Genomic DNA, 144,179 nt, shown 5'->3' with positions numbered 1-144,179 from the left:
CATTATTTCATATACTTTCTAAGACTATGCAACTCTTTTGGATATTAAAATGACATGCGGTTCAATTTATTTATTATTATTTATTACATCCAACATACAATGTGATTCCTCAGAAACCAACATTTCCTATTTCTCTAATGGTGATGTTACAGAAAGAGGGATAACAAAAGATGACTGTCAAGATAGCATTGTCCAGAACAGTCCATGCTGAGTTTCTCTCCTGCTTGAATAAACTAAAAATTCAACGCAAGTAGCTTCTAGTAGGTAGGTGGACTCAAAGAAGATAGCGTGGTTTTTTTGAACAAGGATTTGAGATTCTCAGAGTCTGGGGTAGCTATTTTTTGGGGACTCTTTGATTCTGCTTTGTGATAAGTTGTCCTGAGGATTAGATGCAGCATTGGTGGGGAGAACACCACAGGAGAAAGCATAAAACTAGTGTCACACAGCTTTTGGAAAGCCTCCTGTTATCATCATCTTTCAATATTGCATCTAACTTGCATTAAACAGAGAAATCGTCTGTTTAATATGAGAAAATATTCTTTCTCCCATTTCTCTTAAAACACATGGCTCTTCCAGTATCTTTCATTTGTCTATTTTTGATAGAGTATAGAGAAATATCTCTTTTCTACCAGAAAGAGAAAAAGAAAAGGGAAAAGAAAACCCCTTGCTCGATGATAAATGGCAACTGACAATCCACCTCTGAGTAAGGGAAACGGTAGGACTCCATGGGGTCCCAAATTGGCAAGTATACATCCCTTTTAACAAAGGTAGAAGCACAGAGCTTTAGATAACTCTCATCATGCTGGAATGCAGACTCAACATTGCCAGACATTTTGTTTTTTATGTGAAATTGCCCTATTTTAAATTATTAGTTCAATTTTTTAAAGAGCATCATTTAGGCTATACCAAACCCATTAATAAGATTTATTCAGGCCCCAGGCAGCTAGTTTGCAATTGAGTGTCCTTTAATTCAATGAGCTGCAGCCTTCCTCACATGCATTATCTAAGTGCCAGAAGGGCCCACATGCTTCAGTTGGCAAAATTCTGTAATAGTCATTTTTATAAGTTGGGATTTCAGTTTTCATACCTTTCTCTTAAAACTTAAACCACTTTCTTTCACCTAATATAGTAAATTATTTTAAGCTAATGTAAATAATCTTGTACCTTATTATCAGTAAGTTTTCAGAGAAGAAAAGGAAAAGGAAACCAAAAGTACTTAATAATTTTACCTGGAACTACTCCATAAGAAGAAAACACTACTCTTTTTGAGCAGATACATGAGTGATCCTTGAAGTTCATGAGGTTATTACTCATTATCGTGAAAGGAGTATTTGCAAATAGAAAAAAATCTGACAATCATTGGTCACTTTCCAGATTGATTAATAATTTTAATAATTTTACCTGGAACTACTCCATAAGAAGAAAACACTACTCTTTTTGAGCAGATACATGAGTGATCCTTGAAGTTCATGAGGTTATTACTCATTATCGTGAAAGGAGTATTTGCAAATAGAAAAAAATCTGACAATCATTGGTCACTTTCCAGATTGAACAAACACCGTTAAAAGTATATATGTGATTCTATTCATTCAATACACTATTTTTTTACCCCTTAATAAATGTAAAACATGGAATGAAGTGAAAAGATCCAGTAATATGTGCTTGTGGGATGAGGAGGAGATCATATGTTCAGTTAAGAAAAATTCATGAATAGGTTTTGAATATACTATGTGAACACTGAATGTGACTGGGTATCATCAGTGATCAAATAGCAGCTGAAGGCAAGGGTTGGATATCATCTTCCAGGATATGTACAATTCAAAACTTTTACCTATCATGGTCATTTTGAATTTGGTGGAGAGCCATATCCATTGTGATAAATATATATATATATATATATATATATATATATATATATATATATATATGCTGAATGCTGCTGCCAAGGGTCATATGGGAATTGGCCCATCGTACCTTAGTAACAGTGTGTGACAAATTTCACCTTGTTTGGTGCAGTCAGTTGAGTGTGAGCTATGATTGAGAGAAGGTGTGCTTTAAAGTGTGCCCTAAATCATCCTCCATCATGACAATGCTCCGTGTCACATATCGCTTCTGGTATATGGCAATTTCTGTCAGATAAAAACATCATGGTGTGTCCTCATCCACCTTATTCACTGGATCTGGCACTGTGCAACTTCTGGCTCTCCCCCAAAGTCAAAATGATTCAGGACATCAAGGCAGCCACGACAGCGCAAGTAAAGACACTCATGAAAAAGGACTTCCAGAACTGCTTCAGAAAGTGGCAAGAATTATGGGATAAGTAAGGCGGATTAATGGCAATGTGTCTTTTACTGTAATACTTTTTTTTTAATTTAAACTTTCACCATATTGTTTGATCACACCTTGTAATTACACATTGAGATAAATGCTCCAAAGGAAAAGAAGTTTATTTTATACAGTTATAGTTATTATAATTAAATTTTATCTCATTAGAATTATCTTATGCTTCCACTTTTTGAATCTGTAATGTTTTATCTAACATGTTAGTTATCTTAGTTTTGTTTTGTGTCATCTGAAATAGCAATAAGCATAAGCATTCCCATATGTTCTTAAGCAAATCGTGTATTCCTTTGAATCTCAGTTTCCATATCTTACTAAATAAAGATAATAACGTTGTCCTAGCCTTCAGCATAAGGGAATGATGAGGATCAAATGAGATATTTTACCTTAAAGCTCTTTGTGAACTGTACAATGCTATATAATGATGGGTATTACTATTCATCTGACTTAAAAGACCAAAACCAGAGAATCTTGTTCATGTCATTAAAGCTTTCATTAATCCATTAATTGAGAACCAGTAGGTGTATTTGCTCAATGAGTTAAAATGTACCAAATCATGTTAGTATTTGGCTCAAGTTTCTCCATTTTGCTTATAAAGCTTTTGTGGAAGAGAATCAAGTGGCTTGCAAAAACGAAGGTGTAAAACATATATATTTCCCTGATTTTTTAAATTTCTTTTTCTTATTATTTATTGAATTAGTCATCTAATGAAAACAAATAGACATTATTTAGGTCCTCTTTTTCCCACCTTTCTCAGTAGCATCACAACTACCCCTCAAAGAATCGATGGGAAAAAATGCCTGTCAGCATTTTACTTATTCCAGCTTTTCTTTTTAACTTTCTGTACTTTATCTAATGTGTTTTTTATAATTTGTTATGCAAATGGAGTAAGCAACAGTATATGTTTTTCCTTTTCCACTCTTTAAATTTTGTTTCCAATTTCAAAGATAACTCTTCTTTTTTCTTTCATTTAATACTGACTGCAGGTAGATTCTTAACAAGCAAGAGGTGCAGTATCACACTGAGAACAGTTTTTGAATAAATTTTTGTCTATCTAGATTTTTCTTTTGGAAAGAGTGAATTATAAAACATTTTAGTAATTACTCAGTTTTAAATTTTTTAAATAAAAATGTATTATTTCTGATATATCCTGTAGTACCTATCACAATAATTAATTCTCAAAAATTAACATGTTTTGCTAATTACAATTCTTTGAACAACATATTTTTTTGAAAAATTGACATGCATTGTGACTAACGCAAACATTCTACTTTTCACTGTCGCACTCAAAACTACACCAAAATTATAGCATTACTTAGAATATATGTGCTCTTACAGCTGGTGATCTAGATGGATCAACAACAAAATCAAGACTTTGTAAACTAACAAACAACTCCAAAATCCATGTTTTGTCTAAATTGACATTTATTGAATTTTTTACTGAGTTGTGGCTTATCTACACCATTCTGATATTGAATGCTTTCAAATGTAATTTTACCATGAGTTTAAAAAATCATTCATTCATTCACCGAAGTATTTTTTGATTGCCTGTGATGCTCCAAGTACTGTTTTAGGTACTTGGGATATAACCCTAAACAAACTACCAAACAAATAGAAAAAATTTCCTGCCCTGATAGTGCTTACATTCTAGCAGAGAGAGACAGATAACTAAAAATTAACAAAATAAATTAGAAAAAAATATATTAAAAAGTGATAAATGCTATGAAGAAAAATAGAGCAGGTTAAAGAAATGGAGAATGTTTGAGAAGGGCTGGGGTGCAGGTTGTAATTTTAATTGTGACAGGATAAGGAAGGTCATTTTAGACATCATTAGGAAAGTTACATTTGAGCAAAACCTTGAAGAAGGTGAGGGAGTTAGCTGTTTGAATGCCAGGTAGAGGAAGTAGCTAGGACAGAGGCCCTAAGGTGGGGCAACCTTGGCATGAGAAGGGAGAGTAATGTGACTGGGACTAAATGGAAAGAGCAGGGAAGGTGGGGAAAGAGACTTAAGGTGAGGAAGGTCATGGAAGGCTTTTTTGGACACTGCAAGGACTTTGGCTTTTACTCTGAAGGACATGGGGAGTCAGGACAGAATTATGAGCAAAAGTTGGATCCATTTTTATTTCTATTTCTAAGGATTCCTTTGCCTGCAAACAGACTTAAGTGGGCATTGGTAGATATTGTTGGATGATGATACTATAAACTATTGCAATAATTCAGGTGAGAGTTGGTGTTGACTTATATCAGCGTAAAAGCAGGAGAGGGGGGCTGCTCACTCTGTAAGTGTTTAAAAATAGCTTTTATTAAGAAAACTTTCAAACATTGTAAAAATTAAAAATAATAGCATAATGACCCCCATTTACATCTATTACCCGTAAAGAATTATCAAGATTTTGTCACATTGATTTATCTTCTTTATCATTTTCTTCCTTATGAAGTATTTTAAAGTAATTCTTAAATATCTTGTAATTTCCCCTCTAATTGCTTTAGTATGAATTCCAATGCTTTAGTATCATTGTGACCAACAAAAGTGGTAATATTTATTAGTATCCTCTAATTTCATAATCAAATTATCATAATCAAATTTATTTCAGTTGTTTAAAAATGTATTTATGCAGTTATTTTTGGAGGGAATTAGGAACTAAACAAATTTCTCACATGGCTTTTTCATTGTGTCTCTTAGATCTTTTTATTGTAGAACAGGTACCACTTAACTTCTTTAGAGTGAGACTCGAGTAGACATCATAAAGTTGGATCACATTTTTAAAAAGCTATTCTGTCAATTTTTGACTTTTAACTGGAAGTTTAATCCATTCAAATTTAAAGTAATTAGTGACAAGGAAGAACTTCTGATACTTTGCTATTTTTTTGTGTATGTCTTTGTTGTTTTTATTATTCTTTGTTTCCTCCATTATTGCCTTATTTGTGTTTATTGGATTCTTTATAGTGCACAATTTTTACTCTTTTCTCATTTCCTTTTCTGTACTTTTTAGTTATTTTCTTAGTCATTTTCTAGGGTTCCAATTAACCTCTTAAACTTATAACAATCTATTTTGCATTAATACCGTCTTAACTTCAATAATACACAAACTACTCTGCTCCTATACAGCTCTGCCCCTCCCACTTTATATGTTGTTTTCACAAATTACATTTACATACATTATTGCCCATTAACACAGATTTTTAATTAATGTCTTATGCATTTCTCTTTTAAATCATATAAGGAAATAAAAGAGTTGTTACAAACCAAAAATACAATAATATTAGCTTTGTATTTACCTATATAGTTACCTGTACCAGTGTTGTTTTCTACATATAGCTTCATGTAGCTATCTAGTGTCTTTATTTCAACGTGAAGGATTTCCTATAGTCTTTCTTATAGGGAAAGTTTACCAGCAACAAAGACCCTCAGCTTTTGTTTTTCTGGGAATGTCTTGATTTAAAGAGTAGATTTGTAGATATAGAATTCTTTGTTGACAGTTTTTTTTTCCCTTTCAGAATTTAAATATGAATGTTATCTCACTGCCTTGTGACCTCCATGTTGTTTACTGATTAACTGGCTGTTAATCTTATTGAAAATCCCCGTACATGACAAATCACTTCTTTTTTGCACTTTCAAGAGTCTCTCTTTGTCTTTGGCTTTTAACAGTTTGATTATAATGTCTTAGTGTGGATCTGTTTGTCTTTATCATTCTTGAGTTTGTTGGGTCTCTTGAATGTGTACTCATAGAGTAATATCTTATCAAATTTAGGAAATTTTAGGCCATTATTTTTTCAAATGTTCTGTCTGCCCTCTTCTCTCTCATCTCTCTTTCTGGGACTCCTGTTATGTGTGTGTTGATACACTTAGTGGTACTGCATTGGTCTCTTAAGCGCTGTTCATTTTTCATCATTCTTTTTTCTTTTTGCTCCTCAGAATGATTTCCATCTTCAAATCAGCTAACTCTTTGCTCTGCTTGCTCAAATGTGCTGTTGAAACCGTTAAGTGATTTCTTTATTTCAGTTATTGTACTTTTCAGCTCTAGAATTTGTTTTTCTTTTTATAATTTCTATATCTTTATTGATATTCTCTATTTGTTAAAACAGTTTTCTACTGATTTTCTTTTGTTCTTTGTCCATGATTTTCTTTAGCTCTTTGAGCATATTTAAGGTTTCATCTAGTAAGTCCAATATCTCTGCTCCCTTGGGGACTGCTCTGTTAAATTCTTCTGTGAATGAATGTTTTCTTGTTTCTTTGTATGCTTCACAACTTTTTGTTGAGAACTGGATGTTCATTATAATGTGGTAACTCTAGAAATCATATTATCCCACTCTTCAAAGTTTTTTTCTTTGTTGTTTGTGTGGATTATAGTTGTTTGTTTATTGACTCTTCTAAGCAACTTTTATAAAGACTGTATTCTTTGTCATGTGTGGTCTCTGAGACTTCTGGTCCCTTAGCTTGTGATTAGCTAGTGTTTTGGTTGGGGACTACTTTATTGTTTAGTGAGACTGTTTGCAACAGTGCCTTAGACTTCAGTTCTTGCTTTTGCTTAGCCTAAAGATCATCCATAGGTAGAAAAGCTCAAGGTCTTCTCGAGGTCTTCTCTGCACATGAGTTCTTCCCTGAGCATGTGTATTACTTTCTAAATCCCCCACTATACATGGAAACTTTTCAATATCCCAATTCACCAAAGAATGATTCTCCAAGCTTTTATCATTCACCCGAGTTTGTTCATTTTCCTTTCAAAGTTTTTGAGAACTGTCCTCTATGTAGCCACTTTTCTGGCCTGAGGGAGTTCTAAGTTAGGCAAAACAAAGATGGATGCTTTGCATCAGTCCTTCAGGTAGCCCTCAGATAGCTCAAAGGAGAAACATAATTATTTGAGAACAAGCACTCAGACAGTGAAACACAATTCTTTTTTTTTTTTATGAGTTAAAACCATTACAAAAATTTATTGTTTTTAAATGCCATGTATTCAAGACAGCAGAAACCCAAGCGGCCTCCTTTGAATTCTCACTTCACTTGTATTTCACAAAAGTGCTTTAGAACTTAGATTTCTACCACCTACATGTAGTGTACAGATGAAAGGAAGCCCGTGGAACTGCAGGTGCATGGCGTCCACTCCCAAAGCCAGGGCGTGAGCCCGGGCAGCTCACCTCCATTCTGAGCACCATATGCCCAGGGGTACTCAGGGACACACACAGGAGCAAGGGGTCCAGGTATCAGTCCTCTGCCATTCATTTCTCAAAGAGTCACTTCAAATCCTGACTATTCGGTAGGTCCAAGGATGCTACTCACATTTATTTGGTGACAAACTGTTTTCTAAAATCCTTACATCTGCACCTTGGTTTCTGATGTAAACAGCCATTCGTAGCACAACATTGTCAAACAGAGCTATCGTAAAGCTACTGAGCCTGATTGATTACTGCCTGACAAATGCTTGATGGCGACCGAACCCTTTCTGGTCAGAAGGATGTTCATCTTATTTGACTAGCCATATGGCACATAGAAGTAAACATCTTTTTGGACTATCTGCCCAGAAACTGAGTAAACTACCAATTTAGTCCCTGATTTTATTTTGGTATGTGCACATATTCATATGCAATTACCCAGTGGAAACACAATTCTTTGAGGACAAGATCTGCACTGCTGTCTCTGGAATCAGGGAGCAGGGTTAACACTGGGAACATGAACTACCATCTTTAAGACCACAGTGGAGCCGAGGAGAGGTGGTTTAAGAGCAAGTAAAAATGACACAAAACTCTTCTGCCAATTCTATGTTGCCTCTTTCTTGATTCATCATTTACTTGATGGCTTTACACCTTTGCTTATTTTTATTTTTATTTTTTTTGGAGTTCTAACCATATTAATTCTGATATTTTTTGCTCCTGTTTTTTGTGTTTCTGTGGAAGGATGTGCCTTTGGTGGTACCTACTCCACAATTTTCACTAACCATCTTTTGTTTAAATTTTAATTATATTCTTAGTGAAACTGAACATCTCTTTATATGTCTAAGGGCCATTTTTATGTCTTCTATAAACTATTTGTTCATAATTTTTGCCCATTTCTCTACCAGGTTGGATATGTTTTGAAAAAGCAGGAGAGTGTGACAAAAAATTTCAGTTATCCCAGCCAATTTCCAATCTTCCTTTATTAATTATAACATAGCATATCATAGTATGAGAATCCCCCATTTTTATTCTTTTCAGTTTTTAATTTTATTCTATGAATATACATATATAATCAAAACATGCCTTTAATATTTTACTAAAAAGTATTCCTCAATTAACCATTCCCTTGTTTAGAAAACAAGTATATTAACATAAACAAAAAGGAAAAATTAAAATAATCTACAACCTCATAATCTAGAGATAACAACTATAAGCATCTAGGCACAAAATACACTATACTTTTTAATTTGAAATATTAAAAATATTCCATATTAGTACAGATGTTTTTAAAAAACATGACCATATATAGAAAAATATGAATATATATATATATATGTTAATAGAGAATGATTTTTTTAAACTTGCTATGTTTAATTGAACCAAAAAAAGAAACTAAAAAAAAAATCTATATATAAAAACAGTGTAGACATTCTAGCAAGTGATGCTGGAGTAATTTGATATCCATAACCCCCCAAAAGTGAACTTTGACCCATGTATCTCATCATACGAAAAAATTTAGTCAAAATGTATTATAGACCTAAATTTAAAATCTAAAAGTATACAACTTCTAGCAGAAAACACAAGACAAAATCTTTGTGACTTTGTCTTAGGGAAAGATATTTTTTCTCCATTTTTTTTATTGAGGTGAGATATACATAACATAAAATTTACTGCCTTAATCATTTTTAACTGTACAGTAATTAGAACAATGGCTGAGTAGAATAAAGTCTGTATCTCCCAGCGTCTCTTGCATCTAAGTGTAGAGTGATGATTAAATTCTGGTCAATCTGATATTTGTAAAAGTGATGTGAGCAACTCTGAATTTTACCACATAAGGGAAAAATATTTGCATTTTTTTTGTTCCGTTCTTTCCTCCATTCCGTTGGCTGGAATGTGAGTGTGATGATGATACATTTGGGACCATATACGATAAGGTCCATTTTCTATTGTTAAACAACCATATAGTAAATGCTGGTCCCCAGAGAACTTCATGGAGCATATCTGCCAAACTATCCTTCAGCTTCTATTTTCATTTTATTACATGAGAAAAAAAAAGATTTAAGTCACTGTTATTTGGGTTTCTTTTTCATACAACGTATATCTTAATTAATACAAAGATTCACTGAGGATACTTCTAGTTGGCAGTCATCACTGACACTAGAAGTTCAAGTAGATTTGATGGTCAAAGACTTTAATAAGGACAATAGGCAAAATGATGTATAATCACTCATGCTTTTAACAAACATTTTTTATTATCTATTATGGTGGGAGAAAAAAATAAAAGTTCTTGTGATGAGGACAATCTACCTTTTATTTTAAATACACAGATTTTAGGAGATGTGAACTGTTTTTTATTGATGAAGTGGCATAGTGGGTATAAGGATATAAAAGTAGAGAAGCAAATTTAGAACTAAATTATAATAAAAGAAGAGAAACAATATCAGTAGCATTGAAGATTGGAGCCAGTAAGATTTGGAGAGAGAGAGTAGGGAAATGGTTAATAAATAAGTGGTAAGAAAGAAGTTACTCTGGGAAGAAATGGATAATGAGGATTTTTGGAGAAAAATTATACATATTATATGATGTAACCTCTACCTTCCCACTTAATATTCAGTAAAATCTAAACAGTTCATTAGCATTATAGAAATTATAACTGCCATTTAGTAATGCAAAAAATGTTAAACTCTGATTCAGTATTGTTATAGATTTTGTGAAAACGTGCTCTCTACAGATGTTCACTCACATCTGAATTGCATATTATGTAATACACAAAATACAAATGTAAACCAAATGAAAATGGTTATCCTCTAAGATATCACAATGTAGAAAGTAATACTAGCAAAAAGTGAAAAAAAACAATGTAACAGGTTCTGGGTACCATTGATACATAAAAGATGCTATGACAGTGTGGAAGATAAAAAGACTGAATCTAGTGATAGTGTAGGGGAGGAGGAAGTATCAAATTATTTCAGGAGGAAATACCTTTCAAGAATGAAGCTTGGAATACTTCATAGAGTGACGGGGAAAGAATCTCAGGTGAAAGAAATAACTATGTACAAAGGTAAAGAAGTATGATCCAGCATGTTACCTTAGTGGCCTATAAGTGGTTTGGAGTTGTGAGAGTCCCGGCTACCTCAGGATGATTGAAAGGAGATGCATTGAATGACTTAATACACTCTTTCAAACCATCCTAAGTACTTTTTTATTCTCCCTTCATGAATTAGAATTAAAACTTGAGATTCACTATGCACTGAACAGAGCATTTTTAAGCATTTGTGCTAGATACTTGTTTAGATACAAACATATGGAGGGAACAATCTTGTATCCTAACGTGAGGAAAGAGTTTTTTAAAACATATAAAGAACATATAAAAATATATAGAGAAAACCGTATGTGGAAGAGTTAGGTGTTTTGTTTCTGGAAAAATAAGAAATTAATGTTATAGATAATATGGTGTGGACAGGGAGAAGAGAGATATTTTCTCTAGCTGGAATGGTCATGAAAGGTGACATTTGTTGAGACCTGAATAAGGAGATAGAGAGCCATGTAAACATCTGCCAAAAGAAGTTTCAAAGCAGAATGAATAGCAAGGGCACAGAAATGGGAATAAACTTCAATGTTTGAGGGGTGGAGAGAAAGCCAGTGTTATAAACTGAATGATCATCCCCCCAAATTCATATGTTGAAATCTAGTTCCCAGTGTGATATTTGGAGGTGAAGCCTTTGGGAGGTGATTAAGTCATGAGTGCAGAGCCTTTATGAATTGGATTAGTGCTCTTACAAAAGAGACAACAGAGAGCTCCCTTGCTCCTTCTGCCATATGAGAACATAGTGGGAAGAAGAAGAAAGTGAGTCCTTATCAGACGCCTAATCTTCAGGCCCCTTGATTTTGGACATCCCAGCCTCTAGAACTGCAAGAAGTAAATTTCTGTAGTTTATAAGCCACCCAGTCTATGGTGTTCTGTAATTGCAGCCTGAATGGACTAAGACAGTCAATATGGGATAAATACAGTGAATAAGCAGTAAGAATGAGGTTCGAGAGAGGATAGAGGCCAAATTACATAAAAATGTGTAAAATAAATAAATTAATATGGATATGTTCGATTTTGATGGAAATCCAGTGGAAGCTTCTAGACATGAAATGCCATAATCTGATTTACATTTTTAAAAGGTACTTCTGGCTTCTATGTGGATGATACACTGCATTTAAGCAAGAATGAAGGAATAATTCTGCAATTGAGCAAGAATGAATGCAGGGTTCTATTTAAATAGGAGGCTATTTCAGAATCTAAGACAAGAGTATTATGGAAATACAGTGAAAATAATGAGAAATGTTTGGATTTGGAATATATTTTTGCTGAAGAGATGTGACAGGCTATACAGAAGGAATTGTTGTGAGGTATGAGGAAATATGATTCATACTTTTGGTGTGAGCAGCAGGGTAGATAACAACGCCAATACCTAGGATGAGGAAGGTTTTCGTAGAGTGAATTTGAGCAGGAGCAGACTGAGGGAAAATGAGAATCATTAATTCTGTTTTGGCACTGTTAGCTTTTATGTGTCTATTAAATGGAGAGTGGAAATATTGAATAAGCTGTGGTCCATAGGAGCTTGGAACCCAGGAGTGGTATGGTCTAGAAACTGGAGTATCATTAGCATATGGTTGATCTTTCTTGGGAGATCATCTTGGGAGAAAGATTAGAATGAGAAAAGACAGGGGCTAATGAACAAGACCTGGAGTCCTTCAGCACTTAGAGATCTGTCAAAGAGGAAAAGCTATCAGAGGAGACTTCAAAAGAGCCACCAAGGAAGCAGCAGAGAAAAAGGAGAAAAATAGTTAAATGGTATGTCACTGTGGACTTAGGAGAAATATTTCAAAAATGAAACCAGCGATTAACTGTCAAATACTATTGAGAAGTCAAATAAGATAATTGTAATGGAACACTGGCTTTGTCAAGATACAAGTGATCATTGACTTAGATAAGAGCCAATTCAAGAGAGTGCTGGAGACTAAAAACTGATTGGAGTGGTTTAAAAAAAAAAAAAAAACTTGGAGGTGGGGGAAGTAAAATAAGATGGCTTATAGAAAACTACTTTGAAGGACATTGCCACAAAAGGGAGCAGAGAAAGGGTTGGTGAATGGAAAAGTTAAGGGGTCAAAGGTATTTTAATTGTAGGCTTTATTTTAATTCTAGTTGCACATTCACATAATTTAAAGATTTACATAAACCTAACAGGATTTTACACAAAACATAACTGTCCCCTGCATATATCACCCCACCTGGCCCATCCCCATATCTCAATCCTCAGAAACCCTAGAATCAACCATGTCAGTTGGTTCTTTTGGTTTATTCTTGCTTTTTGTATCTGCATTTGCCTCCTTTGTCTACATTAGACTTTTCCTTGCCATTATTTTTCTTTTGCATTTTCCTCACTCGCTTTTTTCTTTCCTTTTATTTCTCCTGCCAAGTCTCCTTTAATCCTATTCTTATGATATCCTTTTCTAACTTAATTTCTTCTCCTTTTCTTCTTCATTCTCCTCCTCCTTCTTTGTCTGTCTACCTCTTCTCTTTCTCTCTCTCTCTCACATATAACTATCCAGAACATTAAATGTCATTTATTGGTACTTCTTGAATAAAGATTTTTACTGTGTTCTTAAGTTTGAGTCAAGTTAACCAAACAATTGCAGTCCTCTTTCTAAGGAGGAAAAATAGGTTGTTTTTGTTTTGTTTTGCTTTGTTTTCAGTGTGGAATTAACCTTATTTTGTTTTGTTTTGTTTCAGCATTAGTGTTATTCAATAGAAATAAATAAATTACATATATGGAATGTATTTCTAATACATTTAAAGATTGCTGAGAGTAGGAGGTCATTTTTGCTTAATTGGTATTTTCTTAAGGTCAACTACTCTGCCTTATTCATTTATAACTTTAGCACCTGTTCCTGACAGGTAATAGCTGTTCAAAAACTTTTATATAACTGTGTTAGCCATCTTCCTAGTGAGCAGAGCACAGTGCTAGCACATTGACAAACTCTAGACATATCAACTTAAACACAATTATAACCTGGCTTTTCTTTGCATTGACTATCTTCCATGTTAAACCTTCACCTTCAAAGAAAAAATTTATTTAACAAACCCAACATCACCATTAAATTCATATGACAGATGTTCACGTGCTTGGTTGCCTACTTAATACGACATTCACATTTACTCAGTAAAATATATGCCAGATTCTAAAGCCAAACTCAAGACCTAGAAGGAGTGGTTACAAAATAGTGTGAAAAATGCTACAAGGCAGTAGTTAGAAACAAAGGAAAAAGCCACTGATTTTCCTCGGCGAGTCTTGGTAGGCTTCAGAAAGGTGGTGATTTTTGATCTGAGTGTTAAATTGTGAGTGGTGAGAGCCATTTCAATGACCTATGATACCCAACACAATCTTTATAACAAAGACTCACAAGATGCAGTCATAGGTTTTAGTAAAACAAGTAATTTTTTTTTTCAGAAAAATGCTTTCTGCTTTCTTTGAGTGTGCAGTGTGAAAAAATATGGACAGTAGGAAACATTCCATCTAGAGACAAGAACAATTTAAACTGAGCCCACTCAGTGTGAGAGCATTTAATTCAGAATCTTCACATAATTTCCTTTTATTTAAACCATTATTAAGAAATATCCTCCAGTTTATCACATGCGAATTTTAAGCCTCAGAGGCATTAGCTTTGACACAGGCAGAACACTTCTGGGATTCTATTAATTTAGGCAGTAGTACCTGTTAGTGAGCATTTGATTGCCATAGTGCAGAAGGATTTACTTATGTTATTGATTTGTTGGCAAATATATTGGGTGAAAATCCCCTGATATTGCTGGTAGCTTGCATTCCAAATTTTATTGGATTTCTGAGCCATTTTCGTCTGTGTTTAAACTTGTGCTATCTTTCTATAAATATAAAAACCCAGGTGTTAACTGCAAAAGAACATTTACTGTTATGCAACTGTACCCTAGGCTTGTGTCTCTGATGTTCAGTTATAACAAGTGCTTTGATTCCTTTTCAATTTTAATTTTGTCATTTCTAAATCAGTCAAGTCTTCTTAGCAGGGGCAACCCCTTGACCTCCTGAAGACTGAAATGACTAAATGACATGCTTGGATATTTTTATGTAAACTATAAAATTTCTTTTGCAAATAAATTGCCTTACATTTGTCTTTGAAAACAAAGCAATTATATTAAAATTTATTATAGCTTTAATTTCAAATAAAAACATATATATATTTTTTTCACATGCCATAGTATATTTAGGCTAATTTGACTTCTAAAACCAGCCAAATATTCATCAAACCTGTTTTGACAAATCCCATTTTGTAGGTTTTTATAGCCCACTGCTAATGTGTAGCATCTGATATTTCAAAGTGGTGGTAGAATCTTTACTCAAAATTAAGGGCCGAAGTTGTCAAAACCTAAAGCTACTAGCATTTACAAGTTAGTGATCATAGTATTAGAAATAGAATTTACTTAACCTTTGACGTATCCTTAGACATATAGATTAAGTCCACAGAAATGTTCGTCTCTGGAACTCATGAGAGAACACTGTCTTTCAGGGTGAAACAATAACTGTAAAAAGAAAAGAGAAGAAAACACAACCACAGCACAATAACAAAAAGTTGCCTCTTAGTCTTTCAAAGAGAAAGATTACATATATTTACATTAGGTTTCTAAGGACATGTCTTAATAGTCAACTGCTCTGGTGGTAAATTTCCCCCAGCCTAGATTTCTTTTTCTATTTCACTACTGTTTCCCTTAGGCATTAGAAAACAGAAATTTGGGGATGGGACGACCATCTAGCAAGGAAAGTGACTTTAGAGGTCATTGGGATAGTAGGAACTTGAATATTTGAGGCAAGGGGCTCAGAAAATCAAGCGCACAATAAGGAAAGACAAGAAATGAGATTTATCCATAGCTTCACACCTGTGTATATTATTCAAGTATATTTCTAAACACACATAGCAAATTTTTTTCATATTTAAAATGGTATAGATGCAATCAATGTTTCTCAGATTGTTCTTAAGGTAAAAGAAAGCACAAGATTAGATTCTCTGACCCTTAGGTTACTTAGGCTCAGTTCAACTTGGTGAATATGGATTGCTCTCATATTAGGTGCCAGTCCTTGTGTTCAATTCTGGAAGCCCAAGGATGAGAAATACTTCTACTCGAGTTACTACAACTTCCAATTCCAATCTCACTTCACTTGATAACTTCTAAATTGTCCACACTGCTCCAAAGTTATCTCTTTGTAATGGAAATCTTCTCAAAGTTTTTTAAATGCTTCAGTAGCAACCTGTGGCCCTAATTAAAAAATCTTTAATTCCCTAGAAGTGTATACCTGACACTTTATAGTCAGTCTCTCTTTGCCTCTATCCGTTTTTCACCTTTCCTCACTAAACCTCATCCATAATAATCCCCATGCTGTCTCAGGTATGCTCTTTTCTCTTGTTCCTTTGTAGTATGTGTACTTCTTGCCACCAAAAACAGCATGCTTTATCATTTCTGTTTATCTTTAACTTCTGTTAATCCTTCATGCTTCAGTACCCAAGTCTCTCTTCCTTCAGACATAAGCCTCCTCTCCTGCTGATGTATTGTGAAATTTATCAAGCAGTATCTCTTTATGGATCTGTTCACCAACTATATCAGAGTATTGAATCAAACTACCTAGGTTCAAATCCAGCCTACCCCAGTACTGCGTAATCTTAGGCAAGTCATTTAACCTTTTCTATCCTCAGCTGTTTACATATAAATGGGAAGTAATAATTAGCAACTAGCGCTTAGGAATGTTATGAAACAAACAAGGGTTAGAAGCAAACAAACAAACAAACATAAAACAAGACAACCAAAACGTGAAAATCAAATCAGTACATGCAAAATGATGTACATAGAGCCTGACATATAATAAGTACTTAATAAATGTAATTTATCATTTTATTATTGTTAAAGATATCTCATCTGTATATCTCTGGTAACTTACACATAAACTGACACAACACATTTACTCAACCATTAATTAAGTGTATACTCATTGCGCACTTCTGTGTTAAGTATTAAGTAATTACAGGACACACTAATGTAAAGAGTAAGTATAATAAATTAATGAAGGAATGAATGAAAGAATGAACAGAGACAGGTTTGGTCCCTCTTCATAAACAGTGTTCGCTACCTAGTGGGGGTAAAGACATGCAAGTGAAGCACGTAACAGTTCTGCTTCAGTGCAGGAAACAAAGTCTTCTCAAAGTATGTCAAGCAGAAAGGAGTTCTAATTCAGGGAATATGGTTGAGGATTCATCTATTTCTCCTTGCAGTTCTATTAGTCTGTCTCACATAGTTTGAGTGTTCTCTTTTTTCATTTGTTTTAAGTGTATTTTTAGTGGCTTGTTTAACCATTTTTATCATGGCTGTTTTAAAATTTTGTCAGATAATTCTAACATCTCTGTTATCTCATTGTTGACATCTATGGGCATATTTTTCTTAAGTTTAGATCTTTCTTATTCTTGATATGATGACTGATATTCTGTTTAAACCAGGACATTTTTGTATATTATATTATGAACCTCTGGATTTTATTCAACCCTCTGTTGTAACTGGCTTTCCCTGATACCACATTGATAGGGATTCTGCATTGTTATAGGCAGATAGAAAGAGTTTGGGTTGATCATCATTGAAGCTGGGCGATGGTATATTATTTTCTCTGTTTTTGTGTATCTTTGATATTTCCATACTAAAATTTTTTTTAAAAGAGGAATAATATTTACATTTGAAGTATATTTTGTTTATCAGAGCCTAACATATTCACTGAACACTCAATGAGCAATAACTAAGTAACATAAAATATCTACACCCTAAAAATATTTGTATTGGTATTTCAAGGTGAAAATTCCATAAATTTTTAGTCTATATTGAGAACATTAAGACTATAAAGAAGGTTTAGTAGAATAAGTTTAAAATTTATAAGCCAGGGACTTCAATATATGAAACACCAGGAATGAGAAACAAACTCTTGGTTTTTACATAAAAATTCTCTTGCTGTTTAGTTTAATTTAGTTTTCCATAATGTCTATGGGTGGAGAATGTAAGTATGACCGCACGATTAAAATGTATTCAATGTAAAATAAAATTGCCTGGTTTGGGTTCCTGCTCTTATTAAAATTTTATATCAATGGCCTGTCACCTTAAAAATACATGCTTAAAAATGACACCTGGTAGTCTTTACCTTTGGATAAACTCATATTGCAAGTCATTTTATTATTTATTTATAGTCTCTCCTGCCTTTCAAAAGTAACAAACTTTTTATAGGCATATTTAGGGACTTTGGAAGAGGTATATATTAGGAACCAGAAGGTACCTCAGCCATCATGCAATTGAAAGACTTCATTTTACAAAAAAATCATTCAGTTCTCGTAAACGACGCATATGGGATTGTTCGCACAACATCTTTTCCCTCAGCTTTTCTAGGAATTACATGTCAGCCATTCCGTCCACATGATTTCTACTTCCACATTCTTTAATTATCTCATTTTACCCCTGGACACAGTTGATTGTTCCAGAAGTTGGTATCATTACGATTGGTAGATTTTGATAAACTAAATTATAAAATTACTAACAGCTGTAGTTTTTTTGTCATTTATTAAAAAGAAAACAAACAAAACCTCAGAAATAAGGGAGAAGGCTGAAGTTGATAGAAACAGATATGAGAGCCCCATCAGGATTCAGGCCTCTAACCCCCGAGTCCCTGAACACTCCGCGCTCCCAGCTCTGACCAGTGCTTGTTTATTTCACCCTATGTCCCAACATCCTTCAAATTTGTTTCTTCTTTTGTTTTGACTAATCTAAGTTTAGTATGTGTCATGGCAATGCAAATGCTGTGAAGGTTAAGCAACCTACCCAAGGCTTCAAGACCAGTTCAAACATTATTTTGGAAGCCAGATATTAGTGCCCTCAATCATAGGCACTAGTAAATTTTTGTGATGTCAAATAGACTATAATATATGTTGTTTTCTAAAAATATTTTCATATATTTCGTATATATTTATGACTATTATGTTCCATTGTCTTCAGTAGAAGTTTGTCTCAAGCAATGATATAATGTACGATATTTACAGTTCTTACAATGGAGATGACATTATGTCTGGAATTTGTTTTAAAATACTGCTGCACAAAAAAGTGAGGAGGCAGCAATATGCAAAACAAACTTAGCAAAATAATAATGATGGCTAAAGCTGGATATAGGTAAATTTGGTTCATTGACTATTTTCTTTTGTTCATGTTGGAAATTTTTCCTTTAAAAAATTGTAAGCAAAAGTGTATTGCAATATCTGGCATCCTTAGGATCTCATAAATACCAGCTATCTCTACCCCTCATAGCCTAATTTTGGGGGGAAATAGGAAGAAATGGAAGTAGCAAACAAGTAAGAGTCATATTTGCTCATCCTAGATACATTTACTTTCTGAATTGTGAATGATAGAATTTTAAAGTTCAATCTCTCTTTTCTGTTTTTAATTAAATTTATTGGGGTGACATGGTTAGTAAAATTACATAGGTTCCAAGTGTACAATTCTGTAATACATCATCTTTATATCACGCTGTGTGCTCATCACTCAGAGTCAGTTCTCCTTCCATCACCATATATTGGATCCCCTTTACCCTCACCTACTACCCTTCACCCCCTTACCCTCTGGTAACCACTAAACTGTTGATTGTGTCTATGAGTTTTTGTTTCTTTGTTTGTTTGTCTTGTTCCCTTGTTGCTTTCAGTTTTATATCCCAGGAATCCTTTTCCTGGGTATCTACCCTAAAAATCTGAAAACATTTATCCATAAAATTCAGTCTCTTAACAACAGCTACTTCTAAATTCTATCCACTTTTACCTTCTCTTTCATCATTTGACCGTTTCACCAGTTGACAATTTCTATGATATATTTTTATTGCATTTTATTGCAATTTCACTTTTTGATGCACACTTTTATAAGTATAAGAAAATTTCATCTAAGAAGCTTTTCCTAATAGTTTTCCCTAATTCAGGTTCTACTACGTACCACCACCAACCCAATTCCCATTCCAACCTTTGCCCACCTCTATCCTTGCAGTTACCACGTGGTACTTATTTATTTATTATTTTGCTTCCCAAATTTGTTTTGCTTATATTTGTTTCCCAAGATCATGGCCCCATACCAGACACATATGTGGCTGAATGCATACGTAAATGGATGAATGACGGCGCAAGCCACACTTATCAAGCCGAGTAGTCTATTACAGGCTGTGTGTCAGTAGTATATAAAGCCACAGGAAAGAACAGCAACCCAGAGCATCATCTTTTGAAAGTAAGGTCAGACATTATTTTTATTTTAAATGAAACATGGGTATATTATGAAGTCAATTATAAAATGTGGAAACATATTTAATTTATATTCTTAGCATTTAACGTGGGTTGTTTCAAGCTATACCCCCATCTCAGTGCATAGAAGTATGTAGAGAAAATGTTTGGAAGCCTGCTTAAGCTTAGGCCTACGCTAAAGCTCTCTGCTTCACTCTATTCATCCCCTTCTGTACCCAAACCTATGGGAGGACTTTGGCTATGACACTCAGCCAGCTATCCCCAGGGGACAAGCATATCCACTTTGAGAAGTTAGAGTAGGCTAACTTACTATTATAAAAATAACATAATCTCCAGTAAGAAGATTGAATATTTATATGTCTAAGGCTGAGCTCAGACCTAAAATAGGCTGAATTTACTAAATTAATGCCCCTTGGTGAGTCCCCTTGGTGGCCACAGCTCTAGCATGATTCCTCAAACTGCTACATATTTCTTATATGTTCTGTTACAGATTGATTAGAGAAAAACAACATTCCAAAAGTTTTAGTCAGTTAGGTAAAATCAAATTACAGGCATTGTCTAATAGTAGCTCCCAAAATTATTAATCCCAAAATTAGTAAATATCTACTACAGGTAAATTATTACCGTGAAAAGAAAAGCAATCCCATCTCTCTATCCATGACATGCGAAAATCCGTTTATTTATTGAACAAACATTTACTGAGACACCTAATATGTGCTGAATGGTTGAGACACTGAGGGGTGGCAGTGAAAAAAACAATAATTCTGCTCCCATGGAGTTTATGGTCTAGTGAGGGAGGCAGACAACACACAAGTCTGTTTGCCAGGTCAACACCTGGTAAAGAGTGAGGGGTAGTCGAGGGAGGGGCTCTGTAATAATGTGAGAGTGCAGGAATCTCTAACTGGAAGGATTTGTTTTTCCTTTAGAAGTATAGAATCCTCTCATCTCTTCTTCCTCTTCCTCCTTCTTACTTCCAAGTAACTAATAGAAAGAATATTCAGAGAACTGGCTCACTGCAGAAGGTATACCTACAAGACTGGCATCCTGTCCAGTCATTCTCCATGATGAAATCATGTGTTAAAGCCAAAGATAATCACGCAAACTATTTATATGTAGCAAGCAGGTTCATTCAGGGTTTGAGATCTAACTTCATTATTCCTTAAGAACATACAATATGCAGAGCTTCAAAGCTGTTATGATGTTCTTTAAAAACTGTATTTTTAAACTAATATACCTCTCTTGGTAACTTCAGGCAGGAAGGTTGTTTTTCATATTATTCTTTTCTCTTTATGCTTGTGAAGGTGACTGCTTGCTTTAAGCAAACTTTTATCCTTATTAGTCTTTCTAGCCTGTTTAATAGGCATCACCTCTCACCTTTTGGCTTTTGTAGCTCATATGCTTTATTCTAAGAGTACTGTTTTCATGTAAAAAATTATATTTTGCAATTATAACTATAGCTATAGAAACCACGACTATATGTACAGTGAAAATAAACCTAAATGAATATTTCTCATAGAGAATATAAGAGTTTATGATGTTATTTTAACTTGGTTTTGATTTCAACTTTGTGCACATAAGATGTATATACTTTGGAAGTAAGTTCAATGGCACTGCCTTCTTTCCAAATGCAAATTAAGAATCTTAACTCTTTTCTCTTTCCTTTAAAAAAAAAAGAATTAATTACTAACCTGATGGACAAAAGTTGATTGTCATAACCTAATAATCGAATTTAGTAAAATGGAATCAATTATTTTCTTAACAAGTCAATAAAGAAATGAAAGTCAAAAATAGAAGTATTAGGCCTGAAATGTATCTATCTGCTTATTTTTTTCTCTAGGAGATTAGATTAAATTTGTATATCTAAATTTAAAGCTGGATGTTTGAGATCTGGAACTTCATAGACCTTGATAAAAAAAAATCTGCAAAAATTGTTGCCAAGAGGCAACACTGATTGTGGATGCTTCTATTTAAAAGTTTATCCGAGATATGAAATCCTTAAGGTAGTATGAAGTATTTTCAAAACATTTTAAGCATTTTAAAAGATCACCCCCGAAATGAGAAACACTAGGTATCGCCTCATATTTGAAACAGCAGTGCCACCTTGTGACAGGATATTTCAATATAATTTGCTCCGTATTTAATTATTCTTAATCAACTCTGTTGCCTTATGAAATATAAAGATATAATGAGAAAAGTAATATACTCTGATTTCTTTAGGATACTTTAAAATAACAGTTAAAGAAAAAAATGTACATTTTTCTTTACTTATAAACCAATAGACTGATAATCATCAATATTTTTAATCAGCCACTATATTTAAAACACTTTCCTAGGCTATACAAAAATTTGTAAAAGGAATAGTCATTGGTTCTGACTACTGCTCTTGAGAAACACATAATCACAGAGAAAGACTGACAAAACCAGGTTCCTGAAACAAACATTTGGCAAATAAATTAAATAGCATAGGATGACATTTTTCAGAGTACCTCAAACCAGGAAGGCATTCTGGAGAAGAGAGAACATTTCTATTTTTTCACAATTCTTTACTTAAGAGGGAGCAAATATTTTAGGACTACCGAGCCCTAATTTTGGAACACTAAAGAGAGAGGAAAAGGAAGCAATACCAATGAAAACAATGGCTGGTTCTTTTCTTCCCAGCCCTGTCAAGAGTATTATAATTGAATCTTCTTGTACAATGTCTAATTTGCAATGAATCATCATTATAAAGCAATCATCAAAGTAAAAGGTAAGAAAATTGGGCAAAAAATTATTTCTTTCTTTAAATTTTAAGCTCCTTGAAAATTGAACATCTTGTACTCTGTAACCCCATGTAGGCTTAACATGAATAAATATTCATCGAATTAATTTTTTTTTAATTTTCTTCATCAATGCTCTTAATTACAGTATATTTCAAAATTCTTGGAGCTCTTTTATTACACTGGCAATAAGAAATTAAAGTACAATTAAGCCTAAGGATCATTGGGTCTCATCCTCTAAATAATTCTTTTATACAAAATAGATATTTTTCAGACATTGAATTGTCCTGTTCTTCATGTCTAATCACATTTTCAAAATAATCTAAAAGGATATTTTCTTTCTAAAAACTGCTAAATATCAACCCCTTCTCTAAATCCACTGGTACTTTAACACAGAAAATTACAGAGAAGTATGTATTTCCCCTAGGCTAGATTAAGTGGAAATGAGAGAGATTAAAGAAGAAATTTCTCATTATATAGGTTGTGAGAAAATAGAACATTTTTTCCCCTGGAAATTTGTACGTTGATGAACCACTTTCCCTCTTGACAATAATAGACATAAACCAGAAGCAGAAAAAAAATTATATATATGCAAACTAAGATGTAAGAATGAACTTGAAGAATGAAGAATTAAGGCTGGTTATTTATAATCATTTCCATTTGGATCCCCCATAATCATAATTTGTTTTCTGTTCCTTATTTTTTTAATCTGTCTTCACTTATACCAGCAAGTATAACATATTTATTTAAAATTGAGCTCTATTTCTGTCAATATAAAAATTCAAATATAAAAGAACAATGCTTAAATTTCAAAAATTTAAGGCTGAAGTCAAACTATAGCCTATTTTTAATGGATTTTAAGATAAAAAGAAATATTTATTTGACAGTTCAGAATTAAAAAAATTTTAGATGTCTATTTCAACATTTAGCCGTGAGCGATCAGATGTGTCCCATGTAATCCTTAAATATATTTTGAAGGTGAAAATCATATCAAATGTAACAACAGAAATTAAGAGAATTACTGGACAAAACAATACAATGATGTTTAGTTTTGAATCTTTTTTGTTGTGTGACTATAAACATGGAAGAATATTGTGTCATATATGTTACATTTGATGGGGTTATATAAATATATCTCATGGAAGATTAACAAATAAAATTAAAATTAATAATTCTGAACATATACTGCCAAAGTAACATTAATATAAAAAGCAGTATGTAGCAATGATTATAGCATAAATGAAATTTTAATTATTAAATTAGTTATTTTTCTAAAAAAAAAATGTTATTATGTGACATGGAATAGGATGTATTGAAATTGACAGAGTTAAATGATGAGATTGAATTTCATGTATCTCTGAGTTATATGTATGTTGGAATCTTTCTGGTTAACTGAGTGCTCTGTTAACACATTGCTGACTATCTGCTCCGTCACCTAAAGAGATCTTGTTATGAAATGTAATAAAAAAATATCTTATTTTCTGCTCCTTGTTCTTTCTGAATGTCAACATAACTTTAACCAGCTTAAAATAGGTAAACATTCACCACCAGCTTAACCTCTAGGATATGTTATTGGAATTATATTTTAGATTTATTGCAGCATATTAAATACCTTCTATAATTAAAATTAGTTATTTACAAACTTCCTACATCTTCTGGCAGAAAACGAAAGTCACTTTCTAAGTAACATAGTAAAAATGCTGTTAAATAAAGATGAATAAGTAAACCTTAAAATATGAGAATTTTATGTGAATATGTGTGCACATGTTTATACTTATATAAACTCTTTTTTAAGAGAGGACATGTGGAAGAAGGTGTGAATAATCAAAGGAAGAGAATAATTGGTGACTGCAAGAATTAGTAAATTTTTAATACAGACAAAAAGTCCATGCACCTTTTCACTAGATTTGTCAATTTTAGGAATTAATTAATACGTTTTAACTAAAATTTCAGAAATTAATCAACAATTTTAACCTAAGTATTAAATATTGAATATTATCATATTAGTCACATTGATATTATAATGATAAAACTCTGCATCAACCATTTTATGGCAATATATTTCCTCATATGAATGGCCCAAATCTTATTTTGTTTTATTTTACATATTTAAAATATGTTTAGTGCTAATGGTTGAAAAAGGCACCACAAATGCTTTGTTTAAATTTTGCTTCCTCTTGTTTGCCCATTACATATCACACTTCAGATCACTCTTTTCACCTTCTCATTGATTCATTCACTTATTCCCTTAATTTGACAAATGCCTATTATGAATTACTTTTAACTTACAAGACAAGGTGTCTAGGTTTAAATGGTGTGTCCAATTTACTGGAAAGCCAAAACTAAACAAATAATTACACAACTAATTACTGACTACTGTAAAGAGAGAAAAGAAGGGGAAGTGGGATGAAGGAAAAACAAATATGAAAGTCCTAAACTAGAAAAAATGTATATGATTTTTAAAATAAATGAATAAATAAATAAATGAAAGCCGATGTGACTGAAACAAAAATTGACAATGTGTCATGAAATAAAATTGTAATTTGGTCAAGATTATAAAGAACTTGACAGTTGTGCTATGAATTTGTGTCTTTATTGTAACAACAAAGGGAAACCATTGAAGACTTACAAGCAGTGAGCGTTATGTCAGATTTGCTTTTTTGAAACAAGCCAGCAGTCCTTCACTACTTAATAATTAGACTAAGAATATCAATGTCAATGTATAAATAGGTACCAATTTTATGTCTAGCAGACATTAACTCAACATTAGTTAGAATTTTGTAACTCTAGATTGTATGCATTAATCCAAAAAAACATTTAAAAACACTATAAGAAAATAATAGATTTAAAAGGAATTGTCCTTGTCTACCATTTTCTCATTTTCAACATGTATTAAGTGCATATGGAATCACTTAGAGCAAAACTAAGGGAAAAAAAAGAAATGACTTTCATTTTTCCTTTAGCCCCCTCACTCAAACAACGAATGACTGGAAGAACATGGTTCCCTGTGCTTTCTTTGTGGCAGTGGGATGCGCCTGCAATTCCTAATGGATCCCAAAAGTCTCTTGTCCACATTGGTAGGCAGCCCTCAAGTTTCCAGTGAGCAGCCTCCAGTAAGTCTTTTCATCACTGCAGGACGGAATGCGGATGGGAAGGTGTATATCTGCAGCAACTGCATCATTTCCTCAGATGAATCTCAGCTGTCGCAAAAGGGAGAAACGGGGATGGAGCTTCCTAAATTCTGAGTTTATTCAAGGTTCAAATGTCCCTCAGTCCTAGGAGTGGCAACTGCCTTCTGTAGTTGATAAGCTATTACACTTGGAACTCACTTTTACCCCTCTCAGTAGTTAACAATCTTTTACCTGGTTAACTATTCTTTTAATTAAATTCATCCTGTTGAAATTACTTGTGTGGTTACTGTTTCCTGAGTAGAGCCTGCCTGATATAAGTGCAAAGCATAATAAAAGCAATAAATAGTCATTGTTTGCAAAGAGTTTAAAAGTGGGAATATACAGGAGAAAAAAATCAATTTTAACAAGTAGAATCAGAGGTTATTTTTAACTTTTTCTTTACCTTCTTATACACACATGCACACTATTATGTTATTTATATTATATTATATCATATTATATTCATCATGTTTCCTGCTTATTATACAATTATATTTCCCTGAGTTATTATATTGTTTTTGAACCCATGTTTTTTAATGACTGTTTAATAAGAGTAGTGATTATAAAAGTAGTTTTCAATTATTTAACCCATTATTTCTTGTTCTTTGAAATTTAGTCTGCTTTCAATTCTCCTAACTTTTAAAGTGATATTTTAAGAGATAACAAATATCTTTATAACTATATTTATTTATTCTTGGCTTATTCTCTCTGTCTTTTAATTTGGTAACAAGTGTTTTAGTGATTAATATGTAATTTTATACAGGGAAATAAACTCCATGAGCTCTAACATCTATTTATAGTAAGGGATAACACTAAATGCTTTTTTCTTAATTTTACAACCTGAAATACTTAAAATCTTGTAAAATCTGGTGGCTCTAAAATAGAAACTGACATTCATCAAATTAGTACCTAACATGTTACCCTGTAGCTAATGGAATTGCTTCTATTACAGCTTTGCAATTTTTCATGGTATTTGAGCTTTGTCTTTGCTTTCATTTTATATCCCAAGTCCCCTTATGGCTCATCACCCACATTATGCAGCTATCCAATGATGGGAAGCCAACATCTATTTGTTCCAAGTTTTCTACTGGGGCACTCCATTTAGACCTCCCTTCTTAGTTCTTTGTTTCTCTTTAACTTTCTCAAGCTATAATTTCTTCACCTGGAATACAGGAGTTTGGGGCTAACAAGATGATAGCTGACATATCCTCCTATTTTAATATTCTGTAATTCCAGATTCTGCCATCTTTTTGCAATCAAATTTTTACTAAAACTAAATATGAAGTCATTTAAAATTCCATAAGTAACATTGAGAACCCTAACTGTCCCTCTCCCACTTAATAAATATATCTGGCTATGTAATAAAAAATTAAATTCTAAAAACTCAACTAATTCTTTTTATCATTTCATGCTGCAATTTTTTCTTTGTCCTACAGAGGATTTTTTAATATATCATATGTTCGAATCTATATTAGCATCCTATATCTAGGCAAACCATTTCCTTCTACACTAACTTGTCCAGGTAATAGCAAAAAGTAATTTTGAAAGTCATATTTTGTATAATTGGATATTCATAGCACAGCTGCAAATCTCTTAAAGTTGTTATAAACCATGCAAAACTACTTCCTTGTGACGGTTTGTTGAGCATTTAAATGGAAATCAGAGAACCTAAGCTATCTATTTCAATTCAGCTAGCAATTCTGCAAAGCTTAAAAATCTAAATGCCACAGTACTGTGAAAACACAAACTATCAAAAAATGATACAATTAAATTAAAACCTATAAAAACAACATTGTTTTCAAACCGTTACTAATCTTGTAAACATACATTTCTTTTACAAATCTTTTTTAAGCTGTATAATACCCATATTCTGCATATTGTCTTCAAATTACTCTGAGATCCTGATTGAATTTAAGCTTTAGATTTCTAAACATGGTTATTTGAAATTGTTTATCTCCCCCATATGATTCTCAGGTAGATTTCTAATTGTACCACTCTACTGATACTGCCGAAGCCATCCGTGTCAAAGTAATCAGTTGTCTATACAATCTTTCTGCCCGATAGGTCTCCTAGGACTCTTTTTCCTTATGTTAGCTCCAATGTCTTTGTTTCACTAAATCCTAGCTCTGACCTCCATAGTCATTTCTTACCTTAGTTCCTTCCTCCATTCTCTACTGATTCCACTCCCATCTTTTCCATTCCTTTCCTCTCTTCTCTTCCTCTCCTCTCTTTTCACTCTACATATATAAAGAAAACTCCAGGATGACATCATAGAAATGATGGCATGAACCTCTTGAAATCTTCCCTGGAATTTACAACAAATTGAACAGCTATAATTCAACAAAGGACTCCCTATGCAGCAGACAGGCAAAACTAAGAGGCATGCGATTGAAATCATATAAAGGTGGGCAAATTGAGCAAGTGGGGTAGAAGAGAAAGGGGTAAGTGTGGAGACAAGGACTGCACAGGCGCAGGTCGCACACTGGAGCTCCCAGGACCTTCATTCTGGAGCTACCGCAACCAGGGGAAAGGGAAGAACTCGGACTGCCAGTGCTCCCCTTATGACCCACAGTTCTGCCTGAGGGATCAGCATATAACACGCCTGAACCCAATGCTCATGACAGAGACCTCGGAGCAAAGACTGAGGGAAGAAGGGTGAAGGTGGTAGTTAAAGCCCTCACTGCCAAGCAGAGAATGGAAGGCTTAGTCCTGGAGCCTGGCTGCCCCTTCCCCACCCTCATAGAGCTCACCCAACCCCCACCTGCCCAGTGAGAGAAGCAGAACGGGAGCAGTGTCAGATGGAAAGAAGAGAGTATTTCCAGCTCTGAGAATTGCATCCCGCAGTCATGGAGTCATGGCCCAACTTGTTCCGAGGAAGGAGAGGGAGCCTTGGGTGCAGAACTGGCTGTGCTGGTGGTCGCTGCCATTGCTCAAAGCCGCCTCTCACAACCCACCCTTCCCTTGACCCCACCTATCTGGGTGGATCCCTGCAGGGGAAACAGAGCTGCTGAAAAACAGCTCTGAAACTGATGAAGGAAGAGCTTTGGAACTTCAGAAGCTCTCCACATCCCCCCCCCCCCCAAAGGAGGGAGAGCCCTGAGACCCAGGTGACCTTGCAGGGAATCCTCCCATTGTGTGAGAAGCAAAAACAGTTCAGAGAAAATATAACACTACAGTGTAAAAGAGAATAAAAGGCTAGAGTCAGAGAGAAAACAAAACATTCTACGAACACCTACTGGAAAGCAAAAGAAAGGCCTCTTCCTACCAATCTGTTGCAGAACCCACTCCTGTAGATGCTTAGGACAAGAAATAATAATTGATTAACAGCCATGAATAACCAACGTAACAAGGCAGCTCAGAAAGAAAATGAAAAGTCTCCAGAAAATGAACTTAAAGACATGGAAATATGTGACTTAAATGACAGAGAATTCAAGATTGCAGTTCTGAAAAAACTCAACAAGACACAAGAAAACACAAACAGGCAGTTTAATGAACTCAGAAATGCAATGAAAGAACAAAATGAAAATTTTACCAAAGAGATTGAAATTTTAAAAGAGAACAAAATACAATTTCTGGAGATTAAAAACTCAATAAAAGAAATGAAGAGTGAAATAGCCAGCTTAGGTAATAGAGCTGACCAGATGGAGGAAAGAATCAGTGACCTCGAAGATAGAAATCTGGAAATGATACAGATGGAAGAAGAGAGAGACCTGAGAGTTAAAAGAAATCAAAGAACTCTGCAAGAATTTTCTGACTCCATCAGAAAGAGCAATATAAGAATAATGGGCATACCAGAAGGAAAGAAAGGGAGAAGGGAACAGAGAGTATACTCAAACAAATAGTCCATGAGAACTTACCAAACTTGTGGAGAGAACTGGATCCTTAAATCCAAGAAGCAAATAGAATGCCTAATTACCTCAATCCCAACAGGCCTTCTCCAAGGCACATTGTATTGAAGCTGTAAAAAATTAACGACAAAGAAAGAATCCTCAAGGCAGCCAGGGAAAAGAAGACGGTAACATAAAAGGAAATCCCATTAGATTATCATCAGAGTTTTCAGCAGAAACTCTGCAACGCAGGAGGGAGTGGACTCAAATAGTCAAACTATTGAAAGAGACAAATTATGAGCCAAGATCAATATATCCAGCAAAGATATCCTTTAGATATGAAGAAGTAATATGGACCTTTCCAGACATATGGAAGCTGAGGGAATTTTCTAACACACGACATGCACTACAAGAAATACTGAAGGAGGCTATTCAACCTGAAAAGAAAAGCAAAAGAATATGAAACCATGAGTAATATTATGAACAGACAGAAGCAGGAAATGGCAACCCCTACACCACATAAGACACTATACACTTAAACATAACGTATAGGGTAAAGAAGAAAAAAAACAGTTAAAGTAAAAGAGGAAAAAGACTATTTGCCACTGCAGCACAGAAATCAACTCACAGCATAAATAGGGATAATTTGTGACAATAAAAACATAAAAGAGAGGAGAGTAAAGGTCTGAACCGGCACAGGGGAATGGAAAAAGTAAGCATGCTGAAGAAAAAGGAATACTCTAAATGTCAAACTTTCTTTTATATAAACTTAAAGGTAATCACTCAAAAAATATCCAGAACTGAAATATATAACATAATAACAGAAGAAACAGAGGGAAAAAACCATAGAATACCAACACAATGAAATAATAGACAGCAACAAAAAGGCAAAGAAACAATAGAGAAGCAGTCCTACCAGAAAACCAAAGGTAGAATGATAGGAAATCCTCATATATCAATAATCACCCTAAATATAAATGGACTGAACTCACCAATAAAAATGAAATGCAGAGTAGAATATTGGATCAAAAAACTAAACCCAACTATATGCTGTCTCCAAGAGACACATCTCAGGTACAAGGACAAATATAGACTCAAAGTGAAAGGGTGGAAATTGACACTCCAAGCAAATGGTATACAGAGAAAAGCAGGTGTATTCATACTGATATCAGATGAAAGAGACCTCAGGATAAAAAAGTTAACAAGAGACAAAGATGGACATTTCATAATGATAAAGGAGACTATACAACAAGAAGACATAACAGTCATCAATATTTATGCCCCCAGTCAGGGAGCACAAAAATATACAAAACAACTACTAACAGAACTAAAGGGAGAAAATGACCAAAACACAATTATAGTAGGGGACTTAAATACATCATTGACAGTTATGGATAGATCATCCAAACAGAAAATAAATAACGAAATAGCAGCCCTAAATGACACATTAGAGGAAATGGACATGATTGGCATTTATAGAGCACTTCAGCCTGTAACTTCAGACTGTACATTACTTTCTAGTGTACATGGGATATTCTCAAGGATAGACCATATATAGGGGAAAAAACTAGCTTCAGCAAATTTAAGAAGACTGAAATCATGCCAAGCATATTCTCTGATCACAAGCCTTTGAAATTGGATATCAACTGCAAAAAGAAAGCAGGAAAAACCACAAATATGTGGAGATTAAACAACATGCTTTTAAAGAATGACTGGGTCAAAGAAGAAATAAGAGGAGAGATCAAAAGATACATAGAAACAAATGAGAATGAAAATAATTCCTACCAACATTTGTGGGATACAGCGAAGGCAGTTTTAAAGGGGAAATTTATATACTTACAGGCCTATCTCAAGAAAAAAAGAAAAATCACAGATAAATAACTTCATGTTATACCTTAAAGAACTAGAAAAAAAAGAATAAATGAAACCCAAAGTCAGCAGAAGGAAGGAAATAATAAAAATCAGAGCAGAACTAAATGAAATAGAGAACAAAAAGACAATAGAAAAAATTAATACAACAAAGAACTGGTTCTTTGAAAAGATTAATAAAATTGACAAACCTGTGGCTCGACTCACTAAGATAAAAAAAAGACACTAATAAACAAAATCAGAAATGAAAGCGGGGAAGTTATCATGGATGTCACATAAATACAAAGGATCATCCAAGAATACTATGAAGGACTATATGCCACCAAATTCAATAACCTAGAAGAAATGGACACGTTCTTAGAAACACATAGCCTTCCTAGGCTGAATCACAAAGAATTGGAAAATCTAACTAGACCAATCAACAATAAAGAAATTAAATCAGGCATCCAAAATCTTCCCAAAAGCAAAAGTCCGAGACTAGATGTCTTCACTAGTGAATTCTACCAAACATTCAAAGAGGATCTAATACCTGTCCTACTCAAGCTGTTCCAAAAAATTGTAGAAGAGACAATATTCCCTAACTCATTTTATTAGGCCAATATTACCATGATACCAAAATCTGGTGAGGATAAAAAAAAAAAAAAAAAAAATTATAGACCAAAATCTCTGATGAATACAGATGCAAAAATCCTAAACAAAATTCTAACAAATGGAAAGCAGCAATGCATTAAAAAAATATATACATCATGACTAAGTGGGGTTCATCCCAGGGTCTCAAGGATGGTTAACATATACAAATCGATCAATGTGATATACCATGTAAGCAAAATAAAAGACAAAAAACATATGATTATATCAATAGATGCAGCAAAAGTGTTTGACAAGATACAACACCCATTTATGATTAAAACACTTAATAAAATGGGTATAGAAGAAAATACCTTAACATAATAAAGGCCATATAGGACCAACCCTCAGCTAATATCAAAATTAAAAGTGAAAGCCCTTTGCTCTACATTCAGGAACACAACAGTGCTGTCCCCTTTCACTTCTGCTTTTCAACATAGTTTTGGAAGTCCTAGCCAGAGCAATCAGACAAGAGAAAGGAATAAAAGGCATCCACATAGGGAATGAAGAAGTTAAATTGTCACCTTTTACAGATGATATGATGATATATATAGAAAACCCTAAAGACTCCACCAAAAAGCTATTAGAAACAGTAAACAAATACAGTAAAGTTGCTGGCTACAAAATCAACATACAAACGTCCATTGCATTCCTATATACTAAAAATGAAACCTCAGAAAAACAAATTTAAAAAATAATTCATTTTGCTATTGCAACAAAAAGAATAAAATACCTAGGAAAAAATTTAACCAAGGATGTGAAAGACTTATGCTGAAAACTATAAGACATTTTTAAAAGAAATTGAAAAAGACACATAAAAATGGAAAGACATTTCATGTTCATGGATTGGAAGAATCAACATCGTTAAAATGGCCATATCACCCAAAGCAATATTTAATGCAATCCCCATCAAAACCCCAATGGCATTTTTTTAAAGAAATAGAACAAAAAATCATCAGATTTGTAGGGAACCACAAAGGACCAGAATAGCCAAAGCAATCCTAAGAAAAAAGAGTAATGCTGGAGATATCACACTCCCTGACTTTAGCTTGTACTACAGGGCAATAATAATCAAAACAGTAAGGTATTGGAAGAAAAACTGACACATGGACCAATGGAATAGAATCGAGAACCCAGAAATAAACCCACATAAACATGGACAGATAATTTTTGACAAATAAGCCAAAAGCATACAATGGATAAAAGAGAGCCCCTTCAATAAATGGTGGTGGGAGAATTGGAAAGCCACATACAAAAGAATGAAATTAGACTGCTATCTGTCACCAAGTACCAAAATTAATTCAAAATGGATAAAAAACCTAAACAGAAGACCTGAAACAATAAACTTCATAGGAGAAAACATAGGTACTAGACTTATGGACCTAGGGTTCAAAGAGGATTTTATGAATTTGACCCCAAAGCCAAGGGAAGTAAAAGCTAAAATAAATGAATGGAACTATATCAAACTAAAAAGCTTCTGCACAGCAAAAGAAACCATCAACATAATAAAGAGGTAACCAACCGAATGGGAGATTTTTGCAAACAGTGCCTCAGATATATGTAATAATCTGAGGACATATAATATCCAAAATATATAAGGAACTCATACAACTCAACAACAAAAAATCAAACAATCCAATTAAAAAATGGGCAGAGACTTCAACAGACATTTCTCCAAAGAAGACATACAAATAGACAAATGAAAAAATGCTCAACATCACTAATCATCTGAGAAATGCAAATAAAAAACACAATGATATATCACCTCCCACACCAGTCAGAATGGCTATCATCAACAAGACAAATAATAACAAGTGTTGGAGATGCTGTGGAGGAAAAGGAACCCTCACACACTGTTGGTGGGAATGCAGATTGGTGCAGCCGCTATGGAAGGCAAAGTGGAGATTCTCAAAAAATTAAAAATTGAATTACCATATGACCCAGCAATCCCTCTGTTGGGTATCTACCCAAAAAATCTGAAAACATTTATCCATAAAGATATATGTGATCTGATGTTCCCTGCAGCTTTATTTATGGTGGCCAAGACATGGAAACAACCAAAGAGTCCTTCGATAGATAATTGGATTAAGAAGATGTCGTGTATATATACACAATGGAAAACTATTCTGCCATAAGAAAAGATGAAATAGTGCCATTTGCGACAACACGGATGGATCTTGAAATTATAAAGCTAAACGAAGTAAGTCAGACAGAGAAACAGAACCATATGATTTCACTGATACGTGGTATATAAAACTGAAAACGACAAAAGAGCAAAAAAAATTAAGAAAAGTCATAGACACAGACAATAGTTTAGTGGTTAACAGAGGGTGTGGGAAGGGAGGTGATAGATGAGGGTAAAGTGGATCCAATATATGGTGATCGAAAGAGAACTGACTCTGGGTGGTGAACACACAATGCAATATATAGATGATGCATTACAGAATTGTACACCTGAAACCTGTGTAACTTTGCTAACAATTGTCACTCCAATAAACTTTAATTAAAATAAAATAAAGAAAACTCCACTGAAAGCCTCAAATACCACCTAAATATTTAAAATTCAAATATATGTATTAAAACCAAAATGATATGTCCAGCAAAGATTTTTCTTGTAAAACCTGAATCTATATGTCAGCTGCCCACTGAACATCACTATTTGGAAACTTACGTGTTCCAATCTGAATTAATGATTATCATTATCCCATTTCATTCACCTCCAATTCTTTATTTTTTATTCAATTCTTTATTCATCTACAATTCTTCTTCACTCATATTAACCATATTTCCTGTTTTAGCGATGACACCATCTATCTCCTAAACTAAATCAGAAACTAGAGATAATTCTTAAATTCTTCTTTACCATTTATATTCCATTAATTAGAAAGCACTCCTAATTCTTTTCCTGAATACTTTTAAGATCATTTTCTTATTTCTGTCCTTACATCTAACAACATTGTCTATATTCAGGTTTTTCCCATCTTTCACTAGTATCATCCTGTTTAGTTTCCCAACCTCATCAAAATCACCCTCCTCACTAAAAACACAATACTTTCTCTCTTTTTATTTTACAATGAGTTCTTGCTATCTCCCTTAATAAGTCCAAGATACAGTAAACATGTAGAAAACATAGTAGTCTCTCTAGAATGAACACAGACGAGGTGGTCTTCTCTTCTTCTTGCTCATGTATTGCCAAATATTTGTCAATGAGTCTTCAGAGTAATGTCCTCTCTTTCATTTCTGCATTTATTTGTTTGAACCTTCTCCTTTTCTCTCAGTTTAGCTAAAAGTATGTCAATTGTATTTATCTTTTTCAGGAAGCCAGCTCTTAGCTTCATTTACTTATTTCCATTGTTTTTCTAGCCTCTTTTTTACTTTTTGCTCTGATCTTTGTCATTTCTTCCTTCTAATTTTGGGTTTAGTTTGATCTTTTTCTAGTTCCTTCAAGTGTAGTTATGTTGTTTACTTGAGATCTTTCTTTTTCTTAATGTAGATGTTTCTTGCTATACTTCCCCCCTTAAAATTGCTTTTGCTGCATCTTATAAATTTTAGTATGTTGTGTTTTAATTTTTGTCTCAAGATATTTTTTATATCCCTTTAATTTGTTCTTTGACCCATTTGTTGTATGGTATACAACCACAAAGATTGAAAATAGCTAAACCAGTCTTGAGAGAGAAGAACAAAGCTGGAAGCATCTTATTTCTTGAATTCAAACTATAGTACAAAGCTATTAAAGTAATTAAAACAGTATACACTGGCATAAAAATGGTACATAGACCACTGAAACAGAGTAGAAAACCCAGAAATAAACAAGTACATACATAGTCAACTAATGTTTGACAAGGATGCCAAGAGCACACAATAGGAAAAGAATATTCTATTCAATAAATGGTGTTGGGAAAACCAGATATCCACAAGCGAAGAATGAAACTGGACTACTATCTTACTGCATTCACAAAAATTAATTTGAAATAGATTAAAAACTTAAACGAAAAACCTGAAAACATAAACTCCTAGAGGAAAACAGAGGAAAAAAGCTCCTTTACAATGATTTTTTGGCTATAACACCAGAAACACTAGAAACAAAAGCAAAAATTGTATACTACATCAAACTATAAAGCTTCTGCACAGCAAAGGAAACAGTCAATAAAATAAAAAAGCAACTTGCAGAATGGGAGAAAGTATTTGCAAACCATGTATCTGAGTAGGGGTTAATACCAAAAATCTATAAAGAACTCAATATCATACAAAAATAATAACTGACTTAAAAATTGGCAAAGGACATGTATAAACATTTTTCCAAAGAAGACATCCAAATGGCCAACAAGTATATAGAAAAGTGCTCAACATAACCAATCATCAGGAAAATGCAAATCAAAACCACAATGAGGTATCAGGCAGCATGTTAGGTATAAAGATTTAATGCATCCTTAGATGTAAATAACTATTTGAATAATTATGAAGATTTGTGCTCCTAATAACATTTTTTTCTTTTATGAGCTTTTTCTCAAATTATATATTTATTAAAATAGGTAACTTAAATTCTATTAATGCAAAAAATAAATTTGGAAAATAGTTTTCTAAGCTGTCTGAGATATTTTTTTCCCCTTTGGAAACCTTGCCAGTTCCTCATTTAAAATGTTTTCTCCAAAATAGCTTTAATAATGAGAATGCTGCCTAGCCCGGACTCTTTCTCACAATTATATTGAACATATTTTCTTAACGACTGTCCATAACATAGTATTTGTTCATACTTGCACAGTGTTCATCTTTGAGCAATAAAATCTCGGACAGGGGTGACAAGAAAACTCACCCTAATTGGCAATATGTCAGCATTTTTCTGGGTGACATGTAATCATGAACTTAGTGGCAGTAAGAAAATGGGCATACCTGATTTAGCAGCATGTGAAGCACTCATGTAACACAGATGATTTAACTCTCTGAACAGCCAATACACCCAGAAGGCATCTTTGTTTTCCTCAAAATAAAGGTGCCATTTTTTTAACTTCAAATTTCATGTATTAAAATATAAGTTTGACTTTTAATAATCTACCAAGGATGATCTAAATGCCATAAACCTGTTGCAAAATCTATTATGACTTCAACTAATTTGATAGAAGATAGTAGGTCCAGAACAACAGACACCTTCTTGGACCTGCTTTGACTTGTACCTAAACTTTTAAAGGTTTCAGAGAAATTCTTGATTTGTGGAATGGACCCACACCAGGGTCTCCGTATTGGCCTGTGCACCAACTTCTACATCAAAGACAAAATGATATAAGGCATTATCTAAGACATGTGAGAGAAAGGGAGAATCCAAAATCCTTATCGGGATAATTACAATGTACCTCCAAGTATCAGCATCACCATTTTATGGTATATATGGAAGAAAGAACAGTTGTCTCACATCTATCCTTCAACAGCCCACCACATAGGTAGTCATCCTCACAGCCTCTAAGTTTGTAGTCGGCCCCTACTCATGCCCCTTCTTGTCAGCTTCCAGAATTCTTTTGAAGAAAGCTGCTCCTTCCACTCAAATGGCAGGGCAGCGAGCTGGCCACACTTGTCTTTTACTGCCTTGCACCTTTATCCTCCCCTGTATATGTCAATCATTATTGAAGGTTGGGAGATTAGAATCAAACATAGGAGAGGAGAAATTCGAGGCAGTAAACTTGATTTTTCCCCATAGTCCAAAGAAAGAGCACCGAACAAGTCAATAACTAATACAGTGTTTCTTCCTGGATATAGTTCCTTCCTAAATTTTAAGTCCTCATCAAGTCTACTCTTCTGTAGCGCTGCATATTTCTTTGAAGTGCCATAGTGTCGATCTATAACACTCAGTAAAATCCAACTCTAAATACTATGACAGTTGTGCTATAGAACACATGTTTTTCCAAATCTTCAATGTGCTGTGGGACACAGACCTCTAGGATTTTCCGAAGTGTGTTTAACACTATGGGGAGAATACATTAGGATTGCCTAAGTTTTAACCTGAGATGGATAATGCAATAAGCAAATTAATCTATGCTGATGGTTTCAGAAATGCTTAAATAGGAAAAAAAATACATTTTGGAAAAAAAATTTCTATTTCTATTTTTAAAAAGAAGAACATTATAATTTGATAATAAAAAAAGCTCACAACGTTGTTAGAGTTCCTTGCATTTATATGCAATTCTGTTTATTTTTTTAAATTATTTTATTAGAAAGGAATGCAGGTTCCAAAATGTTTTCAGTAGTTTGTGACTCTAAAAGTTTGAATCTACCACTAGCTTTGGCACTCTAATGCAGGTGACCTTTGATATTTAAAAATAAATGTGATGTGAAAAATAAGGATTTTTCTATTTTTTTCTAGGACATATATATTATGAACCACCACCCTCAACTCTGTGGTAGATTTATGTATTGACTTCCAAATTTAGAAGATTACAATTTAGCACTATAATACATCCTTCACACATGCACATTTTCTGTTTCCCATCCTCCCAATATGGATTTATTAGTTAAATCCAAATTTGCTGTTTTCAATATTATGTCTAAGTAAACATTTTCATTCTCAGCCAAGTATTCTAACATTTCACTGTCTTTCTTAGAAAACAGTTTTTACTTTCCCTAAAGTTAACTTTTTGTTTATTTTTATTTGGTTGACGTTTTAAAAAAATAGCTGCATAAGTCTTCCCAAACCTCCTACAATTATCTAAAATTATTATTTTTAATCAAATTATTCACATGTTCAAACCTGATAATGTATTATTTTTCTAAAATAACCTTTCTCACAAATCCCACGAATGTCCTGAAATAATCTTTATTGGTTTATCTCTAGCCTGCTGGAACTCTACTGTTGTGGGCCTTTCTTTGTCATTACATTGAGAATTCCCTTAGCCTCTTTTCTGTATTGGAGCCTGTCTATCTCAGGAATCTTAATTTCTCTTTCTGGGTTTACTTACTCATTTTAATGAAAAAAGGTACATGGGAGTTATATATTTTTAGGTTTTTGCATGTGATAAATATCTATTATTGCCCACAAATCATGACTGACAATGTGGCTGGCTACAGAATTCTAAGTTGGAAATCATTTCCCTCGAGATTTTAAAGATTATTCTACTGTGCTCAGGCTTCCAGTGTTGCTGTTAATAAGTTTTCTAATAATAGCTAACAATAATTCAGCACTGTTTATTTACCAAGTTCTGTATTAGCCTATTTATTCCTCATAACAAACTTGTAAAAAGTAATGTTATCTCCCTAATGACAGATGAGGAAATTGAGTGCCAAAGAAATTAAATAGCTTATCTCAGGTTACTTAGGAAATAAATTGTATAGTCAAAGTCTGAATCCACACTCTACTTCTACTGGCACTCTGGTGCTAATCTTATCCGCTCCACCATATGAGAACAAGAACAAGTCATTCTCTTTCCATAGAAGTTTTTAGCATCACCTTTTTTCCCTTCAGTTTTCTGAAATATTAATGATGTGCATTGCTATCAGCATTTCAATTTTAATCTATATATATCCTTGAGCTCATAATTGCCTTTTTCCTGGTTTTCCTATAGCCTCTTCAAATATCATTAAAATTAGGTGTTGAAATTCCAGGAATAATCATCTATTCTATTTTCTGTCCCATCTTTTTCTTCTATTTTCTGGGAGATTTCCTCAATTTTACATTCCAACTTTTTAATTGAATTTTTATTCTAGTTATCACATCTTTAATTCCAAGAATCCCCTTCATGTGTATAAATATGTTTCCATTTCATTCTTATTTCAGAGTTTTCTTTATAGTATCAATTTCCAATTTTGCAGGTTTATGCTTAATTATAGTTTTGTTATTTATTATAAATTATATATTTTTAAATTATTCCAATGACTTTTGGTGTATTTTAAGAATGTTATTGATTTTCCACTGCTGTAAATATTTATCTGCCTCTTGTTTATCTTCCTTTCCTTTTTAAATAATTACTTAACATAGGTCATATATATAGTTTCTTTTCTGGTTATTACTCATTTTTATTATGAGTAGATCCCTTAATCCAGCTAAAGTTTCATGTGCATGTGTAGGGGTTGAGGTGGCCATGTGAGCTGGGACAGCTTTATTTGGTGTATATTGTCTCAGAACACTTTTTCATCTAAACTTCTGTGCGTGCTCTGAGATCATTTTTGTAGTACCTTTGCCTGTTTCTCAATAACTTTTCAAAATGGCAGAAAATCAGTATGGATCATTATAAAGCTATTTATGTTATAAGCTTGTTTGTGGTGTCAGAGAGCGCATTTTATTCCCTCAAGCTAACACATAGACTTGTTTATCAAATAAGGCACAAATGAATCAGAGATCTTATTCCTGCATCAACCTTTACTAATGATTTCAAAGATACAGTCAATCAAGAAGTTCAGATAAAATAGGAAAAGACCTGAGATATCAACAGCAATTCCCCAGGTCTCATCTTCCTACATAAGACATTAATATCTGGCTCAGAACAATAGATCAGGTCTCTAAATAAGGGTTACAGGGTTACCTCACACAATGGGAGCATTTAAGGTATAAAACATCTCCATTTGATGTATCAGAGAGTTGAATAACTTATAAGACATTTGCCATGCCTCATAGATTTTAGGTTCTATTGGTTATAGGTAACCCTTAGCCAGGAACACTCTACAAGGGACACTTCAGAGAAAAGGTTTCTTCCTCCTGGCAAATATCAGTAGTCCCTTTCCCAGAAGTCCAGCTGAAAAGGAGATTAGACCAGGTCACCTACCTATTCTTTGTCCCGGGATATCTGACAATAAAGAGAGTGAATATTGGAAGCCAACGGTGGGTTACTTTTTTTTTTTTTTACTTTTTTTTCATGTTCCTTCTTATATGTATCCAAACTCATACTGAACCATGAGTTCTGGGTTGCAAAAGAGGATTTACTTTTTTGCACCTGTCTGTAAGTCTTCATCTACAGATTAAACAAAAACAAACACAGGTACTATGTAATTACTTCTTTACAGCCCTGAATGAACTTTGTACAATTGTCAAGCTCATCATCAAACATATTTCTTGCGACTACTTGCAACTCTTATTAACTTCTTCTGAAAAAAGATGGGGTTTCTTGCGGCTTTTCTATTCTCACATCATGTAATAAGATTTGTGTATAGTTCCAAGGCCCACCACATCCCTGCGGTTCACTATCCAAAGAAAGAAATCTTTGATTCCATCTTTGTGGTCAGAGACCACCATATTTCAAGAGGTTTTTACAATGCACAAAACCTGTTGGTACTATTTCCTCTATAGATTAGTCCAAATTCCACTTTATTGGTATTTCTATGTGGTCCTTATTATTTGGTCTGGAAATCTCAGTTTTATTAGAGATGAAGGGGATTTTTTTTTCCTACAGTTTTCGTCGCTGTTATTTTCTCCTTTGAGTAGGGAGGGGAGTGGAGTGGAAATAACTATTCCGTCATCTCCAAACTTAAGAAAATAAAACATTTTTTTAAAGACTCTCTGTTTCTATAACTAAAATTTCTGTGATTTGGAAAAGTTTACAAAAAAAGACTAGCTTTAAACTCGTGTGTTCAATTTTTGTTAAAAAATGAATTTTTAAATTTTAGAATTAACAAGGACTCTACAAACTTTGAAAATATGCAAGAAGCTTTTGAAAAGCAAATGATTAAATTTTGCAGTGATTATTTTGGATTCTGCAAGTATATAATTGACTCAGGCAAATATAAGGATAAAGGCAAAAAATAACTAGAATTGCTTTCTACTATTTTAAATCCATATCTATAGTGTCAAATTTTATTTATAGCCATAAGAAATTTAATTTATCCCAAGGATGCAGTGAAAAATATTGTATTCTATTATATGGTTCTTCTTTTTTATATATTTTGGATTAGCCTTTTTACATATTTTGGAATTACAGGAAAATTAGATGCAAAATTATCGGAGGCTATAAAGAACTACTGGCCAGTTTCCACTAAATGATAGGTCCTCCAGACCAAAGGCCACATGGTTGATTTTCTTTTTACCTCTCATACCTAGCATTTTACCTTGCTGGTGGTAACCATTCTTCAAGTGTGCATGCATTTAACTGTCGTCAATAATATGACACACATATTTAAACAATATCCTTCTATTATTGTTCTCCTAATCACTTCGTACATGTCAATTAAAATATCAGTGCTTTTTCTGTATGCACCACATAATTTATCTCTAAGATAAATCTCTAATTTATCTCTTATTCTTCTCAACAAGTTAAAAGAAAAACTACAGGCGTACTATGGAGATATTGCAGGTTTGAGTCCAGATCACCACAATAAAGCAAGTATTGCAATAAAGAAAATCATCATCTTTTTTGCTTGTGGAGGGTCTTGCCTTCAATGTGTGGAAACACAATATCTATGAAGCACAAAAAACACAAAGTGAAATTAAATGAGGTATGCCTGTAGTATCCATTAGAAGGGGCATAGAAAATCTTCAGCAATATAACACTTGTCAAAGAGAAAAAGAAAAAAGAAACATCCCAGTCAAATTAAATTACAGAGAAGATTGACATTGATAGAATACAAGAGCCTAAGATAGAATTGTGTACAGAATTCCTAAAGTAACACCCAGTCCTTATAAAACGTACAACTACGAAACAGAGGTTCCATTTTACATCTCATTGCATCTGAAAACGGCAATCTTGTTTAGCAGAGTCCCAACATCCCTCTTCAGTTTCAATATGACATTTTATTCTGAGGTTAATAGATGTTAATAATCATACAACCACAGAATATCAGCTACAACAAGACGCTAAATGTAGAGAAGGTCATCCTGTGGACTCTATTCCATTAGAACATGATCACAGGGCTTAAATCTGACCAAATGTAATATTTTTATAGTTCAACTCATTCAGTCCACTCTTGCACCATAGAGCATCTGAGCAAGAACCTCACTGACAGTGTTTTATAGTATCATCTTTCCTGACTTAGTTTCCTTTTACGTGGGATCTCATAGGCACAAAATTTTGGAAACATTAGATTTTACTGTAGAAATCAGTGTCATTGTGAAAGACTTTGAATTCAGATAATTTATTAAATGTCAATAATGATCGTAGTACCAAGTAAAGATATATTTCAAAATACAATTATTGATGCATTTAAATATTATAATAATGATATTGCTAACCTAATAAATACATTAGGGTGACTAAGCAAAACTACGACACTTACCATTAGAATTATTTATATGTAAGTAGGGTAGGGATCTCGGAGAAAGTTTTGGTGCTAAAGTGAGTCCAAAGTGACAATCCCAGATAGTCAAAAAAGGAAGCAAAGGCTAGGTCTGATGATTGAAATAATTCTAATAGCTCTCTAATTTCTAATGGTGAATCATGGATCCATTGAGAATTCTGAAGTGTTTCTTCTTGACTAGGGGGTATGTTACATTCTATTTTAATGTTAAGTTTCTATGATGTTAATCTACAGTTATATATTTATTTGCTGTCTTGAAAGTAAGATGAGATAATGAAGTTGTATCTAAGAATTTAGCCTGTAAGTTTAATGCCTATAAGAGTCCATGAGCCCACTATACCCAATCAAACATGTATTATTTTTTGGCAGTAGGATTCTTACCACAATCAAAAGCTGTACTAATGATAGAATTCAAACAATGAAAAAGAACTGCAAGGAGCAAGATCTCTCTCTTTTCCAAAAAAATCATGAAAACTTGAGGAAAGAACTCATAACGATAAAAAGGCAAAACTTAATTAAAAGGGTAAGGGAAAGGAGTAATTCTGAGTACTATAATATTGCCTCTATCTCTCAGATAGTTTTTTTGACAAGTTCCCGTAGATTGATTGTTAAGACCTGGACAAGGAAACTATACATATAAACTGAAACTCTTAGTGATATGTTTGAATTAAAAGGCAACATTAATTTGAGACTTACGCAGCAGGTCTTTGTTGGAGGAGAAAGATTCTTCCTAACACAAGTCTTTGGCACATCGAGAGCCCCATCCATCAGTAAATACATACCCTCTATCAGTGGCTTTGACATGGAAGTGTGGCTTCAACACAGCATGGACTTTTTACAAGGAGAATTAGAATCAACTGAAGGGGCTGATGGTCTATATCATTGAAAAGGTGATTTAACATGGTAGCTTAACAAGCATCAAGGAAGCCATAACATAGAGGAGGAAACTGTCAGGTGCCACATGATTCTGAAGAATACCCTCCTGCATGACATATGACATCAAGTCTTCCAGATAGAGAATTTGGAAGACTTTGAAGGCAATCTGTCAATGCCACAATAATAGATATAGTCAGAGTCTGAGACATACAATGGATCACATGAAACTTGGGACACATTTTCACTGAGATCTGGGAGGGCGAATGCCTAACTGAGGAAACAAAGACGTTGATTAAGGAACCCATTTTATTTAGAAGTCTGCACTTTCAGGAAAAATAGCAAATATATTATTTATGAGTCCAGGATATGGTCAAAAATTAAGATCACATAAAAGTAGATGACCCTTGAAACATGAGAGGACATATGTGTGTCAATAAAGTGAGTCCAGAGAAAGAGGATTTTGCAAAAGGCTGCAGAACAAAAAGAAGTAATAAGTTTTAGGATTAATGCTTTGGATTTCAAACACAATCAAAGTGGCTCAAGCGCAATGAAAATTTGTGAGTTTTATAACAGAGAAGTAAGGGATACAGATGGCTTCAGACTAAAATCAGGAGATCAAAAAAACCTCACGACATTCACTCTCTCCATCTCTTGGCTCTGCCTTCCAATGTCTTGGCATCATTCTCAGAAAAGTTTTTCCCAAACAGTGGCAAAGCTGTTCAAATATAGTGTCAAGTTTACTCCCTATCAGATTAGCAAACTCAGAGAAAAAGACAAACACTGCTTTCCCAATAGTTCCAGCACCTCTTTCCCAACAGTTCAAGCCAAAGACCTAAAGGCTGACTCTTAAGAGGTCTAGCTTGTTTTATAAGCCTGTCCCTGAACCAAACGTTGTGTGTCAGGGGGATGGAATGTCCTGAATGTTCCAGCATGGACCACATGCCTAGCTCTGGAGGTGAGAAATGAGGTCAACTGTGCCTGGACAGCATGGGTGAAACATGGTCTTTGAGTGGTTTCTTACCAGGAAAGTGATGTACTGTTACCAATAAAAGAGGAAAAGATTCTTGGCAGGAATAAACAATAAATATTCATCACATCCATATATCGAAAACTTCTATTTCATATGGGCCTAGAAGACATTATCACCAAAAGTTATTGCTAAGTATAATAATTAATTATAAAAAGAAACTAACAATCTTAGTATTATGGTAGTGGGAAGTGTTCACGTGCATGTAAGTGTGTTGTCTAATACATTGCTGATTTAGGATACCATATTTGTCCAGAAGTGTTTATGATAAAAGTTGAGTTCCATTTTTGCTATTACTACTTGCCTTTGATATTTTTGGTTTGGATTATTATTCCAAATTCTTTTTTTTAATTCCTTCTTTTTTTTTAACTTTTAAAATTTATTTTAAGTGTGTTTTTCCAGGGCCCATCAGCTCCAAGTCAAGTAGTTGTTTCAATCTAGTTGTGGAGGGCGCAGCTCATACTGGCCCACGTGGAGATGGAACCAGCAATACTGGTGTTCTGAGCATCTTGCTTCAACCAACTGAGCTAACCGGCCACCCCCCCAAATTCTTTAGTTTGTCAATGTTGAAGAAATATATATATCCATTTTTATTTATGTATTTATTTATTTACATATGTATTTATTTATTTATTTATTTGCTATAGGACTTTGCATCATATTAGAGTATACAGAGTATATTTTTCCACTCAATTGATATTGGGCTTGTCCATGTGTCTTGCTTTGACCAATGGAATGTTTAAACAAATAGGCAATCAAAGGCTTTAAATATTATTTTATGATTAAACTTGGTCCCTTGTACTTCTGCCTGGCACCATGAAAGGATATACCTTCAGTAGCCACTAAATGACGAAAATGGATCGGGCATGACTTCAATTTATAGCCTGGAGTCAAGACGAGGTAAACTGCTGCAGGAAGCAGATCTGCCCCAAATAACCTGCACACTTGGGAGCAACAAAAATAAATATTTGTGTTTTAAATGCGTACGATTTTGAGGTTATTGATTATACAGAATTATTTCAGCAAAAAAATAATATTAAACTTTTTACACGACTTTTGTGTTACATTCCACTCCTTTTCAACATAACATATTGTATAAAATTGGTACTGTTAAAAATAGTAAGAAACTTTAGACATATAACAGAGTATTTCATAGTACTCTTTAAAATAATTTAACTTTTAAACCTCTCAAAAACATTTCCCATGCAAGATACTGAAATTTGAAATATAGCATTTTAAAGACTTCTTTCTGTATTTAAGTTTTAAAGCAACATATTATGCTCCTGTAGATATTTTCAAGCTGTCCTGAACAGGGAGGGAAGTGAGTGCAGGCAATCCAGCCCACTACTCCATCCCACTGCGGCTTCAAACAGAGAAGCCTCATTACTTGATTTTTATACATTAAGTTGTGACATAAAGTTTCCATTTTTAAAGACGCTGAGAAGGGGATGCAGGGGGGAGGAGAAGAATAGGTGATTCTTCTGCTATGTCAAAAAAAAGTCTGCAACATATTTGACTATGCAGTCATCTTACCTAGAAAATTACAAAATTTCTCCTTACTTCTAAAAGTAATGTGTTCATATATATCCTATTTAAATCCAAATATAAATAAAACATAAATATGCTAAATGATACATCACAGGGGAAATACTCCTTTTCCCCACAGCCTACATTATATTATTAAAAATAAGTATTTTTTGAATCACCCCTTTAACCATGCCTTTACCAAAGTATGCCCCGAATCAAAAATTGTCAGCTTAAAATATTTTAGTTCCTTGGGAAAAGTACTCTTTCTTGAGAAAGGAAATGAAATATTTTATCATTTGCACTCCTAAGTGTCTACACCTCTGGAATATATATGCTACTATTAAGTATAAAATGAAAACATTTTCATGTAAATTATCAGCTGATGTGTGGTAGAAATGATTAAGACAGATTTGACGTTCAGAGCATCGTTAACCTTAAGTGGAAAATGACATAGTAGGCAATGACTAATACCTAGTGGTTGGAAGACTACCCAGAGCCTACATACAGCTTCTCCATTTCAATGTCAATAATTACTACCACTACAGTTACATCTCTGAGTTAAGACATTACTTTCAAATTTTTAAAATAATTATTAAAAAGTGATTCAGTTAATAGAACTTATATTAAGCCATGAACGTCTATTAAATCTTTGAGGCAATGAGCAGTCTTTAAAGACCTGTTTTCTCTTCTCTTTTGGTAGCTTACCAGGAAGCTGACTCCACAGGTCTGAGTGAGCTCAATGGGAGAACAGCTAATGCCAGAGGCTAGATTCCGGAGCCATCTTTTCTAAAGCCCCTCATTCACTGTTCCCTCCGTGTATTTATATCCCATTGTGGGAATGGAAGTGCCCGTTTACTGGATCATTTTTTGTGATCACCAAATCCGGATGTGCCATCCATAGCATAACTCCCTGTGGAATAATGATATTTCTGTAGCATTATATGCATTTGTAACATTCCCCAGTAAACATTCTTTTACAGTTACTATAATAAAGTTAGTATCTTCTTTGAATGACAAACATGTCTTTTTTTATTTAAACAAAGTATTTTATTTTTGTAGGCAATTATTTTTAATATTTTTTTCCAGAATAACTGTACATTCTTATTCTTTCTTACTGAAGTATAATTAACATACAATATTATAGTAGTTATAGGTGTACAGTATAGTGATTTGGTATTTGTATATATTGCAAAATTATCACCACATTAAACCTAGTTAACATCTGTCACCATACATAGTTACAAAATTATTTTTCTTGTGATGAGAGTTTTAAGATTTACATTTTCTGCAATGTTCAAATATGCAAGACAGTATTACTAACTACAGTCACCATGCTGTATATTACATCCCCGTGACTTATTTATTTTATAACTGGAACTTTGTACCTTTTGACTTCCTTCACCCCTTTTGCTCACCCATCTCCTACCTCTGGGAACCACCAATATGTTTTCTGTTAACTGTAAGCTTGGTTGTTTGTTTGTTTTTTGTCTTTCTCTGTCTAACTTATTTCACTCAGCATAATATCCTCAAAGTCTATCCATGTTCTTGCAAATAGTAAAATTTTCTTCTTTTATATGGCTGAATAATATTCCATTGTATTTACATATCAAATTTTCTTCATTAATTTGTCAGTGGATACTTAGGTTTTTTGCATATCTTGGTTATTGTAAATAATGTTTTGAACATGGGGGTGCATATATGTTTTCAAGTTAATATTTTCCTTTTTTTGGATGAATACCAAGAAGTGGAATTGCTGGATTATACAGTAGTTCTATTTTTAAGTTTTTGAGGAAACTCCATGCTCTTTTCCATAGTGTCAGCACCAATTTACATTCCCATCAACAGTGCACACGTGTTCCGTTTTCTCCACTCCCTCGCCAATACTTGTTATTTCTTATCTTTTTGGTAACAACCATTTTAACAGGTGTGAGGTGATATCTCATCATGGTTTTGATTTGCATTTCCCTCATGATTAGTGTTGTTGAACATCTTTTCCTGTACTTGTTAGCCATCTGTATGTCTTTTTTGTAGAAAAGTATCCATTCAGATCCTCTTCCCATTTTTCATTGGATTGGTGTTTGTTTGTATACTATTGAGTTGTATGAGTTCTTCATATATTTTTTATATTAACCCTTTATCAGATATTGCATTTGCAAATATTTTCTCCCATTTAGTCGGTTGCCTTTTCATTTTGCTGGTAGTTTCTTTTGCTGTTCAGAAACATTTTAGTTTAATGTAGTCCCACTTGTTTTTGTTTTTGTTGTCTTTGCTTTCGTGTCAAATCCGAAAAATCATCACTAAGACTGATGTCCAGGAACTTACTGCCTATATTTTCTTCCAGTAGTTTTATGGTCTCAGGTGTTACATTTAAGTCTTCAACTCATCTTGAGTTAATTTTTGTGTATGATGTAAGATAGTGGTCCGGTTTCATTCTTTGCATGTGATTATCCAGTTTTCCCAATAGTACTTATTGAAGAGAATGTTCTTTTTTCATTATTTATTCTTGGCTCCTTTGTCATATATTAACTGACCATAGAGGCATGGGTTTATTTCTTGGCTCTCTATTCTGTCCAATGGTGTATGTGTCTCTTTTTATACCAGTACCATGGTTTTTTGTTGTTGTTGTTGTTTTTTATTACTATAGCTTTGTGATATGTTTGAAATCAGGGCATGTGATGCCTTCAGCTTTGTTCTTATTTCTCAAGATTACTTGGCTGCTTGGGGTCTTTTGTGGTTCCATACAAATTTTAGAATTGCTTGTTCTATTTCTATGAAAAATGCCATTATAATTTTAATTGGGATTGCATTCTATCTGTAGGTCACTTTGGGTAGTATGGGTATTTTAACAATATTAATTCCTCCAATCCATGAGTATGGAATATCTTTTCATTTATTTGTGTCTTCTTTAATTTCTTTCATCACTATATAGATCTTTCACCTTCTTGGTTAAATATATCCCTAGGTATTTTATACTTTTTGGTGCAACTGTAAGTGGGATTGTTTGCCTAATTTCTATTGCCTAATTTGTTTATTAGTGCACAGGAGTGCAACAGATTTTTGTATATTGATTTTGTATCCTGCAACTTTACTGAATTCCTTAGTTCTAACATTTTTTTGGTGTAGCCATTAGGATTTTCTCTATATGGTATCACGTCATCTGCAAATAGTGACATTATACTTCTTCCTTTTCAATTTAGATGTTTTTTTATTTATTTTTCTTCCCTAATTTCTTTCACATTGAATGAAAGTAGTAAAAGTGGGTATCCTTGTCTTCTCCCTAATCTTAGAGGAAAAACTTTCCGATTTTTACCATTGAGTTCTGTGAGCTTACAAACACATTGCTTTTTTAGAGTAGTTACCAAAAAGAAAACAATTTTAATGGAAGTAGTTTGGAGGGTAAAACTGTAAAATTGTCGGATGTCATTGTTGTAGGTTCTCAATGAGCAAATAGTTGCATAAGGGTAGGAGGGTTCCAAAAAAGAGAAGAGCAAAGACGATCACTGGGCATGGATAGGAATTGCAAAGCAAATTACCTAATAGAGAGATCGCTGACTTTCCATTAAAATATCACTAGCAAAGAGTAGTGAAAAAAATATAGAAACTATAATTCAGAAGTTTTTTTACGTTTTCATATATTTTCTTCTCTTTCATTTCTCTTTTAAAATTATCAATTTTAACACAGAATACTCATTACCCTTCTAAAATACCAAAAAGCATGATCATTTTTCCCTATTCAGTGTTCCTTTTCCTAAGGAATAGCTACATTTACAGATTACTCTGGCTTCACTCTGATACTTCACTTACTAGAGGAAGTGGGTAACATCTTTTTGATGAGTTTGGAAGGAAACATTGGAAACATGCAGCCCAGCTCCTTCTTCTTTCTCTTGGTCATGATATACATGTTGACAAAGATATGTTTTTATTTTTTTCTTCTAAAGAAGTTCTGCCCCTCTCTAGGGGAACCCTGCCTGGATTTAGGCTGTTCAGTGGGAATGTCTAATTCTTAGGTTCACTATCAGGAATGCTACTTGCCCATTGATACAAACTGTGTTCTCCTATGTCTACTTTTTAATAAAGGTGATGTTTTGGTGTCTGTCTTCCTTATTCTTTTGTTTGTTTTTTTCCATTAGTTTTACGCAGGATCCAGAAAAGTGTATTATATATGTTGGGAAGTCTCTTTGCTTATACATTAAAAATGTTTTCATACAGTACCTCTAACATTAAACCTCTATGAAATTGTACTTTAACCAAACATTCTCATTCTCAGATAAATTTCTACTGAGATATCAGTCCTTTTCTTCCTTCCTTTTTAAAGCTGTTTTTGTAAAATGGATACAAATTTCTTCATTGGTTTGGCACTTTAGAGTAAAAGGCAGAAAATACTTTGTACCAAACAATGATTTTTCTCTCAAATGAAAAATCTAAAAGTTTATTCTCATTGAAGGGAACTTTGATAGATATAATTCTGTATTTTAATTAAAAGTACATTGACTCATTCTGATATAAAAAAGTGTTGTATATCTGTACTTTCTTCTACAAGTCAACAGTATTATTAAAACCATCAGTTTCTAGAAGATTGAAGGGCTTTGTTTAATTCTATAGTATTCTTGAGGTGTCACTTGACTGACAGTTAAATCAAGGGATAGTTGTAGTATTTCCATCCCCAATTATATAAAAACAGTGAGCAGACATCAGGTTGTCATTCAAAATCAATTATTTCAACATGACAATAGAAGCCTGGAGCGAGGGCTGACAGATACAGATTCATGTAAATCTGAACAAATTCAAAGACAGGCAGACCTATGTGGTAATGGACTGCAATAGAATTCATTTCATTCAAAATGTAAAGCTGGGGGCTGGTGAGAAGAGAAAAGCAAACCATAAAGATAATGTACACTAAAACTTAAACTAATTCTGTATTAATATCAAGTAAGGAATGATAGTTCCTAGAATTTTCCAGTGATAACGTGATTATCTTACATAAGTAGTGATATCCTTTATATTCAGAAATGCCATTGCTGGTATCAATACATCAAACCTAATAGAAAAGTCTTGACAGAAAATGTATTTTTCTGTTGTTAGTTTCATTCGACTTTCCCAACATATTTTCCACTAGTATCCCATAATTCCTCCTCTCCAGCCTTGCTAATCAACTGATCTACTCACCTCCACACCGTCTCTCATTCCTCTGTGCCTTTGTCATCATACCTTTTCTTCTACTGGAATAGCCTCCCTTTTTCTTCTTCCTTACAAATCCTTCTTATCCACATCAAGACCTTCCTTTTCCACAAAGAATTTTCAGCACGTGCATTATCTTCCTCCTTTGAAATTGAACAATCTACTATCCATACTTTATTATGCACAACTTTTAATTATTTTCCTCTATTTTCATATAGTATATTTGGCTTTCCCAACTGTACTTTGTATTTAAACATAGGTAACATGTTTCAAAGTACTGAAAAGTGTGTTGTGCACTTAATAAATGAATATGTTGGATTGACTGCTGTGCATTTTTATCACAGCATACAGATTTACTTATTCTGTCTTTACTTGTGGCCCCCTATAGCACACATAAGATTATAATATACAAAGCTGAGGCTAAAATTTCTGATACAGGTATTCCTACAGCTCCTATGACCTAGGTAGGAATGAATTAGAAACACTAAATTCAAGAGGGATTTTCCATTAACTTTCAGATAATGGCACACAAGTTGAAACTGGCAGGACTTCAAATTAGAGTAGAATGTTACTTTCTGCTCCAATTCCAATGCATTGTGATTTTTCTTCTTTGAGTTAGATTTTAGGAATGTGTCAGATTGCCAGCCCTCAGCATAAGAATAAGAGACACATCTTTATTGAGATGAAGAAGTATGCATTTTACCAGAAATAGTGGTTAGTGTGGTATATACAATTTTTCATTTAATACACAAAACTGAAAATGTAGATATTATTTTCAATTTACAAATGAGGACCCTGAGGTTCAGAGTGGTATTTCAAAAATGTCCATTGATTGAATTTATTATGAAAATATAATCATTTCTTGACTGGAAAACATCTTTAGAAGTATCAAGGAAAAAACAGTGAGTTGCATTTGGCAGATTTGCAATTGCAGGAAAATAATAAATATGGCCTTTTATTCTAGTGTACGTGGTGTTCTTTGTACCTAAATCCTTTCAACACACCTATTTCTACCTCAGAACAGATTAGGTAAGTGGCTCAGAGCCACACTTCTTTTTTCCCCCAGAGTGTATATTCAAGGACAAAAAGAGCAAACAGACTGTGTATTTGCTCATCTGTTCAATTTCTTGTAAAAGACCTCCAAAGGTCATTTAATGTATCACTTTCCCCTTTTTTTTTGTAAGTATTGTTTCTATTAGAGTTCTTAAATGATTTCTTCTAAAACCTTGTGATTTTCTGCAATGGTAAGTTTCATCTGATAATATATCTAGATTTTTTCTTTTTTCCCCTTTATATCTAGCTTTTCCTTTTTTTTTTTTTTTTTTTTTTTACAGAACAGAAGGAAAATTGAGACTCACTTAGTTAAACTAGCCCTGAGATTGCAGGGGAGAACAGAAGGGAGGCCACCCACATCTTTTTCCATGAGAAGCCACAGGAGGAAGGGAGTTTATTCAGAGACATTTTAAAGACATCTTTTGTACCGGGGGGCATCTTTTTATAAGAGCAAGGGAGTACGTTGTGATTATTTAACAGTAACATAGGGCCATCTTAGGTGTAAGAGAGGTTTTAACCCGACACAAAGTTCATTTCAAATACTAGTTAATCTATTTTCCTTTTTTTGCACAGAAGCTGGTAATCTAGGATCTACGTGTGAATGACTTTATCTGAATATATTTTTGCACTTGGTTTACTTAGGTTGGTATGATACACTATATTTAAGTTCCTTGAACACTGTAGATCCCCCTAATGTCTATGCATGACTGAGGCTTTGTAAATGAAGGGACGCTTGCGTGAATAAAGTTATTTGATGGGGACAAAGAGTCATATGTGAACAAAATAATTTCAGACCCTGAAAAATTTTCCAGTCACTTTCAAATTGGAAGAAGGAATTTGCTTTGATATATCCATAAGAACAAAATGCAAATGTTTAAAACACTTTGGTTTCCAGGCGGCCGGTTAGCTCAGTTGGTTAGAACATAGTGCTCTTAACAAGGTTGCTGGTTCAGCTGAGCCCTCCACAATTAGATTGAAACAACTATTTGATTTGGAGCTGGTGGGTCCTGGAAAAACACACTTAAATAAATAAAAGTTAAAAGAAAAAAAAACACTTTGGTTTAAATAATTAGAAATTTTTCTATCGTTTGCAAAAACTGTATCATTTATCTCTTTATACCACAGAAAGTGATCTCTTTAGAGGTTTGGTTTATTAGCCATAAGTGTCTTTTTGGAAGCTTTTATCATATATTGGTCCAGTATCTAGGTGTACTTTATTTTGAAGCTGAATGATAATTGTGATGATACTAAAAACATAATATTGAGATTACTCTGGAAAAACACTGAAAAAATGTCCCAGTCATTCCGTGATCAGGTAAGTCTGATTATGTTTATTGGGTTCAGTTTTGATTTACAAGTGAAAGTCTAATCATGAATAATAATGATTTTTCAACACAAATAGTTATTTTTCCTTCCATCAGAAAAGAAATAACTCAGTAGTTACAGGCAGAATTGCTTTTATAGATAAAATAAAACATCTAAAGGAAGAAATTCTTAACATGTTTTTACATATGAAAAAAGTATTGCAAAGCACTAAGAACATAATAAAAATGGATTTCAAATTTATTATATCCAGATCAGTGTGGCATCATTTTCCCTGTTTTAAGAATATGTACTTGGTTGACATACTAAGGACATTGCTTACTGAAAAATTGACTGCTTTTTATGGCTTAAAAATCCTGAAAACATAATGGCATTTTGCCAAAGTACTTGATTTCCCCATGTTTCTTCCCCCCAGCTTTATTGAGGAATAACTGACAAATAAAATTGCATATATTTAAAGTGTACAATGTCATAAATATACCATATTTTGCCATGTATAATGTGCACTTTTTTTGCCCAAATTTGTGAGGGAAAAATAAGGATGCTCATTATGCATGGGTAGTACTAATTCTGTATCTATATAAATGTTTTGTTAATTCTTTTATTTATGCTTATGAGTTAAAAATATAACTCTGGAAATCAGTAACAATATCTGTATGCGAAACAATACCCTGGAATACCATAATTGGTTTTATTGAACTTATGACAAACTTGCAATGATGAAGCATTCTTGGCCTTCTATGATGAATAAATATCCTACATTTGTTACCGGGACATAAAATTTCTTGTACCTTCTATCTATTCTTGTGTTTTGTAATTATTTGTTACATAACATTTCTTGTACCATAATATGTTTAAAAATAAATGCTGAAATTCCTTTATACTACAAAAAATAAGCACCTGAATATAAACAAATAAAAATTTGAATTAAAAAATCAAAATGAAAGATATTTTTTCCCTGAAAACTTGGGCCAAAAACGTAAGAGCACATTATAAATGGCAAATCCCAAGATCAAGTTAAATTATTATCAAGATCAAGTTAATTCACACATCCGTTGCTTCACATAATAAACATTTTTTGTGAGAACTTAATTAAGATCTACTCTCAGCAAATTTCAAGGTACAATTCCGCATCATTAATGATAGTCACCTTACTGCATATTAGATCTTCAGAACTTACTCCTTTCATAATTGAACATTTGTACCCTTTGTCCTACATCTCTCCATTTCCCTACTCCTGGGCCCTGACAACAACTATTTCTACTCTGTTTCTACGAGTTCAACTTTTATTTTATACAGATTCCGCATACAAGTGATACCACAATATTCGTCTTCATCTATAATAACTTATTTCACTTAACATAATGCCTTCCAGATTCAAACACGTTCTCACAAATGGCAGAATTTCCCTCCTTTTTATGGCTAAATAATATTCCATTATATATATATCACATCACATTTTCTTTATCCACTCATCCTTTGACAGACATTTAGGATACCATATCTTGACTATTATAGTATTTCAATGAACATTAGAGTGTAGATATCAATTCAAGATACTGATTATATTTCCCTCAAATATATACCCAGGAGTGGGATTGCTGGGTTATATGATAATTCTATTCTTAATGTTTGAGGAACTTCCATACTGCTTTCCATAGTGACTGCACCTAATTACAATCTCATCAAAAGTGTACATGATTCCCTTTCTTCACATCCTCACCAACATTTATCTCTTATATTTTTAATCATAAATATTCAAACAGGAGTGAAGTTCTACCTCATTATGGTTTTGATTTGCATTTCCCTGATCATTAGTGATGTTGAGCACCTTTTTATGTGTATGGGCCGTTTGTATGTCCTTTTAGGAAAAATACCTATTCATGTCCTTTGACCAGTTTTCAAATGGGTTATTTGGTTGTTGGTATTGAGTCTTAAGAGTCCCTTGATATATTTTGGATATTAACTCCTTATCAGATATATGGTTTCCAAATAGTTTTGCCCATTCATCAGATTACTTTCTTATTTTATGGACTGTTTCTTTTGCTCTGCAGAAGCTTTTTAGTCGATTAGTCCGACTTGTTTATTTTTGCTTTTTTTTGCCTGTTTTTTGTGCCATATCCATGAAATCATTGCCAAGACCAATATCATGAAGCTTTTTCCCAGTTTACTTCTAGAAGCTTTTATGGTTACAAGTTTTACATTTAAGCCTTTAATCCATTTCAAATTAATTTTTGTGAGTGCTGTAAGATAGGAATCCAGTTTCATTCTTTTCATATGCATATCCAGTTTTCCCAGCTCCATTTATTGAAGAGACTTTCCCTATTATATGTTCTTGGAACTCTTGTGAAAGATCAGTTGACCGTATGTGTGGGGTTACTTCTCTCTATTCTGTTCCATTTTTCTATGTGCCTGTTTTTACGCTAGTACCATACTGTTTTGATTACTATAGCTTTGTACTATAGTTTGAAATAAAGAAGTCTGATGTCTCCGGCTTTCTTTGTCTTTCTCAGGATTGCTTTTGCTATTTGGGATCTTATGTGGTTCCACATGAACTTTAGGATTTTTTTCTATTTCTGTGAAAAATGCATTGGATATTTGATAAAGATTGCATTGAATCTGTAGGTCAGTTGGGTAGTATGGACATTTTTAACAATATTAATTTTTGTAATCCAAGAACACAGGGTATCTTTCCATTTATTTGTGTTTTCTTCAATGTCTCTCATTAGTTTCTTGTAGTTTCAGTGTATAAATCTTTTAACTCTTCAGTTACATTTATTCTTAAATATTTTATTTATAGTATAGTAAATGAGATTGCTTTCTTAATGTCTCATTTTGATAGTTCATTTTTAGTGTATAGAAACACAACTGATTTTTGCATGTTGATTTGTATCTTGCAACTTTCTGAATTTGATTATTAGCTCTAATACTTTTTTGGTAGAGTCTTTATGAGTTTCCATATATAAGATCATGTTATCTAGAAGCAGAAACAATATTACTTTTTCCTTTCTGATTTGGATGCCTTTTATTTCTTTCTCTTGCCTAATTGCTCTGGCCCGGACTTCCAATACTATGTTGACTAGAAGTGGTGAGAGTGGGCATCTTTGTCTTGTTCCTAATCTTAGAGGAAAAGATTTTAGCTTTACACCATTGAGTGTAATATTACCTGTGGGCTTGGCATACTAACCTTTATTATGTTGAGATACATTCCTTCTATAGCTAATTTGTTGAGAGCTTTTATTATGAAAAATTGTTAATACTGTCAAATGCTTTTGCGCTTCTATTGAGATTTCGTGACATTTATGATCTGAAAAATCAGGGTTAACCAGGAATTAGTTAAATTTGGGAAAAATTAGAGAGAATGAGAGGAATGTCTCTATTCCAAGGCCATATCTTTACTAACAATCAAAAAATAATACATTTTCTTTATTTCCTTCCTTTCATTACTCTAATTTATTTTACAAATAATCATTGAGCTCTTACATAATATGTGCCAGACACTGTCTGAAACTAAAGATTCAATAATCTGAGGAAGTAAACCAGTACAAATAGGAAATCAGTTGCTTTTGAATGTCAGGGAAGAGATAATGGTGACCTGGGTGAAGAGGTGACAGAAGATACAAAAAAGTTCAAGGAATCAAGAGATATTTTGAAGATACAATTAATAAGGTTTATATGAGAATAGGAAACATTGTTGAGAAAAAGGGGGGAAAATCCAGGAAATGCCTCATGTTTCTAAGTAAGTGGTGAGACAGAGCAGTGGGGAGTAGCAGAAGCCTTGCTGGAGAAAAAAACTGAAACATTTTGGATATGTTAAGTATATGATGTCTATGAAACACTGAAGTAGATATATCAAACATTTATTGGAAATGTGGGGTTAAAGTTCAAGAAAGGGTCTGCATTGCAGAGACAGGTCTCTATGCAAAAGTGTTTTAAATCTATAGAAGTGATTGCAGTCACTTACAGGAGAAACAACAGAGAAGCGAATTAGATACAAATGAGTCCTTTGATCAAATAGAAGATGAGACAATAAAAATATCTGAAAAACAACAGTGAGAGAGAAAGAAAACCAGGAGTAGAATCACAGAAGCCAAAGGAAGAGAGGAGAGAGTGGCTCACCATATTGAATGCTATTGTAAAGCAATGTAAGATGAGGATAGAGAAGTACATTGGATTAATAACATGTCTTTGATGATGTTGACAAGAGTAGATTCAAGGAAGTAATGATGACAGTAAAAAGATGAAAATAATGGGTATTAAGGATGTGGGCATTAAAAGGGCTTTCATATTGTTAAAAACCATCCAAATATTATAACTATGATGAAAACATAAAAATTACTAGAAAGAGGAGCAAAGAAATGGGCTGTACCTAGAAAAAAATCTGGGAGTCCTGAATTTTTTATTTGGAAGATGAAAATAATGTAATCTGAGGGGACAAACCTAGCAGAAAGGGAGATTGTTAAATCAGAAGAGAGAAAATAATCTAAGAAATAAAGCTCTCAAAAAAATAAAAATGGAATGGCATGGTATTATTAACAAAAGTTGGGGGAATGACCTTTGACAGAATGAGGTGCACTTTCTTTATTATGACAGGAGGAAAGAAGACAATGATAGGGGCAAGAAATAGATTTGTAAGGAGAGAAAGAGAATGTCTGAGTTATGGCTTTTATTTTCTTATATGCTTTTCATAAGAAAAATAACAGAGTTATAAAAAGACCTAGATGAGAGTCTTAACAAAATTCCTTGACATTTAATGTCAAGATGAAGGAGAATGAATAGCTAGAGAATCAGAAAGAAAACCTGGAGCATCTGATATCGTAAAAGCCCTAAATAAGCACCTATCCATATTGGAGGCTAAGAGGTGGAACAAAAAGCCATACAACAACAGCAAGTTAAAGAAAGAGAAAGAAAAAGAGAAAAGAATATAGAGAGTATCAAAGGATTCCTGTGAGCTCCATAAGAATTACAGATTAGACAAGTTGAGTATATTTTATTTCTTAACTTGTTAACTGCAAAGGGGATGTCACATTGTTAAAACCTCCCAAATGTAACTTTCTAAAGGATCATCATTAAATCAGCTATCCCTAATTGTTAGAAACTCTCTATGAGAGATACTGCCTATGAAGATGTACATTAGAGATCCATAGCTGGGCAACTGATATTAATGGCAACAAACATATTTGTCAGGATGCCTATCTGAGTTCTTAGAAATTTCTTTGACAAATAGGTTAATGTGAGTTTACCAAAATATAACAAAATGTTGATTGTAATTATTTTATACTTGTATATATGTGATTTTCATGCTTTTCTGAGTTTTCAAGTTGATTACTTATTACAGCTCTTAACAAAAATTAATTAATTATAAGAATTTATATATATATGAAAAAGAAATACACTTGGTTATTTCTCTGGGTATATATGTATTTAATTCAAATTGTACAGTTTCGATTCAGCATGAATTGCAATAAATGGATCTTCAGCAGAGTTACTAACAGAGAAATGAGCTTTGCCGTCACCAGAAACATAGATTTTAATTCCTGTACAATTGTCACCAATTTTATCTCCAGAAATAACATCACAGTATGTGCCAGCAGGAAGACCAGTTTGCAAAGTTAAAGATAATGGCCTGTAAAATAAAAATTAAGATTTAACTTGAAATCAAGACAATTAAAAACAAGAATACAGACTACAAACAAATGGCTTCACTTTGTGCTGTAGAACTCTAAGCAGTCAAGGTCTCAGGGAGAAGAAAATACAAACACAAAGTCCTCTCCAGTGGATACAAATAGTTTTCTCAAGACCAGAAGTAATCTTATAGAATACAGCGATTTCCTAGTCAACAGTCAATACTACCAAAAAAATTAAGGTTGAGGTGTATCAGTGAAGAACTGAGTTGAATTGCCACTGTTAGGTAAAAGTACTTCTTTGGTAAACATAAATATTTTAAATTCTTCCTCATCTAACTTAAGAAAATAGGGATTACTTTAAAAAATTTAAATTTGATTATTTCTTTTTTAAAAAGAACCCTTTTATCAAGAGGCTAAAATGCATTTGGGCTAGAAATAAAAATAATCCAGCATTTCTGTGAAGAAATATATAGTTTTAAATATGAAGATGTTTCAGATATCTATTTTGGTTCTCCGATCCACAAAAGACAGAAATTAAAAGACTAGGCATGGATTCTTTTGGCAACAAAAGACATATTTGATTTACACTTTTGTCATTAAATATAATTTAGGCTAGAATGAGATAAGCATGAATGGAAGTTGCCCTTGTACCAAAACAATGGCTTGCAAAGAGGTCTTCTAAACCATAGTTCTATATATGCGAGAATCAATATACAGAGACAGATGATCCAAGTATCACAAATGAAAGGCCAGTAATAAGACGTCTCAGAATTAAAACTAAAACTAAAACTCAAAAAACCTCCTGAGGTGAATTATTGACCATAAGATATTCTTTAAACATATGCTTTAAAAAAATCTATATTATTTGTCACAGAGAGATAGGGAAGTGAAGTAAAAACATTCAAAAAGCAGATATAGGAGTAGTTGAGAAAAAGAGCTAGAAAAAAAAGTTATTTCAGTCCTGAGGCAGTATTTTAATATTATTTAAATAATAGAGGGGTGTATACGACTTGCTCTTCTAGTGATTTCACAAGCTTTATATGAATTACTCTGAGTATTTTGTGTGAGGTGTACATGTGAGCATATACATGTGCATCATATCTGCATGTTATATACCAGGGTACATAAAAAAAAAATTCTGCTTAGAATCAAAAGCCCTTATAAAGAAGAGATCAAAGTATAAGAGTTATCATTTTTTTCTGGCTCTTTTCTGACCTGTGTTTTAAGCTACTGACTAGTTTTCAAATGTAAACAAAGCTAATGATGAGGAAGAGAGAAAAAAAATAAACCAAGAACATATTTGTATAAAATATGATTTCTAATTGATATCTACTTACCAGTCATCATTGTTAAAGACAATGAATCCTTTGTTTCCTCTCCCAAAAGCTACTTGGTTGCTACCATTGTCCCACCAATTTGTAAAAGGTTGGCCATCAACTACATTACGGAACATAACCATGTTTCTAAAAACAAAATACAGTATAGTTGCTATGAATACATCAGTGCTTCAACAGTTTAAAATAAAATGTTAATAAAGCTTATTATTAGAGGATATGTTTAAATAAGTATTCCCACCTTATTTGACGCCATCGATGTTCACAGACCCAGTCGTTGCCACAAGTAGTGTCCTCATTAATAGTTACTTCTTTAATTACTCCATTATTATTTGGTGGCCCAACCCAATCATTAATATCCTTAATTAGCAAGAAGAATAAAAAATGCTCAGATTTTTAATATTACATGTGTTTGCCTCTTCCTTCTCCAGTGTACTAAATCCAATCTCTCCTATTTAGGTCTTTGCAGTGTTTTCATTTAGAATCCAACTCCTCTTTCAGCAGTTTTATACCCTTTTACCATGTTCTCATCATCTTCTCCTCAACTTCTCATTTTCTAGTCCAATATTTCAAAGGCAAATATATTTTTTTAACCCTCTCGTTTTCTTTCCAAGGAATTGCAAGGTTATTTACTATCACTGTAGGAAGTGCAATATCATTGAAATAGCAAGTTTGGTGTCAGAAACAGAATTAAAACAGATATTATTGCTACTGGCTAAGAAAACTTAGTCAATATACATAACTTCTCTGTGTCCCATTTTTGTATTCTGTAAAAAAAGGGATATTGCTTAGTTGCTATAAAAATTAAATAACATATGTGAAAATACATTGAATATAATAATTGCTAAATAAATATTAGTTTCCTTCATTCTTCCTTTTGGATAAATGTACTAATCAACACATCACAATATTCTTTCCTAATCGGACCAGATGTTTCAAATTGTTTTTATGATTGGTATTTTTAAAGATAAACATGGAAAAACATCAGATTATGTATAGAAAGGTTATTTGTGTCTGTTTTAAAACCATGTCATGTAATGAATAGTGGACAAAACTAAGGGTTTTCAGCATGCAGAAGTTTTGAAAAAGTAGAAATGTTATGGGAAAAAGAGAAGTGGACATAGTCCATGATTCCTGATGTCACAAATAAGACAAATTAGTGGAAATTACAGGAAGTTGGCTCAATATAAAGGGACATCTTCTAAATATTAAAGCTGTCTAACAACAGAATGAGTTGCTGTACAAAGTGTGCTATATAAATTGAAAGCAATCTAGAGGAAACTAGATAAAAATCTGTCTAATTTGTAGTGAAGAGAATTTTCTACTTTAGGTATGAAGTTGCTATATCTGATGCTGTATCTGAAATCTTAACTTTCTACTCAGATTAATGTCTTTACCATATGCCAAATATTTTTCTCATCTTTACCTTTCCCAGAATAGTCTGCAAGTTTCTCTTATTTAATACATATATTTTCCTTCCACCTAGAAGACACTTTCCCTATTTAATGTCAGTTCAACTACATAATTTCTTTGCTTTCCACAGAACTTTTTTTTAAAGTATTTAACAAGTCTTTATATTGCTTATACTATGGGCAGATACTGTTTTAAGTTCTTTACAAGTGTTAATTTGTAATCCATATACCAATTCTGTGAAGTAGGCACTTATGAGAGGTACATATTTTACTCACTATATCCTTACTTTTAAGTATTTTTGGGAAGAAAGGAGGTATGTTTCTCATATTTCTGAAGTAGCTTGCATATCGTTTGACCATGATTTAGTTTTTAATATCCACTGCATTGCTAAAATATTCCTGTATCAGGTTTACACTTGAAATATTTGATAAATAAATAATAAATGTAATAGCATCATGTAAAAGTAAAACAAAACTGCCTTCCTTTTCTTAAGAAAAAGATATTTTGTATGACACCAAAACTTACTTTTCCATTCTGAAAATATCTTGGCCAACGGAAGCTTGACATTACTCGTGTAAACCCATAAGGATGAGCGAGCATAAATCCAACTCCCATTTTGTACAGTCTGAAAGTTACAAAATTATATCATCATAGAAGAAACCAATGTTTTTAGTATTATTACAAGGTAGGTAAAAAGAAAAAAAAAGTGGAGGGGGACTTCATTTCCTACCTAGGATCCCAGAAGGTAAGAATAGATGCTCCTCCAGCTCCATGTCCTCTCTGATTGTCGTGGTTATCCACAAAGACAAGTGCTCTGTCAGAAGGCATGAAACCCCAGCCTTCTCCCCAGCTCCTATTAAAAAAATACACACACACACACACACACATTTTTACAATAGCTTTAGAGTAACCTAAATGTGTATTTCTTTCAGTATAGCATCCACGAATGAAATTATCTCTCTAATTAAATGGTTATTCTGTAGGGTTTTTAAATATATAAACTATATAAATCTAGCTATAATATTTATCTACAAATACACTCTATGTATGTGTATGTATGAATTATTTGTATTACATTTATGTTACAGGTATAAGATTTTTGTTATCAAAAAGTCCTGTCAGAAGTTTCAGATGGACTTCAGAAGGGTTAACATCTATATCATATTATACAGAATGGCAAACTGGGTTAAAATAAGGCTTCAATATTATTCTTTTGTAATATAAACATTTTAATACTAAAAATTAATTAGTTGATATAATGTAAATTCCACAGTATAGCCACATTGTAGGTATCTTATAAATGATAGAATCGTTTTAATAATAACCTGGACATCACAGTTTATATGCAAACATTAGGCAAATCTAAAACAGTCATATAATACATAAATTAAAATCGCTAGATTATGTTTTCGGTTTCTAGACAATATTCCTTGTGATTGACATTATAAAAAATAAAGATGATCAATTGAAGTTTGGAAAAGTGTAACACTTGTTATTAGTAATTGAATCCTTGAAAGTTGTCTAAATAAGGTCCTAAGAAGATGACTCATATGAGGATAATATGATTAATACGTCTGTGAAATAATACAAAGGACAAATCATATTTCATTTACTTTAAGTAAGCCATCTTCTCTCCATGCCATTTGCGCAAAACTGTGCCTAGTTTTGCACCATACTTGAATTCTGTCACACGACCATTTTCAAAGTAGTCGCTGCTTTTAATTGGCTCACCACCCAAATCAATCACCTAGAAAAAATATAGGGGAAAATATCATTTTAAGTAAGAGTTTTAACCATAAGTTAAATGTTACATAAAAATGGTTATTTATGTTTTTTGAAATGCCCCCCAAATTTTCATTATACCAAGATTCTTTTTGCCTTTTTCTTTTTCTTTTTTTTTTTTTTGCTAAAATATATGCTACAGTATTAAAAGTAACATGATGGCAAGGTGACCTGTTGTCCTGTGAAAATGCTGACCTAATTTAGTTTTGCATATAAATAATAATAACAATAGCTTATAATTAATATCTGGCCAACAATATTTCTAAGTGCTTGATGAATATTAACTCATCTGACTCTCTGACAAAAACAAAGACACAATCATTATCATTGTCCCTTTTACTCACATGAAAAAGTTGTTGCATAGAGAGGTTAATCAATTTGCCTGAAAGAGCACAGCTAATAGCGCTATAGACAAGAATTAAACTCAGACAGACTGGCTCAAGACTATGTTATTGTCTGTCTTCCCTAATGGTCTCTGAGGAGATGTAAATGACACAGAGATGTTTGCAGTGTAAATAAATTCTTTGCACTTCCTTAAATCCCCTTGCGATAAAGAGTTAAAGTCTCTGAATAAAAGAAGGTTAAAGAATACTGATCTATATAAATGCTTCCTGTTCTATACACTGTTCTATATAAATGATTCAGCCATTAACCTACAGAAATTACATTTTTAATTAAATTTGACATTTATTTTTCTAATGAATTAAATTATTGTTTATATGCACATATATGTACCTCCTGGTAAATGAAAGGTTTACTTCCTTCAGGGAACCAGGTTGTGTTTAGATTATGTAGTTTATCCAAAATTGCCTTCATGTCTCCAGGCCACATGTGCTTAGAAGCATCTATTCTGAACCCTGCTACACCAAGGTCAATGAGATGGTTCAGATACTCAGCAATCTTGGACCTCACGTAATCTTTCTCCAGGGCAAGATCAAGAAGACCAGACAGACGACAATCTCTGACCTAATGAGATAAACATTTTGTGATCGACAAAGAAAACATCAACTTACCCGAGAATCCATTTGATTAGCCATTCATTTATTCTTTAATAGATTTTCTGTAGTGCCTTTGCATTGGGCACTGGGGATATTGATATGCTAGTATGGACATACCTTTGACATAGTTTCTATTATAAAAATGGAGAATATAGGGAAAGTGAATGAGCTTTGTAATTGGGAAGAAATTAAATTGGGAAAAAATGTTTTAAATATTGTTTTGAGTTTCTTATTTCTAAGCAGTCAGACTTGGAATCCTGCTTTCCTAAGCTAGTATTTAAATGGAGATCATGAAGCTATATTAAAGGTATAGACAGCTCTTTATTCAGATCACTTTGTTTCAGATCATTACCTGATAAGGATCATTGTAATTCTCAATGTCTCCACTTCCAGTTCTACATTTACCATCATTAAAATCCCAAGCAGAGAATGGAATGGCCGGAAAATCCCTATTTCCAGGGTTGAAGTAACTTCCACACGTACTGCCCGTTCCTGCAGCCACACCATGTCCACACACATGATTAATTACAGCATCCACATAAATATGAACCTGAAAGACAAAGTTTCTATTTGTTTGATTTATAGAGAGGCAGAAATCTATAATATTACTGATTAAAGTTTACAGCATGTTAATAACACTCCAAAATATTTCTTTTCCATTTTATACCTTATCTTCTAAGAAGACCAAAAGTAAAGTGTGAAAGGAAATAAAGGTGAACTAAAGACCTACATGCATTGTAGCCACGTGATCAATATTTACATACATGATAAATTGATAGAACCCAAATCTATCATAACTGTGAACAAATGTAAAAAGCCCTTTTTGGGGGAAGGTAAGAATCAGCTGAGACAGAAGAGACTGATTTTTTAAATTTCCATAGATCATCCTAAGAAAGCCGCCAGCCTCTACTGTCTACCTAGCATCTGAAGAGAGGAAGGTAAATATTATCTCTCATTATTCTCCTCAAAAAGATTACATCTATTTACCATTTAAAAAAGAAAAGAAGAGAAGAGAAGAGAAGAGAAGAGAAGAGAAGAGAAGAGAAAAGAGAAAAGAGAAAAGAGAAAAGAGAAGAAAAGAAAAGAAAAGAAAAGAAAAGAAGAAAACTGTGGGGAAGAAGATTTAGGAATTATGGGTGCAGACACAAGTCACATAAAAGTGACAGCAGATATTGTAACTGGAATGTCTATTTCCTAACTAGAAAAGTATTCCCTAGAAATGTGTATAGTTATAAGGTTTAAAAGTTGATATTTGCTTTATCAGATGGCTTTAAATTTTAACATACAATCTTCTTTAATAGATAAAATGTCATATATACAAAGATTTACAAAAGTTGAATATAAGGCAACGATTAGATTTTAGTTAAAGTATATAGTAAAATGAAAAATAAAAAAATATGGAAAATGTCCTGCTCAAAAGGAACGAGAAAATAAATTAATTTTTTGTATAATCTTTTTAAAGGAAATTAATTCACTTACACCAGCGTTGTTACATCTAGTAACCATGTCTTTGAATTCATCTTCATTTCCTGATCTTGTACATAACTTGTAGCTAATCGGTTGGTATCTTTCCCACCAAGGTCTTGAAGGGTTGTTAATGACAACATTTTCATTGGGTGGAGAGATCTACAAATAAAACTATCTTAAGTAACAAATTATGACTTACTTTATATCATTGGATACTCTAGAAAATAATCTATCTAAAATTATTTCGGAATCTTTGTACAAAGAGCTACATTTCTTTATAATCACTTGAAATTATTAACAGTACATTGGAAATATCCTGCCAAAGAAAGAATATGTCAGAAACAAAACATAATGTTGCCAACAATACTAATTTTTTTTTCTTTCTCAGCACACTCTTTTACTTAGAGTACTTGTCTGTGAAATAAAACGTTGTCCCAACTTCACAGATACAGATACCATTTACTATAAACACAAAAACTCTTCAATTTATACTATAAACAATACCCACCTGAACTCCTCCAAATCCTTTAGGACCTAAGTATCGCTCACATTCAAGAGCAATATCTGCCCAGCGCCATTCAAACAAATGAACAATAGATGTTTTTCCAGGCTTGGTATTTGGGGCATACTGAGCCCAGCAGAACCCAATGGCTGAAAGCAATAGAAAGAACTTCATTTTGCTTTGACGTTGTCAGTATTTTTTCTGGCAACTATTTATATTCCTGTAAGAAACATATTTTACAAAGTTAATGTTAAGATGAATAAATACTCAGAGTACAAGAATGTTTATTCATAATCTAAAAAAGATTATCAATAATCATGTTAACAGATGAAGAACATTCATAAACTCTTTCAAGAAAACAATCTAAGTGACCTTTTAGAACTTAATGTTTTTCTTATTTAGGGAATATTAACCTTTTTAAACATCTGGCATTATATAAATAAAAGAGTCATTAATCATACATTATTTACTTAGGATTAGATTTTATTTTTAAAGTCTTTGACAGAAGGAAAATAACAAATAGAGCCAACTGAATTCATAGTCAAAATATTGCCTTAACTATCTATTTGCAAATATTTGTAATGTTTCAACTTCAAAGAAACCAGTATGTTCAATTCAGTTGTTTTTCATTTTCAGCACAAATTTTTAGTTACCTAAATTTCTACATTAAGATTTAAGAAACTATTTGGAAGTTGAATGCCCATGAATCAAGGAAACAGACTTTTTCTCCCTCCAAATCATGTGCTTAATGCAATGGCTATAGCAGGTGTGTGTGTGTGTGTGTGTGTGTGTGTGTGTGTGTGTGTGTGTTCTCATTATAGCCACATATTTTGGGCACCTGATAAAATACCAAATTAAAGAATTTGTGTCCCTTTTCCTTTTTAATATAAGTGAAATCTTATGAAAGACAAAAATAATACAGGTGCGAAAAACCTCAGTCATCCAACGAGTATTAACTGAGTGTCTGCTTTTTGCTAAGCACATGGATGATATTTGGTATATACTAATGACTTCACCATCAGAAAAGTAACATGATTAGAGCTTTTGGTGTATATCAGATGAATTAGAAGGCAAACAGAACTGAGACAGAAACAATTGAAAATGTGTGCCGTGGTAAATGGAGCAATGACGGAAATCTGAACTAGATGAAAGCAGTAAGAATGGAAGTTAGGAGAGCAGAGAAAATGGTTACAATATGTGAGTGGAAGAATGGCAATGCCATTATCATTCACAGCGCATACTAGAGGCAGACTTAGTTTAGGGAAACTGAAAAGTTAATATGGTATATAATTAGTGTAACGTATAAAAAAATTAGATATGAAGGAGAAGCAGAGAGAGATGGGAGTTTTCAAAAAAGCAATGATAGTTTCAGGAATCACACAAAATATTTAACTGATTTATTACAGACACTGACCAACAAGAATAGATGACATCCACAAGCAACTTGTATGTATAGGCCAACGCACAGTAGGTGAATTATCAGGCCTTGAAAGCTGGACCCTTGAGAGTTGACTGTGTATCAAGAGATGTTGAATTCAAAGTTACAACTTTGGGCAGTCCACTCGTCTACATAATAGATAGATCAGGTAGGAGGGAACATATAAAGAGGTGCCTTCAAAGTAGGGAGAGGAGCTTCATTTTCACAGAAAGGTTTTCAAAACATATAGGGAGGAAAATGTGCAAGGAGAGCAAAAGACTAACTGGATATAGATGAGCATTAAAAAGAGAACAAGGAGAAGACTAAGTAAATAGTGGATAACACAGGGCTGATGGTAATAAAGAGTTGAGAGTTAGAGAAGCAACATTTGAACTTCATAATTGACTCAAGGTTCCAAATGATAAAAGGTAAGAACATGATCTTAGAAGTTAGACAAACTAGTTTAAATTCTAAACTTGCCATTTATCGGCTGTGTGACCCTGGAAAGTAATCTCTGTAAGTTTATCTGTAAACTAGAAAAAGTAATGTATACCTCATAAAATTTTTATGATGATTAGATGAGCTAACAGAAATACAGCTGTTATCTCAGTGCATAGATATAGTAAGAGCTCAACATATTTGGATGCTGTGAAATTGTTGTTATGTATTGTCACTTTTACTGACTATTGAAATTGCTATACACTCATGCTCTTTTCCTATTTTCAGGTATTATCACTCAGACATTCTCTTTTTTCCATTCTACTCTTCCTAAATTCTAATAATACTTTGTAATTCTCAGAAGTATTTTCATATCCCCCAGAGGAATAGATGGTGATAAGGAATATACTACTGTTTCCACAATTTCTTTCCTTTTTCTTTCACTTAAACTCTTTAAAGCTTCTAGCAGACCATGTGTTGGTTTTAAAATAACTTCTCATCTTTGCCTCATCAGTTAACTCTGAACTGTTTTTTTCCATAACAAATAAGTGTTTTACACAGTGCATTTTAGGATGCTATTAAAATAAGGGATGATTTGCAGACACAATTTGGGGAATTATACTAGCATTCCAGTATACGTGGAGATATGAAAAAAATATAAGCTTTAACCAAGGGTCAGGCATTGTCATATGTTTTTTATTTAATCTTAATTTTCATCTTAATTAATCTAAAGAGCTATGAACTCCATAGACAGGCATTAAAACAACTAAAGTATATTTATATCCTGTGAAGTAAAACCTGTTAACAAATCCTTGACATCTTTGGCATCAATAAAAAAACAAAAAAATAAGAACTTGATTGAAATAGCTGTTATGTCTACTCCCCACTAGTTTTCCTAAAATGGTTCACCTCAGAGAAACTATTCACAGCTATTAATATCCATGCTCAGGTGCCCACATCTTGTATTTCCAGTATTGCCCTACAAAGAGGAAATTTTATTTTAAAGCTCTAATTGTTACTACAATGTGCCAAATAAGATGCTGTGGGATTTCTTTAAAAACATGAAATAGAGCATTTGATAATATTCTAACAACAAAGGAATGCTCCTTAAGGAGTATTTATATTTGAAGTGTCAATAAAACATATCCAATGTTAAGACAAAATAAATTCTGCTAACAGACTTCTCCATAAAGTTGTTAGTTTCTGAAGTTCTGAATTGTTTTTTTCACAGTGTTACCTAAGAGGCATTTGTTATGTAATATCCACAATATGAATGACATTGTAGGGGAAAGGCTCTAGTATGAATTCAGATTTCTCTTAACACATCAGATACCATAAATTTACTCATTTAGCTTAAAGTCTACTTAAATCACACTAATGCCATGACATAAATAAAATGAAGGAGCGCTATTAAAATGTTGAGCAAAAAGAAGTAGTAATGTATACCTATTTCTATAGCTTCCTTTCTATCTATATAATTATCAGTTACCTATATAAGTATTAGTTATTTACAAAATTGTTTCCCCCTATCCAAAGCAGCCTCACATCTCAGGCAGATACTAATATTGTTTTTTTAACAAATAAATGAATTAACATTAACCAAGAAGAGAGAAGTTGTCTACTCTTGTCATTTGTAGTCATTAGTCTAAATATCTCATAGTTAAATACATTTATAGCACGTAATTTAATAAAATATCATTTATATTTTAATGGAAATACTTTCAATGTCACATCTATGTTTGTTATTTTATCACTTATATTTAGCTCCAAGTGTTATTGTTTTCTATTTTCCCATTTTCAATATTCTAGAAGCTTCAGGTAGTATTACTATTGCAATACTTGGTCAAGGTCGTGGTTTCTCTTACTAAAAAGTCATAATTCCCCTGAATTTTACATTGGACCTCATGTACAACTTTCTCAATACAATGCTCTGTCACCTATGAGCCCCCCACGATAAAAAGGAAGAAAAATAATTAACCTGAGCTCAAGATAAGTCACATGTGAAGGTTAGAGAAAAGAAGGCAAAGATAATCAAGTTTGCCTACCAGATAGATTTCTGAAATGAGAAAAACATTTTAAGTGAAGGCTCAGGTGCAGTTCAAATATAAAGAGCACACTTTGTCCAGCTGGAAACTGAAACTTAACTTGTCAACAAACCTAAAACAGATTGTGAAACTTCGAGCTCTACCAAATCATATGACAGAAGCTACTTATTTCAAGACAAAAAGCGTGTGTGGGGAGGTAACTATATGATACTCAAAAAGCATTAAGATAACTTACCACATCTACTTCTTTAAATCAGCAATCTTTCAAATCCACAGTTCAGTCATTTGTCAATTATAAAATAACAGCAACAAAAACAGTTATCATTTTGTTTTCTGTTAGGAAAAAAATGCTGTCTTTAGGACTTTCTAGATCTCCTATAATCCTCTTCCTTTCAGTAGGTGCTCTTACAGCCCTGTTTAAATTCTCCAGATCTAATTTGTACACAAAGTGTAATCGGAGCTCCACAGTCACACCTGATCACTCCTCTCTCCTGAGCAAACCACTGTCTTTCCTTCACTGCTCAATTTGCTAACCTACCTTCTAATTATACTGTACCTTTCCAGTTATTTGCTTTCGCTTTGTCTTCCTTTCTCTTTCTCCATATCCTCTCCCAGTTTCAATTAGTCTTTTTTCCTAAACCATTTGTATTAATCTATAGGGGAAAAAAATTGCTGAAGCAACCTTAAAGTCACATATGAGAATGATCGTCTCGAATTAAATAATATTAGTGTGACTAGAATGTAAACAAAGTCTCTAAACCAAAAATCTCATCCAATTTTGCCATCAACTATGTGAACCTTAAAGAAAACATTAAGTCTAAAGATTGCATTTAGGCCCTTATGTAGAAAATGGGAATAGTAGTACTGTTGATAAATAAGATGAAAATACAAAATTGACTAACAATATGCATTGTTACTATGTGCCATTTCAACTTATTATCATGTTGATTTCTCACATATGTAAATGAAAGATAGAATTATGACTATACATAGTTTTAAACGGAATAAACTGATACAGTGAGAAATTAAGTAATGTAATTTGTCCATGGTCAAATTTCAGTAAGTGTTGAAACAGAAATTCAATACCAAACAGTCTAAGTCCGTAGTGAACTCTTAGTCTCTTATCAGTCTCCATCACTGAGTTGTTATAAAAATCGAATATAATATTGTATGTGAAGATATTTTGTAATCTGAAAGTTTTTGTTTAGCTAATATTAATATGTTTAGAAGATTTCAGAAGTAGTAAGGATTATTCTCTTATTTCTTGTTTTGTTCAAATTTTCACTCTAAACAAAATTTATTTTCCTCTGTTAAAGTTTTTGTTCCTGATCTCATACACACCCATAAAATGTATTGTTGTTCATAAACATTCAGTGTTCCTTCCTGCAGGTGAAATATACACTCCTGTCCTGTTGAATTCAGGAGTGTCCATGTGATTTGCTTTGGCAATGAAAAACACCAAGAAGATACATGTTTTAATTTGAGGTCTCTGTGATTGTTAAAGCATGTGTCAAAATGAATTTTCACTGATAGATTGTAAAGTGACTAATATGAAGAGTTCCCTTGTTGATGTGAGATGAACATAAAAAATAAACTTGGTTATTGTAAGCCACTGAGGATCTTTAGTTTTTTGTTACTGCAGCATAACATATGCTGTTCAGAAGCAACTGTTAAGTTCCCTTAAGCTGAGTTATGAAACATCTACATGGTATTTCCTTTCTCTTGGGATGTAGGCAGTCAAGGGAAGAATAAATCATAGAATCAGAGAATATTAACATTAAAAGAGACTATTAGAATAAACTACTCCAGTGACTTCTAGATTTTGAGTTCTAAGTAATTGGTAAAATTTCAAAAAAATTTTTGGAATAAAATATTTTTAATACAAAAGTCATGAAGTTTAGATTTGTAAAAAAAAAACTCTACCATTAGCACATTGTTCTTGTCCTCTTTTTGTCATTTGGAACCACTTAGCTAAATTTAATCTAGTTATTTTATTGAGATAGAGAACAAGAGCTAGGATAAGACAAGTAGCATTTAAGAGGTGTGATAAAAAAATATGGTGAATGTTTAAATAAAAAAAATATTTATTACAGTAAAAGACATATTGCCATTAATCCCCCTCAAAATACTCCCCCTTGCTTCAAACACACTTATCCCATCATTCTTGCCACTTTCTGAAGTAATTCTGGAAGTCCTCTTTCATGAGTGTCCTGAGTTGCTCCGTCATGGCTGCCTTGATGTCCTGCATCATTTTGACTTTGGAGAAGAGGCAGAAGTCCCACGGTGCAAGATCCAGTGAATACGGTGGATGAGGACACACCGTAATGTTTTTATTTGACAGAAATTGCTGTATGTCAGACGTGATGTGTGATATGGAGTGTTGTCATGATGGAGGATGATTTAGGGCACACTTTAAAACACATCTTCTCTCAATCATAGCTCACTCAACTGACGGCACTGAACAAGTTGAAACTTATCACACACTGTTACTACATAAGGTTCAATGCACTGCTTCCCATATTGAAGATCCCTGTCTTTCCATTGGACAGCACTCGGCAGCAGCATTCGCTGTATTTTATTCGCTGAATACAGCAGGCAGCTGTATTCGCTGATCACAACAGAAAGGCTCCGTGTCACACATCGCTTCTGGTACAGCAATTTCTGTCAAATAAAAATATTATGATGTGTCCTCATCCACCTTATTCACCAGATCTGGAACCATGTGACTTCTGGCTCTTCCCCAAAGTCATAATGACCATGACATGCAAACATTTTGAATTGATTCAGGACACCAAGGCACCCACAACAGTGCAATTAAAGACACTCACGAAAGAGGATTTCCAGAACTGCTTCAAAAAGTGCAAAGAACAATAGGAGAAGTGTGTTCAAAGTGAGGGGGAGTATTTTGAGGGGCATTAATGGCAATGTGTCTTTTACTGTAATAATTTTTTTAAATGTAAACATTCACTGTAAGTTTTGATCACACCTTGTACATTAAACAAGTAATCCCTCTAAAAAGTAGCAAAACTGTACTGTGAGCATTATGGTAGCGTGAATCATTCCTTTTTTTCTCTTTTCTTTGATTTACAATTAAATGGACATCCATAATTGAACAAAAGTGCCTCTGCACATTATACCAGGACACCTAGGATATTTCTACCCAACTGTGCATCTGAAAGTAGGTGAATAGTACCTTGTGGGAGGATATGGATTGAGGGGTCTGCCCCACTCTTGCCCATACAGGGAGAAGGGGAAACTAGCGTGTGCCCAACTGGATGGATACTCATGGAAGATTGAGAATTTGTGGAGGTCCCCAGCAGGACATTTGGTCCACACCAAAAAGTCCTTGAAATTTGGTCTGGTCAAAAATGTCCATGACCATATTTGGTCCACACCAAATGTCCCTTTTATGGTCCTGTCCAAAATATCCATATGAAGAAATGGGCACCCTTGTACACTGTAGGTGGGAATGTAAACTGCTACAACCACTAAGGAAAACAGTACAGTTTCCTCAAAAAATTAAAAATAGAACTACAATATGATCCACCAATCCCACTTCTGGGTATATATTCAAAGGTATGAAAAACAACCTAAAGGTCCATAAAGAGAGTAATAGATCAAGAAATGTGTGTGTATATATATATATATATATATATATATATATATATATATATACTGCTTTAGCAACATTGACCAAAGTGTTAACATCTCTTAAAATGTATAAAAGTGGACACTTTGGTCAACGTTGCTCAAACAGTAGTTCGCCATAATCAGAAGTGTCTGCATGCTGATGGTAACCACTCTGAGCACCTCTTGTAATTGCAGAAGTCAAACATGACTTGTATTCCTCTTTTGTTATCAGTATATATTGAGTATTACAATTGTAATACAGTTTTCCTTTCTTAAAATGTGTATACATTTTTTGGCACCCTCTGTGTGTGTGTGTATTTATATATATTTAAATGTACATATACACACACATGTATATACATTTAAATATATATTATATACATAAATATAAAAATATATATAATATATAGAGAGAATATATAAAGTATAAATACAAATCAAATATATATATATAAATGAAATATTTCCAGCATTAAAAAAAGAAGGAAATCCTATAGTTTGTAACAACATAGATTAACTTGGAGGCCATTATTCTAAGCAAAATAATCCAGATAGAGAAAAACAGATACTGCATGGTATTGCTTATATGCAGAATCTAAAATAAATCCATAGAGTAGAAAAGTGATTGCCTTGGGTTAGGGGATGGAGGAACTATAGAAAGATTGGTAAAAGGATACAAATTTTTAGTTATAAAATTAATAAGGTCTGAGGATCTAATGTATAACAGTGACTATAGTTAACATTGTATTGCAGAACTGAAATTTGCTAAAAGAGTAGAACTTAAAGGTAAATATATGAGATGAGGGATATGTCAATTAACTTGATGGGAGGGATTCCTTTCACAATGTATATGAATATCAAATCTTCATGTTGTATACTTTATCTTACAATTTTATTTTTCAATTATATCTCAATAAAGCTGAAGAAAAGATAGCACCTGTGAACAGAAATAATTTTATTTCTTCCTTTTCAATTTGGATGACTTTCATTTATTTTTCTTGCCTCATTGTCCTAGCTAGAACTTCCAGCACTATGATGAACAAAAATGGTAATAGTCAGCATCTCTAATTTGTTCCTGGTCTTAAGAGGAAACAGTTCAGATTTCCATCATCGAGTATGATGTTCACTGTGGACTTATCATATATGGCTTTTATTATGTTGAGGCAGGATTCTCATATTCCTGTCTTTTTTTGTTTTTGAATATTATCACTTGCCTTTTTTGTATCATTGGTTTTGTCTTCATTCTTTTAATGTGACAAATGTGATAAATTTTCCTATGTTGAACCATGCTTGCATTCCAGAAATAGATCTCACTTGGGCATGATGTATAATCCTCTTAGTAGCTGCTGAATTCAGTTTGCTATTATTTTGATGGGGAGTTTTCCATCAATATTCATAAAAGATAATGGTCTGTAGTATTCATTTCTTGTAGTGTCTTTGCCTGGCTTTGTTATCAGGGTAATAATGTTTCTCTCACAGCATGAGTCAGGGTCTTCCTTCCTCTTCAATTTTTAGAAAAATTTTAGGAAGGATTGGTATTGTTTCTTCCTTAAAAGTTTGCTAGACTTCATGATGTATTACAGAATTGTACACCTAAAACCTATGTAACTTTACTAACCATTGTCACCCCAATCAACTTTAATTAAAAAAAAAAAAAGTTTGCTAGAATTCAAGAGTAAAGCAATCATTTCCAGGGCTTTTCTCTGTTGGAAGATTTTTGATTATTTGATCCTTACTAGTTTTAGGCTTATTCAGAATTTCTATTTCTTTGTAATTTAGTCTTAGTACATTTTGGATTTCTAGCAATGTATTCATTTCATCTAGTTATCAAATTTGTTGGTGGAGAATTCTTCGTAGTACTCTAATTCTTTTAATTTCTGTAGAATCTGTAGTAATGTCCTCACTTCATTTCTGATTTTAGCAATTTGACTCTTCTTTGTTCATCTAGCTAAGGGTTTATAAATTTTGATTTTTTTTTGAACAATCAACTTCTGGTTTCATTGATTTTTCTCTATTATTTTTCTATTCTCGATTTCATTTCTCTCTACTGTAATCTTTTTATTTTCTTCCTTCTGCTAGCTTTGGGTTTACTTTGTTCTTTTTCTATCTACCGTGTTTCCCTGAAAATAAGACCTAGCTGGACAATCAGCTCTAATGCGTCTTTTGGAGCAAAAATTAATATAAGACCCAGTCTTATTTTACTATAAGACCCGGTTATAATATAATGTAATGTAATATAATATAATATAATATAATATAATATAATATAATATAATAAATATAATATATAATATAATGTAATGTAATATAACACTGGGTCTTGTATTAGTTTTTGCTCCAAAAGACGCATTAAAGCTGATTGTCCAGCTAGGTGTTATTTTGTGGGAAACAGGGTAGTTCCTTAAGTTGCAAAGTTAGCTTATTGAGTTGAGATCTTTACTGTTTTTAATGTAAGTAATTATAACTATAAATTCTTCCCTTGGTACCACTTTCAATACCTTCCATAGTTTGGCACTGTTTTTGTTTTCGGTTGTTTCTAAGTATTTTCTAATTTCCCATTTAATTTCTTTTTTGATCCATTGGTTGTTCAAGAGTGTATTGTTTAATTTCAATGGGAATGGGAATTTTCCAGCTTCCATTATGTTATTGATTTTTAACTTAATCCCAATGCCTTCAGAGAAGGTACATTGTACATCTCTTTTAAAAAAATCCACTGGAACGTAATTTGTGCTCTAATATATAGCCTATCCTGAAAAATGTCCCATGTGTACTTGAGGATAACATGTATGCTGCTGTTGTTGGATAGAATGATCTGTATATGTTAGATCTAGTTCATTTACTGTGTTAAGTCCTCACTGTGTTAAGTCCTCTATTTCCTTATCTTGGGTCTCATTTTTATCCATTATCATGAGTACTGAAATTTCCAACTATTATTGTAGAATTATCTATTTCTCCCTTCAATTTTGTCAGTTTTTTTGCTTTATATATTTTGATGATGTGTCATTAGGTATGTAAATGTTTATAATTGTTACATCTTTTTGCTCTATTGAAACTTTTATTAGTATCTAATGTCCTTCCTTGTCTCTTGCAACCTTTTTGATTTAAAATTGATTTTGTCTGATATTAGCATAGCCACCCTGCTCTTTTGCTTACTACTTATGTGTAATATATATTTCCATCTTTTCACTTCAAATCCATTTCTATCTTTGAATCTAAAGTGAGTCTTCTATAGACCGCACAGTTTGATCATGTGTTTTTATCCAGTTTCCTAATCTCCGTGTTTTAAGTGAAAGATTCTCTCTTGTCATTTAACTTAAAATAATTACTGAAAAGGAGGGACTTACCTTTCATAGATTTTTTTGCCCCTCATTTCATGGTTTACTGTCTTATGTTTAGTTGACGTTTTGTAGTGAAATATTTACTTTCTCATTTCCTTTTTTACATGTTCTGTAGCTGTTTCCTTGTGGTTGCCATGGGCTCACATTTTATACCCTAAAATTGTAACACTCTAATTGTAATTTATACCAGTTTAACTTCAGTAACACACAAAAACTGCCACTCCTTTTCATTGTTGAAGTCCCTCAAATTACATCTTTATACATTGTTTGCCCTAAAACATAAACTAATAATTTTTTTAAATGCATTAGTCTCTTAAATTATGTAGGAAACATGTGGAGTTACAAATTAGTTACAATAATACTAACTTATAGACTGATGTTCTTTTTTAAATGTATGTCTCTTAAATAATGTAGAAAACAAGTATAGTTATAAACCACTGTTACAATAATACTAGTTTTTATATTCCACCATGTATTTTCCTTTACTGATATCTATATTTTTCCATAGACTTTGAGTTACTGTCTAGTGTAGTTTCATTTCAAACTGTAAGACTCCCTTGGGCATTTCTCCCATGGCAGGTCTGATGGTGAACTCCCTCAGCTGTGCTTATTTGGGAATGTCTTATTTCTCCCTAACTTTTGAAGAATGTTTTTGCTAGATATAGGATTTCCTGGTTGACTGTTTTTTGTTGTTGTTGTTGTTGATGTTGTTGTTGTTTTACCATTTTGTATATATCAGCTCACTGCTTTCTGATCTCCAAAGTTTCTGATGAGAAAGCTGCTAATAAATCTTACTGAGGATATCTTGTATGTGACAATTCACTTCTCTCTCGCTGCTTTCAAGAGTCTTTGTCTTTTGAAAGTTTGATTATAATGTGTCTCACTGTGTGTCTTTGAGTTCATTTTACTTGGAATCAGTTGATCTTCTTGGATGTTTATATTCAGGACTTTCATCAGATTCGTGAAGTTTTCAGCCATTATTTCTTCAAATATTCTCCGTCCATTTTTCTCTTTCTCTCCTTCTGGTATTCCCAGTGTATATGTTCGTTGGCTTGATGTCCCACTAGTCCCTTAAGCTCCGTTCACTTTTCTTCGATATTTTTTCTTTCTGTTCCTCAGACTGATAAATTTCCATGTCCTATCTTCAAGTTTGCTGTTTCTTCTGCCTACTCAGATGTTTCCTGGAATCATTGTAGTAAATTTTTCATTTTTTATTATACTTTCTAAATCCAGAATTTCTTTGTAAGTTTTCCCTTTATTGCTATTTCCATTTTGCTCATACATCTTTATTATTACTTTTATTTTGCCTAGTGTATCTGCCATCAAGTCTTCCTCAGGTATGGTCTAATTATTTTCTTCCTTTCAATGGGATACACTTTCCAGTTTCTTTGTATGCTATTTTTTGTTGTTGAAAACTGGACATTTGACTTTTTACAATATGGTAACTCTGGAAATCAGATTCTCTCCTTTCCCCAGGGCTTGCTGTTTTTATTTTGTTTCTGGTTTTTGATTATTGTATGCTCTGTGCTGAGGATCATCATAAGGTGTAAAACCTAAGGTATTCTCAGATGTTTTTTGAGACATTCCCTGAGCATTCATGGTCAAGTTCTAATTTTCCCCATATACGCACTTGTTTTTGAATGTCCTAGTCTTTAATGTCTGGCTCCCAAAAGGGAAAAAGAAAAACGGAGAAAAGGAAGGGAGCTTACAATGAGAGGATGTACAGCAAACATGGCATGGCTGCCCACCTCTTTGTCATAATCAAAAGCAGCAATCAGCTATCAGCAGATTCCTGAAATTTGAAGGTCAAGGTCCTTTTTGCCTGACCTGGCTTCCACCAACTGTGTGCAAGCTGCTCCAGGAACACATGCACAGCTGCCTATAACATGGCTAGGGTTAGGGGATGGGTAACTCCTACTATGTTATGTAAGAGCTGAAATTGAATGAAATTAACTGCAATTTACTGTACAAACCTTCCCCCGGAATTTGCAAGCCTTCAATAGACTCCAGAGTTCCACAATAATTACATCAGTTTCTACCAGTGCATTGTGTTGAGGTGGGGAGATGGATTCCTGGTGCTTCCTACCCCACCATATTTCCACAATCCTAGTTTTTTGTTCACACAGGTTTTTGTGTGAACATAGTTTTTTGTTCCTCTTGGCTAAATACTTAGAAGTGTAATGACTAGGTCACATGTAAGTGTATGTTTAACTCCGTAACAAACTTCCCCAAACTGCTTGCAAAGCAGATGTACAATTTTTTACTTCAATCAGAAATGTATGAGCTGTATTGGCTTCACATTCTTGGTAACTCTTGGTAAAGACATTCTAATAGGTGTGTAGGGCTATCTTATTGTTGCTGTATTTTGCATTTGTCTAATAGTTAATGATGTTATGCACCTTTTCGTATGCTTGTCATTTGTAAATCTTTGGTGAAGTATCTTCAAACTTACTCTCCATTTTGTTTGTGTGTAGGGGTGTGTTTTTTTTCTCTTTATTGAGTTTTGAAAGTGCATCATATATTCCGATACAATCTTTGTCAAATAGATGCTTTACAAAGTCTTTTCCCAGTCTGTAGCCTGCCTTTTCACTTTCTTAGTGTCTTCTGAAAAGCAAAAGATCTTTACTTGATGAAGTCCAATTTATCCTGCTTTGTTTTAATGGATCAAACTTTTGATGTTGTATATTGAGAACTCCTTGTCTAAGCAAGGTCATGCAGATTTTATTCTATGCTCTTTCTAGAAGTTTTATAGTTTTATATTTTACATTGAGGTCTATTATCCATTTTTAAATATATTTTTGTGTAAGGATTGAGATACACATTGAGGTTCTTCTTTGCATACATGTGTCCCATTATTCCAGCATATGTTGAAATGACTATCCTTATTCCATTGCCTTCTCATCTTTGTCAAAAATTAATACCGTGTTTCCCTGAAAACAAGACCTAGCCGGACAATCAGCTTTAATGCATCTTTTGGAGCAAAAATTAATATAAGACCCGGTATTATATTAATTATATTAAATTAAGACCCAGTCTTATTTTACTATAAATAAGTAAAACTTACGTTATTTTACTATAAGTCTTACATTAATTTTTGCTCCAAAAGATGCATTAGAGCTCATTGTCCAGTTAGGTCTTATTTTCGGGGAAACACGATATACCATATATGTGTGAATCTACTAGTGGACTTTTCTGTTCCAGTATGTATGTGTCAATTCTTTGCCAATACCATGCTGTCTTGATTACTCTAGCTTTAAAATAAATCTTAGATTTAGGTAGTCTAATTCATCCAATTTTTTTTTCAAAATTGTGCTTATTCTAGTTTTGTTGCTTTTCCAAATAAATTTGAATCAGTTTGGCAATATAAGCAAAATATATGCTAGGATTTCTGAATGTGAATGAATCAATTTGGGAAGAGCTGACATCTTAACAATCATGAGTCTTTAGACCTATGTACACTTTATGTTTCTCAATTTTACACTTTTGTTGAATAAAAAATTGGTGGTTTTTCACCATACAGATTTAGTACATATAATGGTAGATTTATACTTAAATTATTTCAGCTTTGGTACTATTGAAAATGGTATTTTTAGGAAAAAAATCAATGTCTAGTTGCTTATTGATAGGATATAGCGGTACACTTGATTTCTGCATCTTTACTTTTAAACTTGCAACCTTCCTTAACTCATGTATTAGTTGTAGGAACCTTTTCTTTGGGATTTTCTACATAAACAAGTATGTCATCTCTTAATAGGGACAATTTTGTTTATTCATTTCCAATTTGTATGGCTTTTCTCTTGTTTTACGCACTGGCTGTCAGTGAGATGTTGAATAGGAGTGGTGAGTGTGCATTTTCTTGCCTTGTTCTCAATCATAGGAGGAAAATATTTACCCTTTAACCACTAATTATTAAGGTAGCTTTTGTAGGCAAGATAGGTTTTGTAGGCATTCTTTACCAAATTAAGGAAACGTCTTTATTCCTACTTTACTGAGTTTTTATGAACAGATGTTTGTCAAATGCTTTCCCTTTATTTATGCTTTTTCTTTAGTCTGTTGACATGATGGATTGATTGGATTTTCAGAGGTTGAACTAGTCTGAATTTCCCAAGATAAACTTCCTTGACCATGATACATAATCCTTTTTACATAATGCTTGATCAACTTTTTAATGTTTTAAGGCTTTTTGCATCTATACTCATGAGATGTGTAATTTTCTTGTAGTACGTCTGGTTTTAGTATCAGAGTAATTCAGGACTTATAAAACAAATTTGGAAGTGTTCTCTTACACAGAATTCTTAATTTCTTCATTTATGGTTTAGCAGATTTCACTAGTGAAACTATGTGGGCCATAAGTTTTCTTTGCAGGAAGATTTTTAATTATAAATTTATTAAATAGATATAGGATTGTTCAAATCACCTACTTCTCAAATAAGTTTTGGTTGCTATGCTAAAAAATTGGTCCATTTCATCTGAGTTGTCAAATTTATGAAAATAAATTTGTTTAAAATACTCTATTATTTTGTTACAAATTAGAGGTATTTTCCTCCCTTCTTTACAAAGGAAAAACAAATTGGAAAACTTCTACCATCTAGCCAGATGCCAATTTTATTGCTCTTTTCAGGAATTACCTTTGTTTACAATATTTTCTATTTACAAGTTCATTGGTTTGTGCTTATTTCTATTATTTTCTTTTCCCCCTTCTTTACAAGGGAAAAAATTGGAAAAGTTCTAGCAATAGAATTGGGAAACTTCTAGCATCTGGCTAGATGCTCGACTTTTCAGGCATTACTTTTGTTTACAATGATATTTTCTACTGTTTCCTATTTACAAGTTCATTGGTTTGTGCTTATTTCTATTATTTTCTTTTTTTGCTTGCTCTGGATTGAATTTGTGATACAGCTCCTTTAGCTATATCTCACAAATTTTTATGTATTTTCATTTTGATTCAAATCCAAATATTTTCTAATTTCCCTTAAAAATTCTGTTTTGATCCATTTGTTGTTTACTAATGTGTTACTTAATATCAAGGAATTTGGAAGATTTTTCAAATTTTTCTGTTACTGATATTTAGTTTAATTCAGCTATGATCAGAGAATATAATTTGTATGATTTGTTAAGGTTTTATATTTGTTAAGGTCTTAAGGTACAGAACCATGTGTCTTCCAAATGATTCACTGTTGTTTAGTTCTTGGGGTAGGGGAGGAAGAAAAATCTTACTCTCTTAACCATAAGACAGATACACATCCAGTTCAAAAACAAACATACAGTATACTGTGACTTTAAAATTTCTTAGGGGGTGATTTTAAAGTCTAAATATGCTCCTTTGGGGGGTTAATAATAATAGCTGAGAAACACTGGTTTAGAGGTGTTCCACTATTTTATTTTCATTTAAGTTGTGATATATTTGTCAAAGAGAAAAATGTAAAAAAAATAAAAAAATAAAAGATTCCATGTCCCAAGACCAGGATTTCATAATGTTAACATTTTGCCACAATATTTTTCGAATATATTTTTTAAAGAAAAATACTATACATAGCTACCCACTGCAATTAAATCTCTTTCTTTTCCATGGTGAGATATTCAATACCCCCATAAATATATAATGGTATTTTATATATCTATCTTTTTCAAGCTCTGAAAAGTTTCATATAATAATCTGTTGCTTAGATTTTCTTCTTGAATTTAGATTTTTTCAAAAATTCTAGTACATAATAAGTACTATGTAAGTGGTATACTGGTGCTATGTGATAATTTTAAAAATTAAAATTTCTTGTATAGTCAAATTTTTTCTGATTTCCAATTGAATTTAATAAATGCAATCCCCTTTAGCTATTTGTATATTAATCATAGATATTTTAACATATTGACCTCTAGCTTTTCCCCATAGCATTAAAGCTTATGCTTGCTGGGTACAGGGCCTCCCTTTTCTGGCATTTTTTTACCCCAATATTGGTGAGTCTTGGTTGTTAATTTTAGGTTCCCTACTGTCCTTTATGTGAATATTATACTTGTTCTACAGTTTGCTTTCAGCAAATGTCAGATTAAAACATACAGTAGTTTAAGTTCTTGGGGTGGTAACTCCATTCCTCCTAAGAAGTGTCAGTTCTGTGTCTTATGTACCTAACATATTGGTTAACTCTCATCTCTACTGAACAATCCGACTGAGATCACTAATTTTTGTTTTATATGCATTAGTTCAGAAAAATGTAACAAAATGTCTTATTACAGTTGAAGTTTATTAAAACCACCACTGCTCACAAAGGGAAGTGTTCTCTTCTTATAGGATGGTAAAGATCAAATAATCATATCTAAGCACTCACTACAGTGCATTTTGAATTTTAGGTGCTTAATAGGTATTGATTCTTTTCCTTTATTTCCATTGAAATCCTTAATATCTCTTGATATTGATTTTGAAGGAGTCTAATTTGCCCAGTAAATACTTTCCAAATCATCTAAAACAGCAACTTGAATGCTACTGTGTTTTGTTTGATGATTTATCTAATCAGGATTATGCTGATTGTTAATGTTATTAATGATAGTAGGCAGAGCCATGACTACGATGAGGCGAGGAGCACTGGTGTTATTGAGTGTCTCCTTAAATTAAACAATCTAGGTGCCTCACACTCATGTAGAAAACATACACGGAAAACAACCATATGGCAACAAGAGTTTTGTATGTTACATATTGTAGTAAAACATTTTTCTACTACTTAGTTTCTCTCGATTCCACGGTACTATGCTTTTCCTTTGGCAACTTTCCCAACTCTCATTTCATGTGGCTTACATGAAACTTCACTCCTTACCTCAAAGGGTGACATATTTGACTCACACTTAATCAGTCAGAGTGCCAAATCCTTTCAGCAGGAGAAAGGAAAAAATACTTCCCATTGAAAGTAACTGAAAAATTCAACAATAGACTAGTAGTTGGGGCTTTTGTTGTAGACTCAAATTGTCAGTACTTCTTCATCTCCATGATGACTTTTTAAAAACTCATGGATCATAATGAGCTATCATCAGGATAATTATTAGGATAATGGTTAGTAGCTCCGGACATACGCAGTTAAAAAAAAAAAAGTTTCTGCATGAGCTCTGGAAATCCTTATAATTGGAACTACTTGAGAAATACGCTCCATTTATGAAGTGGGCATGAGTTTGGGATGGTTGTGCAATATCTATGAAGAGGTTAATTCCTAGATACCAAAGTTCTTAAACTTGTCAAATAGTCTCATGCTCCAAGTGCAGCAAGGAAGCAACAGAAGTACTGGGCATCTCCATGATAATCAAAGTAGAAAGATAACTGAAGTTTTGCCTAAAACTTCAGAATTTTTACATCGCCTTGGAAACTGCGGTGAGTTGAGAACCACCATAACTACCACCACGAGAGCTAATGTTTATTGAGTAACACACACCAAACTTTTTTTAAGTATTTTATATTCATCAAATCACCTTTACAACAACCCTAAGGTAGGATTTATTATTATCCCTACGGAAACTGATAAAAAAGATAAAGAATTTGCCCAAGGCCATACAGCAATTAAGCCATTCAAATAAGACTTGAATTTAGAACCTACACCTGTAAAACCACAATACAAAGTCTCACTAAACTATTTAGGCTGAATTTCCTATCATTGTGGCAGAATGGAGACTGTTTTATTTCAGTTGATTTTTAAAAATGTTTTTTGCATACCTCAGATTTACACGTTGTAAGGAGTAATTTCATTTATCTCCTGGCTCACTAGTCTTATCATAATTCTCGATAATTTTAAAATCCACTTAGAAGATCCTTTCAATACCTGAATTTCTCAATTTCTTGAATTCATCTCTTTCCATGACTCTGCTTGCACTGAACTACCATGTTCACATCATAGAACTTACATAACTAATATTGTCAATTTCAGTCACCTTGCTCTCTTATTTCAACCTCCAAATTTCTACTTCCTACTAGTAAATAACGCCAACACATTTTCAACTATACTGCAACTACAATCATACCATTTCTCCACTGCGCCAGCCTCATTCATTTTCTCACTTTGCTCTTTACCCAGATTACTTTCCACATCCCTTCTTTATAATCATTCCCTTGAATATATTAATACCTTTCCCCTTCTCTTTGTTGTATTCACCTAGAAAAATCCCAACTTTGGATAATTTAACTCTGTGTCTACTCAGTATAGCACCAAGGCTAAACATAACTCGAGAAAAACACAAAACCATGGTCTCACTTTTAAACGAACAACCATGGACTTCAAGTGGGCACTTTAAGGACTGTCAAGCAATCCTTCTAAGAAGACTCTGTTCACTCTCCCACCTTTCTAAATGTCTATTTTACATCTTTTTTCCCCACAGTCCAACACTTCCCCCTCTTCTTCATGACCTTGCACTCTATTCTACCGAGGAAATATAAGAAAACTTTCAGATGCTCCTACTATATTGAAAACTTTCAGATGCTCCTACTATATCTACTAAAATACAAATATCTAGACATACATAATCTGTCCTTGCTCCTATTACTACTAATGGCACTATACATACGAGTAGTTATTACAGTATTATTGACTATATTCCCTATGTTGTGTTTTACATTCCCATGACTATTTTGTAAGTACCAATTTGTACTCCTTAATCCCTTTGCCCTTTTCACCGTCTCTGAATCCCCCTCCCACTGGGCAACCATTAGTTTGTTCTCTGTATCTGAGTCTGTTTCTGTTTCGTTATTTTGTTCTTTAGATTCCTTACATAAACGTCTAACCACTATGTTGTACACCTTAGACTAATATGTCATAATATTGAATGGCAACCTGTAAATGAAAAATAAACATAAATAAATAAATAAATAGCCAGGCATTTTAACATGATTTAATTTAATCCTTAAAAACCGGTAGGAAAGATTATCTTCATGATATAAATGAGGAAAATAATTTTGGGGGAACATCTTACTCAAGATCGCGTATTTTAAATAGTGGAATTGTATTTGGATCCTGGTGCTGGGATTTCAAATCAAATGAAGTTTTTACTATTCAATTAAAAAAAAAAAAAAACAAGATAGGTGGAAGGCTAGGTCTCTTGTGCCTGTCAGCCACGCTGTGAATGCAAAAGAAAACCTCTTGAAGGAAATTAAAAGTGCTACTTCAGTGAACAAATGATAAGAAAGTGAAACAGCCTCTGCTGATGAGAGAAAGTTTTAGTGGTCTGGATAGAAGATCAAATCAGCCACAACATTCCCTGAAGCCAAAGCTTAATCCAGAGCAGGGAACTAACTCTCTTCAATTCTCTGAAGGCTAAGAGAGGTAAGGAAGTTGCAGAAGAATAGTTTGAACCGAGCAGAGGTTGGTTTATGAGGTTTAAGAAGCCATCTCCATAACATAAAAGTGTAAAGTGAACCAGCAAGTGCTGATGTAGGAGCTGCAGGTTTAGCTAAGTTATCCAGAAGGTCTAGCTAAGATAATTAATGAAGGTGGCTGCACTAAACAACAGATTTCGATGTAGATAAAACCGCCTTATATTGGAAGATGACCTCTAGGACTATAATAGCTAGAAAAGTCAATGCCTGGATTCAAAGCTTCAAAGGACAGGCTGACTCTTGTTAGGGCTAACGTAGCTATGACTTTAAATTGAAGCCAAATGCTCATTGACCATTCTTAAAATTCTAGGGCTCTTAAGAATTATGCTAAATCTACTCTTGTATATGCTTTATAAATGGAACCATAAAGCCTGTATGACAGAACACCTGTTCACAACATGGTTTACTGAACAGTATAAGCCCATTGTTGAGACCTACTGCTTAGAAAGAGATTCTTTACAAAATATAACTGCTCACTGACAATGCACCTGGTCACCCAAGAATTTCGGAGATGTGCAAGATTGCTTTCATTTCTGTTAACGTAAGATCCATTCTGTAGCCCAGGGATTAAGAAGTTTGACTGAAAGCCTTATTATTTATGAAATACATTTCGTAAGGCTATGGCTGCTATAGATAGTGATTCCTCTGATGGATCTGGGCAGAGTAAATTAAGTATCTTCTGGAAAGGGTTCATCATTCTAGATGCTATTAAGAACATTTGTGCTTTATGAAAAGAAATAAAAATATCAACATTAATAGGTGTTTGGAAGAAGTTGACCCAACGCTCATGGATGACTTTGAGGGGTTTAAGACTTTACTGGAGGAAGTAACTGCAGATGTGGTGGAAATAGCGAGAGAACTAGAATTAGAAGTGGAGCCTGAAGATGTGACTGAATTGCTGCAATCTCCTGATAAAACCTGAATGGATGAGGAGTTGCTTCTTATGGATAAGCGAAGAAAGTAATTTCTTGAGATGGAATGTACTCCTGGTGAAGATGCTCTGAAGATTGTTGAAATGACAACAAAAGATTTAGAACCTGACATACACTTAGTAGACAAAGCAGTGGCAGGGTATGAGAAGAATGACTAATTTTGAAAGAAATTCTACTGTGAAAGGAAGAGCCAATCGATGCAGCAGACTTCACTGATGTCTATTTTAAGAAACTGCCACAGTCACTGCAGCCTTCAGCAACTACCACTCTGATCAATCAGCAGCCGTCAACATCGAGATAAGACCCTCCACCAGCAAAAAGATTCTGACTTGCTTAAGTCTCTGATGATGGTTAGCATTTTCTAGCAATAAAATATTTTAAAATTAAGGTGTGTACATTGTTTTTTAAATATAATGCTATTGCACACAATAGACTACAGTATGTATAAACATAACTTTTATAAGCACTGGGCAATAAAAAAAAAATTAAAAATTGTGACTTGCTTTGTTGCAGTGTTCGGGAACTAAACCCATAATATTTCTGAGGTATGCCTGTGTATCAAAGGCTTCCTACTTACATTCAGCTGAAACTAATTCCACTAAGGGAACAGAATAATTTTATATGGGAAACATTTACACCCTTTGAGTGATATTCTGATAGAATTTTGGGGGCACAAAAATCGAAGACTATAATTAGAGCAAGAATACAAATTCCTTAAAGTAGGAAAAAATTCCTCCACTACTATTACAAAAAATCCCAAAAACAAAAAAAAAAACCAACCAAACAACAAAAAAGATAATTACAATAAGACTACTATATAAAAAAAAATTCCAAGTAAGCGCACTGCTATCTAGGTTAAAAAAAAAGGGGGGGGCAGTATTTATAATATTAAAAGAAAATGTATATTTAGTATTGTAAAATTACCTTAATAAAAAAGGTTATGTAATTATAAAATCATACTTTCCAAGATGTGTAAAACACATTAAAAAATGAAGACTATTATTTTATTGGATAGAAAATAATTTATTATATATGAGGAAGATGATTAAAATACATGTAATATATTCCAATAAAGTAATTTAAGTGCATATAGATTTAATTTTTAAATACACTTTAAAAGCTGTTACGCACAGTTCCATAGTCCAGGGGGTCAACTTCTTCTCCTCAAAGGTGGAAAGCACTTGAAAGATACGGAATTCAAAAGGAACCTAAAATACCATAAAAGTTCATTAAAAATAATTATGACTATAAAACAGTTCATTAGTTTAAAAATAACTAAAAGCTAAAATATTTATATTTAGAAAATTAGTGAATCATGTCAGTATAAAATTTTAATTGTCTAAAAAAGTTTATACAGAAAATGATTTATAACACTAAAATATAAAACATTTAACTGCCCCTATTGAAAAAAATAGCAATTTCAATATCTATAATTTTTTTGTGCTTCTTATGGTGCTAATGATTGTTAACAGAATTTTGAATTGTTTTCACAGTACTAATAACAGCAGGATTTGCAAGAAGGAAATGTAGAAGCACCACCCCTTTATTTTCTGAATTATACAAGGTTTGATCGTTAGGTTGGTATTAGGAACCTAATCACTTTAATCTAACAAAGTAGTATCTAAACTGGTCAGTCCTTACAACTACACTAAGGGAACCTTTTCAAATTAGATTCTTTGTCCCATTCCCAGAGATTCTGACTTATTTGTTCTAAAATAGAGATTGGGGGTCTTTATGTGTAAAAATCCTTCCTCAGTAGTTCTCAACCTTGGTTGCAATTAGAATAAAAATTTTGGGAGGTTTGAAAAAGTACAGTATCTATATTGCATGCCAGACCAATTAAATCAAAACTCTGGAGGAGGAACCCAGGCACCAGTGTATCTTTTAGTGTTGTTTTTATTCTTAATAAGAATTTTTAAAAAGTTTCCCAGGTCATTTCAATGTGCTGCCAAGATTGAGAACCACTGTTCTAGGTGATTCTGGTCATCAACTAGTCTGGAAACTACTGGGATACCCACCAGGATTGTTTCACTTAATTTGCTACTCTGACAACATTCTGTCTTCTCCCTATTACTCTTTTCTTCTTCCTTTTGTTTCGAAAAACATACTTCTACTTGCTATCTATCTCAAAGGAGATTTAAATAATAACATCTCAGATGTGAAGTCTGTTATACTCATTTGGAATTTACATAGAAATCCAGTTATTTCACTTTGCAGTATATGTACTTTTTAAAAGGAAAAAAACAACATTCTTTCCCCAATGAAATTTTATAACACAATATATAGAATACCTAAACCAGATATGTCATAAAACAGAATACACGTGTTATTAAATTAGGTTTAGGAAATACATAAATAGAAGAAACAAGACTAAATTCTGTATTAAAGAAAATGCACACATTCTACAAGTAATAAATTGACCTGATTCACTAACTTTCCCTGGAAAAATTACGTAACCTAAAGGACAGCACAGAATATTAAGCAACAAATCTAAAAACCATATAAAAGATTTGTTCAATCAACAGTGATAATTTTAGAAATATTTCATTTGAATAAATTGTAAAAAAAAAAAATGCTTAATCTGGATCAATGGATGAGGGAGGGACAAAACATTTCTAAGAAAAACAAAAAATAAAAAGCACTGCCCCAAAAAGGATACAACAAGAAAGGATACTCTTTGTATGACAGTATTACAGCAGTATTTACGCAGGAATGCTTCTAAAGAAGAACAGCAGAATGCAGTTTAATTTTTTCTTATTTTTCACATTAAATTTACATATGATTTTTTTAAAACACACATGAAAATTATTTATTTTTAACGGTTCCACTATTTGTAAGACTTCTGACTATGCCAATATACTTTAAAAAAAATTCAGATATTCACGGTATCTCATAAAACGAATAAACATTAAGCAAAATTTTCTGTTATATAATTTTTTCAGCTTAACACTGGTAATTTTGCCTCATTTACTTCATGTTTTTCCAGTTTACAAAGGCAGAAAGATTTAAAATAAAACAATAAACAGAAAGAATATATTTCCACTCATCTTTCTTAAATCTATCAATGCAACACAAATTTTAAAGTTTAAAAAGCTTAATTCTACCATTTTTAATAATTAATTACTTACATATGCATTAAAATGACATATTTGAAAGACAAAAGATTTCATTTCAGAAAAAAAAAAAAAACCTACATATTTCTTTGAAGTGTGCAATTAGTAATTAGTAATGCAAATTCTCAGGCCCCACCACGGGTGACCAATTTGTCACGGCTGGGTGAATACTTTCCCAGTTTTAGCACTGAAGTCAGGTATCCTGGAAAACCCCTCAGTCACAGGAAAACTGGAAGGGTTGGTTCCCAAGGCGCCTATCCCAGACCTACTGAATCAGAAACTCTGGATAGGGGTGAGGGGAAGTCTAACAATTGGTTTTATCAAGCTTTCCAGTCGATTATAATACATGTCAAAGATTAAGAATCACTTCTTTCCTATGCAGAAAAAGTAAATAAAGACTAATAAAGATCCCAAACTTAAATTTTGCATACAAATGGGTTTTATTCTGTAGTTACAATTTTCAAGTTTGATGGGAATTAACTGGTTAGATAGAGAGACAGAGATGGATAGATGGGTGGATAGATCCCACTGATCCTTTAAAAACCTTAGGAGATAACTGAATTACTACTCTATCAGGTTTTTATCCTTCCTTAATTTTATCTCAAAAAAAGTTTTAACCTTTTATTTATATTCACACTTACCTTTACTAATTTTTAACACTTTCTTTTTCCTTCTTTAGAATCTTGTTTTGGTCTAGCAGATCGAGCAAATTGCTAATATTTAAAAATTAAGGTTTCCTTCACAAAAATGAAAGTAATCTTTTCTAAATAATTATCAAGAACTTCTAATGCAGGGTAGGAGCACCATTTTTTAATTTATCTTTTATACTTATCTTCCTACTCTCAGACACCTGTCAACTATTTTTCTGAGTGCCTTCTACCTGCTAAAGTAAGGTAGAAGTAAAAAATTTACCTTTTCTTTACAGTAAGTATTTTTTTACACCTAGACCTTCACTGTCATCTATCCCCACTGATTTCAATTTGCAAACTGCATTAACTACTAAAAGCAAGATGGTTAATTAATGATATATTTTGGTTATGAAAACTCTCACACAAATATGAATTACAGTACAATAAAATATAAAATAATAAAACTATAATGAACTGTATCTTTCTTTAATGGTTTCAAATGTATTTCTGGATACTGTAGTCTCAGGCTTAGCATGAATATGTATTTTTGTGCTGTATGAGTGAAACATTTAGACTTGGCTAAATTTTAATAACCTCATGCTGCTGAGGTTCCTTTATTTTACAATAAAGATCTAAATAATACTTATCTGATTCAGCCAAGTATGTTTGTAATTGAGTATCTCAAGTTAGAATACCAGTTATTGAGATTTCTAAAGGATAATAAAAATTAGTTTCAATTATACCCTTCTCCCAAAAACTACACAGTCCTTGCAGATTGATTTGAAGGATACAACCACCATAGGTTTTCCAAAAAGAACATATCCATTAGCTTCCTTTAAGGCTTTTGCTGCTGCTTTTTCATTTGGAAGTCCAATGAAAGCTTGTCCTTTCATGCGACCTTCTTTCATCAAACGTATATCAAACCTAGAAGTCAAGGAAGAGTGGTTTTGATTCAAAGAATGTCAAGTGACTTTGATGAAATGAATGGAAATATGTTGAACAATTTAAAATGTTGCTATTTCAGAGGAAAAAAATGACTATACCATCTAATAATTAGCACATAATTAATTACTCAGGGCTTTCTAAAATTGTATTTTGTATTTGGTTCTAAAATTAATTCTGTAAGTAGGTAAATTAAGTTTGATGATGTACTTGTATCATTTTTCAGCTATTTTTAAATGTACTTATGTGATTTAAAAATTACATTACTAGCAACTACAAAAGCAAATTTCTTAAGTTTTTATTTCATATCTCCATTTTAAAAAAATTTTCATGCAGCCAATTCAATACTAGCTACTCAAATGACAAAAACAATCAAGAATAGAAGGACCAGTAAGAACCACAGAAAAGTAACACAGAATTTCAGAGTAGGAAGGGACTTATTGATCACTTAGTCAAAACCATTATTTTACAAGTGGTACTTACAGAGATTGAGTGATTTCAAGGTCACAAAGATAACTACAGTTAGAGAAGGCACAGAAACCAGATATTTTCACTCCAAGGGTAGTGTTCTATTATTCCATAGTGTATTATTTTTCAGCATTTTTGAGAGAAAATTATATACAGAATTCTTTACAAAAATCAGACTGTAATTTATAACTACAATATTGCCTACCATTTATCTATAAGACTAGCAAAAGCATGTAAAACATTAAAAAATTCAGTTGAAATTTTTTTCAATTCACATGACTAGTCCCATGGGAAACAATTATGAATTTATCATTTTGTCATGTACAGCTTTCTCAATATAAAATTATTTTTTCCCATCAAATTTTAATTGTAGGCAATATCAGAAATAAAGGAAAGGATGTATACGTATACACATATGTATTTATACACATAAAATATTTTTATATATATATTTTTTCTTTTTCTTGTATAATCATTATTCAAAGGCAGCAATAAAAAAAAGAACCAGTGTTTTCCATGGCTAGCAAAAGAAACTTTTGATATCCTGATAAGAGGTATCTGACACTAATGAGTACAATGGGGAATTTTAAGACATCTTAAGACCTGTGCATACATGTCTCAAAAGATATAGGCCAGATAAGACTTTAAAGTATTGGCTTCAGAGAAGATTAAAACACAATTAACTAGTTAGAGTCACGCCTCTATTTTGTCTCCTCCCAAAAGTCTCTTCCCTTACTTTTCTGCTTCTCTCTACTTCTAATTTTTATGGTCAAGGGTCTTTTGGAGTTAACTAAGTATGGAATTTCAAAGACTAAAATTCTAACTCCACACATTTACAAATCATATCCCTCTGTTCCACTCTCACAAAATTGTGAGCCTTGCTTAATGCAGCCCAATGAAAGGAAGTTATTGCCAGGGTAAGAATCTAAAAAATTTTGCCTGATTGCCATATATTACTGGAAGAGTTATTAAAATAGTTTTCAAAGTGTAGTCTTTGGACCAGCGGCTTTGGCATCTCAATGAGCTTTTTAGAAATACAAATTCATGGGCCCCACCTCAACCTTGAAAACCAGACTCTCTGGGGACGAATTCAAAAAACTGTTTTACCAAGTTGTCCAGGTGATTCTTATGCAGGTTCAAGTTTGAGAACCGCTGCTTTAGAACTGCAGGTTGAGGCTGGAATTTATGAGGCCTATTTCTATGAATAAAGTTTTACTATAACTCAGCCATGAACACCTGTTTATGTATTGTTTATGGCTGCTTTCATTCTACAAAGACAGAATTGAGTTTTTGAAACAGATACCATATGGCCTGCAATAAAATAAAAATATTAAATTTTTACTTATCTTTCCACTTACAAAGAAGTTTGCTGACTCCTGCTCTGGACATCTAAAAGATTAATTATGCAACAGATAACAGTAATTTCTTTATGTAATTTTAACCTCTAAATAAAAAATGTTGGGAAAAAAGGGGTTAATTTGTAACAGATAAAAACAAACATATTTGAGAATATGACTGCCACTTACATTATTCGTTGTGTTTCTGATGAAAAGTCAACATATCTTCCAAAAATAAATTTAAGGTCCTAGAATTTCAATAAGAAAAAGACAAATGAGGAGGTCCAGCAAAAACAAAAAGTAAAATAATAAAATTTATAAATTTCAACTTACCTTTTCTTGAACATGTTTAGCTAAATTCTTTACATAAATTCTACAGTTTGGTTCACCAGGTTCATAACTTCTGAAAACCGAAAGTGTTTCCATTTCTTATTTAAAAACAAAACAAGGATATAAAATTAAAATATTTCCATCAGCTTTTCAAAAAAAATTATAACATACAAATATGCTGTTAAATAGACAAAACAAGCATTATGAAAATGCTAAAATCCTAAAAATAGCAGTTACTAAAGGGATAAAAATACTTATTAAAAATTTGAATTGATAATATGAAAATTAATTTAAAATTTTCAGTCATCTATAATAACTAAAATTTATCCAATCAAGTATCTACTATTAAAATTCCTTTAAGGTGAGTTACTTTATTGAAGACTGAAGCAAATTAATATGTTATCAATCACTGGTGTAACTCTTTTGCTTAAGGTCAATTTCCCAAACCACCAGGCATCAACGTATTCAAATGTAAGAATGAAGTACTCGAACATAATAAAGTATTTCAGACAAACTGTGGCTCCTGAATCTCTATCAGCTACTCTTATTTAGTGTCAATAATCTGTTCCTGACAACAGCTCTATGCAAAAATGCTCCTTGGAAGTCTATTTCTTATTATTATAGGAAAAATTATGTGTTACATGTCAATCTAAAACACCTAAATATTTTCCCAAAACGTGTAAAACAGGAAAAATCCTTTAGAAGTAGAAAACTACCATGTTAAGATATATCCTTAAATACAGACTTTTAATCACCAAATAATTAAAATTATTCTTTTTAAACAAACAATTGGTTTGCATGAATCCCAGACACAGTACTGTGGTCTATCAAGAGTGTGGGCCACATTGCTGTGTTTAAGATATCACATTAAGTTTTAGGAATACAAACAAAAAATTTTCCAAACAAATATGGATTGAAAAGATTATACCGAGAGATATAATCTTCTCCTCCCTAGAAGTATGAGTATTAAAAACCAAAAGTGGTGATTAAAAACATTAAGTGGAGAGATGTTTTGAATTATGTGCTTATGGGTAAACAACATGAAGAGATTTGATTTTTTTTTTCTGAAGGGTCAAAGAAACGTAAAATGGAATAAGTGCTGGTTATTTCATGAAATTACCTTCTCTAGAAATTCTGCCCTTTTCCAACTCCCTTCTAGAAATACATTCTGATGGCAGTTCATCAGAGTCTTCTTTACTTTCTTCTGTGATGTCCAAATTAGGTTTGGGGAAGATTTTTCCAAATCCTGTATTGGATGCATCAACTCCAGTAGCAGGTAAATCTAAGATTTAACATTAACAGCAACCATTAAAAATCCCTCCCTTCAAAATAGTTTTAGTTTTCCATTTTAAATTTTTAAGGTATCTTTTGACACTACAACCCTTTGGTGTAGTTTTCAGAACTTTACAACAGGGGTAGACAAAGATTATCTGTAAAGGTTCAAATAGTAAATATTTTAGGCTTTGGCAGGCCATATGGTTTCTGTCATGATTATTCAACTCTGCCACTGTGACATGAAATAGCCATAGACAAGAGCTAAACAGCCAAATGGTTGCTTTGTGATGCCACTTAGAGGGCCTGGAAAGTGGAAAGAAAATTAATTCATTTTTGACATATTTAGTTTATATTTAATTTGAAATGCCAGAAGGGCATCCAATGAAATATTTAGTGGGTAAACAGATAGGTAGAATGTGTTTTGGGGGAAATAATCAGTACTTTGTTTAACCTACCCACTCTGAACTATGAATAATTAGGTAAAAATAAATTTGCATGCATTGAATAAATTACAAATTATTAAAGGCATTCTGCTAATGACATGGTCATTCAAGATTACTTATAATAATCGGTATAAAGATTTCATAATGCTATTTCAGAATACTGTGAAACAATTATCAACCTTCTCAAAGATGATTAAAAGATTAAGACTATTCCATTATGCTAGGGTAAATATCTTAAAATAAGATACTCTTATTTGAGGATACTAAAAAAAAAAAAAAAAAAAAAATCCATTAAACCTCCACCTATTAAAAGGAAAAAAAAAGCCAATCCTAACCTTGGTCCTATAAGAAGTACAGAAAAGAATTATTTGTACACTTAAGAAATTACTCATTCAATTAGGAAAATTAAAAAAAAAAAACACCTTACAAATAGATCTCCTATAGCCTGCAGGCAATCAATAAGAGAAAAATTTAAAACTGCTTCTTGCTGTTACTTCAATATTACTATTTGATACTGATGTAAAATGGGATGACTATCTCCCTCTCATTACAGATATAAGCCCTTTGGTAAATTAAGCTTAAAAAATAAAAATTTGTGTGAAAGAGTAATTAGCCATGAGGTAAGAAAGAAAAACATACAAAAAGAAAAATATAAATATTGAAACAAACAAAAAAGGAGTTATCTGAAAAGGTAATGTACTCTTACTAACCATTAGATAGACTGTAATTAAAATCAGTTACAGTTTTTCTACTGGCTACATTTCCAACACTACTAAAACTCTATCCTATATCCACACCAGTGCATAAAGATATATGTATAAAAATGTATGTTCCAGTGTTTTCTGTAACAGTAAAAAAAAAAAAAAGGAAACAATCTGAACTTCTATCAACAGAGAATGATTAAATATTGATATAACTGTACTATGGAGTATTATGCAGCCACAAAAAAGTAAAAATGTATATTTTTATGTTCTGAAATAATAAGCTACTCCCACTAGACTTTAAACTCCAAAAGATCAGTGACCACCACTTGTTTTCTAGGGCTTAACAGAGCCTGTCATGCTCTATCCTTTCAATTAAGTCATTACTGAGTCAATGATGAACACTATGAAAAACAAGATGCCCATTAAAAAAAAAATCAGAGAAAATATATTTGCACATGTAAAGAATAAGGTCTGGAATAATGTCTACCTATATACCAAATTATTAACAGTGGTTATTTCTAAGTGGCATAGGGGAGCGTGGGGTTTGAGACGTTACCTTTTAAAAATTTTACCTCATGTGCTCCTGTTTTGATTACATTTTCTGTAAGCGTGTATTATTTCAAAAATTAAAAGATTTAAAGAACCAAGGAATGCCATTATTTTATAAAATCAAATTAATGCCTAAAATAAGCAGAAAAATATCTGTAATTTCAATAAATTATCTTTAAACTTAACAATAGTATCTTGTAAACAATCTTCCACATTCATTAGATTAAAAAAAAGTTTATATGAAATCTACAACTCATAAAAGTTATATTTCTTGTTTCCTAACCAATGATACAATTATATTAATAAAACTATTGAAAATCATTTAACATGGAATGAAAAAAATAATTCAATACAAGAAACTCTTCTGTTATATTTTAGTGTAAACGTCAGCAAAAAACCAGACTTTCACCCTAGACTTCATTACAAGCAAAAGGCAACAGTGACAATCTCATCATTAAGCACTAGTTTTAATTATATAAAAAAAGTTCCAATGGATAGTATTCCATGATATTGAGAAAGACCTAACTGCATATTTTAAATATTGTTCACGAATACCAAAATGCAAAAACATTACATACAAAATTTAATTCTAACACAAAAAGCTGATTGAGAATTTTTATATAGCATATTAAAGAACTAGAATATGCTCACCACAATTTTGTTCTTCACCATTTTGTTCCTCTTCTAAATCTTTCTTAAATACAGCTGGCATGTCGGTAGATATGTGGAATTCAATTTTTTTATTACCTACAGGTTGTGGTTGATCAAATACATCCGAAGGTAATAGCACTGGATGTAAACTGCTGTTTATAAACAATCACAGCATTACTTTGTAACTGCAAATAAAATCCTGAGTAAAAGATTATTTCATATTTATTTTAAATTTAAAAAGCTAACACTAATAAAGCACTCACAACACTACAGGCATTGCACAAAGTAAATTATATTTAATATTTCAATAAACCCTAACAAGTTTTCTAATATGAGTATTATTAAATTCCCAGTTTAAATAGATAAGGAGATTGAAGAAATGTTAAGAAATTTCATAGTACTCAGTAAATGACAGATAGTACTTGAGGATAACTGAATGTAAGCTTCGTGATATTTACCAATACGCCAAAAAGTTCATTCGACGTTTAATATAAGCATTTTTATGTACTGTATTCTATATACACTATGATGTTGTGCTGTCCAATAGAATAACCACTTGCCTCATGTGGCTAATGAGCCACTTGAAATGTTGCTGTCCAAATTAAAAAATGCTAACGTATAAAATACACACCAGACTTTGACAACTTTATACAAAAAAAAGTAATACATCTCAATAACTTTTCATATTATTACTGAAATGATATATTGTATATAATAGGTAAAATAACATATGTTATTAAAATTAATATCATCTGTTTCTTCTTATTCTTTTAATGTGGCTACTGAAAAATTTAATTTGGTTCACATTATTTGTTCTTAATTGTTCAGTGTTGCTATAGAGATTAAAAGCACAGGACTGTGGTGTCAAGACTTACGCAGGTGGGAAATAACATCATATTTCACTTAACGTGAAATTAAAAAACACAAAGATTAAAGACTCATTCCTTTTAAAATGCAAAAAAGATAATTTAAACAAACTTCACAATATACTAAGTTACTTACAAGTTCAAGGGAAATTTATATTGTTTACAAGCTAAATGAAATTAAAATTGCAATTAATAATAATTTTATCCAATTTATATATTAAAATATGTAGAATTTTATAGCAAATGGGTAACTAAAATTTTTGCCATAATTGTTTTTAAATAATGTAAGTTAATCAAGCAGACAAGTACATACAGAACGCTTATTTCAAAATCCAAAACAAAATTACCTGTGTGAAACAGATATAGATGTATTCAGCAAATCCTTTATTTTTCGCTTTTTTCTCACATGGCGCTGCTTTATTGTTTTTGGTCTTTTAGGCTGAAGATTTGCTAGTTCCATTAGTTTGGTCATTCTACATTGGGGGAAGAGAAAGTAAAACAAATTTTTTAAATGTAAAAGCATAGCTATTTACCACTGTTTCTGTTAAGCACACATTTGTATTTGGGCTTATGAATTATGAAATAATACATATGGCATAAGTATAATTTCTAAGTCATCAATTAAGATATAACCTATTTGACAAAAGAACAAGTTCTAAACCTCCTTGCTCAACCTTCATCTTTGGAGGAACTGGGAATTTATTTAATTGAAATTTATCTTTTAAAGATAAGTTTTATTATAAAAATTATTAGTTGCCCAAATAAAATGGCTGGATATGATGCTGAAAAATTGAACATAATACATTAACACAATCTATGTAACATTATTGTTCTTTTCTTGACTGCTATTCAAAAGGCCTTACAAACACAATAAATTATTTCGATTCATATTCTAATTATTAAAGACAGACTGGACTGAAGTATTTTTAGTAAAAGCACTTTGTATATAATTGTTGCAAATCAATCATTATAGAAACAAGTAACTTACTTAGAACCAAGTTTTCAAATACTATATTTTGAAGTAACTTATAAGTAACAATCAAAGTGTGACAACTGATACCTTATATAAGCTCATCTCCATTTTGAATATGAGTAATATTTAGAATAGATGTGTCTGGGCATTTTTGTATCTTCCACAGGATTAAACACAGTATCTCCACAGAGCAGAAGTTAAAAAAACCACTAGTCACAACTCTACCTCTCCAGAGTTACATTTGTGCAATGTAAAAGCAAAACAAACATACACATTATAAAATGCAGGGGAGGAGAAGAGTGTGGTTAAGTGAGTTTTAAACCTTTTTTTCAAAGCAAGGAAAAATGTAAACATATGCTGTAAATTCTTAAACCCCTTAACAACCATGGTTTACCAAAACGTTTATGAATAAATCCAGCTATACAAAACATTAGTCTACCTTCAAAATTCCTCATCCAAAATATCCACAACATTCCTCATCCAAGTTTCCACAACAGTGGAATATTTGCTGAATAAATAGTACTATTTTTCTTCCAACATTTTCAGAAGATAATAGAGAAGCATGAAACCAGAGATTGCTTCATGCAAAGTCTGTTCTCATGATTCAAGATGAATTATTTGGAGGGCTCATTATATTCCTAAATGTAACATAATAAAACAAAAACAAACAAAAAAGGTTTTGGCCAGTCTACATAAAGCATTTCTATTTACTACCATTACTTTTATAAAGAAAGTAAAATTTATAGAGAATAAGAAATTAACCCGATGAAGCACTCTATACTGTTCTTTCTTTAGCAACAAATTCAAGTTAGTCTATCAAGAACAGTCAGTCTTCCTAAATGTCTGTATTCAAACAGATACTCTATTCACCCTTACTGTGTAATTTCAGCCCAAGTATGTGTTGATTTTCACTCTCCCTAGAAAGAGGATATAGTTAGAGCCACTACTTAAGTGAATGTTGACTCAATATTAGTCAAATTGATGATTTGCATGTCGGCCAGATTCTCTGCTTGGGTTTGACTCATTCCAACCACTCCTCTGTGTCTGCCTTTTTCTATGGATAGTTACTTAAGATTCCCGTCATTTATCCATACTTGTCTTCTAGGGTCAGGCTTGGCAAATTACAGCTCAAGGATCAAATTAAGCCAGCTGCCTGTTTCTGTAAATAGAAACTTTTTTTGAAACACAGCCACATCCCACTATAATAGAAATCTTTGGCGCTATACAGAACATGTTTACTAATTCCTATTCTAGGCTACGCTGTGGATTATGTACCTGAACATTATCAACAACTTACTGCTCGTCACCAGAATCTTTAAATAAAATATATGTAGATCATCAAGAACAACCAAGTTAAAAACGAATTCATCTGTCATAATTATGAATAGTTTTTGTTATGAAATCCTACAGAATTGCTCTGAAAATTTTTCTGGGGTGAAAAAGTCCAGGGGAGTAGCTGAAAAATATGAACACAATCTAGTAGTATTCTTGTTCTTATTATTTGAGATAGTTATATTCTATAGTCTCCACAAATAAAAAGTTAGTGAATAATGAATGAGTCACTGCCCCTAGGGGAAATTCAGGATTAGGTTCCTGCAAGCCTCTGCTCATAACATTTCATCAACTGATCAATACATACCTTGTTTTATGTGTGTTTCTGCTTAAGGAAACCATATTTAATATATACTGTTGATTCATTAACATTGAACTCACAGTCAACAGCACTGTAACTCACGCCTAAACAGAGTTTATCTCACACACACATTTTATCCATCGGATACATTACAGCATTCTTGATCTCGGAAACATTAGACAGAACTTCAACACGACGCCAAATCATCAACAACACAAAAATGTGAAAAACCTGGTACTAATAGATCATGAAAATGACACTTATTTACAGTATGATAGCTGAAACAAGAAAGCAGACTGTCAACTGTTCTACCTCATCTAGGAATGTGCATGTCAAGAGACTCAAATTTTTCACCATTCTGTGCATGCCCATGTCCGCAAAAGACTGTAAAAGTACTGTAACTACTGATTTTGGAGTCACAAATAATTTTTAAGTTGGAAAATTCACAAATACAGAATCCACAAATAATGAGGATTCTGTACATTATAATACCATAATCATCAATCTAAAAATTTACTCATAATCTAAAATTTTTTCCCTAGGTTTTGATATCTAGTCTCAGGTCTTAATCTATAGCTACTATATACGCTTGAATTGTTGGGGCTGGGGATGGAAAAATTCTAATGTCCCCAAATTATAAAGAATTACAGCAAAATTTAAGAGCAAGAAAACCTCTTTCCCATATTGTATGCTTCTTGGAATCTAAACAAATATTATTTAAAGTTACAAACCTCTGTCGGTCTTCATCATCACTGCTTTCATATTCCGATTCTTTACTAGATAATTCCTCATCCTCATCTGGCAAAGGAGGTTCCTCTGGTGGCTGAGGAGATGTAGGTGGAAGAGGTGCATGCAATGGCATATAGTCTTCATACTAGTTAAAAACAAAAACAAAAAAGCAATTTATCATGTTTACAGAAAAAAACATTTCCATTTAGATACATGACTCTTCTATCTCTCTACCTCATGATATTCTTTTACACATTCAAAACATATTGAGGGAACACCTGCTGTGGCAGATTGCTAAATGATCTAAAAACTTGTTTCTTTTCCCTTGGCAGTTCACTAGATTAAATTTCCAAACCTCCCTTGCAGTTAGATTTCACCATGTAACTAACTGAGTTTTAGCCAATGGAATGTTAGCATAAAAAATTCCACACACATAATCCTCCCTTCCTCCTTGATCTGCAGGCTGCATCATAACGTCTTCATCAACCCGAGGAATGGACATAGTGAAGATAACTTAGATCTTTTGAATGCCCTACTTTTGAAATGGACTTAACATGAGCAAGAAATAACTTATATTTGTGGTAAGTGACTAAGATTTGAGGGTTTTTTTGTTAATTGCAGCTACCCTAACCTTAACTAACATCCCTGCACTGTGCTGGGTTTTGAGGTATTGGAGTTACAAAGAAGAATTGTGAAGCTAATATTATACACATTATACAATCAGCCAATCCACAATGCACAACAGAAAAGCAAATTTTCTATTTAAATGTTAGCATTCAAAATAACTTGCCATTGCTATTATCTAAAACAGTACTATGCAAAATATTCACTAGAATTATTCAAGAGCAGACATATAGCCTGTTATCTAAATTATTGATAAATTGGATAATAAATTCTAATAAAAAATTAGCAACCTTTCTTCTGCAAATGAAGTCTCATATGCAACAAACCAGAACAATGGAAATTTTAGATAATTAAGTTTGTTAAATATAATTATCTTATAGGATGGCACAATGTTCTGCATCAAATGACTAAACAACAATACTCACAGAAATGATGTCCTCTATTACCAAAAGCATCTCTATCATGTTTTGGTTTACACCTACTTTCAGTTCTCCACTTGAATGTTAATATCACAATAACTTTATATTTGTTCATTATTTTCTGTTAACGTTAGAGGTCACTGGCACAACATCTGTAAGATTTAGCCTCTATAATCACACATTAGGAGAAATTTTGAATCCTGAAAATTCTAAGAGCGTTCTTACCATGGGAGGTCGTGCAGTAATTGGTCCAAAAGGTGTGGGCAAATTCATTTTATTCATAAGATGAAGTACCTGAAAGTGATAAAACATTTAAAAATCACATAGTACAATGATGATTCAACTCACATATTTTATGTACTTAAAAACTTTACAATAACACTACTGATTAATTTAGTACTGAGGCTGGCCCACCTCTCACCTTTATAATCCCTGAACAAGTCACTGATAGATCTCAGAAGATTAGCCTTCCTAAAATGTTTGTCAATTCTACAAATATTATTCTCATTAAAATGTCCTGTTCTTGCAATATGTTATTTTTTCCCCGATTATTTTGAAATGCAGAGAAGTATAATAAAGAAAATAAACATCATCTATATTTTGTACTTCAAAAACATCCTATTACTATCAATATTTTCAATCATTTGCCAAGCAGTTCACTATGTCTTTTCCTTTAAGAAAGAATCTGTATGATAAAGTAGCAAAGAATTACCAGAAATTGTATTTTCCAAAATACCTTATGTTTATTAGTATTATTAATACTAAACCTAATAGCATGCTTATGCTATAGTTTATAAAAGCCTTTACTTGAATAGAGAATATTTCATCACCTTTTGAAATGGACTGAACACTTGTGACCTCCTACCCTCCAAATTCGTATATTTAATACTAACCTCCAATGTCATGGCATTAGGAGGCGGGGACTTGGAGAAGTAATTAGGTCATAGGTAAAGCCCCCATGAATGGGATTAGTATCCCTTTTGAAAGGGACCGCTGAGAGCTCTCTCACCCTCTTTAGGCTATGTGAGGACACAAATAGAAAAAATGGCCATCAACCCAGAAGAGGGCCCTCACTAGAATCCAACTATACTAGCACCCTCATCTCAAGCTTTCAGACTCCATAACTGTGAGAAATAATTTTCTGTTGTTTATAAGCCACCTGTCTATGGCACTTAGTTACAGCAGCCCAAACTGACTAAGACACCTTTAAAATATTATAATATCATTGCCTGTTAGAATTAGTCTGATTAATACTATTATGAAAAAGTATGAGAATTAGCATGGGAAATTATATATTAATTACGCAAGCATTTACTTTGAGGAAAGTAAGTTTTATTCTACTTACCTGTACATAGAACTTAGGTACACTTGCCAACGCATTTACTATGTTTGCTAGGATTGTGCTTGAAGGTGGTGGGTACATGTACTTGAGGCATGAATTTAGAGGAAAAGTCAGCCTAAAAAAAAAAATTTTAAATGCTTATCATGTTTTACTAAGTTTATCAAAAACTCATTTTATATAACCTGATAACATACAAAATTCTTCAAAAAATTTAGTCTTAGATTTACCTTGTTCCTAACAGATTCAAATAAGTATATTTAAAAAGAAACTTGCCATCTGATTGATTAAAGAAAAATAAGATATTTCTTCTCAGTGCTTATCTCACAGTTCTGAACATTTTAATGGAACCAAATTCAGTCACAAACTCCCACAGCTCAAAATGTTAATCAACAGATTAAAAATATACACGATGTAAAATATCCCTTTAAAATGATCTTATTTGCAATATAATAAGATATGCTTTGTACACAGAGCAACAAAAACCAAAAGAACAACAAAATACAAATAATGCTAACCCATGGTTTGGTGCAATTCCATTTTCTATAGTTAAACAACCAAGTTCTTTCTTTTCTTTATCATCTTCCACTGGGTCATCAAACCTAGGACATAAAGAATCAAAATGAATCTTATCTTCAGAAACGGAGTAAAAAATCACATACAGAAAAAACATAATTTCTTTTCAAACATTGCATTATGAAAACAGTTCCATAATAAATAAAACTTTCAAGTATTTCTCAAGCAAACACCAATGAAAAGGGAGGGAAACAGAATCAACCTTTATTGACTACCTTCTCTATTCCAGATATTATACAAAGCATGGCACATTTTCATTTACCTTTCACCAACCCTATGAAGATGGTATGATAAATCTCACTGACCAAAAAAACAAAAAAAAGACCCTGAAGTTTACATAGTATACGAAGTGATACTCAAATTTCTTTAATGTGCATAAAATCACCTAGAGGGTTTGTTAAAAATCAGACTTCTGGGGCCTTATCCCATCTCCCACCCCCCAATTTCTAATTCAGTAGGACTGGGTTAAGGCTCAAGAATCTATATTCCAATCAAGATTCTAGAGGATGCAGCTGGTCTCGGGACTAGTCTTTGAGAACCATTAGTGTACAGCAAATTTCTAAACGCTATATAACTACAAAGACTTACAGTTGAGAACCAAATACCAGTCTTGGATTTCAAAGGCCATGCCTATTCATGATACCCTGCTATCTGTAACATAAAGACTTTACAATAATTACCCTCTTTCCACTTAAAGTCGAATACTTTTTACCCCTCTGTTCCTACTTCACATTGAACAATTCCTAATAATAAATCAATATTCAGGTTCCTAATGCCAAATTAGGAACAAAAATAAACACTGTTTTAATGTACTAGATTCATTTAGAGAGATGTACCAGCTATCATTTTAAATTATTTACTTATTAGTCTGAAAACAGTCCAATAGCAATACAACCAATTAAAAAAGCACTTTAAAACATTATGGAAAAAAAAACCCTATCTACGTACCTTTTCTTTTTTTCAGTGTTTGAAGAGGGACACGGTGAATGAACTCGATCTTGCTCTTTTGCAAATTCAACAACTAAGGTATGACCTAAAAGTTTCAGCTGATGGAGTCTTGTCAATGCCTTCAGATGGAAGAACAAGAGTAAAAAATTGGTAACTTTACCAAAAATGAGTTGTTAGAGAACACCTACAAAATAACTTATACATGCTCTTTGTTAATACTGTTATCACTTCCTTGGGTATTTCTTAACCATTTCTAAATCTCTGGCTGCCAAGCCTTTGTTGCTTATTAAGGGTTTGCTTCCTATCACCTAACAAAACCAAAATATGGTTAAATCAAACCCAGGCAGCTGAAATGGTTAGAAAAATAAACTTCAAATCTGCTCAGTCTCACTTTATATTCAGAACCACAACCACAAGTCTAGGGGTGGACCTTAATGAAGCCACATTCTTAGTTCATTTTTATTACCAATTTCTCTTTGTTCCTCAATCTCACAATATTTCTCTCCCATTCTTTTAGCCTAGGACATTGCTTCCTACTTTCAGAAAACTGAAGTGACCAGAAGAGAACTTCAGATTCCCACTGTAACTCCCATCTACCAGCATTGCATCCACATGTTCTACCTTCCATGTGTTATCACGATATTAACTATCCATGTTTTTATCTAAATTCAGTTGCTTGACTGGATGCTAAATCCCAGGCTCTCTCATCTGCTCTCTGGAAGTGCACGGGGTAGTCTTACCACAGTTAGTGTTCTGTCCTCTACAGATCATCCACATCAGTATGTAAACATGCTCGGATCTCCCATACTAAAATTTGTTGCTTCATCTATTGATCTCACTTACCACTCCCTCTTTAATTACCCTTGCAGTAAAACTCCTTAAGCCCTCTATCTAAAACTCCTCTCTTTCCATCCAGTCTCAAACTTACTCCAATCAAGCTCATGTCGTAATCAATCCACTACATTGCTTGTCATAGACAACAAATTCTGTATTGCCAAGCCAGTGACCAACTTTCAGTCTTCATTTGACATCATTTCACATAGTTAATCACTACTTCCTTGATACATATTCTTCAATTGCTGTCAAGACACCGTGTTTTCCTCTAGTTTTCTTCCTAGCTCACTGGTTTCTACTCCTCAATCTCTTTGGCCCATGCCTTCTCAAACTCTTAATACTGGCATACTCCACAGCCCTAATCTTGGTCCACTAGACCGATTTCTTGGTGATCTAAACTAGCACCTGAAATTTAAACACCATTTCTATGCTGATGATTCCATTTATAACAAGCCCAAACGTTTGTCCTCAAAGTCCAGGAACATATATCCAAACTACTGGACAGTAACTTTTAGGTGTCTAACAAACATCTCAAAAACAATACTTCAGAAATGGAACCATTAATCTTCCAACCTCATCCTAATAGTTCTTGAACAAATGTAACTGTAGACCTTAACTGGGACACAATTTTATTCTACCATCTTCATGCATTCTTATTTGACTTTTTAATTATACAAAGCAAGTTTTAAAATGTTTCAACAATTTTCAAGCCCCTAAATCAATTCTAGACCTCTTTACTATAGTTAAACCTTTGATTATCTGAAAAATACGGGTATGTAAGCTGAATTACATCAACTTTCCCCTCAAAATAGATGTCACACACATTCTCTTCTTTTCAAGTATTTATGTTAACTAATTTCGCTATTTCTCTCAGCTACTTTATTCTTAACAATCATCTCTCCCTTGGTTTATTTAAAATTGATCAGTCAATTGCATTCTAGCCTAAAAGTCCTCACTGCTCCTCTTCTCATTCCTTCTCTTTACTACAAATTATTTTCCAAAGACACTGACTGGCTCCATGTCCACTTCTCCATGTTAATTTGACCCTAAACCAATGTGGTTTTCATTACCATATTTTATTTAAAACTTACTCTACTATATTAAAAAAGTCTTCTGAAAGAAATTTCTATACATTAAAAATACATATGTCAAAGTCTTTTATAATCTCACCATCCAAGAGAGACATTATTAACAATTTCATATATAGTTTTATAGTATAATTTTTTTCTATGCATAAACTAACATATATACCATTAGTTTTCCAAAAATCCAAGTTTACTTTATCATAACATACTGCAACTTTATTCATGTATTTTATCTGGGCTACCTTCTTTATTAATGCATATTTATTTGAACTCATTCTCCAACAGTTGTAGTCCAGTGTATGGATATACTATAGTTTAAGGTGTCTCTTCCCCTTATTGAGAATTTGGGTCATTTCTATTGTTTCACAATAAAAAGTCTTATACTAATAGATTGTGTTCATTTCTCATGTCGTGTCATCACATGACATCATATTCTTAAAACACTCTTTTCTTTGCATCCATGATAATTTCTTTTCTAGTTCTACTTCCTACTTAACTTCTCCCTGCCAGTCTACTTTCCTGGCTCGTCTTCCTTTGGGCAACCATATTCATTCACCTGGCTGAAGAAACTCAATTTTTCACCTTGCCCCAGATCTAGGCCTGTATTTTTTATTTTAACTGTTTTAAAAATAGTTCCACAGAAGGAGCCCAGTGACTCCTCTAAGTTAGTAATAGATAACATCTGAAATTAATTATCTACCTTTGCAAACATCCTCTGAATCCTGCCCCTCGTGCCAGTTAATGTAATAATCCAATAAATCAGTCCAAAAACCTCAAAGTGTTCCCTCTCAACCTCTACATCTATAGAGAATACAACACCTACAAATTCAGTCTCTACAAAGTATATATGTGTATCTATTTTTCCCTTTGTCTTCTTACTAATTTATTCAGATCCTTTCTCTTGTCTTGATCATTATAACATTTCTCGTCTTGGCTTTCCATTTGGTCTTCCTACCTCTAATCTTTTTCTATATCCAATCCATTACATGAACTCTACCGATAGATTTCATAGATTTGACCATAATATTGACCAACTCAAAAGTATCATTAGTATGCCTTTAGAATATCTACTAAACAAAATTCAATCCCTCCCTCACTCCCACCCAAATTTAGACTCAAACTATTTTGCAAGTCCTATTTCCATTTCAACCCATAACTACTGCTCCACTTAAAACTTTCCATGCCTCATAGCTTAACTTAATGTTCTCCAAGACTGGAAGCCTAGAAGGCCCATCTCCCTTTGTTTTCTTCTCAAAATCCAACTAATCATTAAAGGTCTACATAAAAGGTGACTTCCTTTGCAAATGATTCCCCAAGATTTAAATATAAATATATATATTAAACATATATATTAAAAGGTATATATATATATACATATATATACACACACACACACATATATATATTAAAAAGCGTATATATGTGTCTCTGTGTGTGTATATATATGTATATATTTATATGGTCTCCTTTTAATACTTAAAACATCTTGCCTTGCAACAGTTAGAGATAGTTATCAATTTGGTATCCTTTACAACTTATTTTTAATTATATGAGATTATAATTCAACTTTTACTTTCTTTCCAGTTAATCTATCATTCTTATGTCCAAATACCAAAACAATGGGTAAGAACTGGCAGCTGACAAACCAAATGTAGCCCATGGAGCAAAATCTTGAAATACAAACCCTTTCACTTTTAAAAACTATAGTTTAACATTACGTTTCATTTTTTGAACCAAGACTGGATAACAGAAAATTACTGACTTTAATAGTAAAGAAGAAGTCATACCTTTATAGCTGCTTTTTCGTTAGGGAAAGTAGCAAAAGCTGTATGTTTCTGAAAAAGAATTAAGGGCACAAATTATTTCTGATATAATTTCAGTTTCTCATAAGGATGTTTGATATTTTACCAGTTAACAGTGATTTCATACATTTAATAAAATCTTGCAAAAGGATAGAAAATTAAGATCATTTAATTGATTACTACTAATTTCATTATAGTGGTATTGAATCTTTTTTGGATCAGACTTCTTTGAGATGAAAGCTATGTAGCCTTTTTTGTATAAAGGTATACATACACAACATGTTGTACACCTACTTTTTTTTTCTTTTGAAGTACTTGTGTTTCTTTTTTTTTTTTTTTTTAAAGATTTTATTGGGTAAGGGGAACAGGACTTTATTGGGGAACAGTGTATACTTCCAGGACTTTTTTTCAAGTCAAGTTGTTGTCCTTTCAATCTTAGTTGTGGAGGGTGCTGTTCAGCTTCAAGTTATTGTCCTTTCAGTCTTAGTTGTGGAGGGCACAGCTCAGCTCCAGGTCCAGTTGCCGTTGCTAGTTGCAGGGGGCGCAGCCCACCATCCCTTGTGGGAGTCGAACCGGCAACCTTGTGGTTGAGAGGATGCGCTCCAACCAACTGAGCCATCTGGGAGCTCAGCTGGGAGCTCAGCTCAAGGTGCCATGTTCAATCTTACTTGCAGGGGGCGCTGCCCACCATCCCTTGCAGGACTCCAGGAATCGAACTGGCAACCTTGTGGTTGAGAGCCCACTGGCCCACGTGGGAATCGAACTGGCAGCCTTCGGAGTTAGGAGCATGGAGCTCCAACCGCCTGAGCCACCGGGCTGGCCCTGTACATATACTTTTAACAAACCAGTTCAACAAACCAGAAGTTTAAATATCGCTACTATACACAAAGGACCACACTTAAATCATGCAAAAATATAAAGTATCTCCCATTTTATAACACAGCTAAAGATCTTAAACTTTCCTTTACACAGCCAACTACAGTTTAAAAATGTTCACTAGCAGAAAAATCATTCCTCAAGTGCATGTTTCATTTATGCTTTATCCTTGTAATAAGGGTTCAATGAGAAGGCTATTTTAAAATATAAACTGTAAATATTTTTAAAACCATCAGAAAAGGAACATAAGTCTAAAGTAAATGAATCATTACTAAGGAAGAGTTCTTGCCAATGCTTATTAAAGCATTTACAGTTGCTTGAGTAATTATATCACAAATTCTAATTTTGTCTAATCTGATCCAAGATGACCTAATTAAGTGTATTGAATAACAGAATATTTGTATTCACTGGTATACCACAGGTCCTTGAAAAACATCATTCTGTTCAAAGTCCTTTCCTTATATCATTGATGAGATGCCACAAAAATTAAATCATATATATATATATATATATATATATATACACACATCACTTAGCCTATGGTAAAATTGGATTGGTTCTGTCATTTGGCTTAAAGTCGTAGATGGAACCTATCATGAGGACTTACTGTACGTAACACTTGGATCAAAACTGGTCTTTTTACATATCAGTAATTCTCAACCCTGGCTGCATATTATAACTAGAGAGACTTTAAAACACTGGAGTTTTGCCCCATCAGAGGCAATGTTGCAGAAACTTAACATCACTGTCATTTTAATGGAAAGAAATCCATCTAAAACATCATCAGGAATAAAAGAAAACAAACTAATTGTGTAAATACCTGTGTAGGAACTTTTAATAGTCTTAAAATATTCTTCCCCGAAAGATTCTGTCAGAAAACATTTTTATGAAAAACTTCGTCAAAAATCTAGTAGAAATTCTGCAACTAGTTTATTCTACTATTGTAGTTTCTCCACTATTTAAATGCCTGTCTTACCGCTGACTTGTAAATAAACCAAGGTTTTTAGAAAGTCCTTCGTTACATATATCTGTGAGTAGACTCACAGTAGAAATACCCCCAAATGCAGAGTTTTGTGATTCTCAGGATGGGTCTGAAAAGGGAACATAACTAAGCCATCTTCCATTCTTCTGCCTGCCTTTCTCACTTGCCCTTTTACTCACCGCTGTGACTAATCCAGACTCGACCCAATTAAAACTTCACTTGGCATGCAAGATGTTTTGATAGAAAAGAGGAAATCCCCCCACTACAAAAGCGCGTCTTCCCCCCTTTTCTGTCTTCCTACTCGCCGCGTCACCCGCTCAGGGCCTTCCCGGACAGCTAGGCACCGGCGCGCCCTTACCAGTCGCCCCTTATCTGACAGGACGCGCACCGACTGTGCTCCAAAATACTTCAGCAAGTCCTCTTTCTCCTCAGTGGTCAGCTCGGCTGGCAGGTGCCTCACTAGAAGGGTTCGGTCGCCCCGCGGCGGAGAAAGCGAAACAGAGCTCTGGCATGCTCTCGACATTGGCAGCGGCTGCTCCGGGGCCGCCATTTCACTCGGAGAAACAGCAACAGGGAAGCCGACAGAAGAAACCGCAACGAAAAATGCGCTAGTCAACAGAAGCTGAGATAAATGAGTATTTTTCCGCCTCGCGCTAAGGATTCTGGAAACAAGGAAATAACGCGAGAGATCGTCAACTTCTCGCGAGACTTGCTCCACAGACCAGTGACTTCTCTTCAGAGCCCGGTTGCCCAGAGTGTTGGGTGACGTTCTACAGTGGTGGGAAAACAACGTGATTAAAATTCCAGGTAGCTGCTGAAGGTATTAAAAACAAAAATCCGCCCGAAAGGGACATTAGGCTTTAAAAAGTTGTCAAAGAAGAAACAGAGACGAAAGACCAACCAAGTGAAGGAAAGAGGTTGCCAATCCAAGGACAGAAGGAATCTGTGCTGCGCATGTGCGAGCGGGGAGCGGGGCTGGGCGCGGCGCCAGCGCGCCTTGCGGAGGCACTGCCCCGGTGCTGGGTTCCTGATCCTGGCGGATTACTAGAACTCAAATGTTTGACTGGCTTGCGGAGAGGGGAGGAGGATTTGGTGTAGGATTTTGGCGTATGGGTTTACAGTCTTGGGCTAGTGAAGCAAGTTATTTTTTCAGCTCAGTAGGGTCCGTTTAGAACTCAGTTTAAGGAGCAAAGTGTTGAGACAGAAACGTCTTTTGTTTTCTGGAATCATCGTGCACGTAAGAAGTTGCCTGACAGGAACTCAGGCCAGTGTTCGTTCACTTCACAGAACTGGTGGCCTCTCGGGAGCGATATCCTAATTATATATATATATATATATATATATATATATATATATATATATATATATATATATATTCACATATTTAATCCTCACAACTTGACCATTTTACACTTGAGGATACACGCTGCTGTACAAAGATGTTTAAGTCACACAGCTGGTAAATGGCAGAGCTGGGATCTGACCCTGCTAGTGGGACTGGGCTTCACACTGTGAGCCACTGTACTGCCTAGTTCCTGAATGGAGTGAGGCAGAGATGTCTCCCTCACTCCATGCAGTGAGGCCGCAAGGATTCCGGAGAGAAGTATTATGGGAGATGCAGCTGCTACAGTCTTCAGGCCTAGGGTGCCTGCTATTGCGCTTTTTTACAGTCATGCATTGCTAAACAACAGACATACATTCTAAGAAATGTATCATTAGACAATTTCATTGTTCAAACATCATAGAGTGCACTTACAGAAAAACTAAGTGGTGTAGCCTGTTACACATGTAACCTATATGGTTACAGCCTATTGCTCCTAGGCTATAAGCCTGTACAAAACAAAACAGATTAAATCAATCACAAGAGAAAATGATGCAATCAAGAGACATGGTAAACTTAAGATGTATGAAACTGCTGCTGGCATAACACGGTATACTATTTTGTAGCAAACTATTTTTGTAAGTATAAAGAGTATACTCTAAAAGAATGATAAAAAGTGTTGTATAGTAAATACATAAACCAGTAACATAGTCATTTATTACCATTATCAAGTGTTATGTATTATACATAATTGTATACGCTATATTTTTATATGTCTAGTAACACAGTAAATTTGTTTATACCAGCATCACCACAAACGTGATTAAATGCATTGCGCTATGACATTACGATACCTGTGATGTCACTAGGTAATAGGAATTTTTTAGCTCCATTATAATAGGGACCCTTGTACATGCAGTCTGTCATTGATGGAAACGTCATTATGCATGACTATTTGCTACTTGATTAGATGTTGAAGGCAGTACATCAAACAATACATCAAAGTTCTGCTCTCAAGGGGCATTAGTTGTGGAGCAGGGAAGGGATAGGTATTAATAAAAACTAGGAAAAAAAAACATGCAAAAAACTCCCAAAATGACAGGTGTAGAGAGCCAGCCCATGAGACTACTATAGGTTTGTTTGGAGTCTTGATTATCTGAAGAGCAATTGGAAACTGACAGATTTTGTTTTTTTAAGTAGGGTTGAGTGCGTGTGGGTATGTGTGTGTGATTATTAAATTTTAGATATGAAAATTTCTCTTTGATTACAGTGTGAAAAGTAGAGTAGAAGCAGGAAGACCAGCTGGGCTACTTCAGTAGCCCAGGCAAAAGACACTGCTTGAAATAGTTTGGTAGCAGTAGAGAAGGAGAGAAGGAAATTGAATTGAGATATATTTTGGAAATAGAACTGATAGACTTGCAGATGAAGAAGAGTAATGAAGGATGAATTCTAGATTTTTGACTTGTGCCCCAAACTGCCCACCATCTAGGTGGATGATGTGCTATTTAGTGTGAGAAAACTGTTAGGGATTGTGGTGGAGGATGGGGGAGGGAGGAACATATGTTAAATTCTAAGGACCTATTCAGTATCCATGTTTCAAGTAGGTGATTAAATGTGTGAGTATGGCATTCTGAGAAATGTCAACGCTGGATACATATGTAGCATCAACACATTCAGTATTTATTTCCAAGGGTTAAAAGATAGTGTAGGTAAAGGGAAGGGGACCAGTATGGATCCATGAGGCATGGCAATGTTGAGAATTGAGGGAAGAGGAAGAATAAGACAATTAATCCTTTCTCTCTTGGCTCTTAATTCTAGTAGTAAAGACAGACCAAAATATGTAGATAAGTACAAGTAAAATAAGTTAGTTCCTTTTGGGAGTAATAAATGCTTTGAGAAAAAATAGAGACAATGTAGAGGTATATACTATGATTGTCACAGGCATGCTACTTTAAACACTATCCTTTGCAGGCTTTTCCCTGTGTCTCTTATGGTTAGTAAAATGATTAGCACATAGTAGACATAGAAATATCTGTTTAATGAATGAATGCATGAGTGGATTAACTTTAATATTTACCACTGCCTCCTATGGTCAAGAATTGCTACGTGGGCCAGCAAGATTAAGTTTAATGGTCTTTATTTACTATAATTGAGATATCACAACACAGTGAGATAGTAACATGACATGAGAAAATTTTATTTTCTCTCCACTTAATTGCTTTTAGTTATATTCAGTTAAATCTGCCCTATCCTTCCCTTGACAATAGCTCAGATAGATTTAATAATTTCTTGGTCATTTTTAGTTATTATCAGTCCAAACCAGTTTGAAATGTCAACTACAAACTCCGTTAAGGTCTCAGTTCTTACCCTCCACATCAGTCTCGCTGCATTTCCATCAAATATTTAAATATTCCTTAGTACCCCTATGAGATGTCTGAGATACCTGGGACATCTCAGCACACAGTTTGCGAACAGTGAATCTGGTTCCTTTATAGTTTTGATTTTCTTCATTAGGAGTGGAAGGGGGGAAAGTTAGTGGAATTTGGGAGTATCTGACTTCATGACCAATTGTTGGTTCTTTATCTCACTCCGATTCCCTCTAGTTATATCTGTTGATGGAGGCCTTTACTAATGTGGTTTTCTAGGATTCATTTTCATTAGATCCCTCTGTATCACTGAGTACTTTCTCAGACGTGTAGCTGTTTTTACCCGCGATGGCCTCTCCTTTGGTTTGTGTCCTCAGTTTTTTTTCACTCAGCCATGTGTATATTTGGGCATCCCTATTACATCTTCTTTTCTTTCTCTAAACTCCCTGTTTTTTCACATGAAGCCAGGGGAACTGTTGGGGCCTATTTCTGGAAAGCCTCAGAGAACTGAAATGGAGAAAGGAGTTTATTCCATATTTTTCTGATTTTTTTTTTAATTAAGGTATAATTGACATATAACATTATGTTAGTGTCAGTTGCACAACATAATGATTTGGTATTTTATACATTGTGAAACGATCACCAGAATAAGTCACCTTATATATGCATAGTTACAAATTTATTTTTCTTATGATGAGGACTTTTAACATCTTTTAGCAACTTTCAGATATGCAATATAGCATTAACTATAGTCATCATGTACTCTACATTCCCAAGACTTACTCATTCTATAACTGGAAGTTTGTCCTTTTGACCCCCTTACAAAATGGACAAAATGGAAAAGTTTGTCCATTTCACCCCTCCTCCTAACTTCTTGTCAAAAGCATTCTTTTCTCCCTTCACAGCCAAACTTCTAGAGATAGACATAAATTATCCTAATTCCTTCACCTTCTACTCAGTTCACTATGCACTTAATCTTTCATCGGATCCTATCAGAGCATAGAGTAGTTCTTGCTAGGCTCAGCAGTTACCTCCAAGTTGCTACATCCAGTGGCTTTTTCAGTTCTCATTTTAACTTCTAAGCAGCCACTGACACATTTGACCGCTGTCTTTTTGAAACACTATATTATCTTGGTTTTGAAAACACACCATCTCTCCTATTGTTCTAGCTCACTTTCTCTCCAGCCTGATTCTAACAAATCTTTGACTCCATATTATCTCCTCTCTCCTCTGACCTTACACCTTCTTCCCACCTTTACTCTTAGATGATAACCTTGTCTTTTAATCTCGTTGAAAAAAATTGAGGACTTCTATTCCCATCAATTCTACTTATGTCTGCGCTCCTTGGTTAAGCCAGCCTCTCAGTTGCGAAGACTTCTCATGTACTTTACTGAATCATTCTCATCAGTGTATAAATATGCTATTATTTATCCTTTTGTTAAAAACATCAAAGCAGACAATAATAAAACCTCTTGTTCCCACTTACCTCTCCAGCTACCACTCCACTTCTTTCTGTTTACAGGTATCCCCTGCTTGTCATAAGTTTGCTCTACACCACTTGGATTTTATAAAAGATACATTAGTGCCATTTTTCACTAACCAAAAGAAGTCCTAAGAGGATTTTCACTTTTTAGAAAAAAGGGGAAAATAGTGGTCGGTGTTTGTTTTGCAGCAAGCAATTGTAGAGGTAAGTGCAGGTACACTGTTTTCCAGTGAGCACTGTTAAATGAAAGTACACTGTACAAATACTATTTCTACTTTATATAGACTGTGTATTTATCACATCATTACTGTTATTACTGTATGTTAGTGTTATTTTAGGTTTTATGTGTTGTTTTGTGTGATTTGGTAGGGGTCTGGGAATCCTCAAAAATTTTTCCCATATAAATTAATGGCAATTCGTTCTTTGCTTGACACCATTTCAGCTCATGAAAGGTGTCATAGGAATGCTCTACTTTTGGATAGCAGGGGAAAGCTATATAGAAAAAGTCCTGGAAATAGTGGTTTATATTTGTTGTCTCCAATTTTCCACTCCCATATTCTCTTTAGTCTATTTCAGTCAAGTTTACAACCCCACTACTGTACTGAAATTGCCCTTTTCAAGGTCACCAATGACCTTTACATTACTGAATCCAATTGTCATTGCTCAGATATCTACATGTTTAGCTCCCTAACTTTCCTCAGGTGTTCAAATATTACCTTTTCACTAAAATTGTTCATTATCAGTCAACACCATGTCTGCTTCTCTAGTCTCTTCTCTGTATTGCAGGGAATCAAAAGACTGAAAAGGAGAACTGTCAATGTTTAGGCTGTTTGAGTAATAAACCACCCCAAAACTTAGCAGTTTCATACAACCACTATCAAAGATTTTTCCTTTTCCCAACGCAAAATTTATGTTTTCATCCTATTTATTTTTGTAGTAGAAATGACTATAGATTTTATTATAATTAATTGTGTGTATAATTTCCTTATTACTGATAAGCTTCTTGAAGAAGGAATTGCTATATTCATCTCTGTACCTTTCAAGCATTAACATAGTTCCTTACAAATAGATTGATGGTCACTGAATATTAAAATGTAAATTAATGTTATTCAAAAGAAACTAAAATACATCCTGCTGGCAACTAGGGATTACATATTCATTGACTTGCATGATGATTTTAAGAAGCTAGGCTAAAGATTTCATTGCAAAACTACCACCCTGGTCAAAGACAAAATGTAACTATCTTCCTCTATTACTTATTGTGAAATGATTATGTGTAGCTCCCACCCATTGTCATTCGTAGATTTATTCCCTGTGTAAAAACAAAAAACAAAACAAAACAAAAACATTTTACATAGCCATAAAATCATGCGTTGGTGTTCATATAAGGGCAAATTTTTGTCACAAGTTTTCATAAAAATAAATCTTAACATTTATTCAAATAAAATGTAAACATTCCTTATAACTCAGTAGTTCTGCTTTTCAGACTCTGATACTCAGCTTGGGTTGCCATAACAAAATACCATAAACTGGTGGCTTACAGAACAAAAAATTATTTTCTCAGTTCTGGAGGATAAAAATCTAAGATCAGAGTGTCTGCATTCTCAGATTCTTGGAGAGCTCTCTTCCTGGCTTGTCTTCTAGCTGTGTCCTCACATGGTGGGAAGAGAGAGAGAGAGAGAGAGAGAGAGAGAGAGAGAGAGAGAGAGAGAGAGAGAGTTCTGGTGTCACATCTTATAAGAGCACTAGTTACTTCATAATGGCCCTACCTTCATGATCTTATCTAAACTTAATTACCTCCCAAAGGCCTCATTTCCAAACACAATTATATTGGGGATTAGGCCTTCAACATATGAAATTTTGGGGAACAAAATTCAGTCCATAGCAGAATCTTTCTTATAGAAATGAAAGCAACTGTATGCAATCAGTTAGCTCACTGGTTGAATTAGGAGGATCACATGGATTTACCCCCCAAAAATCTTTATTTTACAGCTTCAAATACGTTTTATTAGATTTCCCTTTCTTGACATATCCATTAACTTTCTTATTTATCTCAATTTTTTGAAACAAGCCATTATTTTTCATTAAGATTCTCTTTGAATCCAATTAAAATACCAATTTCACTTCTAAGCTTATACATTTCTCTGAAAGAACCTACAGTGGGAAAGCTGGCATAATCTTTCTCTGTTCCTTTACCTCCTTCTCTTTCTTCTCCAAGCTCCATTTTCTCTCTTGGCTGTTGATTTCCTCTCTCATGACAGACATCTAAATATATGGGGCATTTTGGTGGTCCTTTAAAGGGTCCTGAAAGATCTCTGCCATACAGTTTCATGATATTGGTGATGTAATTTCTGGCTGACCACGTTTGATTCAGTTACTGCTTCTATCACTTGGAGCCATTTGCCCAAGCAAATAGCCTTCTTTGGTAAGACCCATGCACATCAAGTCCAGCTATCTCCTACAGTGATTCGCTGGCCTAGATGTCATTTGCTTTCCAGGAAGGTTCAGAGCTCTTCGACTAGGTCACAAGTGGCCTGAGGAAATGACAGTTTGTCCCCATTCACCTCTGTAAGCCCCTTTTCTTTCCTCTTCATTAATTCCCAAGATAGGCATGCTCCTGCTTTACAGTGTTCATAAACTGAACTTCAACATTTTAGGCACAACTAGGGTTTTAAAACCGTGTTTTAATAAATCAAATATTTATGGGGGTAACATTGGTTAATAACATTACATAAGTTTCAGGTGTACAATTTTATAATACATTATCGTATGTTCCATTGTGTGCTCACCAACCAAAGACTGTTCTCCTTCCATCATTGCTTTGCTAGTATCAAATATCTAATCCTACTAATTTTCTTGATCTACAACTAAATACATTACTATTTTAAAAAAATACTGAATACTTGCAATTGCATATACTTAGTATTTTAAGCATGTTTAAATCAATATTTTAATTTGATTGTTGTATTCTGTGGTTCCTTAAAGATCCCTGTCTGCTTTTTTCTCTTTTCATTTTACAAAGTTTAATAAATTATTTTAAAATAATAAAAAAATAAATCAGATATTTACATTAAAAGCTATAGTGGTGTAAAAATTTAAAGGAAAATGAAACTTCTTTTGTTAATTAACTCTACTGGCATAGCATTGAAAAAGCTGTCCCCCTAAAATCATAGACTATGAGAAACTTTGCTTTTTGTAGTCATGTTAGTGAGATGGGAATACCCCCATATTGCTTGGGGAGCTGAGCTATGTGATCACTTTCACACAGAAAAGCAGACTCGATTTTCTACCGGGGCGCAAAGCTTTACATAATGTGTTTTCAGATACAAGATTTCACATTTGTCTTAACTTTATAGTTTCCAAGGAAACAGCACCTTAAGCCCACTTTTCAATCCAGTCCTGATCCCAACCAGCCTGGCTTTGCTTTCAACCTATCAGAACTAGTCATTCAAATTTTACTAGCTCTACCTTATCCCCAAACCAATAAGAACACTGACTCTTCTTCCTTGCTTTGCTTTGGTGAAATGCCCCATAGTTCTGTTGATGTAGAATCTCTCTTTTTTTATTATTATTATTTGGGTAAAATCTCTCTCCTTTTAATCAGGGTTTGTTGATAGGGTTATTTTTCTCATCTTTGTTATGGCATGGATTTAATTTTCTAATGTTTTTATTTAAATAATTGTTGTTTTTATTATAGATGCTAATTAATTAAAAATGAATTCTTTTTATCGGCCAAAAATGTCTCTTTTAAAAAAGTAGGTTGAGGTCTCAGCTCCCTGAATAGTGGAGTAAGGATCTAGGTGAACTCATTCTCACTCTAAAATAATGAAAACACAGGTAAAACAACTAAAATGAACCGTTTCAGAACTCTTCAGTTAACAAAAACCGTAGATCACAAAATTGTAGTTCCAACAGCAACTACTGTACCTTGGCAAAACAGTGGGGTCACAACTGAACATGGATAAAGCAGCAGAGTCTGTGACATTTAAACTTGTTATTTTTCATGCCCTATCCCACCCTGCTCAGTGATTTGTGAGCCAAAGCTGGTAGCTTTGCCAACAACGGAATGATCTGGGAGTGTCTGGAGACTCACTAAATATACCATGCACAGAGAACTGTCAAGATTTTGCCCAACTTGAAATTCCCTGGGAAATCTGTATTTTCAGAGTGTGGGAGCTACTCAGAGCTCAGCTCAGCAAGGTGGGAGGGGGACCTACCCCCATACTTAAACAATAGCAAACAGCTGGCTACATCTTAGCTACCTAAAGCTGTGATCTCATTTGGGATAAACTAGAGCAAGGCTAAGAATTTCAAAGGTCATAATGGAGAACAAGACAACCATAGGAAACTGAAAACTTCCAACATATTCCTGGGGACATATAATATTGTGCATGTATGTAGGGTTGTGTGCCTAACTAGGAAAGACCAGGGAAAGGAGAAAGCAATTCACCTCCAATTGACCCTGAGGCCCTGCTCAAGTGGAGGTGAAAGCCAGGCTGTCTTGTAAACTGCCTGAAGTTTTAAATCATGCCTTCTTACACAGATAACTTAGGCAAAGTGTAAAAAGGAAGGCAAAAACAAAAAGTGAAAAACAAAAAAACACCCCAAACTGCTGACCAATCATTGGCTGACCATCAAATTATAATGACTCAGGTGTGGTTTTTAAGAAGCCTAGCCTAAAAATTAAAACAACTTAAAAGAAAAAAGGCTATTTGAAGACTCAGAAGCTACACACTGAAGGAAATAAGAATTAGTCTAGGAAAGTCACTAAATAAATAAGCAGCAACAAAAAAAAGAACAAGAATAAAAACCAGCAACCAACCACCTGATGTAGAATCTCTTACTGCAGCAAATGAATAAACCTAACTTTGTCAGACTATGGATGTGTCACAATTGGGTGGTCTTTGAGCAGATTTATTAATTAGTTCTGAATAACATTTTCTGTACCCAACACTCTCAAGGACATTTAAAACGATGCTCCAACATGGATGGAAACCTGCATGTGACTGAGTTATCAAAACTTCCTGGAAGTTGTGTAAGAAAGCAAAGAGAGAAAAAAAGAATAAATAAAGGAGAGATTCATTTTTATTTTCCTAATCCTTTGAGTCTCTCCATTATTTGACTCAAATTCATGTTTCACTCTTACATTCACCTTATGCTACAATGAAGTTGAACTATTTATTCTTTCTTGAAGATACTCATATAGTCTTGTTTCCGTATTAGATATGCTGCATATGCCACCCTTTGATGATTTTCTTGATCCTCATCTAAATGTGACCTTTCCTTTGATTTCACATATACTTTGTACCTTCTATTATGACACTTACGGTTTGCTTTGTATTAATAGTTATTTGTAAGTTTGATTTGATTGATGATTAGACTTCATTATAATCTGTTACCTGAAGTGTTGCAATAATCTTCTAATCAGTTTCCTTACTTCCACTCTACACACCCTACAGTCTGCTCTCCTCACAGTAACTAGTGTGATCTTTAAAAAACATAAATTTCATCATGTTACTTCCCATTTTGAAACTTTCAGTTGGTTTCCCATCACACTTGGAATAAAATCTAAAGTCTTTATCATGTCCTCTAAAGCCTTTCCAGGTACTTTGCGATCTCATATCCTACTTCTCAGTTTTTTGTGCATTCCCCTTTAGTCATTCTTACTGCAGTGATGGGTGGAGGTGGTGGGGTGGAGGCACAGAATGAAAAATAGAATCCCTCCTAATGGCCTTTATGTTTGCTATCTCTTGCTCTAGGATTCTCCTTCCAGATGCTCACATCCCTGGCATTTAGGCAGTCTCTGTTCAGATGTCCTGTCCTCAGAACTTCCATGACTGCTCTGGAAATAGTGTGTCTCCTCACCTATCCACCACTAATCACTTATCCTGCTGTATTAATTTCTTGACATATAACAGCCTAGAAATTATATATTAATGCTTGTGTGAATGTGTGCACACATGCATGTATGTTTATGATATAAGCTCCATGAAGTTAGAGTGTTTTTCTTGTCATGTTTGCTTCTCTATCCACAGGCCAAAAATAGTACCTGGCACATTGTAGGAGGTTGAGTGAGTGAATGTTGTCCAATATTTATCTTGCTTACATATATCAAAAATTCAGTTTTACTTTCAGAGGTGGTTAAAAGCATAGATTTGGGAGTGAAACTGCCTGGGTATATATTCCTCTTCTCGTGTGTGACCTAGGGGAAGTTACTTGACCTCTCCGCCTACTTTTCTGATCTGTAAAATGAAGATACTGTCTTCCTCATAGGCTTGTTATGAGTATTAAATAATCTGGCACAGAGTTGTTATATTTGTTGTTATATTTTTACATTAAATTGGTGATTATTTGAATAATGTCTATCTTCCCTACTGGATTTTTTTGAACCATATTAATTTCCCTCCCGCTATTGTATCTCCAGACCCCAAATCATAATAGGAGCTCTATAAATTGTTGTTGGAAAAAAAAAAAAAGAACAGTTTAAGTTTTGAGGTAATGCATGCATGTTTGTGTGCACTTGAATGCATTTCCATATTGTGTAGTTATCAGTCATTTTCACTAGATGGCAATCTTGTTCTAGGCAAGGCAAATGTTGCTGGCATTCAGCCCTCATAAACTGAAGAATGAGGGCAGGGTATGGTAAGAACATTATATACATTATATGTATATAATGTTTTTTAGGCTGGTAGAATGACAGAAAGATGAAAGTTTAATCATAAAATAAGAACTGCCTATATGTTATTCTCCTTCATTCCATTGTGTGCTCTACCCTTCTAACTAGCTTACCTTTTACATAGTAATGCATTTTGGCATTTCTGCCATTCCACTAACACCTTATTACATTATTCATAATTTTTTTTATTAAAAAACAACATTTTGGAAGGTCTCTATTATAGTATTTATTATTCACAAGAGTTTTCTACTTTTTTCCACCTCAAACCCTTTACGTGCTGATTCTAAACTCTATTGTGATTTTGTCTGGGACAGGAGTTACTCTGTATCTTAGACACTCTATTTATTCTGAGAAAGAACTTTGTCTTTTTTTCTGATTATGGTCACTCATTGATGTGAAACACATGTCGTTTTTGTTCTCTTCCAACTCTCAATGGGAAAACTCAATTTTGGGAAAAGAAAATGGTAGCCTAATTTCACCTTTGTTTAGCAAAATGGCCAACAGACACCTGGCGTAAAAGAGAGAAAAGAAAGTGTTGAAGAGCCTGCAAATGAGATAAATTCTAAATGATCAAATTTTTTGGATTCTGAAAATTTTTAAAATATCAATTAATTAAAATTGATTAAATATGTGTATATGCTTTGGTAAATTACATTTACCAAATATGTATTCAAAATGTAGACATGTGAAAATGAATAATAGTACTTTAAGACAATGGTAATAGTTTTCATTATAATAATATTTGCAAAGTATAATTATTTTCTTATTTATTTATTAAAAAAATTACTTTAAAAAGTAGACTTAGAAAAACAATAATGCATTTTTTATATATTCTTCTCCCCTTTATGTCTTGATATGACATATTACTGGCCAAAAAAACTTGGTTATTTTTTTTCAACTTGTAAAGAAAATATTTTTTTCCTTCCTTCTTTCTGCTTAGTAAGAAAGGTGATTATGTATTACTTAATTCTATATTTGATTAGAATGTCTTAAAATGAAAGAACTATAAGTTATTTATTAATATTAATTTTTTTCAAGTTAACCTAGACCTTGCTACCATTAGCATTGTTCGCAGGGATTCAGACCTATTCACAGTCCTCAGGTAAAGGATTCAAAGTGGAAAAAAGCATTCAGGGAAAGTGATTTATTGCATCAGGGAAAGACTGTAGTATGAATTCTGAGTCTTGCATTGACTTCTACCTCGTATTTCCTTTACCCTATTCCCACCTTCTCTTTCAAACCTCATTCATAAAATTACTTTACATTCAGCTTGAGAGAGAATTCATGAGTTGAGCTATTATAGTGAGAATGCATCCTCCAAGTAAAATTTTCAAATATATTACTGTCTCACAAATATCTTAGATTTAGTCAGCCTAAGAACTCATATTTTTTCTCAAACTATAACTTAGTTGAAATTAATAATTCTTTACTATTTTCCAAAGATAGTATATATTTATTGTTTAAACTAAACTGTTTAGAAAAAGAAACACGTAACCCCATCCACTATGATAAACTTTGTTAACAGTTTAGTATAATTCCTTCCTCTTATTTATCTACCTATATTATAAACATGTATTTATAAAAATTGAATGTTATCATTCATAATACTTTGTAATTTTTAGTAATGTATTATTGCAAACATCTTTTTGTGTGATTATACATTATTCTTCTAATCATGTTTTATAGGATCCTAATACATGGAGTTAATTAATCCCTTTATTTTTCTTTATTATATCTTAAAATATAGTATTAGATAGGTACAAAAGAATATATGTAACAGTAATGTTATAGAGCCTAACAATAATAAAAAGAACACTCATGAAACCACTCCATCACTTCCAGACTAAAACATTGCCTAACGATCATTCAACACTGTTAAATTTCCCAATGTAAAATAATACCACATGAGGAAGTTACAGTTGAACACTCCATGTTTGCTGTAGCACTCATAGTCCTGCTCCTATAGTCTCTCCATCTGTTTGAGGTCAGTTTTTCTCTTCTAGCCTTTATCTAGTATCTTGTTTTGATCTATCTCTTATAGGTAACTGTTTGAATAAGAAGACACATAGATATCATATCTCCTCCAAATAGTTTTTCAGAGACATTGTCTTAATTCAAATTTAGCAAAGATCTGTTTTCATAAAGGAAATAGTCAACATTAATGCAGCTCTCTCACAGTAAAGGAAGTACTTACAATATTCTACAAAGCAATTAATTCTTCATCTTTTTAAACTTTTTATTCCAGAATAGGATCTTTGCTTTTCCTTCTTATAATCAAAAGTCCTGTTACTTTTTCTCCAATTCTAAAAAAAGGAAATGTGAGCTTAAAGGTTTCTTCTGTGTCTATCAAGCTTTAAAAAGCTTTAACTTTTTATATAGTTTCAGCTGTATAAAAATACAATTCAGATTGTACATGATAATTTCTTAAGTCAGAGAGAATTGCTATTTCTTAAGACATAAAACAAAGTTTATTCTCTTATGAGTACTTTTTCTGGTATACCCAAACAATAGATATCTGGCACTTAATCAATATTTGCTTAGTGAATGTATTTGGTCAGTAGAATTATTCAGCGATATCTCAGTTATCTAGAATGAAGCAAACTGGCAACCTATTCTATATCAAATGAAGCGTAGCTCCCCCATCAAAAAATATTTGCAAAAATCTTCTAATACTTACATGGGGAACTTCTCCCCACTTTGCCATTTCTCAGCCATGAGGTTTGAATTGAGTTACCGCTCTTTACTTCAGAGCTAGATTCATTGATTTGAAGCACTCACGTTCTGGACACTGAGCTTGTTTCAGGGGTAAGCAGAAGAATTAATCCAATTAAAGTACATTTCAGGGCTTCTGCTGTTAATGGCATGGCAGATCCTCTCATCAACACTGGGCTTGCTGATCTGACAATGAGTGCCTTTGGAAATAGCAAGGCATTTTGTTAATTAGAGGGACATGGCCTAAGATCAGGGCCTCCAAAGGGAGAAGATCCTGCAAATTGATCCTGGTGCAATTTTGTTCCTGTCCTAATGATAGAGATACCTCTACATTGTTCCTTTATGAGGTATGATCACAAAATACAGTGAATGTAAAATTAAAAAATTAATTACAATAAAAGACACATCGCCATTAATCCTCCTCAAAATACCCCCCCTCACTTTGAAACACTTATCCCATTGTTCTTGTCACTTTCTGAAGCAGTTCTGGAAGTCCCTTTTCATGAGTGTCTTTAATTGTGCTATCGTGGCTTCCTTGATGTTCTGAATTGATTCAAAATGTTTACCTTTCATGGTCATTTTGACTTTGGGGAAGAGCCAGAAGTTGCACAGTGCCAGATCTAGTGAATAAGGTGAGTGAGGACACACCACAATGTTTTTATTTGACAGAAATTGCCATACCAGAAGTGATGTGTGATATGCAGTGTTGTCATGATGGAGGATGAAGTAAAGACACTCATGAAAGAGGACTTCCAGAACCGCTTCAAAAATTGGCAAGAATGATGGGATAAGTGTGTTCAAAGCAAGGTGAAGTATTTTGAGGGGATTAATGACAATATATATTTTACTGTAATTTTTTTTTTAAATTTAAACATTCACCATATCTTTTAATCACACCTCATATGTTAGCCAGTATCCCTCCTTTTCTGTGACATCCAACTTCGTTGCATTTCCTGTCAGTTGCAACCAAAAGAAACTGATGGATTTAGTTTATTTATAGGTTATTTCTTTAGTTCTTTATTCAAATACCTATCTTAATGAACAATTCTAAAAACCTCCATTTTGTAGTTTTCAAGCAAATAGTAGAGAAACAAAAATTTGTAGGGGAAAGATGGGCAGGCCTACTTCCATTTGTCAGCCATTCAGTCAGTGAATGTTTATTAAACTTATCAGACTGACTGAAAACAAAAAACAAACAAACAAAAAACCTATGAGATTGAAAGATTTATGATGCTAGTAAACCATATCTTCCTTTTTATATATTTGTCCCCAGTTCCTATGGTAATTTCTTGTACATTTTACCTGCTTAATTAGTATGTAATGAGCAAATGAATAAGATAATTAAGGGCATTATAATTTAGTAGGAAATAATCTGGATCCTTGTTGCCCAAAATATTTCATCATTGAAGAAAAGCAGATTTACGTTTACGAAATTAAGCTACAGATAGGCATAAATGGGTAAGGAAAAACAGAACTAAATTATTCTGTGATCATGAGAAATTACTTCTTTGAACCTCATCTGTAAAATAATTACAATATCAAGCTCAGCAATTTCTATGAGGATTTAATGAAATAATATATGTAAAGTGCCTATAAGAGCTCAAAGAATGTTAGCTACTATTATTGTAATGAATGAAGGATCAATTTCGTCATAATGTAATAATGTTTGGTTATTACTGTGTTGTTATAACTTTTAAATTTTGTTGAAGCTAAATCTTGTAGTTAATTTGACACTAAGCATATCCAGTTGTTTGGATTTACATATTTCATTAAGTAATCACTTATCAGATTTTCACATCAAATGTCTCCATTTAAGAATATTGCTCGCTGCCACTTTTATAGAAAGCTAACAGCAAGGAAGCTTATTCAACTATACTAATTATTTATAGCAGGTTAGATATATTAGAAAATAATTAGAATTAGAGATATTTGTCATGATACTCAAGAACATTTTAATAATAGAAGAGTAAGAAAGCAAGTTATTGAAAGTCTTGAATTCTGCTAAGTCAAAATCAAGCGTCTGAAAAGCGTCTCATTTATAACTTCCAATTAGAAAATTCTACTAAATATCCACAGAATCATTGCAAATGCTAATGAAATAAAAAAATAACCTGCATCTTAATTTACCCAGTTCAAGTGTACTTTAAACATAATCACTTAGTGCATTTTTTTGATATTATGTTCAAAGTAACATATCAGAAAAATAGCAAAAAATCGAGTACTATTTTTGTCTGCTGTTACTGGCTATTTTCAAACCTTTTCTATTGAGCTCCTAAACCTGAAACTGGTGTTTCTCAAAGTGTGTTCCAGGATTACCTGGACTATCACAGGCCTACTTTTTAACAACATAGTTAAAATTATTCTACTTATTTCAATTAGGTATTTTCAAGCCCATGCCTACACCATTAGACTCTATTGGTGAGATCTGATAATCCACTTTGCTATAAAACTCTTCTTGTGGTACAAAGTAAAAGTCTTGATTCTCTGTGGACATTGAAACACTCACAAACACAAAACCTATTAGTTGCTATTAATGGTCATTGTACTTTAATAAAGCCAGTCTACAAAATTGAGTCCTATATAACTGTGATTAATAAAATAATCCACCAAAATTGGTACTGAGAATTTAATAAAGGGTTTAATTGATAAATCCATATATTTATATCACAAATTAATTCTGTGAAAATATAGAAAAATGGCATAAAAATTCTAAGTAAATACTAAATAAATGTCATTATTATGGGTCATGGAATCAGTGAGCATTCCCAATGCTATAGGAATTAGTGTTGTGTGTATTAATAATACATATTTATTAACGTATCCAAACATACAGTGCCTATCACATGATATGATATGGATATGGACTAAATATGGACTAAATTTAGTTCACATGATATAGACTAAATACGTATTTTTATGTATTTATGTATTCGTTTTTTTATTTATAAACATATAAATGGACATTAACATGGATAGATAAATAGATCAGTATTTGTAGGAAATTGGGGTTTTGGTGATGTTTTTACTTATATGGTAGGCTGCATTATTTGCTTTAATTCTTTTCTCCCCTCTCTGTAATCAATTGCCCTGCAACCTTCCAATTCTACCCACTCACAAAAAGGAGTATACTTCCTGCCCTTCTCCTTCGTATTGTGACTTGCCTCAATCACAATATGATATGACAAGGCTCAATTGTGACAATGCTCAATCATGTGACTTGCCTTGGCCAATGGGATTTTAGGAGATAAAAAAATTGATGAGTTTGTGAATTCACGCTCTCTCTCTAGGTCTTTGCCATTACCATGAGAAAAATATACCCTGAGTAGCTCCAGGAGGAGAATGAAAAACATGTGAAGCAGGGCCACCACAGCAAACCCAAAGACATGAGTAAAATTCCTCTGCGAGTTCTTTGGGCAGTTTTAATGCATCAAAAGATAACTGATAAAATTTAATTCTAATTTTTTATAGAACCTTTCAAAACACTTCCTCCACAAAATCTTCCCAAGACTCTTCCTTTCTCTAGACTGAAATAGATGCCTCTTCTCATATTTGTATTGCCCTCTCCATATCTTTATTGCTTAATTTACCACATTATACTGTAACTGATTTTAACTTTATTGTAGTCTTGCACCAGACTATTTTTCTACAGAGCAGGAGGTGCATCTTAAAATGTTTTGAAAAAAACATTTGTACCTCTCACATAATAGGAGCCAAATAATACAGAATAAATGAATTAATTTATAGGAATAAGTCTAATCTGCAACATGAAATTGCATTCACTTTGGAGTGGTACAATATGATCTTATGGCAGATTGGTGTAGTGGTCCCAATTTTCACTTCCTTATAATAGTAATGTATACTCACACCCTCGCCATGTCTCGAGGTGGGAAAGAGGTACTTTGTCAGCCCTTAATTTGGGGCTTGAACATTTGCTTACCAATGGTCTATGAACTGTTAACAGACATTGACATAAATGAAAGCCAAAAAATATAATGCAACAGTCGAGTTTGCCCTCTTGTGCCTCTGTTATCGTCGTGTGAAGAACACATCCCAGGTATCCCAGTAGTCCCACTGATCCAAGAAAGACATACAGAACAGACTTTGATCTAAACTATAGTTTGGAGCCAAATTCAGCCTAAATCAGACAACCTCCAGCAACCACGCAGATGTATGAGCAAGAATAAATGATTGATGTTTTATGCCTCAGCGTTGTGGGGTGATTTGTTACAAGCAAAATTGTGGCAGTAGTTGATAATTATCAATGAAGATTTTTTTTTTCACATGACAAAATAATGAATAAATAACATAGTTGATTTCATATCCACAGAGGAATTTTTCAGTGATTTCAAATTTTCAAAATTAAAATGAATCTAGTATGCCTTATGACATAAAGCAAATCCTTATTGACAAAGTTGTATTATATCACGATAATAGCAGATGGATAGTTACAATTGTAATTAATTTTAAGCTATGAATTACACTTTTTCCTTTAAATATGTATATATGTATATGAGGCACAAAATCACACACATACGTACATACCGAATTGTTAAAGATTAGATATATAGTCAACACTGCTGGTTACTTATGCCCCATCATTCATGTTCCACCTTCTTCTTATAATACCAGACGCAAGGTCATCTAGAATAAAGATACTCAGCCTCCCTTTAAGCTAGTTATGTTTGTGTATTGGACAATAGCATATGAGCAGACATCATCTCTGTCACCTATAAGTAATAAACTTAAAGGAAAGGGAAATGTCTTTCCTTCTCTTTTCTGTTTACTGCTAGCTAGAATTTGTATAGGTGATAGTGAGCCATCTAGGAACCCAGAGGTAGACAAACCACAACAGAGAAGGAGGCTGATCTTCTGATTATTTTGTATAGCACAACTGCTATACCAGCATAGGCCTTTCAGTTGTGTGAGACTAAGCTTCTATCTTGTTTAAGCCATTGGTAATATTACATTTGAAATACATATCATAAAAATGCATAGTATATATGCCATTCATCAGATCGCCTAATTTTTAAATTAAATATATATAAAGATTTTTATTAAAAATATAGCTAACATACAATATTATATTAGTTTGATGAGTACCCCATAGTTTTTCAACATTTGTATATCTAAAGAAATGATCCTCATGGTAAGTCCAACAACCATCTGACACCATACCATGCTATCACAATATTATTGACTGTATTATTCCCCATGACTTATCTATTTTATACCTGGAAATTTGGACTTCTTATTCTCCTTCATCTTTTCCCCCTTTTAAAATATTTTCAATTACAGTTGACATTCAATATTATTTGACATTAGTTTCAGATGTACAGCATAGTTAGCAGTTAGACATTTATGTCATTTAAGAAGTGATCCCCCTCACTAGTATCCACCCGGCACCATACGAGAGCATAGTTGTTACCAGATTATTGACTGTATTCCTTATGCTTTACATCCCATGAGTATTTTGTTACTACCAATTTGTACTTCTTAATCCCTTGACCGTTCCACCTTGTCCCCAAACACCCTCCCATCTGGCAGACATCAAAATAATTTTTGTATCTTTGAGTTTGTTTCTGTTTTGTTTATTTATTTTGTTCTTTAGATTCCATATATAAGCAAAATCACATTGCATCTGTCGTTTTCTGTCTGACATACTCCATTTAGCGTAGTACCCTCCAGGTCCATCCATGAATTCTGCAGATGGCAAAAACCCATTTCCTTTCCTGGCTGAGTAATATTCTATTGTATATATGTACCACCTCCTCTTTATCCATTTATCCATGGATGGACACCCAGGCTGCCTCCACATCTTGGCCATTGTAAACAATGCTGCAATGAATATATGGATGCACATGTCCTCTCAAATTAGAGTTTGGGGTTTTTTTCGGATAAATACCCAGAAGTGGGATTACTGGGTCTTTCTTTGTCTCTTGTTATAGCCTTTGTTTTAAAGTCTATTTTGTCTGGTATATGTATTACTACTCCGGTGTTAATTTTTTATTTTTTTTTCCATTTTCATCCTTTACTTTTAGTCTCCGTGTGTCTTTCAATCTGAAGTGAATCTCTTGTAGGCAGCATTATGTAAGGGTTTTGTTTTCCTGTCCATTCAGCCACCCTATGTCTTTTGAATGGAGCATTTAATCCATTTACATTGAAAATAATTGTGGATAGATATGTAGTATTGCCATTTATTATTTCCCTATATGAGGTGTTTTTTCAGTGCAGCCACCATACGGGTGCCATTTTTCCTGTTTGAGCACTGCCCCCATGCCCAGGGCCAAATCTCAATCTAAACTGGTTTGTTGAGCTCTGCTGCTCTATCTTGCTGTCTTCTTGGGAGATATATATGTTCATACATATGGTCTTAAAGAAGTCCCTCTAAGATTCCTTGTAATGTTGGTTTGCTAGTAATGAACTCCTTTAGCTTTTTCTTCTCTGAGAAGCTCTTTATCTCTCCTTTGATTTTAAATGATAGCTTTGCTGGGTAGAATACTCTTGGTTGTAGGTCCTTGTTATTCATCATTTTGAATATTTCATGCTAGTCCCTTCTGGACTGCAAACTTTCTGTTGAGAAATCAGCTGACAATCTTATGGGAGCTCCTGTATAAGATACTAGTTACCTTTCTCTTGCTGCTTTTAGGATTCTCTCTTTGTCTTTAACCTTTGCCATTTTAATTATAATGTGTCTTGGTGTGGGCCTGTTTGGGTTCATCTTGTTTGGGACTCTCTATGCTCCCTGGGTTTATATGTCTATTTCCATCACCAGATTAGGAAAGTTTTCAGTGATTATTTGTTCAAATAGGTTCTCAATCCCTCACTTTCTCTCATCTCCTTCTGGTACCCCTATGATGTGAATATTGTTACATTTGGTGTTGTCACAGAGATCTCTTAAACTATCCTTTAAAAAAATTTCTTTTTTTGCTTTTTGCTTTTCAACTGGGTGTTTTCTGCTGCATTGTCTTCCAAATCACTGATTCTATCCTCTGCTTCATCTACTCTTCCAGTAATTCCTTCTAGTGCATTCTTTGTTTCAGTTATTGTATTCTTAACTTCTGACTGATTCTTTTTCATATTTTCTATATGTTGCTTTATTTTTGCTATCTCTTTGTTCTCGCTAAGTTTCTCGAGTATCTTTATAACCGTTGTTTTGAACTCTGTACCTGGTAGGGTGCTTGCCTCCATTTTCTTTAGTCCTTTCTCTGGAGTTTTTTCCTGTTCTTTCATTTGGGATGTATTTCTTTGTTTCTTCATTTGGGCTGCCTCTCTGTGTTTGTTTCTATGTATTAGGTTGGACTGCTTTGTTTCCCAGTCTTGACCAGGTGGCTTTATGTATTGGGTGCCTTGTGGGGCCCTAGGGAACTCTCCCTGGTCACCTGTGCCAGTGCTCCAAGAGTGTCCTTTGGGTTGGTTGTGTGTGCCCTCATGATATATCTGAGCCTTGATTGCTAGCGGGTGGGATTGACCCTAAGGCTGACTGGTTGTGGGGTTTGGCCACAATCACAGCTTATGGGATGCTGTGCAAAGGGCTACCCCACTGAGTGGGATTTGCCACAGTGGACTCTGCTGCCTGTTGAGACCACCCTTTATGTGTACCGCTTATGGAGAAAATTAGGTGTTGCTCTGCTGTGATCTGAAGCCAACCTCCAAGTATGTTGGTTCTGGGGCCTCTTGGGAGGGGCTTCAGTGCAGACCCCAGTCACCCACTGCCTGTGACCAGCCAGGGACTACCTGGTGGTAACTTCAAAGTGATTTGTGGTTGGCCTCTGCTTGTGCATGTGGTGGCATGTGGGAGAGGTAGCTCTGCAAAAAGCCAGGACACCCAGAGGCCTGCTGCCACTTTCTGGCTCCCTTAAGGTTTAGCCCCTGACAAAGCCTTGTGCAGTACCCAAGTTGGGTGAGGCAGGGTTTCAGGGAATGGGAAGAGTTGTATTCACCAGGTTAATATAGATTCTAGTTTGGTGCTAGTGCTGGTTTTGAGCTACTCAGCAAAACTCTCAGAGCACATGGAGGCCAGTCTCTGACCTCCTGATAGTTTGCCAAGAAAGAGTGCAATGTGGGCTGGGCTGGCTGCTCCCTGAGAAAGTGCCTCCAGCGTTGGGGGAGTTGGGTAGGGTGGGGTCCCAGGAAGACAGCAGGGTGAAGCAGCAGAGCTCAACAAACCAATTTAGATTGAGATTCGGCAGTGGGTGTCGGGGGAGTGCTCAAAACAGGAAAGATGGCATCCACCTGGCAGCTGCACTGGAAAAACACTCCACACAGGGAAAATGGCGAAAATGGTGACTGTTCCTCCAATCCTTTCTGCAAAGCCGCACAACTCATTCTCTCCCGGTGTGTTTTCGATGCCCCATGAGTCACTGTCCCTCCACTGGAGCCCAGGGTGAATGCAAGCAAGTGAAGTTCTGGGTGGGTCCTTGAAGAGGATGCCTGGGTTTCCCACAGCCTTCTTTCTCACCCAGATGGTCGGAATCTCCACTGTATTTCACAGCCAGATGTTGTAGGGGCTCATCTTCCCAGCACCAGTATTTCAGGCTGGGGAGCCTAGAATGTAGTTCGGCTCCCTCATTCCTCTAGGGTGTACCTATGCAGCTGATATATTTCTCCTGATTCTTAACTGCCACATGGAGGTTTGGGGCCAGCCTGTTCTGTGTTTCTGCCCTTCCTACCAGACTCAACATGGCTTCTTCTTTATATCCTTAGTTAGAAAACTTCTTCAGATGATTCTCCAGGTTGATTGTTCTATAATTTAGTTGTAATTTTAATGTGTTCAGGGGAGGAGGCAGGCACAGCATTTATCTACTCTGCCAACTTGGATCTATTCACTAATTAAATAATTTTTTAAATCCAAAATATGTGGTGTTAATGCACTTGTGCATTGAGTAAGTAACCAGAAGTTTTACCATCTGCACTCTCCTGTCTAAAAATGGTCATCTTAAGCGTTTTGTACTGGTATTACCTTTGCCTGACTAGACCAATTATCATGTCTGCAGTTCCTCTTGTGTAAGGTATTAGATGTCAAACACACCTTACCAGAGCCAGCGATCACAAGTAATTCAAAAATTTATTACTCACTCAGGAATAGGCAAAATGAGGAGAGTCCCTGGGCTTGGAGAAAACTACCAAAGTGAAGAGGGAATAGGAAGGAAGCAGAGGAGTGGAGAAGGGGAGAAATGTAGGACAAGATACTGCTTGCCCACATATTAGAATAGGGCTTAAGGTAGACTAATATCTGTGCCTCTTCCAAGTTGGAGTAGGGGTTAGAAGTTGTGGGTGGAAACCAAAAACAGGCAGGGTGGCATGCCTTGCACACAAATTATTTATGGTGAAATTTGAGTAAAGAGGAGTGCCCTCCTTAATGTGGACGGGCCTCATCCAATTAGTTGAAGGCCTGAATAGAACAAAAGACAGACCTCTCCTGAGTAAGAGAGAATATTACAGTACTGGCTCTCCCCTACTGCCCCACAATGCAGATTTTGAACTTCCAACCTCCACAATTAGGTAAACAAATTTCTTAAAATAAATCTCTGTATATATACACAAGCTATTGATTCTGTTTCTCTGGATAACCCTGACTAACACAAGGGTTTAACCAAAATAATTACTAAATGTGACATATGTTCCTATTCATTTTCTAGGAGGTACTTCTATTTCACATGAAATTAAAATGATGATGGTGAAAATGATGATGATGATTGCGATATTGCTATGTAAATTATAATTCACTTTATTTGAAACCTCACAGTGTTATATTGTCCTTAACATATTTCCAATCATCTATCTTGTCCCCTATATATTATTAATTTATTCATCAAACAAAACTATTGTGTATAGCGAGCTAGTTCCAACCATAAATCAAATAATTTACCATGACAAGTAAACAGGAATGTTTACTCAGTAAGTTTTAGCTTAGGTTTGGTCTGCAACCAGTGGAAAATGCTCCCTTGTACTAATGAATGGATTCAGTGAAACTAGCCAAAGCACCTGCCAAAAATACCTTAAGAATGTTCCTTTTACAGAACCCAAAAAATTAAGTGTTCAAAATGTTAATTCAGAGTACTAAGGGAACAAGCACATACCTTGTGTTAAGCAGTGTTTATATGAAGTGGGAATTCACATTACTGAGACTTAATTGTATAAAGATATCTGGGACCTAGCAATAATTTTGGAGTAAGATGTTTGGATAAGGCACTACTCAAGTAAGGAAATGTCTTTCTCTCATGTTTTTTTATTCAATAAAATACATTTCTAAGTTTGCCCCCCCCTTTTTTTTGTGGAGGAAGGAATGCTTTTATAATACATGAAGGAATACAAAAAGTAGTCATGATGATGGCGATGATTATGATGATGGTGATGGCTGCTTTCAATTTGGGTCAAAATGGATATTCTCCAAGCTCTAGGCAGAAGTCCATTCAAAGTGGTACAGACCAAGAAAATATTTTCCTAAAGATTTGGGTCCTCCCTATTGATACCTATCCTTACCTTGTGTCTCACAGGAAAGATGACTAAGACGAGTGCCTCTCCTATGGCTTAGAGCTCATCGTCTCCCATTTCTTCAAGGATATTTTTTCACAAATTAGTAAGTTCTGTCTTTATAGCTTCCTTTCATCACTCTTCACTATTTCCTTCTCTTCAGAAAATAGATGTATATACTTGATTTTTCCTGTCTTGAAAGTACCCTCCCTTAGTTCTGTGCACCTCGATCACATATGCTCCTTTATTCCACAGCCAAGCTTCTTGTAAGCGTTATATAGTCTTGCATTCTCCATCCCTTTATTCAGTAATTCTGAAGTTTTTCTAAGTCAAGGCTTAGAGCTTGGGCTTTGCATGTATTATCGATTTTAATTCTTAACTGTCTGACAAAATATATATCAATATCCACTGCTCCCAATTTACAAATGAGGAAATTGAGACTGACAGAGGTTAAAGGCCTTGCTGAAGGTAACCTAAATCAAAGCCTGTCCACTGGAATATTGATATTACCATCCTCCCCTGAAATTGTTAACTGGCATTCATTGATTGATCACTTACTCTGTTACTATGTGTCAGACATTGGTCAATCTTTTTACCCACATTTTTTTGTTTAGTTCTCACAAGATCTCTGTGAAATGGATGTTGCCATTCATTCCTCAATCTCCATGGGTCTTCCAAATTCAAATGAAATGGTTTTTCTTAAATTATGAATAATCTGTTGAATGCTAGATCAAGTGAACACTTCTTTTTTTCCATTTTGTTTATTTTTCCGTTTTGTTTATTTCTTTATTTGGTGTTTCTGAGAACTCCCTATAAAGGAAGATGTCTTTATTAATGTTAAAGTGAAAAATACTTGGCTTACACATATTTGTGACAGGAAAATTAGAAAATATTAATAAAAAAGAAAAAAATCCACAGTAATCCTACCATTCAGAGATGGTTACCATTGCCATTTCACTGTATATGCTTTTATATTTCTTTCTGACATGCACGCGCACGCCCACACACACACACACACACACACACACACATATGTCTAAATGCAAAGTCAATGAAATTTTGTAATCTGCTTTTTTCACTGGTCAATAAAAGGTAATGATCTTACATGTTAATAAATACTCTTTTATAAAATAATTTTTAATGGTTGCGTAGTATGGCTGTGTTATAATTCATTTGCTCAGTGCTCTATTGTTGGATGTTTAGGTTGTTTTTGAATCTTTCTTTGGCTATTAAAATAGTGCTGTGAGTTTCCTTAGGATAATTTGCTAAAAGTATAATTATAAATTGAAATATACACATATTTTTAAAGTCTGGAAGACATGTCAAATTTCTCACAAATAACTTTCTGGCCCCTCCTTGATTATTTATTTGCTTCAATCATTCTTTCCAGGCCCTCTGTCTACCTCCTCAAACACTGTTTGTCAATCTCCTTTACTGATAGCTTCTTTCTCTCTGGGCTCTACATGTTTCTGTTTCCCAAGAATTAAACTGGGCTCTTCTCACTATTCATACTCTTACTGGAATATATTATTTAAGCACATAGTTTCTACTTCTAGCTTCCTATAGCAGTTTCATCACCATTTTTTCAGTCTTCACTAACCATTTCCTGTCTACTTTTCAACTTTCCACCCTTTGCCAAGTCTCAAAGCCAATGCCTTAGATTTGCTTTATACTTTTAATATACCAGACTCCTTTTCTCGGTACTTAGTTTTATATCTGTTAATTACTGCCTAACAAACCACCCAAAAATTTGGTGGCTTAAAGCATCAAACCGTTCTGTGGATCAGCAATTATGCTAGGCTCAGCTGGGATCCTTATGTGGCTGTATTCATCTCAACACTCACTACAGTAGGTGGTCTAAGACTACATAAGAAATTGGAGAGGTTTAGTGGCTTAAAACAACACAAATTTATTATCTCACAGTTTTGTAGGTGATAAGTCTGGATCGGCTCAGCTAGTTTCTCTACTCCATATTTCACAGGGCCAAAATCAAAGTATTGGCTCTAATGGGTTGACTCTAGGAAAAATCCATTTCCAAGGTCATTCTGGTTGTTGGCAGAGTCTAGTTCCTTATAGCTGTAGGACAGAGGTCCTCATTTCCTTGCTGGCTCTCAGCGGTGGGGGGGAGGAGGTTGCCCTTAGCTCCTCTTCTCCATCTCAAAACCAGCATCAGTGTGTTTAATCCTTCTCATGCTTCGAATCTCTCAGACTTCCCCTTTTGCCCATCTCTTTGACTCATTCTTCAGCTTTTAAGTGAAATTTCAACTAGTTTTGTAAAAGAAAACATGTTAACTTTGTAACTCAAAATGGAAAATTCAAGGGATACAATTGAAACCTTTACACTTCTAGTTGGTATTCCTATTCCATTTTTTTTTTCATAAAAGGAAGTTTATTAAGGTGTTCTGATACATTTCCTTTCTTTTATTCTGTCAAATTTTTTTGGTTTCAAGATACAGGAACCAACTTAAACTAGTAAACAGGTAAAAAGTTGTTTATTATAAAGCCATTGATGTCTCAGGATTCCAGAGAATGGAAATGAGTAATGTTGGACGTCACAAGACTTGGATTTGGGATCTCAGGAACTGATACCACTCTCTATTATTCCCAGGAGCCCTATGGAGCCTAAAATCTTCTTTCTAGATTTGTATGTATCTGCTGCTCAGTTACTCTGTTTCTCTCTTTCTGTCTTTCTGTCTTACCACCTTCTAACTCATTTTGTACAATGCCCATTAGAACCACCAGCAACGATTCTAAAATATGACTGCTGAGGATCTTTTCTGAAAGATTAAGATATATCATTGGACTGCCAGTGCCTAGATGGGTTTTGGGCTACGTGATTATCTATGGCTGGAATGATGAGGTGGGTGAGCAGCTCATAAAGATTTCTCTTCCTAGGGCCTATGGTTATAGTAGATCCTAGAAAATGAGTACCTAAGAGACGAAATGATGGACACATCTTGTTAAAAGATTTGGAAAGTAGAGTTTTAAGGAATATTTAAATAATGTCATTACTCTTCTTAAATATTCATGATTACCATTATACTATATTTCTCTCTAGCCTTTTCATATTCATATTTATAGTTATGATCATTTATATGTGTGTACACTTTTTCAGTGCATAGGTCTTTCACCTTCTTGGTTAAAATTATTCCTAGTTACTATGTCCTTTTTAATGCAATTATAAATGGGATTGGTTTTTAATTTTTCTTTTTGATAGTTTGTTATTCGTGTATAGAAATACAACTAATTTTTTTTTAATATTGATTTTTTACCCTGCAACTTTACTGAATACATTTATTAGTTGCAACAGTTTTTTAGTGGAGTCTTTAGGAATTTCTATATATAATATTACGTCATCTACAAATAGTGACAGTTTTAATTCTTTCTTTCCAGTTTGGATGCCTTTTTTTTTTTTTAATTGCCTAGTTGCTTTTTCTAGGACTGAATTGACTTCTTTATAATTCTTTATCCCTGATTTTAGAAGCTTGTTATTCAAAGTAATAGTTATTTGTAAACAAACCATATCTTATTATTTTCAAGAGATGCTGTCTGACTTATTGGTACTATTTATAGACCTTAAACCTACTTTTTAAATTGCCGAGCTCCTCTGCTTGTGAGTAGGCCTACAGAAGCAGACAGAAGCTGTCATTCAGGGTTAGGGTTATGTCAGCCTAGTGGCATGAAATGGAATAGAGTCAAGTAGTATAGGATATTGACAAGAGAGTGCTTGAAGTGTTAGCCCATGGACAGGGAAAACAAAGAGATGTCAGATAACTTGAGGGCCCAGTGAGATGAAAGATAATGGAAATATGTGTAAGGATAAGAGGTTGGAGTCAGAAAGTTGCAATATATTAATTTATAGTTTTCAGGTGTTCATTGGAACACCTAGTGTAACTAAAGGAAGATAACGAAAACTAGAAAATCTAGTTATTGGGTTGATTTTGGGGGGTGGGACTGACTTGAGTCAGGGTTTTGCCTTGAAAATACAAAATGGTTAATGTAATTTAAGCAATATTGAAACATTTTCCAGCTTATTTGTATAGAATTATCACATTTAATACTACAAACAGCGATATTTTCTCTTTTATGGACTTGGCAGGATATATTGTCTTTTAAAAACAAACGAATTAATAACATGTTAATAAAATAAAAATATAAAATCTATTTCTAAAAATTAGGAAAATTCCACAACTACTCATTTGCATTATTGGCTTACAAAGAAGTCCAAGGTGAATGAAGAAAATTAATTTCAATGCACTGAGATAAAATAGATTTATTCTTTTATATCAACTTTCATGTTCACAAACTTTTTGAAAAAGAAGCCATAATGTTTTCTTCTTAATTTTCCATAACAGAAAGAGTAACATTAATACACATTTTAGGTTTATCTGCTTCTAAGCTATCAACATTTCTTCTCTTTGAATAAGTGATCTAAGCTCTTGTCAGGTATAACTTTGTTTTGAAATTACAGTACCCAGATATTTATAAGAGCAGTTGAATTTTTTGGTTTAAATGTTTAATATATAAATTGGCATTAAGGGTCTAATATATTTTAAACTTAATATAACAATTATACCACTGTTCTTAATTGAATATACCTTGGACTGGAGAGCAACTAGGGATGCTATGTTGTTGCTATAGTTGACCAGTAGAGGTCACTATTAACAGACAAATAAAAAGTATTTTGGAATTACAGGGCAATAGAGTTAAATCTCAAATTCTCTTTTCGAAATCACTAGACAGATCATAGCAATACCTCGTATAAAGACAATTAAAAAATATAACACAAATTTGAAATCAGAATATTTTTAGATAATTAAATGATAAAAGTAGATATGACTGCTTGAATGAGTTATTCAAATCATATGATTTAAGACTTCCCATCTTTGCAGTTTCCTAAGCAAATTAAAAGAAGACAGACCCCGCTAACTTGAGTTTTAGTAATTTCTTATTATTTAAGTATTTTCTCTAATATTTAATTTAAGAATATATGGCCAAAAGATAGATGGAAACTGGACCTTATTTGAATTCTCTAAACCTGAACTATATTTCAGAAAGTATAAATTTTACCCTATTAATAAAAAAAAAAGAAACTGAAATAATTCTAGTAAAAAATGGTATAAAGTAATAATTTTTATGTTCATTTAGTTGGATGGTAACCAGGTGGGTATACGTGGGGAAATATAGAAGGATTAGTCAATAGATAAACCACCTTTACCACACGTATACCAGTAAAATCCCTAAAAATGAAGGAAATCTGTCATTTTGTGTAAATTCTCTTCTGCTTCCATAAACACAGCCTTAATCAATTAAAGATCCACTTGTGAAGGAGCCATTGTTTGCAGTTCCATTCAGACATTGCTGAGTTGTCTTTTAGACTACCCATGCGGAAAACCTGGTAAAGTGATGAGAAAGTTCAAAGCACCTAACTTTTCAATGTGGATTTTGTTATTGAGACATTTCTTTATCTTTTTATTCATTTTAAATATTGTAGGCTAGTCTATGAATTGATTGTTGGTTCTAGAAAAGGGAGGGGGAATAAGAACACAAAGAATGATAATGATTTAATGACATAATTCCATGTGACTTTCAGATTGCAATGCTTTCTATATTAGTTCAAGACGAATCAGTGCTGAGAATGTTTGCTAAGAAAATAAATAATATTACTTTATCATAAGTCTCTTGGTAGAAAGTGAGAGTGCTTTCTCCAACACTAATAAATCATTCATTACTTTTTGTCATGATTGCCATTTTATATTTATTCTCAATCTCTCTTGTACTCTCCTTATTTGATCTAGACAGTACTCTGGGCACCGAAATGGTCAATATTGAATCTTGGTTGCTAGCTTTGGGAGACTGGTGGAACTTTGCTAAAGAGGAATATATAAAAATATTTCAGATAGAATTTGGCATAAATGATTTAAAGAATTAGCAAGATAAAAATGAATCAATATTAAATATTAAATGCTATTGGTATGTAGTGAACTAGAGGGAATAAACATTATCCCTCTCAGACAGAGGAATAAAAGTTGCTTATGAATGAAAGTATGGTTGACCCTTGAACAACTTGGATTTAAACTGCACGGATCCACTTATATACAGATTTTTTTCTTCTTCAATAAATATAGGTACAATCATCCCTCTGTATCCATGGGTTTTGCATCTGCAAAATCCACCAACTGTGGATTGAAGACTGTATTTTTGATCCATGTTTGGGAATCTGAAAATTCGAAGGGCCAACTAAAATTATAAATGGATTTTCCACTTAGTCTGGATCAGTGCCCCAAACCCCCTCATTGTTCAATGGTCAACAGTAAATCCTCATACAGCAAGGCTGAGACTAAGAAGAAATGCCATAATGTTAGTTTCACAACCTCACTTTGTCAGAGTGGGAATCTCACTTTTGGGTCACCCTTGATCCTTTGCTTTCTGGGCAGAAATGGGCCAAACTTCCAGC

The 144,179-nt window shown here is 33.6% G+C and overlaps 2 protein-coding genes and 1 non-coding gene across 6 annotated transcripts; all 3 read right to left on the bottom strand.

Moving 5' to 3' along the window:
- Positions 1-40,945: 40,945 nt before the first annotated feature.
- LOC117015514 (small nucleolar RNA SNORA40) lies at positions 40,946-41,074 on the bottom strand. The gene has a single exon (XR_004421746.1). It is a non-coding gene; the product is annotated as a small nucleolar RNA SNORA40 (small nucleolar RNA).
- Positions 41,075-59,701: 18,627 nt separating this feature from the next.
- Positions 59,702-89,821, bottom strand: LOC117014619 (pancreatic alpha-amylase). 3 transcript variants are annotated; one of them, XM_033092698.1, is made up of 11 exons: positions 89,696-89,821; positions 67,431-67,644; positions 66,935-67,081; positions 65,808-66,005; positions 65,193-65,423; positions 64,289-64,422; positions 63,406-63,528; positions 63,201-63,300; positions 61,504-61,622; positions 61,266-61,391; positions 59,702-59,927 (listed from the first exon to the last, which is right to left on the bottom strand). In XM_033092698.1, the coding sequence occupies exons 2-11, from the start codon at positions 67,596-67,598 to the stop codon at positions 59,726-59,728; spliced, it is 1,548 nt and encodes a 515-aa protein (XP_032948589.1). In that variant the 5' UTR covers positions 67,599-67,644; positions 89,696-89,821; the 3' UTR covers positions 59,702-59,725. The 3 variants fall into 3 exon arrangements, with proteins under 3 accessions (XP_032948589.1, XP_032948588.1, XP_032948590.1); XM_033092697.1 differs by lacking the exon at positions 89,696-89,821 and adding an exon at positions 71,560-71,864; XM_033092699.1 differs by lacking the exon at positions 89,696-89,821 and adding an exon at positions 71,325-71,392.
- RNPC3 (RNA binding region (RNP1, RRM) containing 3) lies at positions 89,567-113,597 on the bottom strand. Of its 2 annotated transcripts, none has more exons than XM_033092696.1 (15): positions 113,050-113,340; positions 110,819-110,866; positions 107,113-107,231; positions 106,107-106,190; positions 105,595-105,706; positions 104,475-104,543; positions 103,209-103,351; positions 100,219-100,344; positions 99,006-99,157; positions 96,504-96,665; positions 95,387-95,481; positions 95,243-95,301; positions 93,098-93,230; positions 92,319-92,390; positions 89,567-89,772 (listed from the first exon to the last, which is right to left on the bottom strand). In XM_033092696.1, the coding sequence occupies exons 1-14, from the start codon at positions 113,239-113,241 to the stop codon at positions 92,331-92,333; spliced, it is 1,554 nt and encodes a 517-aa protein (XP_032948587.1). In that variant the 5' UTR covers positions 113,242-113,340; the 3' UTR covers positions 89,567-89,772; positions 92,319-92,330. The 2 variants fall into 2 exon arrangements, with proteins under 2 accessions (XP_032948587.1, XP_032948586.1); XM_033092695.1 differs by lacking the exon at positions 89,567-89,772 and adding an exon at positions 91,146-91,282 and having other exon boundaries at positions 113,050-113,597.
- Positions 113,598-144,179: the final 30,582 nt, after the last annotated feature.

Source organism: Rhinolophus ferrumequinum, chromosome 22, assembly GCF_004115265.2.
Source record: "Rhinolophus ferrumequinum isolate MPI-CBG mRhiFer1 chromosome 22, mRhiFer1_v1.p, whole genome shotgun sequence".
Lineage (NCBI taxonomy): Eukaryota > Metazoa > Chordata > Mammalia > Chiroptera > Rhinolophidae > Rhinolophus > Rhinolophus ferrumequinum.
Note: the sequence above shows the minus strand (reverse complement) of the source record. Positions and strands in the feature narration are given on the sequence as shown.

Coding starts and splice junctions, on each gene's coding strand:
- LOC117014619 (XM_033092698.1), bottom strand. CDS start 67,598: ATGAAGTTCTTTCTATTGCTTTCAGCCATTGGGTTCTGCTGGGCTCAG. Junction 66,006..66,934: donor CTAGATGTAACAACGCTGGT/GTAAGTGAATTA, acceptor TTTGTCTTTCAG/GTTCATATTTATGTGGATGC. Junction 65,424..65,807: donor ATTACAATGATCCTTATCAG/GTAATGATCTGA, acceptor TTATCTCATTAG/GTCAGAGATTGTCGTCTGTC.
- RNPC3 (XM_033092695.1), bottom strand. CDS start 113,241: ATGGCGGCCCCGGAGCAGCCGCTGCCAATGTCGAGAGCATGCCAGAGC. Junction 107,232..110,818: donor ACGAAAAAGCAGCTATAAAG/GTATGACTTCTT, acceptor TTCCATCTGAAG/GCATTGACAAGACTCCATCA. Junction 103,352..104,474: donor TTACTGCACGACCTCCCATG/GTAAGAACGCTC, acceptor GTTTTTAACTAG/TATGAAGACTATATGCCATT.